This window comes from Mastomys coucha, unplaced genomic scaffold (assembly GCF_008632895.1).
Source record: "Mastomys coucha isolate ucsf_1 unplaced genomic scaffold, UCSF_Mcou_1 pScaffold15, whole genome shotgun sequence".
Lineage (NCBI taxonomy): Eukaryota > Metazoa > Chordata > Mammalia > Rodentia > Muridae > Mastomys > Mastomys coucha.
The window spans coordinates 39,986,511-40,091,789 of NW_022196897.1; the positions used below are offsets into that span (position 1 = coordinate 39,986,511).

General features: G+C 42.3%; 2 protein-coding genes, 1 long non-coding RNA gene and 2 pseudogenes across 6 annotated transcripts in view; 2 read left to right on the top strand and 3 right to left on the bottom strand.

Moving 5' to 3' along the window:
* The window catches only part of Cacnb4 (calcium voltage-gated channel auxiliary subunit beta 4), a 267,899-nt gene extending 233,630 nt beyond the window's left edge, over nucleotides 1–34,269 (bottom strand). Inside the window, exons 1-2 of one of the 3 annotated variants that reach the window (XM_031370256.1) lie at nucleotides 33,956–34,269; nucleotides 33,435–33,518 (exon numbers count right to left, since the gene is read on the bottom strand). In XM_031370256.1, coding sequence (XP_031226116.1) covers nucleotides 33,435–33,518; nucleotides 33,956–34,015 — 144 coding nt within the window. In that variant the 5' untranslated portion in view covers nucleotides 34,016–34,269. Of the gene's footprint in view, nucleotides 1–33,434; nucleotides 33,601–33,717; nucleotides 33,817–33,955 lie in introns of those variants that run through there. The other 2 variants (XM_031370257.1, XM_031370255.1) reach the window with 2 other exon arrangements.
* LOC116090170 lies at nucleotides 24,471–31,592 on the top strand. Its single transcript, XR_004118594.1, has 3 exons — nucleotides 24,471–24,699; nucleotides 31,070–31,180; nucleotides 31,282–31,592. It is a non-coding gene; the product is annotated as an uncharacterized LOC116090170 (long non-coding RNA).
* Nucleotides 34,270–45,656: 11,387 nt separating the features above from the next.
* Nucleotides 45,657–46,317, top strand: LOC116091986 (annotated as a pseudogene).
* A 6,071-nt stretch (nucleotides 46,318–52,388) lies between these two features.
* Stam2 (signal transducing adaptor molecule 2) lies at nucleotides 52,389–104,484 on the bottom strand. Its single transcript, XM_031370263.1, has 14 exons — nucleotides 103,917–104,484; nucleotides 83,449–83,533; nucleotides 82,437–82,512; nucleotides 82,230–82,328; nucleotides 81,028–81,174; nucleotides 79,308–79,377; nucleotides 78,265–78,451; nucleotides 72,597–72,691; nucleotides 70,429–70,511; nucleotides 70,226–70,313; nucleotides 68,720–68,774; nucleotides 63,312–63,462; nucleotides 59,766–59,932; nucleotides 52,389–56,873 (listed from the first exon to the last, which is right to left on the bottom strand). The coding sequence occupies exons 1-14, from the start codon at nucleotides 103,954–103,956 to the stop codon at nucleotides 56,642–56,644; spliced, it is 1,575 nt and encodes a 524-aa protein (XP_031226123.1). The 5' UTR covers nucleotides 103,957–104,484; the 3' UTR covers nucleotides 52,389–56,641.
* LOC116090173 lies at nucleotides 96,480–100,741 on the bottom strand (annotated as a pseudogene). Its single transcript, XR_004118596.1, has one exon. The product of XR_004118596.1 is annotated as an anaphase-promoting complex subunit 10 pseudogene (transcript).
* Nucleotides 104,485–105,279: the final 795 nt, after the last annotated feature.

Consider the following 105,279-nt stretch of genomic DNA (forward strand, 5'->3'; position numbering starts at 1 on the left):
CCGTGCCCACCTGGCCAGAATCCCTTGTCCCGCAGAACAGGGACCCCGCGAGAAACCCCGGTCCGTGGTAAGAAGGTTCAGGATGGTGAGGTGCTTGGTGTAGGGCTATTCTACAAGACCAAGTACCACCTCCTGAAAAGACGGAAAGAATTCTCCTTTCACTGAAGCCATGATAAGCGACCATGAGAAGAGGTATCAGTGTCTCATACCACCTAGGACCACATCACACCCTCCAATTTCCAGCTCTTTGGCCAGTGCTACAACAGATCATTTCCAACAGGCTCCCACTGGCTCCTCACTGGTGTGGGAACTTTTGTGTTTCTGGCCATGGGCTTCTCTGACAAGAGGATGCTAAGCACTAACATCCATATAGCCTGGGTCTGAGGAAACTGACCCCTGGAAAACTGCTTTGATCAATGGCATGGGACAGAAGTCACAGACCCATGCCCCCCCTTCCCACTTACCAATCTAGACGGATAGTTCTTTTGGTTTATTTTGGCATTTGGAGGTATATTCTGCCTTTGCTTCTAAAGGTAAGAGGCCTGGTATGTATTTCATAAGCACCGCTCCCCTCCCGACCCTCCAGGAAAGCATGGTGTCATCCTTCACTAGTTGATCCTAGACTTGCCAAGTAATCACTATATTTTAGTATTGACTTTTTACACTTCATAGTCATGCTCCCGGGAATCACTTCCCAAATAAACTAACTGTACGTGGGCTTTTAGAGAAAACTAGGTTAAACCAAACCCAATTGTGTGTGTGTGTGTGTGTGTGTGTGTGTGTGTGTGTGTTGGGGGGTGCAGTGCAGTGCCTGAATATGGGTCAAGAGCCTCCTAGGAAAGTGGCCCTTTGAGAGAAGTAGTGGTGATACAGGAAGCATCAGCAGATGCCTGGCCCTAGCCAGCCTCCCACTGGATCACACCAGCAGCACGCAAACAACACCCCCTTCGTAGAAGCAAATGGTGCTTTCACACACACCCTCCACACCTCTTCGCAGCTCAATCAGTCAGCTGAGAACAGAGTAAGCAATACAGTGGTGTGACTGTACTTGGTGGAAATGGGGAGGAAGGAGAGGCTTAGGATGTTTTTAGTGGGGGACGTATGTGTGTGTGTCAGGGAGTGCCCTCGCTCAGGCTTGCCCAGACCACAGGGTGCGGTTGAGTGTCCTCAACCTCCACCAATTACTTTGACACACAGTCTCTCAGTGTCCAGAAACAAGGCTGGCATCCAGCAAGTCCCGGTGACTCTCCTGACTCCACTCTCCTAGTGGTGGGCTTAAAGGCACATGCACAAACATACTCAGTTTTTTACACAGGAGCTGGGAATTCAAACTCAGGTCCTCATGCTTGCCCAGCAAGCTCTCTTACCCACTGAACTAGACGCACCAAGTGTGTTAGGGTTCTACTGCTTGTAAAGAGACAACCATGACCACAGCAACTCTTATAAAGGACAGTATTTAATTAGAACTGGCTTACAGTCCAGAAGTTAAAGTCTGTTATTAGTGTGCAGGCAGACATGGTGCTGGAGAAGAGTTCTACATTTTGATCCGTGTTGGGGTATGTGCTGTGGATTTGTCTCTTTCCTTCCCCACCTACCTAAGGCATTCTCTATTGGCTTTAATAAAAATCAAATGGCTACTTAGGTGGGCAGGAAGTGGAAGGTGGGACTTCTTCTGGGAAGAAGAAGGAAGGTCTTTTCGCTAGAAGACACCAGAGGAGACAGATGTTACTATGGGCCTGGAAGGTATGGCTGGCCACGTGGGGATGGGGCTAGGTGATCAGCTTAACTTAGTGAGCTAGCTGAGAGTCTACCCAGCTGAGGCCTAAGCTCTGAGATCTTAAAGTTTTCTGCACAGTTATTTTGGAAACTAGCTAGTTAGGGAATGATTGCTGCTGTTTTAATTCCCAGGACTAATTAATATATACAGAACATAATGGTCATTTAGTTTATAGACACACAGGCAGCTGCAGAAGACTGAGTGTCACAGTGGATGTAGCTTCATCATATATAAGGCCTCAAAGCAGATTCCACAGTGAAACACATCTTCCCACAAGGCCACACATCCTAACAGGGCCACTCCCTATGGTCAAGCATTTAAACATATGAGTCTACAGGGACCATATCTATTTAAACCACCATACCAGGTATGCTCAATTCATTTTTTTTTCCAGGACTGGTGAGATGGTTCATCAGGTACAGACACTTGTCTCGCATTCCTGGTGACCTGAATTCAGTATCTGAAACCCAAATAAATGGAAAGAAAGAACAGCTGCACAAAGTTTTCCTCTGTCCTCTGCATGCACATGATGGCATGTGGATACATGACACACACACACACACCACCACCACCATCATCATCTTTTTCATCATCATAATGAAAAAATAGTGTAAATTTCCCCTTTAATTTGTATCTTTTGCTAGAATAAAAGAGTCTGTAAAGGGCTGAGGAGGTAGCTCAGTCACTCACATACTTGTCTTACAAGTACAAGGACCTGAGTTCAATGCCCAGTACCCATATTATAAAAGAAAAGAAAAGAAAACAAAACAACACACACACACACACACACACACACACACACACACACACACACGCATGAACAAAAGCAGGGGAGGTGGCGCAAATTTGTAATTCTGCACTGGAGATGTGGAGACATGAGTACCCGAGGCTCGCTGGCAAGTTCCATGGGTGGTTTGGATGAGACGTCCCCCATTAGTCTTAGGCATTTAAATACTTGGTCTCCAGTTGGTGGCTATTTCAAGAAGATTAGGAGGTGTGCCCTGCTGGAGGAAATATGTCACTAGTGATGGACTTTGAGCTTTCCAAAGCATCACACCATTTTGAGTTAGTGCTCTCTGCCTCCTGCTTGTGGCTGGAGATTCGAACTCTCAACCATTCCTGCCAATGAAGACTTCAGCCTAAGACAAGTCACAGCTCAAAAAAAGAAAAAGTAGATGATGCCTTCTACACACAAGTGTTATCCACACACCCACAAATATGAGCGTGCATGTACTCACACAGACACAAAAACCTTATGTTAATGTTGGAGCTCAGAAGCAAAAACTTGCTGTGATTTCACAGAAATAACCATGTAAAAATAGACCCAAATGAACCGGCAGCAAAGCTAAATGTGTTCTCAGCATGCATAGGGCTCTAGGTCCAAAAACAAAAGGGTAGACCCCCAAATAAGGGCTGTTCAAATATCACATAGCACTTTATAAATATGTACCATTTTTATGCTTATATTTATTTTAAAAATTAAGTTTACTGGTGAAGTGGCAGCCTATTTGATAGAGCGTTTGCCCTGTAGGTACAGGGGCATGAGTTGATCCTGAGGGGTAGGAGGCAGCAGGAAACATGCCTGTAATCTTGCAGATTGTCCAATTTAGCCAGATCAGTAAACACGGGTTCAGTGAGAGGCCCTGTCTCAAAAACTAAGGTGGAAAACAACTGAGAAATCTTCAACCTTCAGCTGCCACATTTAAGTGCACACATATCCGCTACACACACAAATCCCAATTGAAAACTTAAAAGTTAAGTGTAAGGGTTGATTTTTTTTTTTTTTAATGAGACCCAAACATTCGAGTCAGAGATATGGCATTCCTAACAAAGACATACAAGCCCCATCCTTTCTCTTTTTTGTCTTCTTTCTCTGTCTCTTCCTTGTTCCATCTTAGAAGTGTTCTTTCCTTCAGTCTCTGAAGCAGAGACTGAAGGAAGGGGTATCCAGAGACCACCCCACCTGGGGATCCATCCCATATGCAACCACCAAACCCAGACACTATTGCAGATGCCAAGAAGTGCTTGCTGCCTGGAGCCTGATAAAGCTTTCTCCTAAGAGGCTCTGCCAGAGCCTGACCAATACAGATGTGGATGCTCACAGCCAACCATTGGACTGAGCCTGGGGACACCAATGAAAGAGTTAGGGGAAGGACTGAAGGAGCCGAAGGGGTTTTCAACCCCATAGGAAGAACAACATTATTACCCAACCAGAGCTCCCAGAGCACCCAGGGACTAAACACCAACCAAAGAGCACACATGGCTCCAGCTGCATATGTAGCAGAGGATGGCCTTATTTAGCATCAATGGGAGGGGAGGCCTTTGGTCCTGTGAAGGCTTGATGCCTTCACAGTGTAAGGGAATACTATGGCAGTGAGGAGGGAGTGTGTGGGTGGGTGGGTAGGGGAGCAGCCTCATAGAAGCAGGGGAGGGAATGGGATAGGGGGTTTCTGGAGGGGAAACCAGGAAGGGTGATAACATTTGAAATGTAAATAAATAAAATATCAAGAGAGATAGAGAAAGAGACAGAGTGAGAGAGAGGTGTTCTTACTGAAGGCCTTCTGCATTCCTCTTCTGAGAAGTTGGGTCTGTAGATAAGTACACCACTCTGGGCTACATCCCCTCTCAGGGCTGTCTTTCCATACCTTACTAGTGTACCTTACTTAAAGAACAACTCACAGGGCCACTTAGATAGTTCAATGGCTAAAGGTGCTTGCCCCCCAAGGCTGATCTCTGGGGACTCACATGGTAGAAGGAGAGAATCAACTCCACGATGTCATCTGATCTACATATTTAGGCTGTGGTGCACACACTCATACACATTCATATGCACACATATACATATACACAAACACAACCAATTAATCAATAAAATGCAACAATTTTTTTAAAAGTACAATTTATGTACTCACTGGGTTTATAGTTATAATTCTTTTGGGATGCGGGGTTTTCAGTGTTTTGTGTGTGTTAGTCCAAAACACTAATGTACATTACCAGTCAAGTCAAAATGAGCTGTAGTCACATGAATTCATACATGCAACTTTTATATTTAGCATACATACACACAGAGAGATTTAACACAAAAATGAGCAACACAGAAACTGTACAAGAAGAGCTCTGAGTTTGTCTTAGACACAAATTAATGCATCACTGTGTGCTACAGTGCTGTTGATTCCTAAGCAAAGTACAGTACACCACCTGGTTTGGCTAGCAAGAAGAAGTTAAGTAGAGGCTAATTTAAACAGGATACCCTGGGCCAGCAAGATGGCTCAGTGGGGAAAGGTGCTCGCTGCCAAATCTGAGTGTCTGACTTCACTTCCTAAAACCAACATGATAGACAAAACCAGTTCCACAAGTTGTCCTCTGACTTCAGCCCACCTACACAAATAGCTGTAATAAACAGGGCGTCCAGTCGTGTCAACAAACCACCACAGTGTCATGAGATAAACACCAAGGTTCTCATCCATGCGAGCTTTATCACAGCTGCTGGAGCTCGCAGATGATTTCAGATCAAGAATCAAGTAATCAAAGGCGGCATACTTAATAACTGTTGTTCACATTGAAATTTCTTATGCTATTAATATCTGAGTTCCCTTCTGTGACTTCAAGCTATTTTTAAAAGGGGGGAGGGGCAAGTGCAGAAACCTTGTTACCATGGAGACTGTAAGCCGGTCAGCCCATCTGCTGAAAAGGATATAAAATTTTTAAAGTTGCTGTTCAAAAACCTTACTATGAGGAAGGGTTCCTCAAAGACATGGGGAGGGGGGGAGCTGCAGAAAGTCTGGCAGATAGCCGCTTGGGTTATTTGGGGCAATCATTACTCTTATAGTAACCATGAAGTTAGAGGAAATTCTACGAGAATGCTAAAGGCTGAAACATATTTTGCCATACTGAATGTTAATGCTGCTTATACCATGGTAGGGACAGTTTAACTTCTAATTTGAACAAAGAAGTTAAATGTTTTTATAAGGGGCTGAAGTGATGGCTTGGTGGTTAAGACCACTGACAACTCTTGCAGAAGACCTGGGTTTGGTTCCCAGCACACACAAGGCAGCTCACAACTTCCATAATTCTACTTCCAGAAGATCCAACAACTTCTGTCTTCTACAAGCACTAGGCATATATGATGCGCATACATACACATAAAATAAAAATAAATATTTTAAAAGAGTTTTTATCAATCACATTTAACATAATTTTGCTATGTATAGGGAGAGTATACCAAAATAATAGCTTTCAAATACATTTCCAAATTATTATAGTTTTTCAGACATCCTGTATATAGTTGATTTTAGTTTCAAATATTTTAGAAGCTAAGATAGAAGTTGCTATATATCTCCAAACCTCTCTTGTTATAAGTACTAATATTTAAAAACTTAGGTAGTTAGGTTAACTGGTTTGGGCTTTACTTGTCTTTTATAAAGAGAGACTGTGGGACTGTTCTGTAAATGCAGGCTGTGTATTGTCTGACCAAACATACACCACGCCTTTTTATACTAGGCTTAACTTTTATCCACAAAGCCTGTACATACCTGTTTAGAAACTTCTTTTTTTTTTTTTTTTTTTTTTTTTTTTTTTTTTTTTTTTTTTAAGAGTAGCAGTAAATCAGACCAGTAGTTTGCTGGCATATTTGCAGTGTGAAAAATCATTGGAAGTCTAGGTTTACAGTGAGTTTTAGGTACCATTTGTCAGATTAATTGTTTTGATAAATGATACTATTAACCTAAAAATGTCTTCCCTTCAGTCCTGCAGATTGAACTAAGGGCAGTGTGTAAACTCATTGCAGATACTTCTAAGTTCCTACCAAAAAAAAATTGTCTATAGTGATCTAAAAAACAAAATTAAAATCACCTATTTAAATTGCAGTGTGAAAGTACAATAGCAGGTTTGGTGCTTTATAATATTTAGCATTTTCCAACTATAGGAGTTCCTGCCCTGGGATATAGATAGGAAGTCTTGAGTTCTCCAACACTGCAAAACAGGTTTGATTTTGGTTTTAGATAGATAGATGATAGACAGACAGACAGACAGACAGATGAATGGGTGGGTGGATGGATGCATGGATGCATGGATGGATAGAAGGCTAGAGAGATGGCTCAGTAGTTAGAGACACTTGCCGTGCAAGCATGAGGCTCAGAGTCTGCATCCTAGCACCCATGTAAAAGTGAGTCTGGTCCAATGCATGTCTGTAATCCCAGCACTGAGCTGGGCAAAGGCAGCAGGGTCACTGGAGTTTGTTGACTGCCAGCCTTGCAGAAAGGGCAAACTTCTGGTTCAGGGAGTGACCCTGCCTCAGAGGGATAAGGCAGAGGGTGATTTGAAGAGGACACTAGACACTCTCCTCTTCCCTGGGGAAAACATGAAACATGTTCTTATACAGCACGTGTATATCACCTCTCACATATACACATACACACTCTCTCACACACAAAGAAAGAAAAATGGAGAGAGGGAGGAAAGAAGGGAGGTATGGAGAGAGAAAAAGGGAGAGGGAGGGAGAGGGGAGGAGGAGGGAGAAGAGAGAGGAGAAGGAGGAAGAGGGAAAGGAGGAAGAGGAGGAGGAGAGAGGAGAGAGATACTAGTCCAAAAGTTATTCATTCAACATATATTCAAACCAACCTGGCACCAGGCTCTGGCCAAAATGAAGACAGCAGAAACATGAATGGTCACCTTTTAGGGCACCTATGAGACTCACAGACCTTGGTTCATCAATCTACTACCTTTTCTTCCATAAAGGTTTGCCAAGGATGCACTGTACTATGTGTCAGGCATAGTTTGAGTCTAGAACCGCATAGCTGTTAACCATTTCATTTTGTGAAGAGGGAAAGGAAAACTCAATGTAAATGGCTACGCTAGACCTTAAAGCTGAACATTTGCTGAAAATACTGTGCTCTTTCCACTAGACCAGAATTTAGGGTCAGTTTTAGGGTTTTCTCAAAAGATTGGTGGAATGCCATCAGAGAAGCATACATCACAAGTTAATGATCTGAGGAAGAAATCTATACAAATCAATCTTGCCCACTTGGCAGAGTTCAGCCAGGGAAGGCGCAGAGTTGGCTGTCAGAGACCTCACAATGCAAAGTTCAGCACCTGGAGAGCCAGAGACAGAAAGGCCATCCCTCCTGCCATCCAAGAGTCTACCTCATCCTGTACCACTCTCCACCTCAACCTCTGCGATTGCCTGAGTTGAGCCCTGCTCCAGGGAATGCTATCCTTTTTGAAGTGACTTCTGTACTCAGCTTATTTCATCCTGAGGTAAGCTGCCAATAGTGTTTCTATTATATTTATGTGAGAACGCAGACACCACCTCCACATTCTAAGAATGCAATGATTACGAAATGTAAACAAACCAGGACTTGTTCTGTAACTGTAAACAAAAGAATTGCTAAGTATATATATAAAAAACAAACAAACAAGATACTGGAACACAGTGCATGAGAATGAAATTGCTTGTGTGAAAATAATTAAACATGTGTTCTTAAGACAATAGACGAGATCACGTGGGCAGATTTGTCATCTTGACTAGTGAGATGGTTCAGCATGTAAGGGTGCTCACTGCCAAGTCTTATGGTCTGAGTTCAATTCCCAGAACCCACATGTTGGAAAGAGATAATTGATCCCACACATATACACATGCTAAATAAATATAAAACAAAACAATAACAAAAAGAAAATCTACTTTGATTGCCAGCTATGCTCTCTGGGAGTGACTTAAGGCAATATTTTACCACCAAAGTGTCTTATTTCATAAATAAATCATAAAACTAGTTGGTTAAAGAATCTATAGGGCCAGAAAAGCAAGACTGTGTGAAGGAGAGGATGGAACAGCCACCATAGAAGGAGATGAAAGATCCCAGACACTGCTGCACGCACAGCTGATGTCCAAATAGTGTCCAGGATGAAGAGTCAATGAAGAGCCCTAAGCTAGCCTATGGGAAGGGAGCTGAGCTCAGAAAAGCAAGGTGAAGGCAAAGCTGTGTGGACATCAGTTAGGAGTTGGAGGCCAAGAACAGCTGATGGGCTGTTACAGAGATGAAGGATTAAGTTCCAGAAACTAATTTGTTTCCACAAAGCTTCAGTGCTGCCAACACCACCACCACCATTAAAATTCTGCCAACACTGGCTCCCTTGCCATCACCACCATCACTGTCATCTCCACTAGCTGCTATTACCACTACCACTACCATAACCACCACAACATCACCACTGCCACCACCACCACTACACACTATTATTATCACCACCTTAATAATCACCTCAATTAGTAGTTATGCTACAGTTGTGAATTGTAATGTAATATAGCTTATATGCAGGACATCTGAAATGTGACTCCTCCCCTCAAGGGGTTCACAACCCACAGATTGAGAACCACTACTCTGGCCTTCAACTTTCAGTACATAAATTATGGCTCACAGCCTATTTGAAAAGTGCTCAGTGAGATGGTTCAGCAGATGGAAGCGCTTGACATGCAAGTCTGATGACCTGAGTTTGATTCCCAAAATAATAGGAGAGAACCAGTTCCCAGACACTGTCCCCTGGCCTTCACATGCAAACTGTGGCTCCCTCCCCTGCCCAACAGTAATAATATATACAGTGGCACTTTCTTTTAAATAAAATACCATGCATGCCACACATACATACATTATCTCATTCTTCAAAGTTCACCCAGCATCTTCCGAGAGCCATATCATCACCCCCGTTTTCTATGAGAGAAAAATGAGCCCCGGGACGAGTCTTACTTGGTCAGGGTCTCTCAAAGAGAAAATCATGCAGCCTGGCTGGGGACATGACTGTGATTTTAGTACTCAGGAGGAGAGGCAGGAAGATGGCTAGTTCAAGATCAGCCTGGTCCACAGAGAGAGAGCCTGTCTCCAATAAAATCAGTGAAGCCGCCAGAACTCACACTCTGTTCTCCTGCTTCCTCAGCTAGTCCTACCAACCATTCCACTGTGCTGCCTGTGATGAAAATTAAGACACAGCCAAGTCCTTGCTGGGCTCACTGTCAATGGGAGAGACCTGTAAACATATTTCAAAACACTGTGAGAGGCACCCTGCATGTACTATGGAAGGAAGAAACTAATTTTGCCCCCGGGGGTGTTGCAGAAGAATGTGTAGAAAATGTGACATTTATGCAATTGTGAAGAAATGAGTGGGAGTCCTTCAGAAAAGGGGACAGCATGGGGGGAGGCACAAATGAGCCCTAATGAGCTGTCTCATGACAGCATGAAAGCATGTAGTCACATGTCCACTGTATTAGTGGCCACCATAGGCTACCAGTTTTGTGAGATTTTCTTCCTAATCTACTTTGCAAAAAAGATGCCTTAAACCCTGCATTAAGGGCTTCTCCCTCCTGCCTCTGCTAACTATCCCAGGTTTCCACTCCAGCCTGGCTGACTGAAAACCTCCATTGGTGTAGGCTGAGCCATGCACACAGGCCTCTCTGCCACAGCCTTCCCTACCTTTTGCCCAAATTCCAGAGTCTAATAAACCTTCTTCAAGAAAGGAAAAAGGAAAAAGGATCCATGTCCGCAGGAATTGTGATGCCCAATACCTGTTTCTGAGCAACACCAAAGCATCAGCAGCAGGATGAATCGGAGCCCAGGCTGGTGTCAGTGCTGAGCCAAAGGACTCCTCCAATGCCCTCTGCAACTGCAGAAATGGTCTCACAAAGATCAGAATGGGAAGCCCAGAAACTACCTTAGTTTTTCCAAGTTACTGAGAATATCCCTGACATCAGGCCCCATAATGCAGGGTTCAGGGTATGGGTTTTTGTTACCCTTTTCACAGGGTATCTCTGTGAAAAGTATATTAGGAAGGAAATTGCACAAAGCTAGTGTGCTGTGCTGGCTGCTAATACAGTGGACATGTGTCTACAAAGCTTTCAATTGTTTGCCCATGTAAAAATCCTTGCAATTATTTCTTTAGGATTGAAATTATAGGTCCATGAATACATATTTGCATGTTTCCTAGTAACCCCAATTTCCTCTTGAAAAGACCTCCATATTTTGGATCATCTGTAAGCTTTCTTTTTCAGTAAGACACCTGAATTCACTTTTAAAATTCTTAAGATTTATTTATGTATATGTGTGTTTTGCCTGCATATATGTACATCTGTCTTGGGAATGTCTGGTATCTATGGAGTTCAGGAGAAGGCATCAGATCCCATAGAACAGGAATAATCAATGGTTGTGAGCTACTAGGTGGGGCTGAAAACTGAACCCAGGTCCTCTGCAAGAACAGGTGCTATTAACCACTGAGCCATCTATCATCCAATACCCCAATCTTTAAGAAAATTATCAACATAATAACATTCTTAGCATAATTGCAATAATTAATGACAATAAATAAAGTCAGGACCTCCTATCTAGACTCCTAACCACCTATTACAGATCAAAAGTTTCTGTCATTCTATGCATCTACTGATCAACATTTATTTAAACACTTAAGTTCCAAGGGCTTCACCTGTCAATCTGAATATAAAGGGTATACCAGTTGTTCACATGTTTGGAAACTTTATTCCAATGAGGACTGACAGAACTGAGGACGTGAAATAAACAGCACATACAGTCATGTCTCTAGTAATGGAATGTGATACAAAGGGTAGAGTCAGCCTCAGACAAGACTGTCAAAGGAGGATTCACTAGGAAGAGGAAATTTGTGCTGAAGTATGAAGAGTGAAGAAGAGCTTGTCATTTAAAAAACACTACATAGAACTACATGAAAACAGATGTAAAAAAATGCAAAGGCAGGATTAATGTTGATTATGAAGGCGACAAGGGAAGGAAGGGGAAGCCTTACGCTAGAGGATGAAGTAAGAGTTTGGCATTAATAAAATCACTACAGAGTCTGGTAGGCCCACAGCAAGAAATTGAGATTATATTTACCCCCAACTGAAATCCCCTGGACATTAGACATTTTTATTTTTTTCATACATTATATTTTGATCACATTTCCCCTTCTCAAACTCCTTTCAGATTCTCCCCTTCTCCCTTCCCACCCAACATTATATTCTCTCTTTCTCTCTCTGTGTCTGCCTCTGTCTCTCTCTGTCTATCTGTCTCTCTCTGTCTCTGTCTCTCTCTCTCAGAACTACAAAACAAACAAAAACCCCACAAAACAAAAAGCAAAACAAACAGGCAAAAGACAAAAAATGCCAAAACAAAAGTCAAAAAAAAAAAAAAAACCACAAAAGAAAACCAAAAAACCATACATGGAATTTGTATTGTGTTGGCCAACTACTCTTGGGCCTGGGGGCCTGTCCTGGAGTGTGGTTGATAAACCTAGTGAGACTCCCTCTGAAGAAGGAAATTGAAGAAGATCTCAGAAGATGGAAAGATCTCCCATGTTTGTAGATTGGCAGGATTAATATAGTAAAAAATGGCCATCTTGCCGAAGGCAATCTACAGATTCAATGCAATCCCCATCAAAATTCCAACTCAATTTTTCACAGACTTAGAAAGAGCAATTTGCAAATTCATCTGGAATAACAAAAAACCCAGGATAGCCAAAACTATTCTCAACAATAAAGGAATCTCTGGTGGAATCACCATCCTAGACCTTAAGCTGTACTACAGAGCAATTGTGATAAAAACTGTTTGGTATTGATACAGTGACAAGCAGGTAGATCTATGGAACCAAATTGAAGACCCAGAATTGAACCCACACACCTATGGTCACTTAATCTTTGACAAAGGAGCTAAAACCATAAAGTGGAAAAAAGACAGCATTTTCAACAAATGGTGCTGGCTAAACTGGCGGTTAGCATGTAGAAGAATGCAAATCAATCCATTCCTATCTCCTTGTACAAAGCTCAAGTCCAAGTGGACCAGGGACCTCCACATCAAACCAGACACACTGAAACTAATAGAAAAGAAAGTGGGGAAGAGCCTCGAGCACATAGGCACAAGGGAAAATTTCCTGAACAGAACACCAATAGCTTCTGCTCTAAGGTCAAGAATTGACAAATGAGACCTCATAAAGTTGCAAAGCTTCTGTAAGGCAAAAGATACTGTCAATAGGACAAAACGGCAACCAACAAATTGGGAAAAGATCTTTACCAATCCTATATCTGATAGAGGGCTAATATCCAATGTATACAAAGAACTCAAGAAGTTAGACTCCAGAGAACCAAATAACCCTATTAAAAATGGGGTACAGAGCTAAACAAAGAATTCTCAACTGAGGAATACCGAATGGCTGAGAAGCACCTAAAGAAATGTTCAGCATCCTTAGTCATAAGGGAAATGCAAATCAAAACAACCCTAAGATTCTACCTCACACCTGTCAGAATGGCTAGGATAAAAAACTGGCAAGGTTGTGGAGAAAAAGGAACATTCCTGCATTGCTGGTGGGATTGTAAGCTGGCACAACCACTCTGGAAATCAGTTTGGCGGTTTCTCTGGAAATTGGACATAATTCTACCGGAGGACCCAGCTATATCACTCCTGGGCATATACCCAGAAGATGCTCCAACATGTAATAAGGACACATGCTCTACCATGTTCATAGCAACCTTATTTATAATAGTCAGAACCTGGAAACAACCCAGATGTCCCTCAACAGAGAAATGGATACAGAAATTGTGCTACATCTACACAATGGAGTATTACTCAGCTATCAAAAACAATGAATTTATGAAATTCTAAGGGAAATGGATGGATCTGGAGAATATCATCCTGAGTGAGGTAACCCAATCACAAAAGAACACACGTGGTATGCACTCTCTGATAAGTGAGTTATTAATCCGGAAATCCGGAATACAGGAAGAATGACCCACAAACCACAAGAAACTCAAGAAGAAGGAAGACCAAAATGTTGACATTTCATTCCTTCTTAAAAGGGGGAACAAAAGACCCAAGGAAGGAGTTGCAGAGACTAACTATGGAGCAGAAACTGAAGGAAGGACAATCCAGCCTGATATAGCTGCCTCCTGAGAGGCTCTGACAATACCTGACTAATACAGAAGTAGAGGCTCACAGCCATCCATTAAACTGAGTACAGGGTCCCCAGTGAAGGAGTTAGAGAAAGGACCAAAGGAGCTGAAGGGTTTGCAGCCCCTTAGGATGAACAACAATATGAACTAACTAGTACCCTCAGAGCTCCCAGGGATTCAACCACCAACCAAAGAGTACACATGGTAGGACTGATTGCTCTGGTAGCATGTGTATAGTAGAGGATTGCAAAGTCACTCATCAATGGGAGGAGAGGCCCTTGACCCTGTAAAGGTTCCATGCCCTAGTGTAGGGGAATGCCAGGGCCAGTAAGTGGGAGAGGGTGGGGTAGCAAGCAGGGGGAGGGGGGAGGCAACGGGTTTATTCTTGTTGTTTTGGATTTTTTTTCTTTCTTTTCTTTTTGGAGAGGAAACTGGGGAAGGAGAAATCATATGACATGTAAATAATGACAATATCTAATTTAAAAAAAAAGATAAAAAAAAAAAAAGAACATATATCGTATGCACTCTCTGATAAGTGGTTATTAGCCCAGAAGTTCGGAATACTTGAAGTACAATCCACAAACCACAAGAAACTCAAGAAGAAGGAAGACCAAAATGTGGACACTTCATTCCTTCTTAAAAGGGGGAACAAAATACCCAAGGAAGGAATTACAGAGACTAACTATGGGGCAGAGACTGAAGGAAGGACACTCCAGCCTGATATAGCTATCTCCTGAGAGGCTCTGCTAGTGCCCAACTAATACAGATGTAGAGGCTCACAGCCCTCCATTGAACTGAATATAGGGTCCCCAATGAAGGAGTTAAAGAAAAAACCGAAGGAGCTGAAGGGTTTGCAGCCCCTTAGGAGGAACAACAATATGAACTAACTAGTACCCTCAGAGCTCCCAGGGACTAAACCACCAACCAAGGAGTACATATGGTGGGACTGATGGCTCTGGCAGCATATGTATAGTAGAGGATGGCCAAGTCGGTCATCAACGGGAGGTGAGGCCCTTGGCCCTGTGAAGGTTCTATGCCCCAGTATAGGGGAAGTAAGCAGGAGGGGAAGTAAGTATGCCAGGGCCAATAAGCAGGAGAGGGTAGGGTGGCAAGCAGGGGGAGGAAGGAGGGAACAGGGGTTTGTTCTTGTTGTTGTTTTTTGGGTGTTTTGGGGGGGAGGGGAAACTGGGAAAGGAGAAATCATATGACATGTAAATAAAGAAAATAATAAAAATTTTTCAAAAAAAAAAGAAAACCTACTGAGACTCCATTGAAGAAAACCGATTTTTCTCATTGCTAGTAGGTATCAATTGCAAACAGTTTCTTGGTTAGAGGTGAGACCAAGTTTCCACTTTCCTCTATCAGACTTGAGACCCCATACAGCTTGATCCTGTGCAGGCCTTGTGTATGCTGTCAGAGCCTTTCTGAGTTCATATGGACATCAGTAAAACAGAGGAGAATTGACTTAGGGTATAATGAGAGAAGACTGGAAATATTAGAAGAGAGAACAGTTGCTCAAGCTGGAAACCAAGATGCAGGAGAGATGACGTTTTGCAACACAGTGAACAGAAGGACCATTCAGCTTCATCAATCCACCATGATCACAAAGTTCTATGTGAGCCACCATTTAGGGCAGATTCTCTACAACATATGTAAATTCTCCATTCATCTACATCTGTGATTTTCACAGAGCCTCTGAGTTCCTTGAAGATGTCTCTAGAATTGCTGCAGACAGCATTAAAAAGAAACTACATAAGGCCCCTACCCATCAACACATCTCAAAGTACACTGATTAGCAAGGATGACATCTGTGATTGCCTTTGAAGATTTCTATGCTAAAACCACACTACTGTGATGAGGCAGAGGCTGCCTAGCTGGACCCAACATTTATTCTATCCTTCCCGAAATAGACCTGTCCCAATTTTCAGCCTTCACATGGAAACTTAAAAAACACATTTCTCAGCCTGCTTTGAAGGCAAGATAGTGTCGTGACAAAGTTCATATAGATGGATTGTAAGCAATATATTTGGAAACAATTCCAGTGAGGACTGTCAGAACTGAGGAAGTGAAATAAACAGCACATACAGTTGTTTCATGTATATATATATATAACTTCTGGTCATCTCTTTTAAAAATGGATACCTTTATTCTTTGTTGTCCCTTTTGAGCTGCCTAGGAAATAGAGACAGTAATAGTCACACTGCCATACTAGCCCTAAATAGACTCCAGATGCTGAGAATAGCAGAACCATCCACAAGTATGTCCCTGAACCACCACTGTCTTGTAATGGGTCTGTGCCACCACCCTTCACTGCCCACCTGCCTATGGAATGTTAAGGGAAGAAACAGAAAACAAATTAGTGTCTCTTCTGGTTTCCATGCTACATCCTTTAGCTTCTCCCCAAGTGGTACTTTGCCAAGACTCAGCACAAGATCTTCATTTCACACAATCTCTCCTCTGCAGCCAAACAGAGATGTTCCAAATGGTAGTCACTCCAGTGAAGAGAAAACAAACCACTAGGCCCCAGCTAACCCAGGAGGTAGAACAAGTGAAAAGTAAACCTGGGATGTGGTTTTGAAGAAGGGTTTATGGTTGCAGCACTACCTAACCTATCCTGAACAACAAGTCCTGATTGGAAAGAGCCACTCAGAAGTCTTCTGGATTACCTCAGACCAGCAAGCTCTGTTCATAACTTAGTTTATAAATTTTAAAAAATATTGGTATCCCATGCCCATTCCTAGAAACCCTGACTTAATTGGGCTTAGATATGGTCTAGGCACAAGGATATTTATACTTATCTGATGATTCTAACGGACAGCTCCTTTGAGAATCACAGATGTTGTGACCAATGCGGAGTTGCTCCTACATAGCTGCTTTGGTCGAGGAGCAGGCTAAGAGCTATCATCTTCATGGAAGGATTTATGAAAGAAGTCTTGGGCCATCGCAAAATTTAATTACTTAGAGTATAATTTACTATCTTACACAGAGTTCTCTCTAGCTTCAGAAAATGAAATACTAACACTTTTTCTAATCAGTTATATTTTCACCCTTGGACATTTTACATTTTACAACTGACCTATACAGGTCACAGTCGAGCCAGAGTCAATAAGATATGGTCACCGTACAACCCGTGTGTCCGACATACCATCTTACCTGTGTCTTCTCCTTTGGTGTGTGGCATTGACTTGTGATACTACATAAGATCATTCAGATCACTTCCAGAATAAGGCAGGCAGGAGTAAATACGTCTTATGTAGGAACATGTGCTGGTGACTGGAAGAGAGGTAGGATAATGACCATGTGCCAGCTTCTTCACACACGAAGCCAGTGAGCCACTATAACAGGAATCTACTTCTCACAATCCTGGAGGCAGGAAAAGTTCAAATTCAAGGTTCTGGTAGATTCTCTTCTGAATGAAGCATCTTTATCCGGTTCTCTTGCTAAATCCTCTCAAGTCAAATAGCCAGAAGGAGTTTTGGTGATAAAGTGAGAGACTTTGCTTCTGTAGTTTTCCCGTCTCCCTTAATTCAGAGTTCTCAGTACAAGCAAACATAAGCCCAACATCTTCTAGTCTCTTTTCTTTCAAAGGCCATACCAAATTACTCTCTGAAGGTTAATTTTTTCAAATGACATCAAACCGTCTAGAGACGTAATACCTAAGAGTCTTGGGAGACAAAAACATTCCATCCAAAATACCAAGGCAATTTGAAAATGCATGATGTCATTCCAGAAATACCTGCTAGCGTCTACTCATTAAATAGTTAATGTCACTTAAAAATAGAATCCCTGCCTCATTTACTGGAAGACAGGCAATCTTGCTGAGCTTTACATGCAAACGTCAAACCCCTGAGAAATGAATGACATGAAGCTAAGTTGATACAGCAAGCTGTGCAGTGTTTTCAAATGATAAGAATCCACCTTGTGGTTCCTCTCACCTTCAGCTACTTTCCAATATGGCAGGTCCTGCTACTCTTTATTACTGATTTAAAGCCCCATTAGTTACTTGCTCTTCCTGGGGCTGTGATCATCGTAATAGCAGAAGCCACACTTCTCCTCAGCAGATTTCCTCTTAATAGCTTCCAGGATGCAACTCTGAGAACTGTCTCACATTTCACAAATACTTCATCCTGACAGCCCATTCTATTCTTTGCACATCCTTTCATGCATATGCTTGAAAGTTATAAATTCCAGTTCCATCTCAAATTATCTTTCTGCCTATGATTCTCTCCGAAACATCCCTCTGCTATATTATAACAGAATGTCCTCACTTAAGGTTCTCAAGACACTGAAAAACCCTGGTTTTTAGTCCATCTCACCAGTGAAGTGACACAGGCTCTCTACAAAAGCCAATGTTGGGCTTATGTTTGCATGTACTGAGAACTCTGAATTAAGGGAGACGGGAAAACCACAGAAGCAAAGTCTCTCACTTTATCACCAAAACTCCTCTTTCCCACATTAGGCCACAGAATTAAAGACTTCTCTCATCTAATGCAAGCTCTAGAAGAAGTTGCTCTCTCCTTCACTCCAAACTGGTTCAACCCCAAACCCATGAGAAAGGATGCTACAACAGAGAGGCCAAGGAGAACACACATCACATTGGCTGGGTTTCCCATCAACTCTATCACAACAGACCATGCCTTTTGTCCAGTTAAAACCCTATACTGCTGGCCATTCTTCATCAAACAGAAGTATATAAATGTTTTTTTTTTTCCATGAGTCTCTGGGCCTTATTTCTGAAGACTCCCATGTCACATATAATTTAGAAAAAAGGAACCAAACTTTTCTGACCCTACACTATTAAATACCATGGGGTTCTTTTTGTTTTGTTTTTTGTTTTGGGGACAAAATGAATGCCTTGGTCACCATCTGTGGACACAAAGTCATTTAGCAACCAGGTTTGATGAAAACTTAGGAGCCTTAGAAATTACCTAGTAAAATCTTGACCCTCATTCTACAGAGAGAAAAACAGAGGCCCAAGAAATGTTCATTCAAGTAGCCACTGCAGTGCCAGTCTTTGGGTAGGATCCCAGAAGCTCACTGCTTAGTCAGCTATTGGACACATCACAGATTTCTTTCATTAAAACAGGCAGTTCTAACAGAAATCCCAGCCCCCAATCATCTACAAAGTCCTATTAAAAATGGATTTACTACTAAGGCAGTAATGGTAGTAGCACATCCATGTGACTATATCTTAACAACATCAAACTATCTATAAATGAGTGAGAATATTTATATTTTTCTCAATTCAAATGACCCTTAATCATCCAATACCCTAGGGAAGGAAGCACAAAGAACTTCCCCATCCCTTGCCTGAGTCTGGCATATGCTTGGTGAGCTGGTCCTCCCCACACTCAGCTAGCTCTAGAACAGCCTCGCCCTCATCACCAGGAGTAACCAATTGCTACCTGAAGGCCATGTCACAGTCACAACGTGGCTCCTGAGAGTTTATTCCAGCCAATAAGATTCAAGTAAAGTGTTTCTAGTGTGAGAACCCAGGGGCTCAGGAAATGTACCTATAAAAAAACAGATAAATACTTCCTCTCTTTTATATTCTGCAGGAACTACTACAAGAGAGGACTGTGGATAAATGATACCACCAGGACGGGAATAGATGGAGGCCTTGGCTGGCACGCAGAACCGCACCTTGAGAAATGTAGTGCTAATAATAGCAGATGAACCAAGAGAGACCCTGAAGGATGACATCCAGTTCTGCCCTTTCACAGTGTGAACCAAGAATTCTATGCTTTGTACTAGCCAATCCTTGCTGTTTCTCTTTCTTCTCGGTAGGACGATTCCTAACAGATACAGTTAGAAAAGGGCGCTTGAAATGGACCAAGTTTGGTCTCATCTACCTTCTTGAGCTAACCCCTGTCCTAGTTTGTTTTCTATTGCTGTAATAAACACTATGACCAAAAGCTTAGGGTGGAAAGGCTTTATTTGGCTTACATGTCTCAGGTTACAATCCATCACTGAAGGAAATTAGGGCAGGAATTGGAGGCAGGAACTAAAGACCCTCAGCTCACTTTCTTATACCTCCCAAGATCACCTGCTTAGGAATGGTACTACTCACAGTGGTCTGGGCCTTCCCACATTAAACATTAATCAAGAAAATGCCTCCACAGGCTAGTCTGATAGAAGCAATTCCTAAACTGAGGTTCACTCTTCCCAGATGTGTCAAGTTGGCAAAAAAGAAGAAGAGAAAAGAGGAGGAGAAGGAAGAGGAGGAGGAGGAGAAAGGAGAGGAGGAGGAGGAGGAGAGACAAACAACAGAAGAAGAAGAAGAAGAAGAAGAAGAAGAAGAAGAAGAAGAAGAAGAAGAGGAGGAGGAGGAGGAGGAGGAGGAGGAGGAGGAGGAGGAGGAGGAAGAGGAAGAGGAAGAGGAAGAGGAAGAAGAGGAGGAGGAGGAGGAGGAGGAGAACAAGAAGAAGAATGAGATTAACAAGAACAGGAACCTGAAAGAAGAGAAGAAAAAAAGAAAAAAACATATCCAGAACACTCCCACCAATGACTCTCTCCCTAGACATCCCAACACCCCTATCCCAAGCTTTCCTACCCAGTCTTACTGACTTCTCCTACCCTTCCTCTTCTACTACCCCACAAGGGTATTATATATAGGCTGCTACTGAACTAAAAGGTGATACAATTTGTCTGTATCAAAGTGAGCAGGTCAAGACGCTCTGTGGGAGACCTGCTACTGGAATCAAGTTCTGAGTTCAGTTCTGAGCAGCAGAATAATGTCTCATCCCCAGGGAGAACCCTACAGGCAGATGCAACCAATGCTGCAGAAGCTGGCCCTACCAAGAATCTGCGAAATACAGGGCACAGGAGCCACATAAGAATTCAGGGGACTGTGAGTCCCAGAGATGAGGAAGGGACTCACAGAGAGGCCAGGGAGCACAGAGTTGAGAATCTTAGAAGGAAGCAGCAGTGTTCTCACAGGGTTAAGAACAGCTGTAGCAGGATGCACCCCTCCATTGCTGGGCAGCAGATTATCAACCAGGAACACCAAGGGCAAAGCACTGAGGTCCTGTGTCTAAGCGTGGAAAGTGTGGCGAAGCCTAAAGTGCACTGTTGCTGCAGACACTTCAACTCTCCTCAGCTCCTCTTTCCCCATCCCACATGGCAGGCACATCAGTGATGGAGGTGAAGGCACACAGGCTGGTGGGGTACACGGGCTTTCCACATTACAGAAAGGAAGACTTAACAAGTGAATAGGCAGAACAGCTCCAGGGCATACCAGGGAAGGAGAGCCGTGTATGTGTGTGTGTGTGTGTGTGTGTGTGTGTGTGTGTGTGTGTGTGTGCGCGCGCGCGCGCTCTGGGAGGAGAAGGTTCCAGGGAGTTCTGACAAATACATATCACCAAGAGGAGAAGTATTATGATAGAGGGGGTGGCAGGAAGAAAGTGGGTCGAGTCAAGACACGGTATGTATGCTTGGGTACCCAGTAAGTGGCAGGTGAGCAGGGAGGATCTCACATTGGAAATGGACTGAGGCAAGTGGTCCTGGGCTTTTTCAACTACCCACTTGATGCATATATATATATACACACACACATACATATATATACATATATGTATATATATGCATGTATATATACATATGTGTGTATGCATATATATGTATACATGCACACATATATGTATATATGTGTATACATATACATATATGTGTGCATGTATATATATGTATATATGCACACACACATGTATATATATGTATATATTGATGATGAAAGGATCATGCCAAGAATAAGTCAGGCAAATGACAACAATGCATGAAGGAAAAAAGCCTCTAAGACTCCTATGACCTTAGTGGATTTTACACAGGTTCTTCATTAATCCAAAGCATCTTCAAATTCTTCCCATTTCATATAATGGAGGAAAAAACAAGCAGTTGGGAATGTGAAAACATGTCTGTGGGGGCAGGAACCACACCCGAGGAGCCATTCCTTCCACAAGCTCACCAACCCTCCAAAGCTCTTCCCATTTCTTCTCAGTTGCCGCTTCTCCACCTGGAGCCCAGCCTGTGGCACAGAATGCCAAGATCTGTGATTCCAAGGTCCACAATTCCAAACTCGTGACTCCAACATGCATGTTTGGAGGGTTTTATTGGTTTTGCTGTTACTTTAAAAAGGGGCTATAAATGATATGAGTTTTGAAGGTTAGGTAATGAGGTACATCTAAGCCTATTCGTATATTGGGCATGTGTAAGCTTCATTGGTGACACTATCTTTAAAAACCTCTGGAGAGCCGAGTGGTGGTAGTACATGCCTTTAATCCTAGCACTGGAGGCAGAGGCAAGTGAATCTTAGTTCCAGACCAGCCTGGTCGACAGAATGTAGTTCCAGGGCAGCCACGGCTACACAGAGAAACCCTGTCTCAAAAAATCAAAATAAAACAACAACAACAACAAAACTCTTTTATATATATATATATAGAACTTAAATCAGCAAAAATACTTGGAAGTATGACGTTTATTGAACATATATACTAATACAGAAATAAACCCATAAATAATATCCAGGGTTCACATCACTCTTACAATGCAGATTTGACACTTTAAAATAAAGATATTGTGTGATTTGCTTTTCATTTTACATAAAAAAGAAAAGCTTTGTATTACACTGAGGGATACGATGACCATAACGCATGACAATCTCAGCACTCCTAGCGCAGTCCTTAACATAAAAACCAAATAAATCAAGCATCTCCCCCAAACTAAGGCACCCTCAAGCTCTCTGAAATTAACACAGCCCGTGTGCAGCTGACCTATTTCTCTCCCATACAACCGTGTAATAATTGACTTTTGTCCCCAAGGGAAGAACTGAAATATTACTGAACAGCACCTGCCACACAGAGAGAACAGTTCTGAACACCCAGTAATTCCCATAAATCCTGCACTTAGATCTGGACTCATGCACACTGCATTCTTTCTGACTGTACTTCTGAAGAAAGGAAGAAATATCACAATTACCAAATATACATTATTATAAAAAAAAGTAGATAAAATATAAGAATTTTGAATTGCAAGTACCCAAGGTATTTCTGGTATTAAAAATTATTGAAAACATAGTAGTAACTTTTATCTCTCTGACATTTTTCTTTCCTTCTGTGGACAACATCCTATTATATAAAACTCTCCTGAAGCTGGAGAGATGGCTCAGTGATTATGAGCACTGCCTGTTCTTCCAGAGGACCTGGGTTCAATTCTCAGTAGCCATATGGCTCCTAACCATTTGCAATCCCAACCCCAGGGAACCAACGCCACCTTCTGGCCTCCACAGGCAGTGCACACACATGGTACACAGACAAACATGCAGGCAAATCACCTATACAACATAAAATGAAAACAATTTTTAAATGTTTCCTGATGACAAGCTGGGGTTAGGAGTCTGATTTCCATGAAATAAAATAGCTCTGCCAAAGCAAAGAAACAAAAAAACAAAAACCAATGCTCATCCATGAGACCTGAGAACACAGCTCCAACTAAACCCAAGGACACCCCATCCCACTTGACACCATGGAGCCCGACAAGATTCACTGAAAGGCAAGTCCATTTCCAAAGATAGTCAGCACCGCACACTGCCACCACAGCTGGCTGCCACTAACCCCTGGAGCAGGGAACAAGTCCTTAGAAACAGTTCCAAAAGAACACATATTATTATATGATTCCATTGACATAAAATAGAACAGATGAATATACACTGTTGCTTAGCTGCTGCCTAGGTTCTAGAGAGGTAAGGAAAAGGATGTGTGTGAATGATTGTGGTGATTGTGAGGGTGATGAGAATAGATTGCCTTCCCCATTCTTGTCACACACACACACTCACACACACACACACACACACACACACACACACCAAATATAAAAGCATTGACTGTATCCACTAAGGAGTACAGGCATTTACCCACTTGTTTGATTCTGAATGTTAATAAACATCTGAACAGTTGACAACAACAGCAGACTCTTTGAAATGAGGGTGGGATGATGAATTATTGTACACAAGGCACTCTGCATTTCCACACTTTTCTTTGTATTCAAAAAGAAATGACTAAAAACAAAATTTCATAAGAAGTTTGAGAAAGGTATCATTTCTAGGCACTATCCGTGCTATAAAGTTCACCACTTCTGGTGATTCTGACAGCCAAGGGCGAAAATATGTGTATTCTTTTCACGTTTATGTTTATAAAATATTTCCTCTCAAAACAAATACCGCAACAGCAATTAAGCTGCCAGCCAGAAGGAAGATACATCTACCAACAGGGAAGAAGATAAAGTAAGACATAAAGGAGACACCATTTGTCATCCAAATGATTAGTAAGATGATCTGCAAGATTCCACAGCTGTTAAGCAATTTTTACAGCTTCCACCTAATTAATGCTTTCAGAACCCCAATACAAATACTGAATGTCATCCCTTCAGATTCAAGTAATTACTTCCATTCTATTTATGTGTACAATAATCAAGTTATGTTAAAGAAATAGGAAAATTTCCAGAGGACCATGTTTACTCTAATAAAAACGAGAACTACCATCAAGGAATTCCAATGTACTATTTATGTTCAAGCCAAGCATTGATAATGCTTCAGTGGGCTCTATTAGGGCCACAGATTCCTATAGCACACAGCTTGTTGTTATTGTTACTTAAAAGCAATAAAAAACATTCCCTTAAAATTGAATCTATATTGTAGCTCTTTTTATGGACACAAGCCTGGACATTTCTGGTCTGCTGTGGTATTGTAGCTGGTCTGCTAAGGTTTGGATGAGTGTCTCCTCAAGGTTCAAGTGCTGAGAGCTTGGTTCCCAGGGTGACATTACTTGGAACCTGTAAAAAGTTCTCAGAATTCCTTTCTCTTCTTGGTTGTGGGGCATGAGGCAAGCAGTTTATCTTGACACCACAGTTCCCCACTATGATATGGCACTTCACTGTTGGCCTCAAAGCAACCGATACAAGTGGCCATGGTCTGTAACTTCTGAAACTACAGGCCAAAGTAAGTCTTTTCTCTTTGTTGGTGCATAGGATCAAACCTAGGGCCTTGCACATGCTAGGGAAGGTCCTCTACCACGGAGCTCTGCCCCAGACCCATCTCTCCTTAGAAAGTCATTATCTCTGGAATTAGTTTCAGTGACAGGACGCCAAGACAGATCCGACCTCCCTGCAAGAGTCCCTGACTCCCCCCCCGCCCTAGTTAAAGCCGTGTGGACTGGACTCTTGATGAGCTTTTCGTGAGAACTTCTAGTCTTCAAGAATGAAGAGCACAGAACTCTGCTCTATTGTGTTTTGGGTCCGTGAAGGATGATAGTCTACATACAACTGAAAGGATAGGACAGTGTCAACTGTTTGAACCAGAATGTTCTTATGGGGCCAACAGCATGGCTCTTCTTAGGGCTTGGCAGTTTAATACTTCCTAATACAGAGGGTCATTTAAGAATCTGTGAGTGAGTAGTTTTGTCTTCTCGTGGGCAATGATGGACATATTTGCATAACAGGCCAGGTTCAGCAGTCTGAAGCGTCCAGAGTGTCAGATGGGCTAGGTACACCTACTGAAGGGCCAGCCCAGCACATGCACTTGGGCTGGGCAGAAAGCTCTAGCAAAGGACAAGCCAACAGAGGCTACACTATTCCAAAATCCTTGAATGCATAGCAGGGAGAGTACTACCAACTGAAATGTGGGCTGCATGCCCCATCCCCAAGTACCAGCCGATATCTCCTAGCCTCCAGTGATAATGAGTGAGCCTCAAGCTGCCCACCTGGTTCTGAGTCTAAGGTTTGAAAATTAAACCCAGAAAGGGCAAACTCAAAGGAAGGCAAGCTTGGAAGACCCTTTGCCCCAGCTAGGAGAAGACTACATCTGGATGGCAGAAGCAGACCTCATGAATTAGGAGACAAGGGTGGGGAATCTTCTACAACTAGCTATGCAGTGATTTGACTAAACAACACTCTCCTCTGCTCAGCCCTCGTTTTTATCCCCGAGGGAGGGGTAGTATGCCCAGGTACAGTGCAGTAGGGGACAACTGGTGGAGCTATGGTCAGGTGGGGACAGATGCAAAGCCCTTCATTTTTAGCCTAGCTTTCTACAGTTTCCTAGGAAAGATTAACGCTTGAATCAGAGCTGCTTCTGTATGTCAATAAAAATCCTATCATTCTAAACTGAAAGACATGTAGTCGTTTATTCTGCAGAAATAGAATTTAGGGAACATGTGTTAAGAACATAGAAAAAGGGAGGACGGGGGTGGAGGACTTAAGAGATCAGTAAACCAATGGATAACTGATCAGCTGCCCAGTCATTAGATTTCCCAGTCACAGTTCTAACGAATTCAGTTCCATGCAAAGCAGGGTTTGCCAGGAGAGAAGTCGATTTCTTTCTTGCTTTATTCGATTAGATTGCAGTTTGGGAAGCCCCACCCTACAGAGCAAGTCTTAAAGGAAGTGTGAATGCTTTCTTAAAGTTCACTGCAACTGGACTGTACTATTTAGGAAGCAAGACCCACTTACAGCACAAGGAAAGAAAAAAAAAAAACTCCTACCTTTGTTGATGAAAATACTTCTTTACTGCCTGATGTGCTGTAGCTAAAACATAAAAAGGGTTCACAGCTCCTCCCATCCCCACCCCAAGGCCCAGGCCTATAGGATGTTGTTTCCCAGGCCCCCAGACTAGCTGGATCATACCTAGGCAGCCAGTGGCTACCTGAAGGGAAGAGGGAGAGAGAAGGTATTTCTCTTCATTTTCTCTACCCCAAGTGGCTACTCTGACAGAGGCAGCATCTCCTGTGGCTCTTACTTCTACCAGTTAGATTCCTCTGGGTCCAGCTCCTGACTGTTTCCTCCTTAGCTTTCCTGAGCATCAGTAATGGTGGCTTGTAGCTGAAGAAATGGCTCAGTTGTTATGAGTACCAGTTATTCTTGCAGAGGACCTAGATTTATTCCCAGCACCCACATGGCAGCTCACAACCATGTGTAAGTTCTTTTCCTGAGGATCTGATGCCCTCTTCTGACCTCCTCAGGAATCAGGGAACATGTGATACACAGGCATGCATATAGACAAAACACCTATACTGATAAAATAAAGTGAAATGAAAGTAATTTTTAAAAACTATCAAAGGTGGCTTCATGCTGTAACTAATTTCTGGACCTGGTTTCTGATCTCTCCCATTATCTGTTTAAACATGTTCCTATATTCAAGTCCATGGGAGATAGAGGGAAATACAAGTAATTTTGATAGGGTAATAAGGCAGTCTATGGCTAATATATTATTTGACTATTTCCTAGTTAAGAAAGCAGACAAATAAATAATCCTTTGTGGACTGTGAATACACAAGCAAAAAGGAGCATCCAGACCCCTCAAATGCAAAAGATACTTTGTTCTTCAAAGCATTTACACAGAGTAAGGCCACTTCTAGAACCAGAGCCAGACCTGTAATCATGGTGCTGAGGAGGCTGAGACAGGAGGAGTGTCTTCCGAACCAGCCTGAACTACATAACAATCCTCTATTTCAAAAGTAAAATAATTAAATAAACTCATGAAATAAGTGAGTAGTCCAGGTTTAAAGAGGAACAAACCCCATATGCCCTTTCATGAACCCACGAATCTGTATCCATCTTTATGCCAAGGTTAGAGTGTGCTGTGGAGAAAATAAGAGCGCCAAGGCTGTCTCAGCTCCACCTCTAGCAGTGTGACCTTTCCGTCCTAGGCCGAGCCTGTGTTCTAGTTGTCTGGACGAAATTGGAAGGTTTTACTTCTGCAATCTCTTCCTGTTCTAAAACTGTGTGATTCCAAGTTTATGGATAAATTTGGCATATCTACATGCCTCTAGGCATATGATTATTCTTAGAGCTGTGCACAAAGCAGATACCTTCTGTTGACGAATTCACATTTCATCAGAGAATGTGTCTGTAACCAGCACCCAAATTATAACCCAAAGAATTCCTCTGCCAACTTGTTTTATTATAGTATCGACTCAGAATCTGCATATGTTTTTGATCTCTAAATACAATGTGGGTTCATTGAATCATTGTAAGGATCATCTCATTAGCATACCTTAAAAAAAAACACGAGGTTTCCACAGACAGCTGCAGCTCCTGTCTTCTGTCCCACAAGCTCTTATTTCTAAATGCGACGTCATTATTTTATTCTATGACTTACCTTTTCACTTCAGTGTACTTTGAATAAATGTTTAGATGTACTTTCATGTCATTCCTGCATCTTAATGGCTAAATAGTCTTCTGAAATATGTCATTACTTAATCATTTACTGTTTACTGAAAAAAAGACAGATAGAGATAGAGATAGAGTCTTGGTGCAATATAATGCTTGTTGTGAGGGTTTACTGGATAAGTTTCATTATGTCTATGGAGTCTTTTTCTGTTCTGTTTGTTTGTTCTTATTTTTGTATTGTTGTTGCTGTTTTGTTTTGTTTTAGATCTAAGTCTAGCTTTGTTATCCCAGCTAGCTCCAAACTCTAAGGATCAAGAGATTGGCCTGCTTCAACCTCTTCAGTAGCTAGGATTTCAGGTACACACCACCACTACACCAAGCTCCTTCTATCCTTAAGTGACAGCATGCTTAAAATTCATCAAACAGGACCACTGAGGTAGCTCAGAAGATAAAAGGCTTACCATGCAAGCCCAATGGCCAGAGTTCAAACCTCAGAAACCACATCAAGGAAGAAGAAAAGAAACAGCTCCACTAGGTTGTCCCTTGACCTCCACAAGTCCACCAAGGCACATGTGCACATCCATACACAGGCACATACACACAGAGAGATGGACTTCCTATCCCTTTTCTCTCTTTGAAGAAACAGCTCCACTAGGTTGTCCCCTGACCTCCACAATTCCAGCAAGGCACATGTGCACATCCACACACAGGCACATACACACAGAGAGATACTTTCTTTCCCTTTTCTCTCCTTGAAGTGGGGTAGGCTCTTGAGCCTATTTTACCTTATGCAATACAAAAAAAGTGATGCATTGCATTTGAGACTGGAGTCTAGGGCAGCCGCAGCTGCTGTCTTTGCCCTTTGGGGTGGTCCAGCTTAGACTACAGCCACCATATCACCAAAAGGTCCACACAGCCACGCACGCCACAGATGGAGGAAAACCAAGCGCCCTGCCAAAAGCCCCAGCAGAGCTCTCAGCCGGTAGCCTGCACCAACTGCCAACCACATGTGCGAGGCTATTTTGGACCTTCCTTACCATCCCTGTGCCCACATAACATCACATAAGCAGAAGAGCTGTCTGGTCAGTGCTCAAAAAGAAATTGTTTTAAGCTATGGAGTTTGAAGGTAGGTTTGTTAGGGAGCAATTTCTTTTTTTTGCAACAAAAATTCATCCCCAAACCCTTTCTTCCTTCATTCAAATGGGTATGCACTGGAAATGAATGAGGCTTGATGCCAAGATGCAAAGATAAAGTGCAGACCTTCCCTCACTCTACCAATACTCAAGAGAGTCAATGGGTAGATGGTAACCAGCATCTAAGTCCATCTTGAACTGCAATGGAGAGGTGCTACTAAAAAATGAGCATGGGTACTTTGCTCTAGAAGCACCTACTTAGAAAACTGATCAAGCCAGGCAGTGGTGGCGCACACCTATAATCCCAGCACTTGGGAGGCAGAAGCAGGTGGATTTCTGAGTTCCAGGCCAGCCTAGTCTACAGAGTTGAGTTCCAAGACAGACAGGGCTACACAGAAAAACCCTGTCTCGAGAAAAAAAGAGAAAAGAAAAGAAAGGAACTGATCTAATCAGGGAGTTTAAGAAAGGAAATAAGACTAAATTCTTAAGCTGAGGTGGGAGAATTGTCATAACTTTGAGGCTAGCCTGTGCTGCAGCAAGAGAATTTTATATGTATAAACTCCACAAAATCTTAACCCTTGGATCTTAAGGAATATCAAGAGCTAATAGGCAAAGAGAAAATGATGTACTCTTCCACATGGGTGCTCGGCATATGCAAAGGGCCTATGGCAGGAGGATGAAACCAGACATAAGCGGTTACAGAAGGACGATGCTGTTGCTGGGTAGAGGCCAGACCTCAAAAGGGGGTTCATAAAAGTCTCTCAGTAAAAAGAAAGCTAACTAACCCTCCATCAGAGTTTCTTTTCAAACCCAAGTGGGAAGAGGACTAACTTAATACTCTGCCATTCATGACAAAAATGCTTCGAGACCCCGGCACTGTGGTCCTCAGCGCACACAGTCCCTAGTGGCTGGGAATGCCTGCTGTTACCTTCCCTGGACTGTCTGTAACCTATCAGTCTCCACACTCAACGATAAAATCTTGATCCTTGGATTTCATCTTGTGTGTGGCAAGAAGCTGCCATCAGACTGTGTATACTTTGGAAGATCGTGGTAAAGCCATTTCTGGATCACCTAGTCTACCTTGCTCTCCTTTCAGTAGCAAATAATTTCGCCTTCTTGCCTTTCTTCAAAGATGCCACTTAGTGGCTCTCTGGAGTCATTCCAAACCCTCATCTCTCCTCTCTCCTGAACTGTAGGAGCCGGCAATCTAGCAAAGGGGGTGGGGGATGGGGGGGATGATAGAGCTTTGCCTGGGTGGAACTTAGAGGAATGGCAAAGCCTGCTCTTGGTCCAAGGCAGAGTGTTTAGTAGCAATTGACCCATGGATGTAGAAACTATCAACCACAGCTTGCTCCTTTTGGTGTTTACAGCCCAAGACTGCCTCTCTACAGGAACCTCAGAAGACCTCCTGCTTGTGCCAAACATAATCATTTGGGTAGTGTAGCAGGCAGTGCCCTCTATCAGGGTGAGCAGAGCTCATCCAATCCTAGCTTTTCTGCATGTGTCCCTGTCATTTCCTCGCTGTCCGTCATTCCTTCATTCCTCGTCAGGCTTCCAGGACCAAGCTGTGTAGGACAAGGCAACCTCTCTCAGCAGCCTTGTTTTGAGACCGGTTTCTGTGTGTGCATGTACGCACAAAGGCAGCAAAGCCTATACCAGGTCCAAGAACTAAAACTGTTCTCACTCTTAAACATGTATGTAACTGGCCCTCTGACCTTGGAGCAGTCTTCCACAGTTAATGCAACCCATGGAATATTTTTCATGAAAGGTTTTCCTCCATGAAATGATAGGACCAAGAAATGAGCAACTTCCTTTTTATGGATGTAATTTGTTTGGACATAGAGAATTCCCAATGATTCATAAGTTGAAGACTTGGTTCCCAGTGCGGCATGTCCAAGCACTTGGATGATGAGTCTGGTTAGTGGATTAATACATGGATGAACTCAGAGCTGATTGGACTTTTGAAGGTGGTGGAAATTGTAAGAGGTGTGGCCTAGCTGGAGGAAGTAAATCTTTGGGGTCATGCCCTTGAAGGGTTTATTTTATCTCCAAGCCTTTGCTTTCTGTTCCCAGGTCTGTCTTTCTGCTCCAGCTGCCATGAAGTCAGCAGCCCTCCCTGCCACTATTCTGCCTCATCACAGGCACAGTCAAGTGACCACAGGCTGAAATCTCGGAAGCCATGAAGTAAAAATAAATCTTTTCTCCTTTAAGTTGATTTTCTCCGTATTTTATCTCAGGAATGGAAAACTGACTAATCCAATTGGTCTCTCTACTTTCTCCTGTAGTTAAAGCGAAATAAATGTGAAATAACACCAGGAAATTCCATCACTTCTAGTATCAAGAATTTAAAAGGTGGAGAGATGGCAAGTGTGCTTGCTGCTAGCTGACTGACAATTTGAGCTCAGTTCCCTCGGCTCACAAGGTGGAAGGAGAGAAGTGACTCCGTAAGTTGTCTCTGACCTCCACAAACACACAGTAGTCATACACAAACCCACAATCAATCAAGATAATTTTAAATTTGTAAAAGTATTTAACTATTAATAAATTAACATCACTCTTTAAAGGGTTCTATTAAAGGGTATTATGCTCTAACGTATATATAAATCATTCATTTAAAGAGGTCTGGGTGATGCTATGTAAATTAGATCATGTACAGAAGTGTACTGTGCTATGAAGTTCTCCCCCCCCTCCTTTGGTACAGGTAACAATATCTGTACCAAAATTAAGAACATTGTTTGTTACAATTAATCCCTGAATTTGGACCATTTTATTAAATTAGAATGCCCACTTACAAAAGTATTTATGAACTATATTTATTCTCAAAACCTTCACTGGTCCAAGTAACTCCCAAAATTACCTTTGCAATATTTTTTTTCCATTAAGCCTACACACGGTGGCCCACTCTACAACATTGTGTGTGTGTGTGTGTGTGTGTGTGTGTGTGTAGTTTCAATCATTTACTGACTAAGAAATTAGGAAAAGTATTATAAAGGATATTGTTTTGTTTGGGCTCAGAGTATAAAGCAGTGCAGTGATAGTGTAAATTCAAAAGTATTAGTCAAACACTCACAGAATGCACTACTATATAATTAGTAGTTCCAAAAATCTGCAATAAGAAAACACTACCAAAAATAAGCATCTACAAAATAAAGAACTCAGAGTTGCATAACTCAAAAAATATTTTAAGCTGAGCAATGGCTTCCCCTAATCAAATACACAAATAACCCCAGCTCTGCAAAGAGGGTACAATGTTCTTTCAAAATGAATGCAGGATCAAATGTGTTTAAATACTGTACATGCTTAGAGCACACCACACTGAATTATAGAATGATAGCTATAATTTCTATTTCTGCAGAAAGTACAAATGTTAGTGGAAATATTACCCAAATATGCTTTATAGACCTTTCATGCACTGTCAGAGTCGAATTTTGAGTCTAAATGGTGTTCTACTTTGAAAATGTATATATATATATATATCCCACCGCGGCTGCCATAGTAAGTTAGAATCACAGGACACCACGTTCTGGGTGACCTAGAGAGAAAAGTATTTCTCAAGGTCGCTCCAGCCGTCCAGGGTAGAACCTGGGATAAAGCTTCGTGGGGCAATGACCAAAGTCTTCCTCAGTCACCTGGAAAAAGCACACGCCAGAGAAAGATCAAGGTGAGCCCCTTCTGCATTCTTTCTCCAGCATCCAGCGGCTCCGGAGGTTTTATTGGCAGCAATGGGTAGTGCAAAAACAGGGGGTCGATTTCCTTCCTCAAGGTGACAGGCACCAGAGGAATGAGCATTGCTAGCGACCTGCGGTTCGAACTCCTTGCCTCTAGCCACGAGGAAAACACGGGAAAGCCAGCGCGAGGTTCAGCCAGACCCTGGGAACTGCGCCCGCGCTGTCTTATTTAGGTCTCACTAGACCGCTGTCCCCGTCAGTCCGTGATTACGCGTAATCGATGAAGCGGTGCCAAAACGAGACTAAACTTTTCTGTTCTAAGTGTCTTTCTTTTGGCCAGAACTCAGAGAACTCTCTCAAAAAATGTGAAAGTATTCAAAATAGGACAGAGATTAGAGAAATCCTCTAACTCTCACAGCGCATCAAATCAGGTCGCTCACGTCCCTCTGTGCAACGAAGGTGGGCCAAGAACACTTCTTAGCTCTTAAATTAAGTGTCCCCGGCCAATGTCCCTTTTCCTCTCCAACGCAAGTACGCAAATACAAACTAACTTCCCGGAGCGACAAAGAGATGTAGGAATGCCAACACTAGGTAGCCAGGGTACCAGGAGAGGAACGGAGCTAGAAGCAGAGGTAGAGGCTGCTGGACCCCAGGGCAGGGGAGCAAGGAGCAGAGGGACGAGGACTGATCTCCAAGCGGCGCGGACCGGACTCGCGCTCCGGGGCAGAGGACCGCGCTGGGTGCGGGCTCCCTGCGCCCGGACCTCTTACCTGTCTGAGGATGAAGCTGGTGGAAGTGGTGCTGCCATCAGATCTTTTCAACCTGCTCCTCCGGGTCGTGGTGCCTCGGGCCACCTGAACTCGACAAACCGGGGCCACAAAGAAGCCAGTGAGAACCGCAGCGCTGAGCCGAGAGGGCATCCGGGGCTGGAGTCCTCCTTGGGAACCGCGCCCCGGGAACCCCTCTCGCCCCTCGCCCTAGTCTCCCCGGCGCCTCCCAGCGCCCCCCCACCCCCAGCCCCTCACCCCGAGCTGGGTGGTCCCGAGCACCCACCACATCCATTAACAAAGCGTCGCGGGTGCGGGGTCTGAGTCCCCAGCATCGGCGACAGGAGGCTGCGGACACTGGAGCCCGAGCGCTAAGCCCGGGAGCAGGGCTAGGAGGAGGGAAGGAGGAGGGGGAGGAGCGGGCGGGAGGCGCGGAGGAGGGAGCGGCGGCTCGGGACCAGCGCCCCGCACTCGCGGCACCAAGGCGGGGCGCGGGGCGGCGCGGGTGGAGGAGGGGGCGGTACCTGCGAGCTGGGGGAGTGCGGCCCGTCCGCCGCCCCGTTCTTGGCGTAGGAGGACGACATGGTTCAGAGGCGCCGCATGGCCCTCGCGGCGCGGTGGGCGGAGGGCGCGGGCCGGTGCGGGCGGAGGGGGAGGCAGGATTTCCCTTACCCGGCTCCTGGCCCCGCGCCGGCTCGCCGGCCGCCTGCCCGCACTTCGCCGAGCGCCGCACCTTAAAGGGGCCGAAGCGCTTCCCTCCCCCAGCCCCGCGCCCTCAGCGAGGTCCTGGCGAGGGGACTTCTCGGTTGTCGCCTCCCCGAGCCTCGGGGAGAAGTGCTCTCCCACCCCGCGAGCGCTCTTACAGCACAGCTTTCCAGAGGATGGAGGGAGGGGAAAATCGGAGATGGGGGTGGGAGGATTAAAATAGTCTGCACAGTTTAAAATGAGACAAAGGTGGCACGGTTCATGAATCAGGACTTGGGGAGGGAAGCTGGTGCAGTGTTGCAGGGAGTGGGCAGAGCGGAACGTGCGTGTGTGTGTGTGTGTGTGTGTGTGTGTGTGTGTGTGTGTGTGTCCATCCCAGCACTCAAATTTGAAAAGGACAGGACTGACTCCTTCCTCGACTTTCCTCCTTGTTGTCGTCCCACGGTGGTAGGGCGTGTGTGTGTGTGTGTGTGTGTGTGTGTGTGTGTGTGTGTGTGGTTTGCCTTTTATTAGTTTTTTGTTTGTTTGTTTCGTTTGCTTGTGAGTGTGTGTGTGTGTGTGTGTAATTTGCCTTTTATTAGTAGTTTTTTGTTTTGTTTTTGTTTTTATTTGTTGTTGTTTGGGCAACTCTACCTTCGAAGATGTAAGTTACACACACCTAGGCAGGAGTGGGAGAGCCTGCCAGCCAGAGTCTGACTGGAGATGCAGCCCCATCCGAGACCAGAGTGTCCTAGGGAGTTTTGAAGGTCGCGTCAAACCTGCTAAAAAGCAGGAGTTGGCCACGTGCCTCCCGTTTGTATAGCTGTTTCTAGGAGAAGAAACTCATCCTGAAACCATACACAACCTAGCTTTCCGGCTGCAAACACATGCTGGGTTTGAGATCAACTTCAAAGCAAGAGGATCCTAGAAGGAAGAAATTTGAAGTATAATAAAAAAAGAGGGGAAATATGTGAATTCAAGAAAATAAATTCTAGCTATAATTACAGCAGCAGAGATGCATAGTTAAAATAGACATAAAATGACCAAATCAGCCCCCCTCACCCTACATTTTAGTAGTTTACTTATAAAAACAAGTGCCATGATTATTTTCTCATCCATTACATACTTTCTTTACAGATCCACCCCTTCACTTCCTCTGAAACTTGGGTCCTAAAACTAGTCTTGCCTCTCCCTGTGAGGAGGGAGGAGGGGTCAGGAAGCTTGGCTGGAATGCGACAGACTCACATTTTTCTTCCTGGGGTTCTGTAGATTTTCTCAGACACCTTTTGCCTCATGGTGTGCCTGGTTAGGCCCATTGCCGGAGGTGTATTCGTAATCCTCGCTGCTCTGCTTGAGAGGCAGGTGCACAGATCCATTCCTGCTGTCTTCCTGATGTGGATTTGATTATTCAGTCGGTGAAAATGGGCAATGAGAAGCCAGAGCCAACACAACCATTTAGTCTGCGTGTATTGATGAAGCATCAACTAAGAAAAGGGTTCCAAACTAAGACCAGAATGAAATGACAGCAACTAATAGGGGTGCAGGTGGCCAGGGGTGTCTACATTAGTAGATGAATCCTTACCCATAAACTTCCTAAGGGCTTTTACTACACATAAACTACACAGATACCGAGCTATTTTGGAAATTGGATTTTCACAAGAACAAGACTTAATATACTAAGATAGCCTGTGCCAAATATCTAGAGAATAAATGCTCTAGTTTTTCAGGCACAGGACAATCCAGGACCATGGGGGTCAGGGAGGACCTCTGAGGAGGAAGAGTGAGCTGAGCAGCGTTGCAGCATGCTGGGTGGTGTCTAGATGGTGTGGAGGGCAGATGCCAAGGCCGTACTCCAGAGCTCTGATGCTAAAGTAGAGTGCAAGGCAGGGATGAGCAGTAAATGGACCTGCTTGTTCTCTGGGTTTGCAAAGAAAAATCAATTTGGAAGTAGTAGTTTTGGAGCGTGGGTTTGTCCAAAGCAAGCAAGAAACCTAGTTTTCAGATCACAGAATTTGGGCTTTACCTGAGAAAACAGTAAGTTGAGGAAAATGGTTTTGGAGAAATGGCTTTGCCTGTGTATAGATGGACTACTCTGCTTGTAGTGTTTATGTGTGTGTGTGGGGGGGGGCGTTACTTTCCTGGAAAAGATACTGCTATTCTCCCCCAGTTATCTGTTGCTGAAACTGAGGTCTGAGTGAACATAGGAGGGTAGTACAGGCTGCCTCCTGACAGCCCCCATTCATGTGATGGAAACTTTACGCTGCTCACAGCCTCATTGAGGGTGTAGAGGTCCTGATGGACCTTGGTTTGGGCTCATAAGGAAGCAAGCAATCCTCTTCTAAAATGATGCTTCTGTGGTGGTTTAGGTAAGACTGGCCCCCCATAGGCTCATATATTTGAATTTTGGTTCCTACTTAGTGGAACCGTTTGGAAAGGATTAGGAGGTATGGCTTTGTTGAAGGAGGAGTGTCACTGAGCTTTTGTGGGCTTTGAAATTTCAGAAGCCCACATAAGGTCAACTCTTGTTCTTGTTCTGTCTGCAACTTTTTCAATCATATGTGAGTTCTTGGCTACTGCTCCAGCACACATGCGTGACACCAGGATCCTCACCATGATGGTCATGGACTAACTGAAAATGTAAGCAAGCCTCTAAGTGCTGTATTTTATAAGTTGCCTTTTTTTTTAAGTTAACTCTTTTATAAGTTTTAATAAGTAGGCTCCTCACAGCAAGAGAATATCAGCTAAGACAGTCAGAATATATCATTGTTCCCTAGCACCAGGGAGGAATGAAGTTGGATTCTTATTGTTCCAATAAGAACAATATGAAAACAAAACAAAACAACAACAACAAAAAAAAAAAGAACCCAAGATGGATCAGAAATCTAAATGAAGAGCTAAAAATGTAAAAACATTAAAACAGAACAGGAAGTCTTCATGATCTTGGATTTGGGGATGGATTCTTAAACACGACATCAAAGCACATGACAAAAGAAAAATAAACACAATAGACTTCATCAAAATTTAAGGTGGCTCAGTGGTTAAGAGCACTGGCTGCTCCTCCAGAGGTCCTGAGTTCAATTCACAGCACCTACATGATAGCTCACAACTGTCTGCAACTCCAGTTCCTGGGGATCCAACACTCCCACACAGGCAAAACAACAATGCACATAAGATAAGAATAAATTATATATCAGTGGTCAAAGAAACATGTAAAAAATGTCTACTAACAACCATCATGAAAGTGCAACTCAAAACTATGATGAGCTTCAAACTATGGTTCTAAAACATGTGCTGAAATTTAATTACATCTTACTAGTATTAACAGATTAGAGATAATTTTTGCCACAAGAGCTTCACCCTTGTGAAGCCATTATAAAGGCAGGAGTTGGTGCCATTATAAACAGTTACTTTTGACTATGGGATGACAACTCCACCCCTCCACCTGATGTCCTGTCTATCTACTGGAGGTAGACTCTACAAGTTCCTGTCTGAAAGAACTGCAGGGACAAAAATGGAAAAGAGCCTGAGGGAAAAGAGGTCTGGTGACAGGCCCAAATTGGGAGCCAGCTCAAGGGGAGGTCCCAAGACCTGACACTATTACTGATGCTATGGTGTGCTTATAGACAGGAGCCTAGCATGGCTGCCCTCCCAAAGGCCCAACAAGCAACTGAAAGAGTCAGATGCAGGTATTTACATACAACCAATGAACAGAAACTGCTGACCCCTGTGGCTGAATTAGGGAAAAACTAGTAAAAGCTGAGGAGGAGGGCAACCCCATAGGAAGACCAGCAGTCTCAACTAACCTGGATCCTCAAGATCGCTCAAACACCAAACCATCAACCAGGCAGCACACACTAGCTGATATGAGGCCCCCAAAACATATATACTGTAGAGGACTGCCAGGTCTGGACTCAGTCAGAGAAGATGCACCTAACCCACAGAGACTTGGGGCCACAGGGAGGACCAGGAGGGGGATAAAGACTGGACTGTAAAAAAAAAAAAAAAAAAAAAAAAAAAAAAAAAAAAAAGATAAAAGAATAAAAAAAAAGTAATTTGCTCCCATTTGCTGTATCTTGGCCCTTCTGCTCCCAGCTATGTGATGACGCAGAAGGCCTTCACTAGGTGGTGGCACCTTGACCTTCGACATTCTATCTCTAGAACTATGCAAAAATCAATTATTGCCCATTATATGTTATCTAGTTTCATATATTCTGTAACGAGAGTACAAGGCAATGTGAGACAGCTTACTACCTTACACCGACTAGAATACCTACCATTATACCAAGGAACTGGAGAGATAGCTCAGTGGTTAAGAGCACTTGCTGCTCTCACAGAGGACTTAAGTTCAGTCCCCGGCACCCACATGGTGGCTAATAACCACCTATAACTCTAGGCCCAGGAGATTCAATGTCCTCTGTTAATGTCCTCCACCATACTGCATGCACACAGTGAACAGACATACATGCTGGCAAAACACCTATACACGTAAAATTTTAAATCCTTTAAAACATATTATGCTGAGTGAAAGAAACTATTCATAAAAGGTCATGGATTATTATGACTCCTTTTCTCTGAAATGTCCCATGTCCTGAATAAGCAAAACTATAGACACAGAAAATAAATTAGAGATTGCTTAGCATGAGAGGTACCAGATGGCAAGGGAATGCCTTAAAAACAAAACTCCAGAGCTTCAATGATGAGAGTATATCAAGAGGATGCAGGAGCAACCTAAGAGATCTCTCAGAGGCCAGTAGTGTAGAAACATGAGCAATAAAGTAGGATTGAATTAGGTATGATGGCAGATCCCTGTAATTCCATCACTTGGGTGGCTGAGGCAGGAGAATTGTCATGAATTCATGGGCCAGCCCTGTCTCAAAAAAAATTTTTAAAAATGTATTTAAAAAGGTAATACTGAACTATAACCCTAAGTGTAAAATAGTCCTCAAGACACATAACAAATAAATGGTTAAACAAATGAATATATATGTGAAGACAAGAGAAATCTTCACTGCAGAGCTGCAGAGTAATGTACCAGGCTAAGGTATGATGCTAATGTAGGGACTAGATAATGCAATCTTTCAAACTACCTTCACAACATTTCTTTGATTCTTATTTTTAAAACAAAACTTATTAAAAATTTTAGAGTTGCAAGAGAATTTAGTAACTCATTTAGAACAAATTCTACAGTTAGTAAATTAGGAACCTGAGGAAAAAAAAAAAAAAAGAATTACTCTGAGTGAGGGCAGGATATACCATCTGCTTCCTTTATCAGGACACCGGACTCTGCGGGAGCACACTGTCTCTTCTAAACACTTTCTTCATAAACTTCCCATGTCCCTTCACTGATGTATTTTTCCAAAGAGCCAAAGTGTATTCATGGTACTTTAAAAAAAAATAATAATAAGGGGTCACTGCCTCTCCTTCGGGTCTGGGACAACCCCAGTGCACTGGAATAATAAATTCCTCTTGCTTTTTGAATCGATCCAGGCTCCACGTGGTTCACTCAGGTAAGCTAAGGCTTGACAGAGTCTTACATTTGGTGCACTGGCTGGGAATCCAGCTCTTTGTGGGAACACACTGGAGTGGTGAATCGGAGGTCTCGAGTTTTTACCACGGTTTCTGTTTGTCTTTCTGTTCATCAAAGTCTGAGTCTGTCTGTTTGAACTTTTGCTTGCAAGCATTGGGAGGCTCAGAGAGCCTATGGTGTCTGGTGTGGTCAAGTGCAATGGGCAGACGTGCCTTAAGGTCGAGACTTTGAAGGACGCTTCAGATCCCCCTGGAGGAAGCTGAGAAAGCTCTGCTCCTTCTGGAAACGGCAAGACAATATCAGTGGGAGCCAAGTCTTGGGCTCTTGCCATGTGTGCAGGAGCACCTGGTGTCTGTAACTGGGCCCATGAAAGGGCAAATTGTGTGTTGACTGTCTTTCTCTGTGTTCTTGGACCTGGACGCCCACCCACGGGCAAGGTCAAGCTGTCTGCGTGGTAATTATTTTTCCTCTGTGTTTGTTGGTATCTTGTTCTATGTTCTTGGACTTAGACTGATGACATTTTTTTTTTTGGACATTGGACAGACTGAAAGACAAGTTATTTACTCTCTGTTTCTCTGCATGACCCACTTGTAGGGACTTTTGACTTGTAGGTGATCAAAAGTAGTTGAGGAGAGAGTCTTTAGGCCAGGATCCTTAGGACACCTGGACCAAAGGCTCTGGCCATCAGGAAGAAAGAAGTGCGGGAGGAGAGATCCAGACCTGAGAAACTTCTGATCCCCCAAGACTCTTCAACAGTGGACCTGTTACTCCAAGACCCTCTTCCTCCAAATCTCCCTATCCAAGTCCCCATGGCCCTGCCAACGCCAGTACTGGTTCCTCAGCCCAAACGAGACTGGGGCCATTGCACCCCCCTTCACCTGAGGGAAGAATGGGAGGAGACCTGAGAGCCAAACCCACAGTGACTCTCTCACTGAGGGCATATGGGCCTCTGGAAAAGGGCAATCAGGCTATGCAATATTGCTCCTTCTCTTTGGCCGACTTGTACAACTGGAAGGCCCAACCCCCAACCCCCTTTTCCAAAGGGCCGGTTAATCTCTTGAGACTGTTTTACTTATAATGCAGGAAGCCAGAAGCCAGAGACATGGGGGCACCATCGATTGACCAGGCTGTTGTCCACAGCGGGTTTCCCCCTGACTTAGACCTGACTGGGACTTTAATACGGCAGAAGGTAAGTGACATCTGAAAGTCACCAGCCAGGCTCCATGACAACCTACAAATATGACCAAGGTATGTGAGGTTAGACAGGGATCAAAGGAGTCGTCTTCTCCCTTTCTAGAGCTACTCATGGAGGCATTGCATCAATATACGCCCTATGACCCCAGCAGCAAGGAGCACAAAGCTACTGTGACTGTGGCTTTTATAGACCAGGCTAGTAGAGATATCAGGAAAAAGCTTCAGAGACTAGAGGAACTACATGATAAGTCGTTGAGGGATTTAGTTGCTAAGAAAGTCTACCATAACAAGGAGACAGAGGAGGAGAAGGAGCAGAGGAGAAACAAAAAAGATGAAAGGGAGATAGAGGAAAAAAAGAAAGAAAAGCGACAGGGAAGGAATCTACAGAGTCCTGACTCTCAGGCTAGAGGATGAATACAAGTTGTTTGAGACCTTGGACAGGGCACCCCAGTATTGCAGCATTTTCTTTGTCCAATCACATTAGGGCAGGGACAGGCCTGTGATTGAACAGGAATAGAGAGCTAGAGTTGGAGGAGGAGAAAGGTCAGGGAGCAGGAGGAGGAGGATCTTCATCATGGAGCCAGAGGATGATGAGGAGTCAGACCCCGTGTGGTTATACAACCCAGCAATGGTTTTTACAAAATAGATTAATTGGGTTAGAAATATTGTCTTTATTATTTGGTTCTGAAATTATTGTATTGGCATCTTGTAAATTGTGATATTATTATATAAACCTGATTGGATATTAAAGCCTAAGAGTTAAGCTTTACCTACCGGGTCTTAGGCACTAGCTAGATTAATGATTGTGGGGGTGTGTAAAGCATTGCATGTGAGCAAGATGTTGTAGCTTGCTGGGAGAAAATAACAAGAACCTGCCAGCACTTAGTGTTGAGGATGGTACTGGCACAGGAACGTGGCACAGCGGGAAAGAGAGTTTGTGGGGTGGATTCATTTTTTTATTATTTCCCGAAACACCCCAGGACCTAGACTGGTGGTTCGAGGCCTTTCCCCAGGCCTGGACTAGGATGGCAGAGATGGGGAGGGCCAACAACCAGCACCCCCATCCATGTGGAGCTTAGAGCCCAAGCCTTCCTGGTGTCTGTGCACCAATATCCGATGTCAAGGAAGGCTCAGGATGGAATCAGGCCCCACATTACCAGGCTCCTAGAACAAGGGATCCTGTGGAAGTGTCAATCAGCTTGGAATACTCCCCTCCTTCGTGTGAAGAAGCCTGGGGCCCAAGACTAAGGAGGACTGTCTAGAGGGGACCAAGTGCCTCTTGGAGGAGCTAGGAGGATTGAGATATAGAGCCTCAGCCAAGAAGACCCAAATCTGCCAGAGAAAAGTAAGTTATCTGGGCTACCTGCTGAAAGATAGCCAGTGTTGGCTCTCCAATGCTTATCCTGCACATCCCTCCTCCAAAGAACCCCAAACAGGTACGGGAATTCCTGGGCACGGCCGGGTTCTGATGGCTATGTATTCCAAGGTTTGTTAAATTGGCTGCAAAACCTGCAAACCCCTCTACCCCCTGACTAAAAATGGACAGCCCTTCAATTGGGGTGAAGAAGAGCTACAGGCTTTTGATGCGATTAAGCAGGCTTTACTGGAGGCCCCTGCTCTAGGACTGCCTGATGCCAGCAGACCTTTCCACCTTTATGTAGCAGAAAACAGGGAAACAGCCAAGGGAGTGCTCACTCAGCAGCTGGGTCCCTGGAAGCGAGCAGTTGCCTAGCTATCAAAGAAATTAGACCCTGTTGCTGCTGGGTGGCCTGCTTGTCTACTGATAGTGGTGGTTTTAGTTAAAGATGCTGATAAATTGACTCTGGGGCAAAATCTGACTGTGACAGCTCCCCATGCCTTGGAGAGCATTGTTTGCCAGCCCCAAGACTGATGGCTGACCAACACCCTCATGACTCATTATTAGACTCTGTTGCTAAACTCAGATTGGGTGACCTTCACGTCACTAGTGGCCATCAACCTGGCCACTCTGCTACCTGACCCTGACTTCAATCCGCCAGCTCATGATTGCTAGCAGATTCTAGCTGAGGACCAGGGATGGCGAAAGGGCCTGTTGATCAGCTGCTCTCCAATGCTATGGCTACCTGGTTCACTGATGGCAGCAGCTACCTAGTAGAGAGACAGTGCAAGGTGGGAGCCACCATTGTGAGTGGGCACCAGGTGGTTTGGACGGAACCACTTCCTCCAAGAACATCAGCCTAAAAGGCAGAGTTGATAGCCCTGACCAAAGCCTTGGACCTGGGGGCAGGCAAAAAGATCAACATCTACAAGGATAGCAGGTATGCCTTTGCCACAGCCCACATCCATGAGGCTATATACCGAGAGAGGACTGCTCACATCATAGGGAAAAGAAATAAACGAGAAGAAAATCTTAGATCTGATGAAGCCAGTAGCTGTATTATTCATTGCCCAAGACATCAGAAGAGAAGAGACTCAGTGTCCCTGAACAATAACCAGATAGATCAAGTGGCTCTGCAGGAGCCTATCCCAGGTAATAACCAGACAGATCAAGTGGCTCTGCAGGAGCCTATCCCGGTTATAGGCCTGCAAGAAACACCTTCTGGGAAATGGGACTGGACTAAGGGATGGCTTCACTTAAAATACATAGAGGAAGAAAGGACTCAGATTGCTAACCACTCTACTAACTATTACCAAGAGAATGGCGCACACAAGAAGGGTAACTATACTCCCCAGAAAGCAAGCAAAAGACTTACAAGGCCAAGTGCACAGATGGACTCATTTAGGGGATAGAAAGCTTGTCCAAGCAGTTAAGAGACCTAATATATATACCTCAGGTTCTGGGCCAGAAAGATAGAACAGTGTAAGGTATGCCAGCAAGTGAATGATTATGCAGCCAAGAGTAAACAGGGCAAAAGACCTAGAGGAGAACAGTCTGGAGTTTACTGGTAGGTCAATTTTACAGAAGTTAAGCCAGGAAAATATAGTTACAAATACCTTCTAGTGGTTGTAGATGTTTTCCCTAGATGGGTTAAGACATTCCCCACCAAGCAGGAAACAGCTACCATGTTAGCTAAGAAGATATTAGAAGAAAATTTTCCAGAGGTTCGGAGTACCCATATAATTGAATTGGACAATGGTCCTGCTTTTGTCTCTTAAGGTAAGTCATGAATTGGCAGAGATATTGAGGACTAATTGGAAGCCCCATTGTGTGTACCATCCCCAGAGCTCAGGAAAGGTAAAGAGACCTTGACTAAATTGACCTTAGAGACTGGCTCAGACTGGTTGGTGCCCCTCCCCTTGGCCCTGAACACCCCCTACCATTTTAACCTGATCTCTTTGAGATCCTGCATGGGACACCCACTCCCTTGACCCCAATCTTGATACTCCCAGAGTGATTTTTTTAGGCTGGCAAAGATCTTATGGCTCAAGTACCTGCTTTCCAGATCAGCCACTTGGAATTGTGGCCTAAACTTAGTGTCCTGTATAATGCAGGTACCCCAGAGGTTCCACACAAGTACCAAGTTGGAGACTGGATATATATTAAGAGACGTTGTGATGAACACTTGGAAGCAAAGTGGAGAGGGTAGTTCCTGATGTTGTTGACCACCCCAACCTCTGTTAAAGCAGACAGAGTGACTGCTTGGGTTCACATCAAATCAGCACCTTCACTTGATGCCAACTAGATAGCGGCCAGACACCCAAGCAACGTACTTCTGCAAGGCCAGAGAAACCACGAGACGGCTATGCTGTATCTTCCAGAGCAAGCCTCGGCAGCCCCAACAACCCTACCAGGGTAACTTGGCAGGTGCTCTCAGCCACTGGTGATGTAGCTTGGTCCACTACCTAAGTTGTATCTGGTGGTTGGATCCTGTCTTTGATTTCTGTGATTTAGCGGTGGGCTTTGACTTCTGGGGTGTCACTGCCCTGGAGACACAGGGAAAGGGATTGCCTGAATGTGGGGGATGAGGGACTTGTGAATATAAACCATGTCCCAGAAGTGGCTTTGGAGGGTGGGGCTTAGGGTGCAGACACCCAAAATTGAAAAGTGTCCTGAGAGAAACCCCCATATATATGTGTCCCCGAGATGGGAGAAGCCAGCAGCAGGCCCATCAATGTTAGGGAGCCAACCATTTCTTCTATGCTACCTGGGGGTGTGAAACATCGGAAAGCATATACTGGAGACCATTCCGGGGGTAGTTAAATATTCCATGGCCAAGGTGAGAGAAGGGTTAACCAAGCAGAAGAGAAGAGAGAACAGAGTCAGGGCTGGTTTGAGTCTTGGTTTAACAACTCCATCTGGTTTACTACCTTGATTTCTACATTGTTACGACCCCCAATCATTTTATTCTTGCTTCTGACCTTTGGCTTTTACATTCTAAATCACTTAAGTGCCTTTTATTAAAGCTCACATAGCTACAGTGCAGTTGATGGTCCTGAGACAAAGGTATCAAGAGCTAAGTACAGAGGACCAGGGATATGAGCTGCTTAACTATCCACAATAGCTTCAAGAAGCACGCACAAAGAAAAGGGGGGAATGAAAAGGTCAGCTCAGGAACTTTGAGAAGCTCATGGAACACTTGCCCCTCTGGAAGGGAGAGGCTAATTACCATTCCTCAGACCACAGGGTGGGAACCGACCTGTGGGTGGGGACACATTCCGGAGGAAGAATCACTGCCCAGCTTCAGACAAGAGAAGTCCATGACACCTCATTCCCTGAAGACCAATCAGTTTTAAAAAGTCACACTGGGGGCGGGGCAAGAGGTCCAACCGAGGATAGACTCCAACTCTGAGTTCTTCAGTGACTCTAGGCTCTCCTGCTCTGAGCCAGCCATCTGGCAGCCATGTCACTCCTCCTGTTGGTGGTCTCTGCCCTCCACATCTTCTTTTTTTTTTTTTTTTTTTTTGGTTTTTCGAGACAGGGTTCCTCTGTGTAGCCCTGGCTGTCCTGGAACTCACTCTGTAGACCAGGCTGGCCTCGAACTCAGAAATCCGCCTGCTCTCTGCCTCCCAAGTGCTGGGATTAAAGGCGTGCGCCACCACCGCCCGGCTCCACATCCTCATTCTTATTTTGCTTTTTGTGGCCACTTTAGACAAGTCGTGGTGGACTCTCCCAGAGAAGGAGTCCTCACCTGTGGTATGACTGCCCGTGGAACATCACCACTCAACCGTGGGCCTGCAGTAACGTCAGTGAGAATGGCTGGCTGAAGGCAGTGCAGGCGCTCTCATCCTCTCATCCTCTGCTGCCTGTCCTTCATCCTCTTCATGTTCCAACTCTACACCATGCGACGAGGAGGGCTCTTCTATGCCACTGGCCTCTGCCAGCTCTGCACCAGTGCAGCTGTGTTCTCTGGGGCACTGATCTATCCCATCCACACTGAGGAGATCCTGGCAAAGCACCCTCGTGGGGGCAGCTTCAGTTACTGCTTCGCCTGGGCCTGGGTAGCTTTTCCACTCGCCCTGGTCAGAGGCATTGTCTACATCCACCTGCGGAAATGTGAATGAGTGCTGTGTCTCCTAGAAAATAAATCCATTTAACCACGAAAAAAAGTCACACTGTTCTTTCAATCACATTGTGCCTAATGCTTGCTGCCCTGTATAAAAGCTCTCTGAACAAGCTGTACAAGGTCGCCACCTTTCCTTCAGTCTGGGACAACCTCAGTGCACTGGAACAATACATTCCTCTTGCTTTTTGCATCGAAAATAATTAATAATAATAATAATAATAATAATAATAATAATAATAATAATAATGGTTGAGATGGCTCAGCAGTTAAGAGCACTGGCTGCTCTTCCAGAGGCCCTAGGTTTAATTTCTAGCACCTACATGTCAGATCACAACTGTATGTAATTCTAGTTCCAGAGGATCCAACACCCTCACAAAGACATGCAGGCAGGCAAAACATCAATGCACATAAAATTAAAAAAAAAATAAATTATTAAAAATAAAACAAATAACAGAGTGTTTATAGAACAAAGCACAGGATAAGAAATTGACTGTGGGTTTATATTTAAAAGCCAAATTCTATTTTGTCCAGGTGCATTCACTTATATTGTTTTGCTATGGTTTGGATCTAAAATGTCCCAGACAGGCTCATGGGCTCAACACTTGGTTCCCAGCTCTCAGTCCTGCTTGGGGATCAGTAGAGTTCTTTAGATCTAAAACCTAAGTATCTAGGGTCCACCTACAGGTGGGCACAAGTCAGTAGGGGTGGACCCTTGAGGGTTATAGGTCTGTCTCTCTGCTTCCTGATTCATCAGCTATAGCAAGCTGTGCTGCAAGCTCCCTCCACCTCAGATGGAGTCCAGTTTGATGAAAAGATCTTAAACCCTGAGGCCGAATATAATTCTTTCTCCTGTAAATCGTCCTGCCCAGTAAGATTAGAGAGAAAATGCAGAGAAGCAGGTTTGTGGCTGCCGTAGCTTTGACCATGCGGTCGGCAGGAAGAACAGGGAAGAATTTAGTGACTCAGTGAGTCATTTCTGTGAGTGAGAAGGAAGGCAGCTGAGTGTGGACAGGGCTGCTGGGCTGGCTTAACAGTAACAGTGCTGCTTTTGTGGATTAGCCTTTAACATTTATCACCAAATGCTGCATAAATGTACTGAACTTTTGCTTTTCTTCCTTTTAGCAAGATGCAGAATAGAGCAGAATAGAGTCTTATACCACACAGCCCAAGCTGGCCTCAAACGCAGTGCAATCCTCCTGCCTTAGCCCCGAAATTCTGGGATTATAATGTGTGAAACACCGTACCCAGCTGTCTCGCTCTTTCTTGCTCAAGAATTTTTCTAAGATTATTCTGCTCCAAGGCTTTGATCCACATACTGAGATTCTGTTTAAAAAGCTATGGATATTCGCAATATTAAAGATTATTGTCATGAAAAATGACATTTGTCTTTGAAGGTTTCTGTACATTTTATTAGCAGATATTAGTGTACTATATATATATTTTGTTTTGTTTTGTTTTGTTTTTTTGAGACAGGGTTTCTCTGTATAGTTCTGACGTTCCTGGAACAAAATACTTCTTTCTGACGTTTCCCTACAGGTGTTTTGATCATATTCACCCTCCAGCCAGAATGCACTCTTGCACCATCTTCCCTTCTGTTGCCCCCCTCCTTGTGCCTGAAAATCTTGCCAATGTGAAAACACTCTTTCCTGAGTACAATCTTGCAGGGTACAAACGATTCAGAAGGTCATGGAAATGCAGCTCAAAGTAAGTTGTAAGCATAGTCACTGTCAAGATAAGTAACATGTATCTCTTAAGTGGTGGCTTCTATGTAGGTACTACCTACTAGTTAATTTCTCTTATCCTGTATTTCTTTTAGTCAGCATATTCAGTATTGTCTCAAGAAGCCACATTGTGTGTCCTGGCTTGTAGTCTAGGCTGTGTCTCTGATATACCTGCCTTACAGACTGAAACATACTGACTCTGAAGAGGATAGACACCAGAGACAGATCAGACACTTAGGTACCCACTATATAGTGATCAAATGTAAGCAGAAAAGAGGGAACTAAAGAATCATACTATTAACTACCTAAAATACCTCTAATATACATAAGCCAATATATACACACACATATATAGTTTAAATGAAAATTTCCTATCTGTGTTGACAATATTTCCTCCAAGAGCAATAGACCATCAAACAAAACCCCAACGCCAGGAACAAGCAACCCTCTTTTTAGTTGTTGGTCAGGGTTGTCCAACAGACTCCCAAAACACTACAGGACATTGTTATTGTCCTTGGTTGTCTCCCAACCTCTGCCCTAGTCCCTGTTGCTTAAGACACAATGCAAACACAGGGCCCAGAGGCTCCTGAGCTGGAACTGACCTGAATGACCCTCCCTGGACCAGCTTTTATGGTACCAGAAGGCACTATGCAAGTTTCTAAAGGAGGAAAGCAACCAACTATCATACCCAGCTATGATATCTATGAAGCACAACAGAAACCTGCACAGCACAATAATAGGGTGTGTAGTAGTGGTACTCATACCCTGACACTGACCAACAACTCTTTAATTAAAGATACATTCAGGACTAGTGATGTCATGAATCTTGAAAAACCTAACACCATCACTTTACTAAACCAACCTAATCTATAACTACATTCTAAATATGTTTCCTCAGACCCACAGATCAATGTAGTCCTCACCTCTTATCAAGAAAGCTTTACCTTGTAACAAAGAAGAGCATTTCATAAAACCACAACCAATCAAAATGTGTATTATAGGAGTTGCAGAGGCTGGTCCTAGAGGATACATCTACAACAAAACTCTTGCACCTAAGGCTCGGGGATCATTTTAGAGAAAAAGGTAGAAAAATTATAAGACCCAGAAGGACTGGAGTTTGCTGTGAGGCTGTCTCCCAGAAAGGTCAGAGGCTACACCCATGAACTGAGGCTACAACAACACATATACTAACATGGGTGGACACAAGTCCAGGCCTTGACCCTAGGCAAAGAACTACAACAACTAAGGAATGCTGAGAGTGGAAGAAATCGTCCTCCCCAGGGAAGAACACGCCAACTAGTTATACAACACCAACGTCACCCGGAAAGCACACATTCAAGTAACATTATACAGACTGTGCAGGTTCTATTTATGTATTTAGAAACGCTAACACACACACACACACACACACACATACATTAATGAAAAAAGAGTACATAAATTTGAAATTCTTCTTCCACTTTAAGTGGGTTCCAGGAATTGAACTCAGGTCATTACGCTTGTGCAGCAAGCACCCACAGCTGCTGAGCCATCTCATCACCCGTATCCTTTTGCCTCTTGATACTTAATGTCACATTCAATTAAAACCAACCTGAATTTTTTCTAAATTCACTTTCATTTTATATGCATTAATGTTTTGTCTGCATATATATGTCTGTGTGAAGGTGTCAGATCCCTTGAAACTAGAGCTACACAGTTTTGATCTTCCATGTGGGTGCTGGGAATTAAACCTGAGTGCTCTTAACCACTGAGCCATCTCTCCAGCCTGCCAAACTGAATTTTAAGATGTATCATAGATCAAATAGCTTTAGGTCAAGTAAAATTTAAATTCTATAATAAATTGAGAAATGTTAAAATGTGGGCAGGTGAAATAGCTCACAATATAAAAGCCCTTGCTGCCAGAACTGAAGACCTAAGTCCTGGACCCACACAGTGGAAGAACCAACTCCCCAAAGATGCCATCTGACCTCTACATCTCCTTCCAAACACACACACACACACACACAAAATGCAATAGAAAATTGTAATTAGATGCCAATAAGCAATCATGTGGGTAAGAAGATACAGGCCTTGGAACGTATCATGTAGCTCTTGGCTAAGTTCGGTTTCAATTTTCATTTAAGATATATTATATGCCTGTGCCAAGCCCTAGGAATACAACTAAAATATGGCTCTGAGTTTTGAAGTCTTCCACAGACCTATGCAGGCTCAAACCTACCCAATAGAAAGCTGGCAGATGAACTGGTAGATAAGATCTTTAATTTTCACTCATGAAGTGATATAGCCATTCAAAGATGTTATCTTTCTAAGCCATTGAGACTTTACCCTTCACGGTCACAAAATTACTGCTTTATCTCCTGGCATGGACTCTGCTAAGCCAAAGCTTCTCTTTTTAACCTTTTTTATTTCCTCTTAGGAAGACCATCCCAAGGCCTCTGACCTAAATCTCATTGGGTCAAAACCAATGTATATGGTCACTTCTGCCTGCAAAGGAGCCAGGGAAGGCAAACGCTGTTATTCTGTTCACTGACTTCTATACAGAATAATTAAAATGAGGTAGCTGATTGAAAATGCATATTAAATAAGGCAAATTATACTGTCAACTACAGACACAGGAAGAGAGCTTCAGCAAGTGAGAACCATAGTTACGAGATGCTTCAGAAGCATAGCATTACTTGGGGCCAGTGACATTAGGGCTGACCATTTAATTAACTCATTAAGTGGACAAAAGCATCCCAGTAAGGGGAAAAAAATGTTAACAGGACCAAACAACTGAAGCACAAGGAATCTGGGGGCATGGATCAGTCTAACATACAGGAGTGGGGAAAAGGGAAAGATGGCTGTGTAAAATCAATGTCAGATATAGGTTCTAAGTGCCTGTCTCATCCACCGTGCCACATAGGCCTGAGATGGAGTGGAGATTTCTGGTTTCTTTGGAGAATCAGTTGTGTCATGTATTTTTCTGGAAACTGTCCTATGAGAGGATGTTTTGCTGAGAGCAGACACGTGGTGTTTTTCTGGAAGTTGCCTAGTGAAAGGGCATGTGATATTTTGCTGGAGCAGACACTTGAGAGGACACGTGATGTTTCGAAAGAGTATTTGTGTAACCCAGCAGAGAGTGGACAGTGCTCTTGCATTGGTTCGCTTTGCAATTCTTTGCCACTCATCCACTGGTCTTCACTGATGACATTTTTTGTTGCTGTTTTTTTTTGTTTTTGTTTTTTGTTTTTTTTTCCAGACAGGGTTTCTCTGTATAGCTCTGGCTGTCCTGGAACTCACTCTGTAGACCAGGCTGGCCTCAAACTCAAGAGATCCACCAGCCTCTGTCTCCCAAGAGCTGGGATTAAAGGCATGCGCCACCACTGCCCGGTTCACTGATGACACTCTTGCTTTGGTTTACCTTGCTTTCTTTGCTGATCTTCACTAGTTATGACTTTGTAGAAAGAAATGCACCAAAAAACTTCTGGTGGAATTCTGGCTGCCTCTTAGCTACTTTCAAGGACACATGCCAATTAGCAGAGCCTCATGGTTTCTTCTGGATCAAGCTGCTGCAACTGATTCCTGTTTGGTATCTTGCAAGTGGACAGGACTGCTAACAACAATTGGAAATCACCCCAAAGAACTATTTCTAAACAGGTCCACAAACCCAGTTTCCTATTGACCTTTCTTTCCCCCTACCTCTGGTGAGTAGTAGGCTAGAAGAGAGGTTAAAGTAGGTTTTGAAATATCTAAGCCTACAGGAAATCACGTTGGGTGCCCCGTCCCTCTGCTGCCTTTTGTATGGAGAAACACAGGAAATGAGAACATCTGCTTCAGTACCTCTTTACTCACAACCACAATGCTCTGATGATATCACCACTTCTTGGTAGAACAGTGCTTGGGTACACATCGCTGAGCTCACATCCTTAGTGTTGGATCTATTCTGTGGGACAAAACCACACAATCTCAGAAAGCCATCAAGTTCTGATCTCAGGACCAGGCTTAATCTCCTCACGTAGAGGCCGAATAGGGATGATCTTGACTCTGAAGACAACCTGGACTACTAAGGGAAAACCTGTCTTAGCTGTGGTATGTTTGTATACTGCAGTAATGCACAGGTTTTAGCTAAAAAAGCAATGAAGTACTGACACATGGTATAACAGGAATGAACAGCAAGAAGCATCAAGTTTAGCCCAGTGGCAGAGCACTTGGCCTACAAGCTCAAGGCTCTGGATATGATCAAAGTAACACAAACAAGAAGACATTATGCCAAATAAAAGCTGCTAAGTGAAAGAGTGTCTTGTTTTCAAACTCAAGTTGATTTGTAAATCACACAAAAAAACACTTAAACTCCACTATAAGTAGTTGCTTTAAAATGGTTAACTTTATTATGTGAACTTCACATCAATTAAAAAAAAAAAAGAAAAGAAAAAGATGTCACTGCTTCCTATACCAAATGTCAAGTAGGTGCTCTCTTATTTTAACAGTATATTTTTTTAGGCCAGGCAGTGGTGGCACACGCCTTTAATCCCAGCACTTGGGAGGCAGAGGCAGGAGGATTTCTGAGTTCGAGGCCAGTCTGGTCTACAGAGTGAGTTACAGGACAGCCAGGGCTATAGAGAGAAACCCTGTCTTAAAACAAAACAAAACAAAAAGTTTTTTTTTTTTAATTTTTACCACAAATCTCCATTGCTGAGTAGCCTTTGTCATCCAGTTCTGCTCCTGTTTGCCTTTAAATAATTTATCTTACCACTAAATTCCTACTCATGATGGGCAAAGGAGTGGACAGCAAGCACAGAATCAGGTAACCGTTACCTTCGAACATCTCTGGCAATAAAGGGATCAAATACAGAGGTGAGGAAACACATCATTAAAAATGGGATTATGTGTTAGCGGGGAGGGGTTTTAGAGTCATCTATCATCATGCATTTTCATTGTGGTTTAGCGAGGGTGAAAATAACTGCCCACTGGATTACATACACTTTTCACAACTCGTATGCCAACATGATTTAAGCAATCTTGGATAGTTCCAAGTGCAGGGTACCCAGAACTGTTGGGTATGTTTACCTGTGTGCTAATTTCCTGGGACCTTGTAATTGAATGCCATAATGCTAGAAGCTTAAACAGGAGAAACAGATTTCCTCCCAGCTCTGGAGGCTAAAAGTCCACAAGTGTGGTTGGCAGAACATGTTCCCTCAAAGGCTCAGGGAGAAGTCCTGTCCGTGTCCAGCTTGTGTGGTTCCAGGCAGCCCCTTCTTTCCTCAAGCAGTGCGGCCTGTCTCCTCCTGAATGCAGCTTCCTTCACTGGGTCCTGCTTCCCATCTTCGTAGGAAGAAACCATCATTGATTCAGAGTCCATCCTTGGTGGGAATGGTTCCACTCAAGAATCCTTTACCTTCAGATCACTTCAAGTAAGGTCACACACATTCTAAGTAAGCTACATTAAAAATAAATAAATAAAAAAAAACCTCTCAAATTCAAACTTAGCTTCACAAATTTATAGTAATTTTTCCTCTGGGGAAAAACAAAAACCCAGAAACTTTATTAAGAAAACAATGAAGTCAAACAAATGCTCAAAATCAAGCTGAGTCCTCCCTTTTATCTATGAGCCAAAATTGAAGTAGTTAAGAAAGGAATCAACCTTTTGTTAGAATCATTAAGTTGGTGCTGTTATTTATAATTTATTAGCCTTAAGAACAACGTTGCTGTTACACTAAAGCAACAATTCAACAAACCCTGGCCCTGGAGTGGACAGGAGCCTTACACTTTGTCTTTTACTGGGAATAGCTTTTAAAGAGTTTCCAGAGGTGGAGAGGTGGCTCAGCTGCCAGCACACAGGCTGCTCACCTTTTCTAACTCCAGTTCCAGGGGATCTATGCCTTCTTCTGGCCTCTTCGTGAACCAGGCATGCATATGGTGCATAGATATGCATGCAGACAAAACACTTATATACCTGACACATGTAAAACTTCTTTAAAAGTCAAAAAGATCCCTAAGGCCGTCTTCCCCCATTTTGCAATGTTGAGGGGTGAAGAACAAACTCTATCACTGAGTTATATCCGTAGACCAGCCACATTTACAATTGTTTTTCAAAATGTGGACGAAACTTTATTATCATCTTCAGTACACAGTACAATCATTAGTCAAATATCAAGTACTGGAAATAGCATAATGGAAACACATATTTAAATGCTAGGCAAAAAGATAATGTGCAGGTAATTTTGTAAGCAAATTACCAAATAAAAAGACAACATTGGCTGACTGTTAATTTTTCCAACATGTTTTATACTATAAAATTCTATATATTTTTAGGAATTTTCTAATATATCAAGATTTATATGAAAAATGAAATTAATTTAAAAATTTTTTGTTAGAAAACACTAAATATGAACCCAATGTAGAAATATGAAGGTAGATTATTCCTTTGGCAGAAAATAAATAGCTACAAACATCTTAAAATAAGTACAGTTCAATAGGATCATGGGAAAATATATATCTTTACATTTCATATTAATACTGAAATCAGATCAATACAGATTTAATATCATTTTAGGCTAACAATAACTCTACAACACAAATTTATGAATGGAAAAAAATAAAATGTAGGAGGAAAAAATTTCTGCATATATTAAACTTCACAAACACCAATATACACTATTTATATACAGGCCGTGTGGCATGTTTTATTATTCCAAAACAGCTGAGCTTTACTGGATAGTCCCCACTTAACAAGTATGCGGTATTTACACTGACTAGATAAGGCTTTTATAATTTACACAATAACTGAACATGAAGTGCACAAACACCAGCACGAGCTTATTAAACACTTTGGAAGGGAAGACGTGCTCATCTATCTACACAAACGTTATCAAGAGCAGCTCTGGACTTTTATGTTTATTTACTTAATTTTTAAAGAGCAGAAGTTTGTTCTGGAAACAGTAAGGTGCTGTGTGTTGCAGTTTATCCTGTAAGAACATCAATAAGTTCAGCTGAGAGGAAAAGGTTGCATTAAAAACAGAACATGAGGGCTAAGGACTGAAACTCTTCCAGTGTCCTGTATCTGAAAACCATATACTCACAAAATACAGGTTTGCAGGGACTGCCTATGATCTTCTGTGCTGGCTATTTTATGCAGTAGTAGGTTCTAGAATAAAGTTTCTTTGAAAAAATAACATACTTATAACCAAGTATCTGTAAAAAGATAAATGACAAGATTTTAAATTGTCTCCCAATGGATTTTTAATAAAGATTAAGGGCTTAAAAAATATATAGAAGTGCATTCATGCAAAAAACTTTAAATTTTAAAAAATTCAGTTTAGAACATTTCCCAGTGTAAATATCATGGATCTGAAACATGTGCATATATGTTTTCTAGTTTGTGTTGTGTAAAAAGTTGATATAATAAAGTAGTGTGCAAAGTTTTAAGAGAAAAAAATCCCTATGGGTTTATCACCAATTCTTACAGTATGTGGGATCTTGTACTATGAACTAATTTAAAACATGAGCTTCAGAAAAGCAGCCTGGCCGCTGTCCCACCAGCCTCTGTGTCCACCAACTGCTGCCTGTTGTTCCTGCAAGGCTCAGAATTACTTCTGAGGGGATGCACACTCCCTTCACGATGACCCCTGGAAGCTTGGCACGATGACAACTTTCCAATGGAGTGTCAATCACTTCTGTAAGAAAGTAACACCCACCTCACAATTAACACTCATGATGGTTTCTATCACATCAGATCATGGGGCATGTCTCCTGGCTCAGATGTCACTGAGAATCCCTAAGAAGGAAGTGCAGTGCCTGCATGTGTGGTGGCAGGAAATCCAAAGGTCAGTACCTTCATTAGACATCTGTCAAAGTCACTAGAAAACAATTCTAAATACCAGGGACACTAGCATGAGAGAATGCCCTCCCTGGGGAAGGCTAACATCTCAAGTGGCATTCCTTGGCCCTCGGCTGTCAGAGGACTGGCTAACTGCTTCGTAATATTTGCATTTAAGATGGTTTTCACTGTTAATAACAGAAAACATTTTTATACCTTCCAAATTGTTCCTGCTTCTGTAGTCAAGTATATGCTAATTACTACTCAGCATTACACTGAGAGCAAAGCTGACAGTACTGCAAACACAACTGTAATTTAAGGAGCCGACAGGAAATATGCTGGCAAGCTAAAGGCTTGCACTAAGAGATGTTCGCCTTTTAAAATAACAGGGTGTGGGAAATTCGGGGGGTATGGAGGGGAGCGCAGACAAAATGTTTAAAGGTCTTCAGTGCTCCTCAAATCACATCTTAAGAGGAAACAATGGTTTCTTTAAAGAGAAAATTCTACATCCTACTTCATACCATGTAGTGTCATAAGGCTACTCCATGAGGACCCACAAAGTACAGCCAGACTAACTCAGAACACCCAAGCTGCCTTTGACCAAAAGATCAGCTTCAAGCGAACTGGACTGGAAAAAAAAAAAAAACAAAAAAACCTTTTATGGCCTTCAGGGTAAGGTGGGGTCTTGTGCTTTATTTATTCACGGTTCTCTTTGACTGAGAGGGGAAACTTTTAATATTTCAGATTAGAATCCCCTGGGTTAAGTGGCACACCCATGAAGACGTTCTGCAGGTCCTGGTGTGTCTCTAAAGGAGTGGCTGCTGTTGCGGGTAACTTGCTTGCGGCTGTGCAGCTGGAGGTGCAGGAACTGCCACTGGAAAGCCAGCCAGCTGAGGCAAACTGGAGGCTGTGTTCTGGAAAGAAGACACATCTGCAGCCATCCCCATGGGCTGTGTGTAAGCAGCTGTACCAGCAGCTGCCTGAAGACGAGAGCTCTGGTTCATGTAAGAAGGACTGGAAACAGTGTCCTGTCCAGTGCTGCAAATAAAGTTCCACAAAGAAAATCACATTTACTTTTGCTCAAGTTGCAGCAACAGATCATCATGACAAACATGCCTTTTCCATTTTCTTTTCAAGCTTATGTAGCCATCATACTAGTAACTTAATTTTTTTGTTTGTTGGTTGGTAGGTTTTTTGAGATAGTGTTTCTCTGTGTAGCCCCCCACGGTCCTAGAACTCACTCTGTAGTCCAAGCTGGCCTTGAACTCACAAAGATCTGCCTGCCTCTGCCTCCTGAGTATTGAGATAAAAGGCATCTACCACCGCTGCCTGGCATAACTTTTTCATGTCTACACAGGACTGGGCTGGGGGTGTGAAGACAGTGCTCACTGCAAAAGCATGAAGAGTTAAATCCAGATCTCTAGCTAACCCCAGGATAGGGAGACAGATACAGGCTTTTTGTCTGACCAGTGTAGCCAAACAGAGTGTTTCAGATAAGTGAGAAAAAGCTGGGTGGGTGGAGCTGGAGTGGTGGCTCAGAAGCTAAGAGCTGCTTGCTCTTTCCAGAAGAGCAAGCTTGATTCCCAGCACCCACATGGCAGGTCATGACCATTTGTTACTATTTCCAGGGATCTCCTATCCTATTTTGGCCTAGAAGACATCAAGCACAATGTCCAGACTGAGACTGAAGACGACATTCTGACCTCTGGCGGCCACACATGCTCATATAGGCAACAAGCTAGCAAGGCAAAGGTACCCACAGAAACATCCCTGTACAGCACATCAAATTAAAGAAAAAAGAAAGGAGAGGGAGCAAGCAGTAGCAGGCACAAGGTTAGGTCACAAAAGTGGCTAGAGAAGCACCTGAGACAAGCCGAGGAGATCCGTGGGGAGGGTAAGGCTTCCATACAAGCACAGTGAGGAAGGTCAAAGAGCTAACAATGGAGAAAAGCCTAGCTACAAGTGAGAGCAAGAAATCTGACAAAAAGCAAACTGTTTCTTCTACCTGAGATGATGGTGAGCACTGATTGATCCATCAATCCATCCATCCATCCATCCATCCATCCATCCATCCATCCATCCATCCATCTTTAAAGACAAGGTCTCACTTTATGGTATTATGTAGACCAGACAGGCTTTGCACTCATAGGGATCTGTATGCCTCTTTATTCAAAGTACATTTTTTTATTTAAACCTTGAGGTTCCATGCAGTAGTTACAATGAGATGCTATCTTGTAAGTCTCTTGTACATTATAACAGACTTTCAATAATAAGATAAGGGAAAAGGAATGTTCACAAAGCAACAGCATGTAAGATTAGAAGGTTTATTTAACTTGCTCTTCCCAAAACCTCTCACTCAAAGTACTGAAGGTACTGAGGATATAAACTGCACTTGCCTGTGACTCCTGGGGCCAGCTACGGAGAAAGCAGGGTCCTTCTCAAGAGGTACCCCATGCCACCACACCCCCAAGCTTCCCTCTGACAAGAGCTTAGCACTTTCAAAAACATAACAGCGTGGTCTGCATCAGACCCTTGCACAGAACGCTTTGAGATTGACCACACATCTTTGCATCAGACTCCTACACAGAATGCTTTGAGACTGACCACACATCTCTGCATCAAACCCCTGCACAGAACACTTTGAGACTGACCACATCTCTGCATCAGACCCTTGCACAGAACGCTCTGGGATTGACCACACATCTCTGCATCAACACCTGCACAGAGTGCTTTGAGACTAACCACACCTCTGCATCAGACCCTTGCACAGAACGCTCTGGGATTGACCACACATCTCTGCATCAGACCACTGCACAGAACGCTCTGGGATTGACCACACATCTCTGCATCAGACCCTTGCACAGAACACTTTGGGACTGACCACATCTCTGCATCAGACCCCTGCACAGAACACTTTGGGATTGACCACACATCTCTGCATCAGACCCCTGCACAGAACACTTTGGGATTGATCACATACACAAACTCTCATTCAAGAGGAAAACAAACCACACCAAACAGAAGGATTTTGCTTTTCTACTATTTCTACAATGACATAAATGCATTTAAAACATTTACTTTTAAATCACACCAAATATGTTGCTTACAGTAGAGGATTAATGTTGCTATACCAAGTTTTTCTCCATAATATCTACTGGTACTCAGAATAACAAACCGCAGTGGAGCCCACAGATAAGGCCCACTTACTTTTCGGGTAGTCCTTACACCTACTCATAGACTTAAGATGAAACGGGTCCTTAGAGGGCAACTGCAGATAACACTGAATACATATTCTATGATAAAGTAAATAGATAGGAAGATTTAAAATATGATTTTCAAAGAATGCTTTTATAGAAATATTAAACCAAGTCCATTGTCCAATCTTACTTCCTTTTATGGGTGAAAGCAGTAATTTTTTTTCTTTTAATATTTAGGAGTATATGCAGGTAAGTGTCTCTAGCATTGCTTCATTAGACTAACGTACCACAGCACAGTACTAAGAACACTATGGCATCAATCCTTATGAAGGACCACTACAAAATAAAGATTTCTTTCTAGGGTCTTAACTGTGGGCTTAAATCTTAGCAACTATCAAGGCTTAGCTGGAGTAAAGCAGCAATCTACCCAGCGAGAGCAGCAATGGCCACTTCAGCAACTCCACTGATGAGTAGGAATGGGAGAGCCGGCTCAGCAGCACCCACCTTTGATTCCAGGACTCAGGAGGGAGAGGCAGATTCACCTCTAAGAGTTCGAGGCCAGTCTGGTCTACACAGTGAATTTTAGGACTGATAGGGCTATGTATAGATACCATCCCAAACAAACAAGCAAGCAACAGCAACATTAAAGATTGGAAATGTTACTGTAAAGAGAAGCGTCTGGAGGTTCCTGTCCTAAAACTAAAGAAAATGAACACAGCTCTCCAAAACTTACCTTAAATATGGAGCTTGGACGGTGTGTGCTGTTACTGAGTTCATATTTGGAGGCAGCGATCTCAGCGAGCCCATAGGATCAGGGCCTAGGTTATAGTTCTGGGCAACAGATACTTGGTGAATGCCATGACCCAGGTAGTTTCCACCATGCGACTGGACTGGATATGTCTATTAATCAAAGAGAAAAAACTTTGCTTGCTATCTCAATATTTTAACTAAGCATAATGATTTAACTTCTCATGATTGCTATCTCAATGATTTAACTTCTAAGACATCAAAGACAATCTGATTCTACCGATCTTTCTACACTGGAACAAAAAAATGGAGAGTCTCTAACTTATGATATCTAATCAATGGACTTTTACAATGTGTTTAATTTTTCTCTAATTTTCCAGGAGTTTGAAGAAAAATAGTGGGAGCTGTGTTTTTAAGTAGAAGGTTGGAATCTATCAAAAATGCCTATTAATATACATCTTGCCACAGAACCTTTCCTTGAAGGGAAACCCATGGTTATTCCAGATCACCATGAGAATGACAACTCCATCCCCCTACTGGAGAGAAGGTTTAAAGAAAGGACCAGGGTGCTAAGCCCTCTCCTGCTGTGGAGTGGCACAAGTAGGTGTGATCTTGTCCTCATCATGGGGGTGGGTTTTGAGATTTCAAATGCTCTAACCAGGACAGTGTGTGTGTGTGTGTGTGTGTGTGTGTGTGTGTGTGTGTGTGTGTGTGTGTGTGTGTGTGTGTGTGTGTATTTTCCTGTTGCCTGCCAATCCAGATATCAAACTCTTGGCTCCTTCTCCAGCCATGCCTGCCATGATGACAACAGACTAAACCTCTGAACCTGTAAAGCAGCCCCAATTGAATGTTTGCCTTTATAAGAGTTGCCATGGTCATGTGTCTCTTCATAGCAATGACTAAAATACCTGCCTTCAGAAGATGAGAAAGATGGAGCCAAGACAAAGTGCATCCTTAGGAAACTGCAAAAAGTCACTGGATTCTTATGTAAACCTATGTAATTTTCACAGTAACAGCTCTGTAAGGACGGAGTTTACCAGCCTCCTCATAACAGCTTTCAAAAGCAATCCATATGCTTAATAAATACTATACAGTAGTAATCATTGCTCAAGTCTTATTTAAAGCAAAGATTACACTAAAATTATTTAATGTAATGATATTCTCTTTAGCAATTCTCTGGCAATCCACTGCCAAAAGGCTGAGATGTAGGAATGGGCTTCCGCAGTTCACCATTTGTAAGTGTGCTTCCCATACATAACCTCTTAGTTCGTATGGTTTTTAAAACAGAATAGGAAGTTTTGAAATTTCAAACAAGCTCACACATGAGTTAATGTATTAAAAGGCTTGTGTGAAAAAAGTAAATGTTAAAAGGCCAAAAGAAAAAAAAAAGGGCTGGTGAGATGGCTCAGTGGGTAAGAGGACTGACTGCTCTTCTGAAGGTCCTGAGTTCAAATCCTAGCAACCACATGGTGGCTCACAACCATCCGTAATGAGATCTGACACCCTCTTCTGGTACGTCTGAAGACAGCTACAGTGTACCCACATAAAATAAATAAATCTTTAAAAAAAAAAAAAAAAGAAAGAAAGAAAAAAAAAACAGCTGTACAAACTGCAACCCAGAAACCTAGCCTAAGAGTGACCTCTCTTTACAAACACGAGGCAGACATCCACTCTGTACAGTGGAGCTGACATTTCTCATTTATCCCACTTTCACAGCAGCAACAAACATCTTTTTAAAAGCACAAGAAATAATGAAAAACTTCAGGGATCTTTTTTTTTTTAACGCAGAAATCTAAGCTCATATGTAATTTTCAAAAAGTTCAGAGCATGGCATATTTGATAAATGCTTCTTCTCTGGTGTGACAGTTACCACAGTAACCATTTAAAAAAAATACTCAGCAATTAAATTGTGTTACATCATCTAATTTATGTACCCACATTCTAGTTTCTCCTTAGTGTCTCCTTCACATACTCTATTGCATACCAGTTTTCATAAATTAACACGAATTTTGCTCATCCACACTTAATTCAAATTTAATTGGCCAAGATTTGAAAAATGCTTTAAAATGGGGTTACTGGAAACCTTAAGTATTCTCATGTCAGCTGGAGGCACAAGAGCATGGTCAGTACTGGGAAAGCGATGCTGCTAATGGGCAGCTTCTGGCAACGGCATCTCACAGCCCGGAGCAAAGCTTCACTGCACAGACTTTTAAGTTGTGAATCTAAAGCGCGCTCTGAGGATAAAAGAAGCTCATTAACTAATCTTTAAATAATTACCTAAGACATATTTGAAAGGTTTTTAAAAAAATATTTGAATAGTATCAAGAGGATCTTCTTGTTAAGTAGTATCTAGAGGATTTTCACAGCAGGCTGGACAATGGCTCAAAGGTAAAGAGCACTGGCTGCTCTTTCAGAGGACCCAGGTTCAACTCCCAGCACCCACACAGCAGCTCACAACTGTATAACGCCTCTCCAGAGGATCTGACACCCTCATACAGACATATATCCAGGTAACACATCAGTGTACATAAAAAATGAAAATAAATTATATATACATATATGACCCATGCTTGAAAATACCGGACTTACATCTACAAAAAAGATTTACATCCCATACTTACTTGCCTACAGAGGCATACAAAGGACCAAAAACAGTCTTTTCAATGTTTAAAAATGAACTGGAATGCATTTGTGAAATATCATATTTAATCTTTATGGCAAACAGTGTTTAGACAACACTTCCTGAAGCTATCAAAGTTCAGTGTTGCGGTCTGTATGTGAAGACCCCCTCCAGCCCCTATACACCACAGGCCTGTGTGCTGGGAAGTCTGGATTTCAAGAATTTGGTGATCAAAAGCTAACTTTACCAATGAATCAACCCGTTAGTGAGTTCATGGTTGAATATGCTGTAAGAAGGTGGGGACTTGCTGGAGAAAGCAGGTCACTGGCAGCTTTGGAAGGCTGATGTACGAGTCCCCAGACCTACACGACTCTCCTTCCCAGGTGCTAGGAGGACAGAGTGGCCGTGCTCTACCACACTGCTCTTCTGGAGCCAGCTACCTACGAACTGCGACATCTGAAATCACCAGGCCAGCCAATAAACTTCTTCCTTTTAGTTGGCTTTTCTCAGGTACTTTGTCACAGTGAAGGAAAATACACACAGTTCCCAGTTTTGTACATTTTTTTCTTGGTTATGAGCCTAGTCTTTAAGGGCTCAGCCATCTCTTCACATCTTCCCATCCTTAGTTTTATAATTTTACTCATGGGCAACAAATCTTTAGTATTATGTTCTTACACATTTAATTTTTTAAAAAATAAACCTTGAGGCTCGGCGGTGGTGGTGCACGCCTTTAATCCCAGCACTTGGGAGGCAGAGGCAGGTGGATTTCTGAGTTCGAGGCCAGCCTGGTCTACAGAGTGAGTTCCAGGACAGCCAGGGCTATACAGAGAAACCCTGTCTCGAAAAACCAAAAAAAATAAAAAAATAAAAAAAAAAATAAACCTTGAATACTCTCTGAAAAGCAACGCTCACCTGCACTGGAACCCCGGCTGCTGAGGACGGGTAATGTGCTGGGTGCAGCTTTGAATAGACGGAGTACACTGGTGCTTCGTTCACCAATTTGTTGTACAGGTCCAGAGCTTCCAGCACCTTTACATTCAACTCAGACAGTTCTGAATGCCTCCTGATATACAAGACAAGGATTTTCACAGTAACATGATGAACATTTAAGTTTAGCTCATTTCTATTCTTGTCAGAAAGGACATTCACAAAGGGAAACTGAGAGGAGAAACTGTTGAATTCTGTCAACAGGCTGGTACATCTTTCTAATAATATGGAAGAGTCAGATCTATACCTCATAAATTGCAATCAACTCACAATTTGGGTGCTAGAATTTAGCTTAGTACATTATAGATTTATGTCAAAAATTTAATTACAAAGAAAAATAGTCTGTTTCAGCAAAAGTCTATGCCTTAATTATAAATCTCACTAACATAGTATGTAGATGAGGGCCCAGAGCCGCCGTGTAATATATTATGACTTAAATAAGAGCATAATGAGAAAAAAGACATAACACATCTTACTTAGATCCTTGAAAGGACCAACTAAATTTTTAAAAAAATATTACCAAGAAAACACAAGTAAAGCCAATCTATACACAAGCTAGTCTCCACTGTTCTTTATTTACTTAGTGGCTTTGGGGAAGTAAATAAAACCAGGCACCTTAATGTATAACAACAAATCCAAGTATGCATTTCCATATTTGCCCAGGAAAGGCATGGTAAAAAATCCTTCTGCTTGGTACAATTCGGCCTACTCCCCTGGGAGTAATAAATGGCGGCATATAGCCAATAAATCTGTATAATTTAATTAGCTACTTTTTATGTGGCCTAAAACATCTATATGTGTATACTGAACGTGATTCAGTGTGTACCAAGAGAGGTGAGAAGCAGAAGAAATGGCCCACCACACAAATGGACGTCTCTCCTTTATTAGCATGTTATATGAGCAAACTAACAGGTGCTGCTCCTTTTCCTGCAATGATCACAAGCAAACTCTATCTTCAGAAGTATCTATCTGCTGCAAAGCACCCGAATCTACAGAAATTAGGTGCTACAAATTAACAAATGTGTGACTAGGAACTGACCATAAGAATCTGATCTACCTAACCCAGCATGCTGACGACACACTGACACAACAGTAGAAGGAAGGCCATGACCGCCAGGCATAAAACCATCTTTCAAGATCTGCTAACCCAAAGCAAAAACCAGCAAATGAAGTAACATACAACCAAGTACAAACTTCTATGAAATGGGGTAGAGAACACAGAACTTAGAGGATAATATGAGCTGGAGATTGCAGAGACGAGACTAGGACTTAAGTTGGTCCCACAGAGGGATAGACAGGCAAGGTGAAAACGACAAAGGGCAATCAAAGCACACAGAGGAAGAGTGAAAAGGCCCACCTGACGGGGAAGACAGTAGAAAATCAGATTACCACAGTCGGGAACACAGTCAGAACACAATAGCAGTATGAAATCTCATACTTTATGATGACAAGGTGAACACACAATTTGATTTTCTAATATGACAGTTGTATTCTCATTCCCATCCCCCATAGGGATAGCAAATTATTGATGATGTATTCAAGGAAAAATGATTTATATTTATCTTTGAATTTGTGACAGAAGCAAACAATCCATGAGACTATAAAGCACCGTCCAGCTAGAAGCTGCATATGTACCCTCTGCTATGAAACTGACATCAGCTAGCCAACTCACTGCTTGATAGCCAGCTTTCTTTCAAAGTTGACTGACATCAGAAATGGGTCTCTTTGAGTTTTAATTCCTTTAGATAGTTTTCTTTAGTAAAACTCTTATTTAATAAAAGTAATGTTATGCTGTCATCTCTTTCATTATATACTTGACATGATTCCATATCAGCAAGTATTTTACAATGGCAATGATTTCTACTATAAGATACAGAATGTTTAATTTTGAAAACCAATTTCATACTGAAAGGCATTTCAGCTAGCTGCATTTTTGTAGTCACAAACAGCACTGTGATTCCACCAGAAGTTCTATTATTGTTGAGAATAGTTTTCGCTATCCTAGGTTTTTTGTTATTCCAGATGAATTTGCTAATTGCTCTTTCTAACTCTGTAAAGTTAGAATTTTGATTGGGGAATGCATTGAATCTGTAGATTGCTTTCAGCAAGATGGCCATTTTTACTATATTAATCCTGCCAATCCATGATCATGGGAGATCTTTCCATCTTCTGAGATTTTCTTCAATTTCTTTTTTCAGAGACTTGAAGTTCTTGTTGTACAGATCTTTCACTTGCTTAGTTAGAAAACTTCTGGTGGAATCACCATCCCCAACCTCAAGCTGTACTATAGAGCAATTGTGATAAAAACTGCATGGTATTGGTACAGTGACAGGCAGGTACACCAATGGAATAGAATTGAAGACCTAGAAATGAACCCAAACACCTATGGTCAGTTGATCTTTGACAAAGGAGCTAAAACCATCAAGTGGAAAAAAGACAGCATTTTCAACAAATGGTGCTGGCTCAACTGGCAGTCAGCATGTAGAAGAAAGCAAATCAACCCATTCTTATCTCCTTGTACAAAGCTCAAGTCCAAGTGGACCAAGGACCTTCCACATAAAACCAGATACAGTGAAACTAATAGACAAGAAAGTGGGGAAGAGCCTCAAGCATATGAGCACAGGGGAAAATTTCCTGAACAGAACACCAATCGACAAATGGGACCTCATAAAATTGCAAAGCTTCTGTAAGGCAAAGGACACTTGTCAATAAGACAAAAAGGCAACCAACAGATTGGGAAAAGATCTTTACCAATCCTACATCCGATACAGGGCTAATATCCAATATACACAAAGAACACAAGAAGTTAGACTCCAGAGAACCAAATAACCCTATTAAAAAATGGGGTACAGAGCTAAACAAAGAATTCTCAACTGAGGAATACCAAATGGCTGAGAAGCACCTAAAGAAATGTTCAACATCCTTAGTCATCAGGGAAATGCAAATCAAAACAACCCTGAGATTCCACACCTCACACCAGTCAGAATGGCTAGGATAAAAAACTCAGGTGACAACAGATGCTGGCGATCTGGAAATCAGTTTGGCAGTTCTTCAGAAAATTGGACATAATACTACCTTAGGACCCAGCTATACCACTCCTGGGCATACACTCAGAAGATGTTCCAACATATAATAAGGACACATGCTCCACTATGTTCATAGCAGCCTTATTTTTAATAACCAAAAGCTGGAAAGAACCCAGATGTCCCTCAACAGAGGAATGGATACAGAAAATGTGGTACATCTACACAATGAAGTACTATTCAGCTATTAAAAACAATGAATTTATGAAATCCTTAATCAAATGGATGGATCTGGAGAATATCATCCTGAATGAGGTAACCCAATCACAAAAGTACTCACTGATAAGTGGATATTAGTCCAGAAGCTCGGAGTACCCAAGATACAATCTACAAACCACATGAAACTCAAAAAGGAGAAAGATCATAGTGTGGATACTTTAGTTCTTCTTAGAAGGGGGGACAAAATACCCATGGAAGGAGATACAGAGACAAAGTGTGGAACAGAGATTGAAAGGAAAGACCATCCAGAGACTGCCCTACTGGGGAGCCATCCATATACAATCACCAAACCCAGACACTATTGTGGACACCAACAAGTGCTTGCTGACAGGAGCCTGATATAGGCTGTCTCCTGAGAGGCTCTGTTAGTGCCTGACAAATACAGAAGTGGATGCTCTCACCCAACCATTGGATTGAGCACAGGGTCCCTAATGGAGGAGCTAGAGAAAGGACCCAAGGAGCTTAAGGGTTTGCAGCTCCATAGGAGGAACAACAATATGAACTAACCAGTACCCTCAGAGCTACCAGGGACTAAACAACCAACCAAAGAGTACACATGGTGGGACTCATGGCTCCAGCTGCATATGTAGCAGAGAACGGCCTAGTTGGTCATCAATGGGAGGAGAGGCCCTTGGTCCTGTGAAGGCTCTAAGGCCCAGTGTAGGGGAATGCCCAGGGCCAGGAAACAGGAAAGGGTGGGCTGGTGAACAGGGGGAGGGAGGGAGGAAATAAGGGGGAAACCAGGAAAAGAGAGAACATCTGAAATATAAATAAAGAAAATAACTAAGAAAAATGTGAAAAAAAAATAAACAGCATTGTGTTGAATACTACAACATCTGGTCATTGTATAGCTCCCCAGATTTAGTATACACTTCAAATTGTTTGGGTAAAAAATATTTTTAGGCTCAGGAATACTGGTACTGCTAGCCATACATATGGCAAACTAGTCATTTTTTCCCTCAACTTTCCCAGTCTGATTACTCACTAATCATTAGTAGCAGATGTATAAGTAGGTGTGTTATACTTTCTCCAAAACTATGATCAATCTACCACTGATTATTTCAGTTTTGTAAAAACACAAAGGATTTGTTTAAAAAAAAAACAAAAAAAAACATGCTATGAAGGAGCTGGATAGATGGCTTAATGGTTAAGAGCACTGGCTGCTCTTCCTCAGGACCTAAGTTTGATTTCCAGCTCACTACCACCTGTAACTCTACTTCCAAGGCATCGATACCTTCTTCTGGCCTCTGTAGGAACCAGGTAGATACATGGTATACAGACATACACAAGGCAAACACTTATGCACATAAAATAAAAATGTTAAAATACATTATAAAACAAGCCATTTTTGCCTGAATGAATCATTGTTTGCCATTCCTAGTTTTTAAAAAGGTCTGTTAGAAAATTAAACAACCCAATTCCTTTCTTCTTGTATAATTTATACAGCAGTTCAACCACTAGGTTTGGAAAGGGAGGAGAATGAAGAGTAATTCCTTCCCACTGGACTTCATTTCTCAAGCTTCTTCCCAGCTCACAGAGAGCTGGGAATATCCCTGTCCAGCAGCAGCGCTGATGCCCATTCTCAGAGCAGCAAACCCAAGGAGACTAGGAAACAGAAAGGGCAACAGGAACACAGGGATGTAAGAGAAGACAGGGCGAGTTGCCGCATTGCGTTTAGCTTCCCAAATTAGGGAACTCTCACTTGTTATATTCACAGATGTCACTCCTGGGTCTGTCCCAAGTCAATGCTCACCTTAAACGACCATTTTCATGTTGTTCTCAATACACTTCATTTTTTATTACTCAATTCCAGCCTCCAAAACACAGTGATTGGTGTGATAAAATGCAAGGGTCCTGGCTATACGCATGTCACATTACTGTCTTTGATGAAAATAATGTTCCCAAAATAAATAGCATTACGAGAAACCAGCTTTAGGAGTCTGGCAACTGAACAGTAACTGCAGTAGATGCTCAATCCTATGAGCACTTTCACCAGCTGTAAACCTGGTCAAAACCTGGTAAAGAGCTCACCTATCAATCTCTTCAAGTTTTTCATCTATCATTGGACCCATTTGTTGGCAAATATCTGTAATACAGAAAAAATTACTAATGCAGAAACTCAGTGCCACTTAAGTCAGTTTCAACATTCTTTAAATAAGAGACTATAAATCATCATACAACATATAGAGAAATAAGCTTATGCCAGGGGTTAAGATGATTAAAGATCTATTTATAGTACCTTTACTATCATATATTACTATCACAGACCAGAGGCAAGGTCAATATTAGAATAAAAATTTCATCATGATCCTGGCATCATTAATCAAGTTTATAGGCTGTGACAGTTACCCTGAAGTCTGAAGAGTTTCTACAGAACTCTTAGCAGAGTAAAGCAAACCTGACCGACATGTATAAAGTATGTACACATATGCACAGACATTAAATAGCAATACTTTTCACTTAAGTGAGACTTGTTACAATGCAGGGCTGATAAGATGGCTAGGCAGATAAAGGAGCTTGGGATACAAGCCTAGTGACCTGAGTTTAATCCTAGGAACACTCCTGTGAAACAGAGTCAGCTCCACAGAGATATCAGCTGGCTTCCACATGTGCATATGGCACACTCACCCACACATATACAATGCACATTCACAGGTGTGTGAATGCACACACTGATAAAAACGTAAACACATATTTCAAAATGTAAAAACAACTATAACAGGGAAAGTCTCCATATTTATAACCAAACTTTCTTTTATAAATTAAGATTTACCTATTTACTGTATTTTTTTTTTTTTACAAAGAATTGTTTGGTTTTGTAGTTTTTTGTACAGGGTCTCACTCCATAGTCTAGACTGGCCTTGAACTCATGGCATTCTCCCCGCCTTAGCCTTCTTCATGCAGGAATTATATGTACAATTCCCCTATGCCCAGAAGCCCAAAGTACTGGGATTTTTTTGTTTGTTTGTTTCTCTGGTTGATTGTTGGATGGTTTTTTGGTTAGAAACCCAAGAAGGATTCTTAAAATACAAAAGAATATCTGTTTTTGCTTTAAACTCTTAGAGACTAAATGACACACAGTTAGAAGACAGTTAAACAATAAACTTTTACACTTTGATTTGATTTAATATGATGTGATTTTTGTTTGTTTGGTTTTTTGTTTGTTTTCAAGACAGGGTTTCCCTGTGTAGCCCTGAGTGTCCTGGAACTCACTGTAAGATCTGCCTGTCTCTGCCTCCCGAGTGTTGGGATTAAAGGCGTGAGCCACCACCACTTGCTTACGTTGCTATTCTGCCTTTTCTTTGTCCGATTTCACCAGTGATCTTACAGAAATACAAAGACTCTTTTTGTGAAATGGATATAGGCTATGACAATATCTTCCAAGTGACACCTCTATTATTTTATATACAAGTCTTTCTTACAAGAATTTCAAATCTTAAAAAGCAAACAGGAAGCAGAAAAAACTTCAAAACACTATAAACAGGTAATTTATATATGTTAAGCAACATTAAGGTGAGTGCAATGTTAACTAAATACCTTCCAAGTCCAAGAGGTCTTGGGAGTCAGGTTTTGAATCTTTTGGATCAATACTCTGGAGAATCTGCAGGGCTCTATCCATTTTACCCTAGGGGGGTAAAAAACAGGAGATGCTGAGAAGCCCAAAGAGTTAACTGTGGTGAATGGGAAAGCACTGTTCCTACATATTCCAAAAAGACAGTATATTTTTAAAAGGTCAATACCTCATCTATATAAACAGGCTCGGGTTCTGACTTCTTCATTTCCTCCACATCATCATCAATTACATTCAATTTGTCCACTGTTGCTACAGAAACAAAGTAAGTGTTTTAAGTTTTTCAACGTTACAATTTAGTCATTAAATTTCTAAGTGGTCTATTATTATCCATAGGAAAAAAGCAGAAGCTCCTTAGTCATCACACTTCCTAATCAATAGAGTACACAGTCATTTATTTACTCAGCACTCACAGTGTACCAAACCTCCTTCTCAGTGCTTAGACACATGCAGGGAGTGAACGGAATCATCTGGTGTTTGTAGAACTCACATTCAAGTGGGACAGAGAGCAGCATCCATGGGCACTGTCACTACAGCTACTGTCTTGAAAACTGACTTACTACTGAGATGAATAAATATACAAGTGAGTAGATCTTTATCACTAAGCCAATTTCACTTATAACTGTTCCATCTATGCTCTGACCTTCTATATTTATAAATAAATAAAAAAAACTCAACCTGTATTTCCTATTTGAACAAAATATAGACCCAACTTAACCTGAGAGTTAAAATAGTGTAAAGTTACAATAAAAAAATGTACTTCATAAAGAGGATGTCTTACAATAATTTATAAATATGCATACCCTGAAAGCTACTTAATATAAGTTCCCTGGAACACTGCTAGAATGTATTTAGTTTTAATTAAAGTTTGATGGAAATAAAATTACTATAAAAAACAATGTAACTAAAAGATGAAGTCCAGCAGACTCCTGCCTTAAGTATTTGGCTAACTTTGATTAATTAGATAAAAAGAGAGCTCAACAAGACACAGAGATATAGTGAGTGTCCAGACACCTTTCGGGCATGGTGGCGCATTTCAGCACAAGAAGGCACAAGCAGGTGGATCTCTGTGAATTCAAGGCCAGCCTGGTCTACAGAGAGAGTCAGGGACAGCTAGGCCTCTGTTACACAGAGAAACTGCCTCAAAAAAACAAAACATAAAGAGTACCTTTTACTATTTAAAAATGTTACTGAAAAGAGGCTGGAATCTAACCTAGGGCATTGCACATGCACGGAAATCATTTTACTAAACTACAGGCCAGTCTCTTCCAACTATGCCAAGAGGAAAGAAAATCACTTAACAGAATGTCTTCTATGTTTTATAAAGTAATCTGAAAAGCTCCCAAAGCTCCTATCAACTAAGAAAGCCAGAGAGAAAGCAATGCACTCTGCATCTACATGAGTAAGTGTCCACTCACCCAACTTCATTTCTCAGAGTGCTTTGCTCCACACTATGAACACTGTATATGACGAATGACATTTCCACCATATGCTCTTTCTGTAAAATGGGAGGGTCAGCTCTGCCTCGGGAATAGTCTGAGTGCACTCTGAAGCCAGAAGGGAGGCCTTCAGAATTCTGGCTCTATCCCTTACCTCACAAGTTCCTCCCCCTCGGCCTCCTCTATCATGGCAGCTAGCAGGAGAGCAATGGAGTGATTAACCACTGGCTATCACCGTCAGCATCACGCTAAGCTGCTTCAGTACACTTAGGATCTCCCACAGCATGCCTGGGCAACAAACGCCTATGCTCTCAATGTGGCTGACTACACGATTTATAGCTGCAGGATCATATTGAGGTGGAATAAAATGTAAAACTCAGGGACTCACAAGGCTTGTCATCTCGCTCAGCACTTACTGACTAGGCCTTTGGGGTCCCCACCGTCACTATGGTTCCAAAAACATTTTGTACAGACCAGCGGCAGACTGCTTCTCAGGTTCTGATTTAAATACTTAAGTAAGCATCACTATACACATTGACACCCAAAGGAGTTGAAATACAAAGTTAAGAGCTCCTGGGACTGACACGAGATTAGTTAGTTCCTTCATCTAGCTAGGAAGTAAGTTAAGTTGCAAAGCTATAAGACACACAATTAAAAATAAAGCAAATAGTAATCTATTTTTTTTTCTGGTCCTGGCTGGCCAGAAACTCACTATGTAGACTAGGTGAGTCAGGAACTCACAGACATCCACCTGCCTCTGTCTCCCAAGTGCTGGGATTAAAGGTGTGTGCTGCCACCCCCAGTTCCAGCTACTCTCAAATGTCAATAATAAATTCAAGGGACGATAACTTCAATCGACTGACGTTTCTCTGGGAGACCAATACCTTTGTTACCTTACCCGTCTCAACTTCTGCGCTTAAGTCAGTAGTTACGAAGTTGGAGGGGAAGAGCCCTGTTCCTCGGTGATTTTCTCCTTCCCACCAGTTGGCGTCACTGAAAACAGCAGGAGAGAGGTCACTTGCTATCTATCCTCCCTCCATCCTGTGGAGAGAAAACTGAACACAGCTACTGCACTTCCCCATTTGTTCCCAGCTAGCTATTCGCAAGAGTTGTTTTCCTTGGCCAGACAGTGGGACAAGCCTGTAATCCTAGCACTAGAAAACCAGAAAATACTTTTTTCTTAAATTAAATTAATTCATTTATAATTAAATTAGTGAAAATAGTTAAAAATTCATAAATCAAAGAAAATCTATATCCCCATACCTACATTTTGAAGCCATTATCAGTGACTAAACCACAAACCCAAATCCATTCTTCCACACTACCAGCATCCTAACTAGAGGCAGCTCCCTTCCCAGTCTACTTGCCATCCTTTCACACACATAAAGACAACTGAACTGACACCTGTATGGAGACATGTGTCACTCCAGGGAGAGCGGACATTTCATGATTAACACCTCCGGTGCCACCCATCTCTTTAAAGTTCTATCCCAAGGGCACATGCACTTAGGTTAGTCATCTCTGTGAAGATGAATGTCTACAGCTCATCCAGCACTATGAAGACTGAAGAGTGCAGGGAAGTGGTGGGAGATGCCTTTGGGAGGTGGAAGCAGATGGATCTCTGAGTTTGAGGCCAGCCTGGTCTACAGAGTGAGCTCCAGGACAGCCAGGGCTACACAGAGAAACCCTGTCTCAGAAAAAACAAACAAACAAACAAGCAAGCAAACAAGACTGACTAGAAACCACTGTGGATTAGAAAGCCCAAAAGCAACAACTGTTCAAGGTTTGTTCAAGACAGTGACCTGCAAGCTATCTGTGTTCATATGTCTATAGTTCTTAGTACTTGGAAAGAACTGCATGAGCCATTGAGTTCAAGACCAGTCTAGATAAAAAGGCCAAGACAATGAAACTATCTCTGAAAAAATTGAGGGATGGGGTAGAGGGGAAGGATGGACACACAGACAAAACTACTCACTGGCTCATGCATGCTTAGTTTTACAGATACTGTCAAATGTTCATTAGAAAGACTGGTAGCTCACATTCCTTCTTCCCCAAGGAGCACAGCACTTGTTAACTATCCGTACCGATATCTGATGTCACAAAGAAGGCAAGTCAGCTCATCCAGCTCATCTGCACTCTCCGGGCTCCACTAGTAGTTCACTGCCTTTTCCACAAACTGCTTTTCCTGTTTCTTTTTTGAGACTAAGCTTCTCTGTGTAACCTTGGCTATACTGGAATTTGCTCTGTAAACTGCTTTTTTTTTTTTTTAATTTATTATATGTAAGTACATTTTAGCTGCCTCCAGACACTCCAGAAGAGGATGTCAGATCTTATTACAGATGGTTGTGAACCACCATATGGTTGCTGGGATTTGAACTCAGGACCTTCAGAAGAGCAGTCGGTGCTCTTAACCGCTGAGCCATCTCTCCAGCCTCTGCTTATTTTTTTTTTAAGATTTATTTATCTATTTTATATGAGTACATTGTAGCTATCTTCAGACACACCACAAGAGGGCCTCAAATCCCATTATGGATGGTTGTGAGCCACCATGTGATTGCTGGGAATTGAACTCAGGACCTCTGGAAGAGCAACCAGTACTTTTAACCACTAAGCCATCTTTCTAGCCCCAAACTACTCATTCTTATCTTTGCCTGTTTAGTTTTTCCTACTGGATCACAGGTATTTTTTTTATGGATTTTAGTCTTTTTGTACTTAGAATGGGAACTGCCTATCTGACTTAAGACCACCCTGCTTTCAGGCTGATTCAGTAATTTTTCTCTATGTCTTATATGCTTATCTATCTTTCTCTGCCCTAAATTACTGTCTATTCCCCCAGACTTGACTAATAATTCAGATTTTCTTTTTTGTCCATCTCCCATGTTTAGGTCACTAAATCATGTAGAATCAAACTGTTTGTACTATGTGAAGCAAACTTCATTTTATTATATAAAGAGCTAATCAATACAGCAAAAATTACTAAAAGTTCACTAAAAGATGCTCCTAGCCTCACAGACTTGATTGAACAGGGGGCTAAGGGGAGTTACCCGAGGGTCTCACCTATTCAGAGAAGGGGCGAGGGGATAGGGGTAAGGGTTGTGGGAGAGGGTGACCAGGAAATAGGCAGTAAGCAGGATGTAGTGATTAAGTAAAAATTAAATAAAAAAAAAAACAGAAATAAAAACAAACAAACAAACAAGCCTAATGCCTGCTCCCTTGTCACAGCAAGCTGGGTCTGTTCCTGAGCCTCTCTCAGTGCCTCACTCTATTATAACAGTCTAGAAGAACTCGTCAGCTGCAGTTTTGTTCTCCGCGGATTCCGTCACTTGCAGTCAATCATGATCCAAAGACAAAGAGACTGCAGAAGTCAGCAGTCTAAGTTTTAGAATGCATGCCATCTGCCTAGGAAGTAAATCCTATGTGCAATACATCTGTGAAGAGTCTGTGCCCCTCAGGTTGGCTGGTTATTTTACTTTCTGGTCACCATCATGTCTCCAAATTTTCTGAAATTCTTTGGAAAAAAGAATTTCAAAGGAGTTTAATTGGAAATGCAGTTAATTTATGTGATATAAGAAAACCTAAATCTTTATAATATTAACTTTCCAAGAATTTCACAGATTCTCCATAAAGGCCTTGTGTACCTTTGCAGTTTATTCATTACTAGATCACTTTATTTTATTTTACATGGAAGTATATGTGCTTAAGTGTGTATATCTGCACCACATGCATGCAGGTGTCAAGGTCAGAAGAGGCATTGTATCCCCTGAGACTGAGTTACAGATGGTTGATCTGTAAGCTGCCATGTTGACCCAGGTTCTCTACGTCCTCAGTCCCCCTGAGGGGAGTTTCTGTTACTATTGTGAATGACATCTTCTAAACATACCACTGATTTTTGTGCATTAATTTTATATCTAATAGCCCTAACTTCAACTTAGCTGCTTACCGATATGATTGATTCTCTTGGACTTTCCAAATGGACAGTCATAGCTACCTGAGAAGACCCCTTCTTACCTACTTCCTAGAAATTTCACGTGACAAACTGATTCTTAAGGATGCTTTTGGTGTTCTTTTTCTTTTTCTTTTTGGTAGGACTAGGAAGTATATTCAAAGTTCACTTGCTCTTTCCTTCCTTTCTTTCTTTTTTTGTTTGTTTTTTTTGAAACAGGGTTTCTCTGTGTAGCCCTGGCTGTCCTGGAACTCACTCTGTAGCCCAGGCTGGCCTCGAACTCAGAAATTCAACTGCCTCCGCCTCCCAAGCACTGGGATTAAAGGCGTGCACCACCACTGCCTGGCTTTTTTTATTTTTTTTATTTTTTTTTATTTTTTTATTTTTTTTTGCTTTTTTGTTTTGCAAAGCTTCTCCATGCTAGGTTCAAACTCTTAACACTCAGCTGTCCACTAAGGAAGAATCCTAGGATTAATGATAAAACTATCTCTGTGACACTGAGGTATTTCATTTACTGAGTTCCACAAAGATATGAAAGAGCTATCCATCACCTAAATTCTTAAGATCAGAAAATGACGTATCAGTAGCCGGAGATATTCTGTATGCTGATTTCTACACAAGCAAGGACTATCCATGAAAACACAGCCTCCTCACTGTGTCTGTCACACGGGTGCTTGGCTGCAGCAGAGGAACACAGATGAGACAGGTGACTCCTGAGAGTGCAGCTGTCTTGTCAAGATGAAAAGGAAATTAGGCTGGGAGAATCAAAATGGCATTTTCCTGCATTCCTTATGAAAACTAAAAAAGTAAAACAAACAAAGACCTACCTTTTCTATTCTAAGATTTAAAAAAGGAGATTAAGTTTCTCCCATCTAGTTTTAAGTCTTGGGCTGGCAATACAATTCAGTTAAAACCACTTCCCAAGCCTGATGACCTGAGTTTGACCTCTGGGACCCAGGGGTGGAAGGAAAGAACTGAAAGTTATCCTCCAACCATCACACGAATGACACAGCACACGTGCACCCTCCCCATGAATAAATACGTTTAAGTCTCAGAACCAAGGAAAACTTGAGCCGTTCTCTTCAGCTGTGAGCTCTAAGCAGAACTCCCTGACAACTCCTGGAACGACAGCGGCCAAACGAAAGCAATGCCCGTGATGGGTAAGATAATGCCATAAGAAATCTATGGCTGCCACAGGCAAAGAAGCAGTGACCTCACACACTACACAGATACTGTCCCAGTCATTTCCTGAAAGCTTCTTTCTCACCTTTTAATCAACCTTTCTGCTCAGTGCAGTTTCTTCCTTTCAGTTTCTAACAATTTTTTTTTTCCACAGTCAACCCAAGCGGTTGGGGACATCATTCAGAGTCAAAGCACTACCCTGAATGTACAAGGCCTGGGTTCAGTCGTTAGCAGTGAAAAACACGAACAAGAACCACTCCATCAAGATTCATCTGAAATGAAGCAGCCCGAGCAAGCCTCCCATCCACATGTCTATGGCAAATGTGAACTGGCCCAAGAAAGCCTCTCTCATGCTATCACCAAGCACTGTCTTCCATGTCGCTGTCTACATGGTCATTTTAACTCTCCTACTTAAATTTTACAAAACCAGAACTCTGTCCTCATTCATTTTTTATTATAAATACTCTATTATATAACATTTTCTCTATAAATACAGCAGCAAAGCAAAACCATATGTACGTAGCCACTTAAAAATAGGTTAGACTGGGGCCAACAAGGTGGCTCAGCTGGTTAACGTGAAGCTTAATGGTTTGAGTCTGACCTCCAGAACCTACATGGGTCAAAGCTGACTCTTGCAAGTTGTCTTCTGACTTCCACATCACACAGTAGTTGTGTGGGCATACACATATTCATACATGCATGTGTGTACACAAATAAATAAACTTACCTAATAAATTAAAACTACTTACCTTTACTTCACTAGTATAGGTAAGCAGGTGCATGCACCATCTTTGTTCACAGCAACAAGCTGTCTGGTCTCACTATTGCAAAGTTGCATCAACTTTAAAAAAGTATTACATTCATTTATCTATTTGTGTATGTGTGTAGAGGGCAAAGGACAACTTGCAAGAGACAGTGCTCTCCGGCCAGCATGTGGGTCCCCAGGACTGAAACTCAGGTCCTCAGACTTAAAGACAAGAGTTCTGATCCACTGAGCAACTGGACAGACCATATCCACTTCTTCTAGAAGTATAAATAAAGTTCATGCAGAAATCTCAATTCTGTATAACCCCAACATTTGGGCACTGAGACAGAAGGCCTGAAAGGCCTTGTCTCTAAAAATAAACAAATCAAAAAAAGAATAAAGAACAGAATTAGGCTTAAAACAGATCAATCTAGTTTGTTTCTTAGAACTGTAAATGATAAAGGAATTGTGAGGGAATTGTGTAGTAGTATTGGTGGGGGACCCAAGCATGGCTTTTGATTGCTTTGATCAAGGGTCTCACTGCCTAGTCTAATCTTCAAGAAAATAATAAGAGAATAATACTTGTATTATTTGACTAAAAGTCAAAATCATCATGAGTATTCCTTATCCTCATCGATGGATACTATATATTTTCACACTATTATACGCAGACACACAAAAAAGTATAAAACATACCTGTCATCCAAAACAGTAATAATTTCACCATGTTTAAAAGTGAGTTCATTGTCCTCAACAGCTTCAAAGTCGTATAGAGCTCTGACTCTCCGTGCAGCCTTGTTATTTAACTGACTCTCTGCAGGTGGGTATAAAGCCTTTGTCTCTGTGTACTGCTGCTTCTGATCTTGCAACGATAACTCAATAGCTAGTTGGAAAAATTAAAATGTAAAAATATCAGAATTAATTTTGGTTTTGTTTTGGTTTTTTGAGACAGAGTTTCTCTGTATAGCCCTGGCTTTCCTGGAACTCACTCTGTAAACCAGGCTGGCCTCGAACTCAGAAATCCACCTGCCTCTGCCTCCCAAGTGCTGGGATTAAAGGCGTGCACCACCACCTCCTGGCTCAGAATTAATTTTAACATCTAAAAGCTTTTTAAAAATATTAGATAACAGTATTATATTTAAGAATAAGTCAAGCGTGTATTTCCTTTTTTTCTGAGACAGGGTCTCAAGTAGCCTTGAGCTCCCTGAGTAGCTGAGATAACCTTTAACTCCTGATCTCATTTCCACCTCTCACACTGTTGGACTTGAGGCATACACCAGTAAGCCTGTCCAAACAAATACTAAATGGTTAAATTCATGAGGGGACAGGGACACATGACATTTTTTAAAATAACATTTTTGCTCATCCCTTATTATCATCACAGTCTGTAATATACAGCAATTATTTTTATAGCAAGCAGATTGTGACATTATAATATGGGTAGCTTTCCATATAGGACACCATGAACATATTTCTGTGCTTGAGTCATAACTTTGGCATTATGAAAAGGTGAAATGTAATCTCCCCAAAGGTAGAACATTAAATATATATTACTAAAAAATTAAATGAATTGGGTTCATCTTATATCATGTCTTTGCTTTTCCTGACTTTTAAGACCCTACAGCTTTTAGATTTGAGGAAAAATTAAAAGCCTAGTCATTTTTCTTCTAATTTTTCTTTCGATAAAACCTCCTAGTGAGACTATTTTCAGCAGCACCAAATGATGCTTGGCCACTTACCTTTAGCTATGTCCTCATCTTCTTTGTTTTTGTTCAATGATGTCCCGTTTTTGGCAGCAGCTGAGACAGTCTGTAAGCGTATGAGTAAAATGAGCACAACTATTCTTTCAAAGGAAGCACAAGCTGTATAATTACATGTAGATGCTAATTAAAAAATACTGGTAACTCAACTCCACTTAAAAAGTGAAGTTCTTCATGATCATTTAAGTAGCTGTTCTGAACTACTAACACTAAGCATCAGTTTTCAAGAAAACAAACACATGAAAGGCACGCACTGATTAATATTTTACATAAATCTAAGTACCTGACATAGAACTTGGCATAAAGAAAGTACTGAAATTTTTACAGAATGAACAGAACTTGAGTCTCGACTGTTGAAGATCTTTCATGCAGGAGAGGCACTCAAAAGCTACTGGCGCAGAGCTCGGACAGAAAGAAGGCACGTCTCCTGGGGCACACCCCAAGTCCTCGGCTGCTCACCTTTCTGACTCACACAAGATCCTCTTCAGTTTGATGGCCCTAGGACAGGTGTACAGGACTCTGAGCCATCAACAGCTCTTTAACACCCATTTCTGAGAATGGCGAGCAGAAAGGACAGATAGGCTGCTCTCCCTTACTAATTAGTGTGTTGCCCCCTTCCTCCCCACCTACTAAAGCTAGCCTCATGTCTCCAAATGAGTCTCTGGTCTTACACTCCTAACAGCACATTGGTTTCTTACCTCTGGCATATTTACGTTTATCAGGCAATTCTCAACCTCATGACTTGCTCACATCAGCCCTTTCCCACCATCTCTTCATTCCACTCTACCTAATGTAACACATTCAGTCTCAACCTGCTTCTTCTCTGTCCTCACCACTGCAATCTGTGGTTCTTTTTGCTTCTTGGTACGAAGACAGACAGCATCCAATCTTCACCCATCAGCCCTTATCACTGATAATTTCAATTAGTAATTTGTTTCATATATATGACCATCTTTCAAATTTATCATAATTTAAAAAAATTTTTAACTTATTTCAGAGGGAGTAGGGGACACCTAACAATATGTGAGAGATCAGAAGAAGACTTTCTGAGCTGGTTCTTGTCTTCCATTTTTACACGGGTTCCTGGACAGATTTGTGTGGCAAGTACTTTACCCAATGAACCATCTCACCCGCCCCTTATCATTAATTGCTTAAATATAAGGCTGACTTGAACATCCTATACTTTTCACATGGTTCCAGACTTTAGAGCAGCATTTGATACATTATTTATATCTGGTTCGATTTTAAGTTTCTGGCATTTAGAAGAAAAATACCCAACAATTAGATGTTTCTACTAAATGGAATCTACCTAAGCACTACATTAGACTCTCAGGGGATGCAAATGGGAAATGGTAAGACACGCCTTGCTAAGGGCAAGATGGCTGCTCAGCATGTGCTTACCTACTGTCAAGCCCGATACCCTGAGTTACATCCTCAGGACCCACATAGGAAGAGAGAACCAACTTCCACAAGTTGTCCTCTGACCACCACTCTCTTGCTTTGACACATGTGTGCATATGCACACGCATGTACACACACACGTACACACATATGTACAGACACAAACACACATACATACACACACACACAAACAAGCACGCGCGCACACATAAATAAAACCCATATCCCTCGCTGGCTCTTGTATAATAAGTGCCTTCAGACAATAAAGGGACAATCATGGTCTGAATAAATCTCTCACCTGGGAACCTGCTGAGGGAAAAGTGACTCCTTCTTCTTTCATAGACTTAATAGTTGCAGATATCAGACTAAACTGGGGGTCCTTCTGGAACTCTTCTGACCATTCCACCATTAGAGATTTTAGTTTTTCACATACTTTAGGATGAGCCTTTTAAAGGAAGTGGTAAAGAAAGGAGAACAAAAACAAAACAAAAAAAACCTGAGTTAAAGTAAATAAAAGTACATGGTACCAAGTTTGACATCCTGAGTTTGACCCCTAGAACCATGCAGTTAAGAGAGAGAAGTGACTCCCCACAAGCTGTCCTCTAACCTCCACACATGCACTGTGGCATGGGTATGTGTGCATGTGTACATACATACATACACTCCAAAAGAAATGAAAACAATTTAAATTTATTAACAGAGGATCACCACCAAAATCCTCACTAAAACAGACACTGGGCAGGCATCTCCAGACTAGCCCAGGAACTGACAGGTGCTTAGCTTCCTCACACTGTCAGGTACAGCTGCCTCATGGAAAATAAAGAAATCACCCCTCCAGAATACTTGTTGCTCGGATGACTAGAAATATTTTATACCAATGGCTATTTGCTCTGTTTTCTTAATATTATTCTCATCATGAGATTAGTATTGAACAGCTTCAGAGTTTGTGTTTCAAAGAAAACAGAAGGAGCCTCCACTCTGCTCTAATATAAAGACCTCTAAACACCAACTCTAGTGGGAGTCAATGTAGAACAATGGTAATGTCTGGAGTCAAGACTCACAGACACCTAGATCTGAATCTCAGTCACGGACAGCCAGATACCCAAATTGGCTAGGTTTTTAGCTGTATGACCTTGGCAAAGCCAAGCTTCAAGAGTGGTTGTTAAAAATAAACAAGGCAGTCTACATAAGATGGTCAAGCAGTGACCAGACCTTGACCAAGATGAGTTCTTACCAATAATACATACACACAATTATATATATATATATATATATATATATATATATATATATATATATATATATATATTAATTACACACACACACACACCAGGAAGAAAACAGCCAGGATGCTATAACTATCAACTATCAAGGTCAAGAAGTTTTTAACTTATTTAAAAGTGGTTTTATTGGTAATGCAACTTTATTACACATAATTAAATTAATGCACAGTACATTTATTGTATAATGACTTAAACTTCTTTTCAGTTTAGAATTTACCTTATTTTTTATCACAGCACGTACTTCCGTTGCAAAATCACGGGAACATACTTCTAAATGAAATATCTTTCCACAGTTTGCCACACAAGCTCCAAGAAGCTAGCAATTAAGATAAAAAACAAATATATAAACATCAAAGTGGTTTCTGGCTTAAGCCACTAATCGAGTGCATTTTTAACAGGGTCAGGTGACATGACATTTACTCACGGTTAATGCTTGCAGAGCAACATGAGGGACCTTATGGTTTACCCTTTTCATTATGGCTTTTAGGCAATCTTTTGCTCTAAAAAAAAAAAAAAAAGAGAGAGAGAGAGAAAGTTAAGAATTTTTAAGAGTTTCAATTGAAATGTTAAAAATACAATATATTTCCTAACTAAAAGCTTTAAAAATAAAATTCTGCAAACATCTTTGTTAAGTAAGTCTGTGTGGTTTTTCATACTACCGTTCACAGATGTTATAAAACTTCATATAATATCAAGAGAAAAATCACTTTACCAAAAAGCTAGTAGACATAGAGAACTACACTGTACAAATGTTTTTTTCTCCAGACAGACTGACCTTTCCATCAGCCTCATCCTGAAAAGAGCTAGCAAAACACAATCATAAAAGGCTCACGGATACCTGTGATGAGCTCTGAAAGCAGGGTACAGTACAAGCACACATCCCCTCCCGGAGCAGCCCGACAGCTGGGCCCTACCAAAAGCATTCACTGTTTACTTTCACTCTTCATTATGTCAACGATTGTGTTTAGAAAGGCTCTCATAAAAGTCTATGTCACAGAGAAATTCCTCCAGTAGCCAATGTATTTATTCATGGTTAGCATGCACCCCTGCTACAAGGCCTTTAGTTATCTGTCTAAACACAGATCAGATTTTCTTTTTGGAGGGTGTGGGGTAGGGAGCTGGAGATTCAAGATATGGTTTCTTTGTACAGCTCTAGCTGTCCTGGGACTCAGAGATCCACCTGCCTCTGCCTCTTGAGTGCTGGGATTAAAGGCATGCACCACCTCCAGGCACAGATCACACTTTCAGTGAACACTGCCTTTGTTTATCATGACGAGATCAATACAAAACCTACCCTACTGGACCTCTCTATCTCTATCTCCTAAACCAAACAGCTAGTTAAGTAAGCAGTTACACAGCAAATTTAAAGAAATCCCTCCATAAAAATCTGCATGTCAGCGCCCTTTCACATGACACAGGTCAAGCAGTCTCCTTACCCATTGGGAGTGCTCCCAACCCTGTCACAGATGTCCATGATCAGACTCCAGTCTTCTGTGGTGTTGTACTCATTTGTAGCTTTTTCTGTAAGATGTATTAACATACATAAAATTACAACAACTCTTTTAAAAAGAATTAAGATAGCGATGAAGGCCAACAGTTAACAATCTACTTTTTCTCTAGATAAAGACAGAGAACTAAGGATGAACTTCAGAAAAGAGTACACTTCTACTATCTTCGATTTTATTTTTATGTATTTTCAAAGTTTAGTTTTTTTCGTTTGTTTGGTTTGATTTTTCAAGGCAGGATTTCTTACTCTGTAACACAAGTTGGCCTGGAACTCACATAAGGACTCACCCTGCTGGTCTGGAGAGATGGACTAGTGAATAAGAACACTCACAGCTCTTGCATAGGACCTGGGTTCAATTCCCAGCACCCACATGGTGGTTCACAACTGTCTGTAACTCCAATCCTAGCATGCACATGATATATGAACATACATATAACACATAAAAATGCTTATACACATAAAATAAATAAATTTAAGCAAAAAAATTATATAATTTTTTAAAAGAGCCTTATCCTGCCAAGAGCTGAGATTACAAAAATGAGCTGCCAAGGCCAACTTAAATTTAGTTTTAAACTATATCCTATGATAACATGAACTAAAGCTAAAAGTTCTCAGATACACCAATACAATATCTTCTAAAATTAATTATTACAACTGCCATCAATCCTAATTTGTAACAAAGTTTTTTAAATGTATCATCATACAAAGAAATGTGTACTATCTTTCTTTTTATTTTACATTTATCACTGGTGTAAGTATGTGTGTGCACATCCATGCATGTGCAAGCATGTATGCCAGTGCTCACATGTGGAGGTGGAGTCATTATCTCCTACCATGTGAGTCCCAAGGACTAAACTCAGCTTGTCGGGCTCTACTAACTGACCCGTCTTGATGCATTAAACTGTTCAATGAAATGTTATTTTCAACAGCAAGGAGGGAAACTGATGAGTAAAATTTTAAATATGGAAAACTTACACAGTGGAGATTACAAAAATGACACATACAAAGTAAGTGAGCCGCCTGATCTGTTTCTCTGTTTGGGCCTAGAATGCTGAGTCAAAAGAAAGCTAAGAACTAAAGGTCTTCCCATATTTGCATAAAGGTTTTAAAGTATCTTTACAGAAATGTAACTCACATTCTAATACAGTTCATGCATTTGACAATGAATAGTAGTATAGCTAGATTAATTATAGGCTTACATAACTATCACCACTAATTTTAAAGCATTTCATTTTCTCCAAGGAACTCTGTGGAGGGGGCTAGAGCGATGGCTCAGCAGTTATGAGCCCTGCTTTCCCTTTCAAAGGGTCAGGTTTAATTCCTGGCACCCACATGACAGCTCCCGGCTGTTTTGCCCTTTTCTGACCTCTATGGGCAACAGGCACACAAGTAGTGCACAGACACAGCAGGTAAGTGCTCACACGTGTGCACACGCGCACACACACGCACAAAATGTTTTTTAAGTCTTTAAAGATAGAACAAACAAAAACCCTGAAGAAATCTGCACTCACGAGCAGAATACTTGCATCTCTTCCCAAGTCACGCTCCTGTCTACACAGTTCCCTAGTTTGTCTTTTCACACAAGTACAATCCTAAGATAGTTTCTGTGGCTTGCGTACTGTTTAGTATGATGTGTTCCAGTTTATCCATGTCACAGCTGAGTTGACCTTCTACTGAACAGATATACCCATTTTATTCACCTTATCATGTTACTGAATTTGTTTTTTTTTTGGTTAACAAAATAATGAATTTTTGCTATCAACATTCATGTATGAGTCTTAGGTTGATATGTTTTCATTCCTCTTTGACATATGGTTAACAAAACCCCTGAGTCAATATGGCAATGTTAACTTTTAAAGTTTTTCAAAATAGGTATAATAGTATTCATTTCCATGGTTATTAATACATGAGGGCTTTTTTTTTTTTGGAGGGGGGAGACATTTTTGAGGCAGTTCTCTTTACATAGTCTAGGTTGGTCTCAAACTCACTATGATGCCCTAGCTGGTCTCAAAATCACAATGTGTGATTTTGCGTGTGTCCTGCCTCAGTCTCCCCTCACCCCCACTCCCCACAAAAAGGCAAAAACAGAAACAAAAACTAAAACACCATTAGGGATATAATACAGACAGCATTTCCCCATCCTGGGACCCCAGCTTATACGAGTACTTATGTGTGTGCATATTTACAGGAAAGTGGGCAGGCAAAGTGGGGAGTGAATGGAGGAATGCAACAGATGCCACGCATGGAGTCCCTGTAACAGATAGTGAGTGACAAGAGGCTGGAAGCCAGGCATGCTAACTCACACCTGGAATCCCTGCCCTTGAGAGACTAGAGTTGAAGGTAAAGCCCAGACCATCTTGGGCTGCAGAGTGAGCTCCATGCCAGCTGGGTATTGCTTGTTTTCATGTCCCATGCAAACCAAGCATTCCAATTAAGAGGATTAAGACTTTTTCAGGATGGTAACACACGTAACTCCAACACTCTGGAGGCTGAGGCAGGAGGATCATGAAGTCTAGGTCAGCCTAGACTGCATAGTGAAATCATATCTCAAAAAGACGAGTAGGACTTCATACACTGGCCATTCTGCAGCTGTTTCAGAGACTATTTCTTATTTACTGTCTCGTCTCCCACCTCTTCCCTCTCTGCCCACTATTATGGCAGGCTCTTCACTACTGCTGTGTGTAGCACATCAAACAGTACCTAAGGCCCTCAGTAAGTACCACTACCATTTCATGAGTGAACGAACGGTGTGCTAGATGTACTTTTTTTAATTTTTTTTAAAGATTTATTTATTATATGTAAGTACACTGTAGCTGTCTTCAGACGCACCAGAAAGGGCTTCAGATCTCATTACAGGTGGTTGTGAGCCACCATGTGGTTGCTGGGATTTGAACTCACGACCTTCGGAAGAGCAGTTGGTGCTCTTACCCGCTGAGCCATCTCACCAGCCCTAGGTGTACTTCTATATCCTATGATGCTCATGCAATGGCCGCAACACACTGCAATGTGGCCCTGGTGAAATCGTAGGTGAGCCTAGGTCTTACTGCTTAAGCACTTAAGATGGAGCTTCAACTGCAATACCGTGTGGCAACAAGACGCAACAGCAGGGTGCTGGGCATCTGTGGCTCCAGCAACCTTTGCCAACTCATGTAGGAGGTAAAGCCCTGGAGGGCTGCTAAGCACTTCTTCTATGTGTAGCTTTATTGCTCCAAAGAAGATTGCACAGTTATTATTATGGCTTTGTGTTTATCCTTCCTCAGCCTGTGACTTATCTCTGCTGCCACAGAACCTACTACTTTCCCCTTTTATAATATCATGCTATAAAGTGTGAACTACTTGAAAATTAAATATGTACCCATATTCTCTTTTATATGTATATCACTTCTTTCTTACATGTAAACCTAAAGATGTATATGTACATTAATATGTATATCTGACCCTTGTTTAGCATATTGTATAAGCCTGGAACAGAAAAATATTTTCACAAAGCTTATTAATCAGCAACACATTTAAAAATCTGCCTGAAGGCTGGAGAGATGGCTAGGTGATTACAGGCACTTATTCTTCTTGCATAGGACCAGAGTTTAACTCCTAGCACCTACATACTGGCACATACTGTGACATACCCACAACCATCTATAACCTGTTTCAGGGATCCAACAGATATACATGGCTTGGGTATGTGCAAGTGAACAAAATATTCATACACACAAAGTAAATAAATAAAAACTTTAGAAAAAAAAAATCTGTCCTTTCTCAAAGCCAGGCATGGTAGTAGCTCATACCTTTAACCCCAGAAATCTGGAGGCAGAGGCAGGAAGGAATCTGAGCTCAAGGCCAGCACTACACAGAGAAACTCTGCCACAAAAACAAGGATCTGTCCTTTCCCACTAATCTGAAAGGTTAGCACCATCATTACTAACCCTCTTGACTACCCCTATGTCCAATACACACAAACACCGTGCCAGCACCCAGTCTATCAGGTCTAATCTTGGACTGTCTAACTACTCTGCTAGAACGCAACTTTTCATGATTATTTTTTCAGTTTTGGCTATGTAATATATACAGGTACAGAGCCTATTCTGATAGTCCCAAAAGCCTACCAATAATACAAAGATACAGAAAGAAAATACTCTTTGAGTCCCACAGAAGATGGAAGTATTCTGATTTGAATATTCCATCAACCCTAGTTTATGCTGTATAAATATAGGGCTCAGTAAGTCAGTGGTGGCACACACCTATAATCCCAGCACTTGGGAGGCAGAGGCAGAGGCAGATGGATTTCTGGGTTCGAAGACAGCCTGGTCTACAGAGTGAGTTCCAGGACAGCCAAGGCTACACAGAGAAACCCTTTCTTGAAAAAAACATAAATAAATAAATAAATAAATAAATAAATAAATAAATAAATATAGGGCTCACAATTATTCTCTTAAAAATGTATAAAATGTGAAGACTTTATAATGGCCTGCCAAAATGGACTTCATTTTTCAAGTGAACTAAGTAACAGTTAAATTATGTACTTAGGAATATTTTAAATTCCTGGAAAAGTTTAAATACTATAATTAAGACCCTTTCTTTTATAGCATGTCACTCTGCCCAGTACTAGAACTGCATCTCAGTTACCCAGTGTCAAATGCATAGAGGGGAGAGAGCTCAAAGAGCCAGCCTGGGGCCTAACTGTGAAACTTCCAGAGTTTGGTGGGTGTAAGTCATAACACTTCATCACAAGGCTTTCATTACTGTATATAGAGAACCTCAAATACACTATGAAACAGTTCAGAAGTCTAACAATATCCTTAGAATCACTCCTTCAGTACCTACAAGGAACAAAAAGTCTCTTCTACATGGTCCAATATGTTCACAGCACGGATTTGAAAAGCATCTAAGTCTACCCATAAAACTCTTAATACAACAGGCTATATCGGTAATAGAACTCGAACTGCATAAAGCCAGAGCTTCACCAAGAAATCACTCAAGCTCCTCCTCCTGCTTGCAAATAAGAACTTGTGACTAGTCTCTGGCTTCCACGCAGGATGAAGTATCTGGCATTAATTAAGCTATTCTTCCAAAAGCAGCTCTAAGTAAGACAGAATGTATGAGACAACTACTGTGGGAAGTGAGGAACAGGCTGGGCAGTTCTGGGGTCTTTGAAGGCAGAGGAATGTGGAGGAAGCCTCATGATAGCCCCCAACTTTCTACATGCAAATGCTAGGCCAAGACTAGCCCAAGTGGAGAAGTCAAGAGACAAGGCACCAAAAGAAAAGACTTGTGAGCACAGGTCCTCTGGGAAGGCTCAGCTGGGTATAGGTAAGGTGATGGTCCATGAACCGGCCATGAAATACAGTAGAGATCTAGCAAAGGTTTTACTGTACTGGGCGTTGTCCTGCCTTTAAAACTGAAAGCCGATCACTCCCAAAATTGGTATGTTTAAGCCCTAAGCCTAGAATGGCAGGATCTGGAGATGGGGCCACTAACACAGTTAACGGAAGTCATGAGGATGGAGCCCTGATGCTACAGAGTTAGTGTCCTTTCCTGGATAGTCACTGCAGAGCTAGAAAGTAGCTGTCTGCAGCCCAGGGATAGCTCTCAGCAGACACCAAGCCAACTGCAGCCCAGGGATAGCGCTCACCAGACACCAAGCCAACTGCAGCCCAGGGATAGCGCTCACCAGACACCAAGCCAACTGCAGCCCAGGGATAGCTCTCACCAGACACCAAGCCAACTGCAGCCCAGGGATAGCGCTCACCAGACACCAAGCCAACTGCACTTTGATCTTGGACTTTTAGTCCCCAGATCTGAGAAAATAATTTCTGCTATGTAAGTCACCCAGACTGTGGCATTGTTATGGCAGCATACACAGATTAACAAAAAGTGAAGAGAACATTTCATACATTCAGCTGAAAGCCCCAAAAGGCTACATCTTAAAACAGTCCTTTAGAATATAAATTTCAAAATCAAAATTATGACCAAGCTAACAGGACTTTCAAGATCATCCATTAATATAACTGCTCCACAGAACAAAGAGTAAACAAAATGTCTAGCATAATATAAAAAGTACCACCTCCACGATGATTACCCCACAGAGGCAGCTAAAGTCGGTAGTTATTATATGCATTTCTAAGAACTAAAAGCAAAGGTGACCATAATAAAAGAGTAGAGCATGTATTTGGCAGAAGTCAGGAACGAAAAATGCAATCTCTTAACTAAAAAGTAAAGTGTATCAACTGGAAAGCTCACAAGAGCTGGGAATGCAGCTCAGTGGTAGAGCCATTTGCCTAGCACATGTGAGGCCCTAAGGTCAAGTGCAAGCCATATACAGCAAACAAGCAAGCAAACAAACAAAGCCCTCAGACTTAAAAGGAAGATTTAGTAATGCAAATATAGGTTTAGGAAATAAGAATGGAAGTTATAGTATTTTTTAAACAAGCAAAGAATCAAAACCTCAACTGTATTAGGCTTTAAAGCTTACCGTGGAACAGACAGCAGAAACTGAACAATTTAAAACACTACAGGCAGAGACAGGAAGATGCTTGTGAGTTCAAGGACAGCCTAGTCTACACAGTAACTTCAGGCCATCCAGGGCTACATAATGAGTATCGGTCTCAAAAGCAAAAAACAAATGGAGTGGGGTTGCAGGGGGAAGAAAACCCTTACACAGTGTTAGCTAATAGTTTCGCAGTTTGAAATCCCAGCAAATTCTTCTTAATTTTATGCTCATGGTAGCATAAGGCTTATTGTTATGGCACTGGTATTGCTAAATTAAATCATTATAATTAAATACAAATGAACCAAATGATAAGAACTGCTTATAAATTAATTCATAGTTTAAATCTTTCATTAAGTGAGTATTAACTATTAAAACTGGAAACCATCTACAATACACATAGCTCCCTTAATGAATTTGGGGGCCAGGGGGAGCTCATAGCCTAAATAGGCCTTAAACCTGCTACAAAGCCAAGAATGACCCTCAACCTCATTTCTCCTGCCTCCATTTCCCAGGTGGAAGGATGACAGGTCTGCACCACCACACCCAGTTTGTGCACTGCTAGGGATTGAACCCAGAGCTTTACACATGCTACTCAAGTATTTTACAAATGGACCTATACCCACAGCCAACACACAATATACCTTACAATCTCCAATTATACAGTAAATAGTGACTGGGATATATACAGATAAAAGACAGTTACAGAAAGCAACAAAATTGCATCATGATTAAAATACTGTCTATCAGAGCCAGGCGTGGTGGTACACACCTTTAATCCCAGCACTGAGGCAAGCACTGATTGGATTGCTGAACCCCAGGCCAGCCAGGACTACAGCGTGAGTTCCAGGCCAGTTACCTGGTCACTGACATGTTCTCCTGCTGCTTGCTGGGGCTGGATCTTGGAGCCCTCTTTCAATTACATCTTTGTCAGCTTTCTGCTGTGGATGGTTTCCTCCACTTATTAAGCTTGTCTTTAACTCCTTTAGACAAGCTGGAGGCTTAGCGGGGTGGGGGTCTTACGCTGAAGTTCCCACTCCCTTTATTTCGGCTGGCACCAGGCTTTTCTTTAAACATTATCTCCCTGAGCACAGGACTCAGCTCCAACACACTTCCTGGTAATCCTTTTCTCCTCAAACTGTGCATTTTGCATTTCTGTTTGTCTAGCTGGCTCCTTTTCATTATAGATCGGCATTAGCGTGATTACGAGCAACCACATGGCCAAGTCAATACAAGGCTGTCTTTAAAATCTCTGCTAACATGATTAATCCAAAACTCTTCAATATAGCCTCTGGCAGATCTTTTAGACAAGAGCAAAAAGCAGCCCCTTTCTTTGCCAAACTATCACAAGGATGGTATCTAGGCCACTAACTTATATCCTTCCCCTCTGAAAATGGGCTGGGCTGTCATAATTTACATTGCTCCTAGCACCAGCTTCTATGAGTATGGGCCATTAAACCCCACTTGCAGCATTCAACCGCTTTTCTACTCCAAAGTCCCAAAGTCCACAACAAGCAGTATGGTCAAGCCTATCACAGTAATACCCTAGCCACTGGCACCAACGTGGTCTTGGTCACTGTTCTACTGCTGCAAAAGAGGCACGTTGACCAAGGAAATGCTTATGAAAGAAAGATTTAACTGGGGGCTTGCTTAGTCTCAGTGGGTTAGTCCATTATCATCATAGTAGGAAGCATGGTAGTATGCAGGCAGGTACTGGAGCAGAACTGAGATCATGATCCATAGGTAGAGTAGGGGACTTCTGGCATGGGCTTTATTTATTTATTTGTTGGTTGGCTGGTTGGCTGGTTTTTTAGACAGGACTTCACTATGAAGCATTGGTTGTCCAGAAACTCAACTCTGTAAACCAGGCTAGCCCCTAACCTCAAACTCACAGAGACCTGTCTGCCTCTGCCTCTGCCGTGCTGGGATTAAAGGTATGTGCAACCACTACCTGGCTACTGCTGGCTGGGCTTTTGAAACCACAAAGTCTACTCCCAGTGACTTCCTCTAACAAGGCCACACCTCAAAATCCTTTTAATCTTTCTTAAGTAGAGCTACTCCCTGATAATTAAGCAGAGCCTGTGGGGGCCACTCTTATTCAAACCATCACACATGGTGACATGCCATTTCAGTACATCAAACTTTGTTCACGCCAGGAAAAAAAAAAGAACTGCCTCCAACTTGATTTATATCCCCAGCCCTAAACCACACAGTTCTTATATAGTTAAATTTAGGGCCTGGAGATATAGTATAGTGGTTAAGAGCTTGCTGTTCTTCAGAGGGCGCACACTGGTTTCCCAGAACCCATGCCAGTTGACTCACTGTGGCACACCAATACAGTTGCTAGGGGAGAGGGGATCTGACGGCTCTCCTGGCCTCTGACAGCATATACCCACCAGGAATATACACACATGCATGCACTCATACACACATACAATTAAAATATATCTTTAAAAAAAAAAAAAACTAAAAACAAAGCTGCATTGTGCATCCACAAGATGAAGCGGTACTTATAGCAGAGCTCTGACCAGATGGTAACGATCCAGTGACAGCTTCCCAGAATTCTGTATATGCTAAATCACTCACTCCTCAGCCAAAAAGCATCTCTACTTTATGGATGGAGAAACTGAGACACAGAAAAGCAACCAGCATGGGTTATACAGCAAAACATTCCTGTACGGCGGTGGTGTACTCCAAGTGCAAGGCAGTGGTTGAGACGGGGGGCACATTTAACCCTGACTGTCCAGGGACTTGCTGTGCAGAAGGCCTGCCTGCTTCTACCCACAAAGTGTTAGGGTTACAGATGTGCACCACCATGCCTGGTTCTGAAGCACTTATCTTAAACTGACTTCTGCAGACAATTTTTGTTCAAAATTGCCAAATAGGTTCTTCCCAAGTTATTTTTCAATTTTTCTACATATAAACATCCTAAAAATGCAGGATAGGACAAATCCTACAACACAGAATCGAGCAAAATACCATGATTAACTCCACTTGCTCATCACATTCACTATAGTATTCTTGACACTGGGCAGATGGCTCAGTGGGTAGTCACGCAAGCAATGTGCTCACGTGCACTCGCATGCACACACACACACACACACACACAGCCTAAATTCAGATATGTAGCACCCACATACTATGCTGGGTGCTGGGGAAGTGGAGGCAGGAAGATCCCTGGGGCTTGCTACCAGGCAGCATACATGGCCTTATCTGTTCATTAAGAACCTCTGCCTCAAAAACCCAGGTGGAGAACAACTGAGGAGGACACGTGATCAGCTTGTGATTCCCACACTCATGTGCAGGCACAGAGCAACAGCTGCACTCGTGTGACACACACTCTTCTGGTCTTGCTCTGCTGTTCTTCCTTTCATGTGTCACATTATCACCTTAGTTCTTATTGTTGGGAGCAGACAAAAGGAACGTGTCTTAAGTACTGCAGTTCTGACGTCAGACTCCATTTTACCTATGCTGACCAAGGCCCTCCCTAAGATAGTCACCCAAAACACAATGCCTGTTCTAACAACAGAAAGAAGAAATGAATTTGATTGGCTGGGCAAAACAGATATACTCAATGTCAGCTGACAATGATGGAGCACTTGGGAAAGTCCCTAATCCGAGTTCTGACAGGTAAAAATTATAACTGTAACGTGGCCCAGGTGCTTGAGGTTTGTGTGCTCATGAGCCCTACGTCAGCCCCTACTCAAGGCTGCCAGAAGAAAGCAGGCTCCAGAGTCCCTGCCTGGTGGCCCCGATGGATCAGCAACTCTGCTATGTGCTGGGTATTAACAGATTTTGCTATCTCTCCAGCCCAGTGGTATACTCTCTCCTCTTCCTCATGGTGCACAAAAGACAAGGGTTAACACTCATTACACAACCCTGACTGACCTGGAACTCACTTTACAGAAGAGGCTAGCCTTAAATTCAAGAGATCCGCCGCCTCTGCCACCTAAGTCCAGGCATTAAAGGCATCCATCCTCCTCCACATCCAGTGACCACCAACATTTTTTTCCAGAGACTAAGGAGTTTGGCAGACAAAAGAAAAAATCGGTGGAAATCAAAATCATTTATTTGCCTTTTATTACTTTAAATCACTTACCAAAGGGGTAAAGACAAAAGGGAACCCATAGGCAGATCTCACATTCCTGAAAACTCACTGTCAGCTGGCCAATTCTGCCAGAATGCCCTCTGTAATAATCTTACGTGAGGAACTTAGAAAACAAACATGCTCATTTCTATATCCAGCTCGTAGAAGGCAGGAACATCAAGAGTTCAAGGCTAGCCTCAACTGCATAGAACAGCCTTGAGACACTATCTCAAGAAACCAAATAAACGAGGCAGGGGAGATGGTTCAGTTAGTAAACTGCTGAGTAAGTAACTGAGTCCTCAGCATCCACAGAGGAGCCAAGTGCATCGCCGGCGGGGCAGAAGGGAGAACAGCCAGGCCCCATTAGCCAGTATAGCCTGATCAAGGCATTCTACGTACAGTCCATTGGAGTACAGTCCAAAGGCGAGTCCATTTCCAAAAATAAGGTGGCAAAGGACAGTTGAGGTTACTAAACACTGACCTCTGGCTTCCAAACACATGCGCAAACATGTGTGTGAGCACACACACACACAGGAAATAAGCAAAAATTACAATCAACGTCAAGGATAAATCAAAGAATGAGATGCTTCTTGAACAGCTAAGATAACAAAAAACACTGGGCCATAACAAACTTCTGACATGACACTGATACTAATGAACTCAATTAAATGGATACTTTAGAAAGGACTATGCCCTGTGTTCTGTCACAGTGACCTTAATTTCCTATATTAAATATGAGCATTCATTAATTATTAGGCAATTTTTATGAGCTTATCAAATAGTAATTTTAGAAAAAAAAGTCAGGGCTGAAGAAAGATGAAGACCTGTGTATAGATACACACAAGATATAGGGTGTGGCCACATGCACACCTGTAATGTTGGGGGCAGAGGGGCAGGGAGATCACTGGGATCTGGTGGCCACTAGCCAGTTCCAGTAGAAACCACCCAAGGGATTAAGTGGTAGAGCAGCACATCTGCTGTGTCTACCCGAGCACCAGCGTGCATACTTGGACACACCCATGCACACACTGCACATTCATGCACTCGCTCCTACCCCACCCCACCCCCACTCCACTGCAAGTCCTCAAAGGTTACTAATATTTCTAATACTCCAGGTTTTACAAGAGGCACACTAACACATCTCTGGACATATGAAGGTTTTCAAAAGAAGTTTTCACATTTACTTATACTCATTGGGGGTGGGGCATGCATGTACCACAGTAGGTCTGTGCTTGTCAGAGGACAATGTGACGGAGTTGGCTCTCTCCTTTCACCGAGTAGGTTCCAGGAATGTAACTTAGGTCATCAGGTTTGCCAGCAAACACCTTCTCCAGTTAAGCCACCTTGCTGTTTCTATAGTCTCCTTATTCAATACAATTTTGGAGGGGGCATATCATCTTTCTGTATTTTGGCCTGGAGCTAACCCTGAACTCGTGGATTATCTTCTTAAGTTTTCTTAAGTATATGTCACTAACTCATTTAAACATTATACTGAAAGCTGAAATGGCACCCATCGACAATCCCAGAAGCCAGGAGGGTTAGCCAGAAGAATCCAAAGTCTAAAGCCAGCCTAGGCTACATTGCAAGACCCTGTCTCAAAATAAGTGAAAATCATATTAAATATGCAAAACACAGTGGTAACTGCCTATAGTCTCAGCTATGGGAGGCTTTGACAAGATAGTTTGAGGTCAGCAACATGGTAAGCCCGTGCCTCAAAACACACCCTACCCCACTACTTCCTCCTTATATGCTGCTCATAAGGCTGGCACTGACCTGTAGTCCCAGCACTCAGGAATTTAAGAAAGGAAGATCACTTGACCCTGGAATTCAAAGCAAGCCTAAGGTAAAACACACTTAGATGATGTGTCAGGAATGACACGGAATTAAGGAGACAGCAAAACAGAGCATTAGAAACAAGTATCAGCACTGCTTCCTTCAAGCCCTTTTATTCTGCTGTAGTGCAGTGCATTAAATGTAGAACGTGCCTGTCCTAATTAAGCAAGCAGTATCTGCTGGGTCATAAGTCCAGGTCCACGCCTTCTTAAGTGTCAACAGTGTGGGTAAGCAGCCTGAGCTGCATCAACAGTCAGTCCCAACTAGAACTGCGTTACGAATGAAGGCCCTCTGAATCTAACAGTGCTAGCTGAAAGGTCTCTACACTAAAGACTGTTTCTGTGGGGTGGTACAGGTGCTTGCCCTTCAAGCACTGGCAGTTACAAATCCACTAAGAAAATGTTTAGGGCGCTTTACAAGATGGAAGCAATATTTACAATGTCTGAGAGAGCTGAAGATACCATAGCAATGTGAAATTCGGTCTTTAAACAGAAATGCTGACTAGAGTGTAGTAGTGCACACTTGTTTTTTTTTGTTGTTTTTTTTTTCAGTTTAGCTAGTTTTCTTTTAATATAAAGAAAAATGTAATTTGATTGACTTCAAATTCACTTTTTAGAAACATACAATATATGAGCTTTATTATATAAAAAACAGACATGACCTAAAAGTTATTTATCTAAATTATTTTTAAGTGTATGTAAAATTGCAAAGTAACAGGCTTTTTCACCAAAGATACTTAATATACTATGCAATGATAGGATAAAAAAATGCCTGTTTATTTTTGTCCATTTTAAAGTCACCGTATTGAACGATACATCATAAAATCAATGGTCGTGCATCTAGGGAATCTCCCAATGGAGCTCTCTTCCACTGGTGTATATATTTTAATTTGTCTCATGTGGGTATCTCTTCCATTCTGGTGATTGGCTAGAACAGCAATCTGTATCATGAATGTGCGAGTTGGCGTCTTATGATTGTCAGTCAAAGGAACGAGAATCCAGCCACTTGGTTCCATCAACTCAAGTTGCCGGATTTCTTGAAGGTTGTGAAAATTATTTCCTACTCTGACTGAGATTTTGCTTGGAGTGTAGCTTTCATCAGATTTATAATCTGCATAAATACATAATGTCTTCACTGTTGTTTTTCTTCTGAATTGGATATTCACTAAATGAGGCTGAGAGCCATCAGATTGCCAGTAAGTTCCTAGATTGTCATCTCGTAACTGATCCACTCCAAACCCTGGTTTGCATGAAGAGAGTGACCAGACAGCCTGAGACCCAATCCCCCTGACTGTCGCTGTCCTCTCCAACTGTTTAGGATCGGCACCAGGAGGTCATTCGGTGTGGTCATTTTTAAATTATTCTGGTTTGCCACAATTCCTGGTCTCAGGGCCCTGGCCACTCCAAAATGCGGCTCAGCGGTTCCAGGTTCCCTCCGTTAATTCAGTAGTGCACACTTGTAATGCCAGCCCTTGGGAAGGAGCAAAAGAGAGACAGATTGTAATTCTCAAGTTCCAGGAGAGCCTGGGTTATACACAAGATCCTGTCTCCAGACACAAAATGTGGGGGATGGAGCGATGGCTCAGGGTTTAAGAGCATGTGTTATTCTTTCAGAGGACCCAAGTTCAGCTCCCAGCACCACACCATGGTTCACAACCATCCATAACTCCAGTTTCAGGGGATCCAATGCTCTCTTCTGACCTTCACAGGCACCAGGCATACAATGGTACACAAACATGCATACAGGCAAAATGTAAGATAAATCTAAAATATAAAGCTAAAGAAATTTAAACTAACAAAGTAAAGGCCTAGGGGAAACAATGTATAGGCAATACCAAATGTCACTGGTTTCTAGAGCAGTACTTGTTTTAGCAAGAGGGTTGACTAATACTGTGATTATTTTAGGAAAGAAATTGCTGGCTAAATTACATTCAAAGTCTTTGTTACTCAGGGCTGGAGAGATGCTCAGAGGTTAAGGGTATATGTAATACTAGGCTGGGCACAGTCGCACATGCCTTTAATCCCAGAACTCAGGAAGGAGCAGCAGGCAAATCTCAAAGTGAGTTCGAGGCCACCCTAGTCCACATAGTGAATTCCAGGACAGCAAGACCCTATCTCAAAAACGATACAAACAAACAAACAAGAAAAAGAATGTATACTACTCTTAACAGAGGACTAGAGTTCGGTTCCCAGCATCCGGGACAAGTGCCTTGCAGCTGCAGTAATGACAGTTCAATCCAAGGCTGATCCAATGCCATCTTCTTGCCTCTGAGAGCACATCCTCAGGTGCACATATCCACACACAGGCCACACAAATGCACATGATTAGAAATGTAGAAATGACACTTTGTAAAAGACTGCAGCTGAACAGGCATGGTGGAGACTGTACTCCTAGCACTGGAGAAGCTGATACAGGTGTGCTCCAAGTTCAAGACCAGGGCTATGAGGCAGCCTGACTATACAAAACCAGGTTACACCTGGAAATAAAAAATAAAAAATCATTAGTGGCTCTTGCCTCCAGCTTACCTGGGAGGGTGAGACAGGAAGATCCCTTGAGCTCAGGAATTCTGGAAGAGAGAGACTCCATCTCTTTAAGCAGGTGTCAGAGCTAGGGACAGCAGGCAACCGAGGAAAGAGGACAGGGATGTAGCAGAGTGGGAGAGAGGTTTTCTGGCACATGAGAGACTGTCAGATCCACAGAAAAAGAGAAAGGCAAAGAAAGAAGGCAACCATGGAGGGAAGATTAATAGGAAACAAAGAAAAGAGGAAATAAACCCTTAAGTTTTATTTTGATGTGTAGATGACAAATGGCTGGAGCTATCAGTTGTCCATCAGCCAGGGTGTGACATTCTACATTCTACACACATCTGCCATGTCTATTCTTAATGATAAAAAGGATGCCTCTAAAGGTCTTCCTTGTTTGTTTCAAAGACAGAGCTCACTAGGTATCTTTAGTTGGTGTCATACTTCCTATACAGACCATGCTGCCCTCACATTAAAGCGATCTTCCAGCCTCTGCCTCCCATGGACAGGTATCATAGACATGCACCACATGTCCGTCTTAAGGTCTTTATTTAAACAAAAAAGTAATGTGTGATAAATCAAACACTACTACTATAACCTGTTCACTTGTAGAAAACCTTCATTTCACCCTCCGGCCTTACTTTCAAACTACAAGCATGCATGTGGAGACTACATAAAAGTGTGGTGTAATCATACAGAAGAGTTTCATATAGCCAACACACCCAACATGAATAACATGTAAAAAAGGCCAATGACAAAAGATGCAGACAAAATATACTCTCATAAAGTCTGAAAAGACACAAAAATGTATAGAGTGTACTTCTATATTATATACACATTTACCAAACAGAATTTTCTTTTTGAAAGTATTTAACTCTGAATGAAGAAGAGTGAAAAAGACAGCTGCTAAGAATATATCCAACGGTATCTTGAAAGTTCTCTTCTTTAAAAAGATCAAATGTGTCGCGGTATTAGGAACTGACAGGTTTGGCTGGCTGTCAGGGATGGGAGTTCACGTTGTGTTTTATACATTATGCTCAAAGTAGTTCCCATTTTAAAGAAAACATCAAAGTTACTAATTAAACTTTCAAACTATCTGAAAGTACTAGCATTTCTGGGACCATGCAAGCAAAACAAGGTAAGGGAAAAAAATTATATTACCAATAAATAAATAAAGCCATGTTCATCCATAACCAAAACTTTTTAAAAATGAAAGACTATAACAACCATATGTTCAAGGACTAAATTAAGTAAATGTTATAAATTTGAATGTACAAAATCCATTTGTATTATTAGAATGGTTCTATTTTTATACTGAAGACCCTTACAAATTTCTGTTGGAATATTGACTGAAAGCCCTAAGTTACTTTTTGTCAAGGTCTTGTAGCAACAAAAGTAAAAAGAGGGACATTCACACATCAACCCACCTTCTCAGAAGACACTTTTCTGGAGTAAAATTAAAATCTAGCTTTCTGGGGTACAAACATATGTATCGTTAAGAATGGGTAGAGATGGTGAATGAAAAGACAAACATTTATAATTAGGCATGATGGCATATACCGAAGCACCTAGCATTTAGAAAGTGAAGGCAAGATCTTGAGTTCAAGGCCAGACAAGGCTACATGAGAATTCCAGGGCAGACCAAGACACATATTATGACCCTATCTCAAGAATAAAATAAAATAATGGCCAGAGAGATGGTTCGGCAGATTAAAAACAGTTGCCTTGAAAGCCAGGTCTATACAGAGGACCAGATGCAGAGACATACAACCCAGCGCTTCTTTGGAAAACTGTCCTAGGAACTCAGAAGCTCACTGGCCTAGGAAAGCACAGCAAGGCAGAAACAAGAGACTCTGCCTCAACAGGCAGCATTCTCTGCCACATGTTCCCTGTGGCACATGTACATCCAAACATCCAAAGTATGTCAACTTTAAAAATAACACAAACATTTAGCGATGAATGATAAACAGCCCAGAGCACAGACTATTAGACAAAAAAAGTGCCTGGCTTGAGCGAAGAGAAAAAGGTACAGCAACAAGCAATGGGGTCAGGGCACAAAACAGCCAAGCAATGACTCTGCACCAAAGGTAACAAGCCTGGGACTGAATCTAAGAAGCAGCACACACCCACCCCTCCTTATTTAAGCTGTCTTAAAGAAAGCTGTGTATGAGGTTCCTCTACCCCTGCATCTTTTCAGTATTTTCTTCCCTGAATCTGTCCCTTTCCTTTCCTATTTGGCTGGACTTGGCTTTCTGTTGCAGGGTTTTCTTTCTTTCTTTCTTTCTTTCTTTTTTTTTTCCCCTTTTCTTTTGGTTTTTCGAGACAGGGTTTCTCTGTTTAGACCTAGCTGTCCTGGAACTCACTCTGTAGACCAGGCTGGCCTCAAACTCAGAAATCCACCTGCCTCTGCCTCCCAAGTGCTGAGATTAAAGGCCTACCCCACCACTGCCCGGCAGGATTTTTATTTTATGTTTCTGCAGACTTTTTCCAGTTTGAGCATGGTGATAACCTCCTTGCTGGGTGGATGCTCACACGAACACTTGTGCCGGGAGCCTTTCCTCCCATTCAATGGAGGAGATTCATGCTTCTTCCTTCACACCTGGACGACTCTGCCAATCGGCCGACCTCTGTACTGTCCTCTATAACCTGAACTTCATCATCCTTTTGACTGTGCATAGACAGAGCATTATCCTTCTATCTCAGGAAACATGAGCTTCCTCCGAATGTGAGAAGGCACACTGAAGTGCCTTTCACATGCTTGCTGCAGTCAGTCAGAAGTCACAAAGGGACTGAACTTCATTTTGGCAGCTGCCTCTCTGGGGATTAATGCAAAAGGAAAGGGGGTCTACGTGCCACGCGAAAACTGTCTCCTAACACCAGCCACTCCGGCTTCCCACCAAGTCCTCCATGTTTACTCCTTGTTCTCTCCTTGGAAACTTCCACAGAATGTAAGACGTGGCTGCTTCCTACTGAAGCAATGCTGTCAGGGGAGGAAAGAACAATGGCGACCTTTACCTTGGAAACTGCCTACCTGACACTGTTGCTTGCCTCTCCTTCAGAGACAATCGATAACTTTAGGCAAAAGGGGATAGATATCATCTTCCAAATTCCCCATACCTAGCAAGCCGTATTAATCACATTATAGTACAACCGTCTACTGGAGCATGTGTCTTTCCTTAGACTTGAGTTCTTACAAGCAAGAACTCAGTATAATTTTTGTCTCTGTAGAACATAATACAATGTCTGATCCACAGTAATCATCCCATGCATTGCTGTTGACTAAAGAGTGAACACAGGTAACATATACATGCTACAGTAATAAAGATAATTCTGCAAAAAAAAAAAAAAAAAAGACACGGAATATTGCTGTAAAATGCTGAATCAGCTAATGATTTGTTTTGTCTTATTTAACTCTTTTACATTAAGAGGTTTTTTTTTAAGATTTTTTTTATTTATTTTTATGTGTATGAGTACACTGTAGTTGTACAGATGGCCGCTCACTATGGCGCCCGCTCGCTCTGGTGTAATACACTGTAGTTGTCTTCAGATGCACCAGAAGAGGGCGTCAGATCTCATTACGGGTGGTTGTGAGCCACCATGTGGTTGCTGGGAACTCAGGACCTTCGGATCCAGCCCACATTAAGAGTTCTTAAGGTCTGAAAAATACAACATATAATTTCCTGATACTCGCTTCAGAGCAATCTGAGCTCCTTAGAATTTCGTTCCATTTTTTTTTTCTAGTTGCATTCATCTTAGTGGCCGCAGTCAATTTCATAGTCCATGAAATAATCTACACAGGTTTTTTGTTTGTTGTTTGTTTGTTTGTTTGTTTCTGTCTGAAGATCCAAACCTAAGAAAACTACACTAAACTGTGATGCGAAGATTTCCGAACCTACTGAGAAGAAAGTGTGGAAAAATAAACTGGGCAGAGCAACTCATAATATTGCTACCAAAAAAAGTTTTCAATTTGAAAACAGCAAGCTCCTAGGAAATTTTTCCTTGAGGAAAGATGGGCATGGTGGCACATACCTTTTACCCCAACACTTGGGAGGCAAAGGCAGGCAGATCTCTAAATTCAAAGCCAGCCTAATCTACTCCTACATTCGAGGGCAGCCAGGACTACACAGAGAAACCCTATCTCTAGAAATTAAAAAAAGTAAATAAAAAAAGTTCACAGGTTTTATATTTTAAATAATGTGTCATGGGCTGGAGAGATGGCTTCAGTTAAGAACACTCCCTGCTCCTCCCTGCTCTTCCCAGCACCCCCACCGTGGCTCACAACTGTCTGTAACTCCAGTGAAAGGTGATCTGACACTGTATTCTGGCCTCCTCAACCACAACACACATTTAATGACAAGTTTAATGTAGGCAAAACACCCATGCACACAAGTAACAAACTAATAAAGAATAAATAAAATGACCTCTTCTATTTGGCTTTTCACACACATTTCATTAGAACAAAATCAAAGTATTTCCAGTCACAGTAAGAAGCACAGGTCTCAATCAGGACAGAGGCCCACCCAGACCTGGCATCCCACAATTCTTGATAGTAAGACCGACGTTTTAGGAATTTGAGGCTAGCCTAAGCTACACAGAGACGCCACTCTGTCTCAAAACTCAATTAATCCAACAAAAATTAAAAAGTGCAATGTCTCACATGCTTCCTATGCAATTAGACACTCCCTTGATTTGGACATGATTTTGAGATTTATAACAAGATTTATAACACTTTCTAGTCTTTTTTTAAATGAACAGAAATTTTAACTGAGCAAACTCGTGCTAAAATATATAGCACTTCGTTTGACTGGAAACTTCTAAATCCTAAAACCTCGCTAGGAGCATGTTAACTACTGCTACAAAAATGATGTTAGCCTGTGTTTTTATGGTTTATATTATGCTTAAGCTGTACCCATCCATCCTTTTTTCTCTTTCTGAAAGACATGCGCGACCAGAGTAAAGTTTGACTCCAACAAATATCGGTTGTTCTGGGCTATTTTAAAGATTCTGGGAGTTTTCCTTTTCATTCTCTGAGCCTGGCTCTCGCAGCACCTTCAAAACCGTCAATAAAAACTGAAACTGCAACCACCGGGGCTTAGATGTGTGCTTACGGAAGCGATGCGAGTTAAGCCAGGTAAGTCTACGTCTCTAGTTCGAGACTACCCTAGGCAGCAAACAGGGCTGTCCACTTCTTTCCAAAGGGAAGGGTGTTAACGAGCTCGGGAGAAAGCAGGAAGTTTCTATCAGCAACTTAAGCCTCCAACGAACCTGGCTCTGCCCGACTCCTGCTCTGGGTGACCGGAACAACCCTGCTCGGTACCCCAGGCAGGCAGAAGTCGGCCCAGCCCCAGCCGCACCGAGGCTGCCCCGCGCCGTCGAGAGCGGCACCGCCCCTTCGGCTCTCCGCCTGCGTTTCTTGGCACCCGGGCCGCCGCCCACTTTCTCCGGCACAGCGCTCCGGGCACCGAACTCACCCACATCTTGCTCGAACGGGTTGGCAGTGAACAGAGGCATCGCGCTGGCAAACGGAGCTGAATCCCGACGCTCTGGCGGGGCTCCGACTGCCCCAGCTGGGCGACCCGCCTCGGCTTCCTAGACGGCTTGGCCAAGCTGTGCCTACACTTCCGCCGCCGTGCCTGCCCCGCGCGCGCCTGCGTGCCCCGCGTCCGGCCGCTGCTGCTTCAACCCCGCCGGCGGGACCACGCGGCGCTTGGCTGAGCCTTAGCACCCTGTCGTGGCCTCTCTTCGGTCCCAAAGACGTGGCAGCTCCTGGTCCGACGCCTGAGCAGACACGGCAACCGCCGCAGTCACCTTTCCGCAGTGAGGACCCGAGAGACAGCCACGGAGCCGGGGGGAGGGGCTTCGGGGCCGGAAGTTGTGGCAACTGGAGAAGCTGGCGGCTGGAGAGCTCGCAGATCCAGAGAGGTGAGGCCGGCTGCGAGTCTCCAGAACGTCGTTTCCTCCGCCCCAGGTTGCGAGAGCAGCCCTTCTCGTACCCGAGTACTTCCTGGGTAACCAAGTCGTCTTGCTCCTCGGACCCATCGCCCGCTCCGCGTCTTGGTTGCTATGGAAACAGAGCTGCTGCCCCGTGAGAGGCGCTAAGAATTGCCGCCTAGGTTGCAGATGCTCAAAGGATCCCTCGGTTAAGCAAGCCGAAATACTCACCCTGGAAAGCGACCGCGGAGAGACTCTTTGCTTTTCATTTCTCCTGCATGAAAACATAGTTTAGACCATGGAATATAAAGACTACTGAAGGGGATGGAGAGGTGGCTCAGCAATTAAGAGCGCTTGCTGCTTAGATTTTCCGAAACTTCGGAGGCAGGGTTTAAAGCAACCTGTATTGCCTAGTTCCAGGGAACCTGACACCCTCTTCTGGCTCCCGTAGGCTTCTACACTCGTGATCCCATACCCACATGCAGAAACATAAAATTAAAAATCTAATGCCTGGCGTTGTGGCCCACACCATTAATCCCAGTACGTGGTAGGCAGAGGCAGGCAGATCGCTGAGTGATCTTCAAAGATGAGTGAAGTACACTTAAGCATTATAGTGCAAAAACATTTATAATGACTTGGTTATTTATAAGAGTCATAAGCCTGGGTTCCTACCAGATCTAGGTAGGCATTTAAATGAGTAAAAATGCCCTGTACGCCTCCCTATTTCATATCTGTTCATATCCTTTATCACTCTCTAAGGTACAGCTAATTGTTCTATCTTTATTCGTTTTGTTTTGTTTTTTGTTTGGTTGGTTTTTGGGGGGTTTTGGGGTTTTTGGTTTTGTTTTGTTGGTGGTGGTGGTGGTTTTTTTTTTTTTTTTTTTTTTTTTTTTTTTTTTTTTT

Coding starts and splice junctions, on each gene's coding strand:
- Stam2 (XM_031370263.1), bottom strand. CDS start 103,956: ATGCCTCTGTTCACTGCCAACCCGTTCGAGCAAGATGTGG. Junction 78,452..79,307: donor AGATGAGGACATAGCTAAAG/GTAAGTGGCCAA, acceptor TTTTCCAACTAG/CTATTGAGTTATCGTTGCAA. Junction 59,933..63,311: donor CAGCCGGGGTTCCAGTGCAG/GTGAGCGTTGCT, acceptor TTTGATTAATAG/ACATATCCAGTCCAGTCGCA.